Genomic DNA, 121,896 nt, shown 5'->3' with positions numbered 1-121,896 from the left:
GTTGATTGGGTAGACAGATTGTCACACGGGCAATTACATAGTTTTCTTGCCCAATCATTAACTGCGGGGAAGGATACTAGACGGAAGAAGACGTCGAACCTTAGCCTAGTTAGCAAAAAACGGTCAAAGCCCACCTGACACCATGTTAAATAGGGCTGAATGTTATAAGAAACCAGTATACGTTGATGTTGCAATACGTGGTTCTTATTAAATTCAACACCTAGTCTGAGTGATTCAACATGAGACCAACATAGCTCCTTCAAATCCTTCCTTGTTAAGCCGCACATGGACTCTGGTTGAAAGTAAAACTCGGGTCTACCAAGATCCCTTGTGAATTGGCAAATATACTTCAACCAGGGTATCCTAAGTGCCCTATCCAATCCCATGCAATCCTTGAGGATATCTCTATTTAACGTTAGGACTGGGGAAGTCCATACCCTATACCAAAGCAGGACTGGTTGTATGCTAATCAGATCACTCACATAACGCATACCTAACTCTGCATGGCAATTAAAAACAGGGGAGCTAGCAGGGGTTGCCAGGATGAATCTTAGGAATGCATTCTCTACCCTTTGTATTGAGGAAAAATTGTTATTGATCCCCCAAATACCTGCCCCATATATGGCTACACTGATACACTTGGCTTGATAGATTTTTAACAGTATTGCAGGCGGTCTCTTCCCCAACTTTTTCGAGAAAGCCATAAGTGCAGCGGTGGCTTTCTTGAAAGACAATGTCCTATTTCTGATGGCTGGCCCCCAGGACCCCTTTTCCTCGAGGACTATGCCCAGGTACGAAAATATTTTAGATGGGGCAAGTTCCTCCTTCCCCGCAAACAAGCGACACACTCTTTTCTTACTACTACCACAGGACATTACAAATGATTTGGAAACATTGAGTTTTAACCCCCTGTTATCCATAAAATTTATGTAAGTGTCCAGGGCAGTTTGGAGACCTCTTTGCGTCCGGGACATAATCACTGCATCATCAGCGTATAGGAGGGACGCGATTTGGTGCTGGTTGGCCTGAGGGGAATCGCGTACTGCAGCAACTAAAACATTTTCTAGGTCGTTAAGTATACAGGTTAAACAGCAATGGGGCGAGTACGCACCCATGTCTCACGCCCCTTTTTACATAAAAAGGCTTAGTGCATTCACCATTTAGACCATATCTAACCTTCGCCCTAGCGCCGGCGTACAACTGTCTTAGAAAGGAAATAAGTACTTCGTCGACCTTCATGTCGCTCAAGATCTGCCACAATCGGTTATGAATGACACAATCTAAGGCCGCACTTAGGTCAACGAACACGACAAAGAGTTTACCCTCTTTGGCCTGGGTATATTTGCCAACTAATGACGTAAAGTTAAGAACCTGTTCAACAGTGCCGCAGCCCTTGCGAAAGCCGTATTGAACCGGCGATAAGATGTTGGACTCAGTGGCCCATATTTGTAAACGATTCAGGATAACTCGCCCGGTGACTTTCAAAAAAGAATCCAGAAGGGATATGGGACGATAACAAGAGGGTTTATCCCGGTCCCCTTTTTTAAATATTGGTATAATTATAGAGTCTGCCCAGGTATCAATAAAGCCCCGCGCACAGCTAGCCTCTAGAACACGCATAAGTAGAGGCGACCAGAGCCCCGGCTGAATTTTGAATAGATCAATTGGGATGCCATCTGCGCCTGGCGCTTTATTGCCTTTGCTCTGGGTGATTGCGACAGAGATTTCATCAACGGTAGCGTCTAAGTTAATCGGAACAAAATCGTCCGCCATTTGACCCTGGGTAATAAGCTTCTTAACTACCAATTTGTCTTTCCCTCCCGGATTATAAACCTCAGCAAAAAAGTCAACCCACGAATCTTCAGTGATGGCCACATCCATTCTATCGGTTTCCCCTGTAGTAAGGAAAGGAGCCCTGACCGCCAGCCATAAGGCAGAGCAATCCTTTTCCAAGGACGCGTTATATAAACACTCCCACGCATCGTTCTTAATCGCGCATTTCCGAGCCTTACGGGCCTGGTTGTACACACGTCTAAGGTGAATAATTTAAGTTTGATTCCTCGGAGTTTTCCCTAAGGCTATCTTTAAAGCAGTATGGGCCTTAGTGCACGCTGAATCAAACCACCCTTTTCTAGCTACTTTCCCCTCTTTAAGGGGACGGTGTAGGTCCTCTTTGATAATCTTTGTAATTGTAGCGAAAGATTCCAGAATATCTGAGTGAGATACTTCGTCCTGAAGGCACACATTAATGGAAGTTAATGCTTGTTTAATAATGTTCCTGTTCATCACCTCTTGATTACACTTTGACCATCTGAGGGCAAACCCATTCGTTCTATTTAGAGTGCAGTCAGTAGTCCAGGCCAGTTTCTCCACCGGAGAACGGACTGATTTACAGGGGAGCTGTATGCTAAAACTTAGTGGGAGATGGTCACTCACCCCGAGAGTATGTGTGGCAAAATCGGTTAACCAGCTGGAGTGGGAGTTGGTAATGGTAACGAAGTCAATCAACGTACTAAACCCTCTCCCCACATATGTCGAGCTGAACTCCACCGGAGGTCTACAGAGCAGGTTGACAAAACCAAGATCAAATGATGCCATCATTTCATTAAATGAATCGCCCCCGCTATTATGTTCGAAATGTGGTTGATATTCAGATTTATATTTTTCCTGATCACTGCAGCCACTCATAAAGTGTTTACAGAGGTGGTGGTTAAAATCACCTCCCCAAATAATAATGGAATCCCGTGGGGATGAAACTAACAAGGCTCCTAAATCCTTAATAAGAGTATTTATCATACCATTAACTAGACCTTTCTCAATACTATTATACAAGTTAACGATGAGCATCTCCACCTTGGGAGTCACCCGGATTAGAATAATCTGATAGTGATTACATTGGCCCACCATTTTTACTGACAAGGTCTCCATCAGGTTAGATAAATAGATAATCAGGCCCCCTTTATTTCTCCCTGAAGTAGAGGGACTAGCAGGTTGATGAAAGGTTCTGTGGCCGGTAATATGGATGGCTTCCAGGGACCAGGTCTCTTGCAGACATAAAATGTCTATGTCCTTAATATAATCAATCCATATAGGATTATCTATCTTGGAACGGAGACCGGCTACATTCCAGAAGGCAATCCTGGTTCCTTTATTTTTAACTGCCTCTAGTTGGTCCGATGGTAGGGTTACCTTCCGCACGTCGCTTACACAGGGTATCGCAGTTGGTACACACAGATCAGTCGTGGCAGAAGTAACAACAACCTCCGTAGTTGGGCATCAGTCCACTCCTTCAAGTCCGCTCAAAACTGAGAAGCGATTGACCCCTGCAAAACTACGGTGGGGACTGTCGTTCCCACTCCACATCTGATTAGGAAACGTTTTCCTGGGGTATTCCCAACCTAAATTAAGTGGGGTGCGGTAGCACTTCCTACCCCCAGGCTCAGAGATCATACTGGTGTTTGGTCTGTTCAGCTCCCTGTAAAATTAATCAAGTGAGAGGATCTGGATACCCTTCGATTGTGGCTTTGCATTAAATGACGATTCGTCAATAATTCGTCTAACCAAAAAAGAATTATTAAAATTGAGAATAATGCAGTCTCCAGCTTTGGTCTTTTTGGATCTACCAATCCAGGCCACTCTACGTACCATTATTAAATCATTCCAAATGTTGTTACCCGCCATGGTGTTCTTTGTAAACCAGTGGAGCACCTTATTTTTTAATTGACCAAAGTCCTCACTTACGCCCTTATTCAATGCAGGGACATTTGCGAGCACTACTACTAAAGGTGAGCACACTGGTGGAAGGTTAATAACTGGTAAAGGAACCCGTTCAGCCTGATCAGCCCGCTCTTTCTCCCTCAAACATTTATCACTAATTTGTAAGGATGTAGTAGTAAGTGAGGTGGATTCGGCAGTATTAACACTTTTAGTTAGAGGGGGCATCAAAGGTACAGTAGTGGTACAGTTATCGCCAGAAAGGGTTATAGCTACCTGGGTATTTAGACCTTGAGGGGCTGAGTTATTGCTAGATGTTATTTCAGTACAAGTGATCGACTTGGGCGATGTTATGTTTTCGAGCCTACGCGTATTGATATTGACAAGCTCACCCAAGGCGTCTAACTTACCATTAATGTTTTTCAATCTCTCAATTATTGGAAGGGTAAAGGAACGCAAAAGATGGGTTATGTTTGAAAGTGATACTACTGTGTCCTCGACCCTACCGCTAAATATAGCTCTATTATTTAAAGCAGGAGACAACTGAACAGGATCTATCAGTACTTGAGAGTTCTTCTTGGGTTTTTTAATAGCATTCTTAGGGCAAGTTACACTATGTATACCAGACAGCTTTATAACTTTAGATTTCCTGCCTGTTTGACTGCTCCCGCCCCTTTTCCTTTTCCCTTTCCCTTTCCTATCCAAACTAGGAGGAGCCGCTACCATTTTGGCTTCAGGGGCTACATGATCTTCTGGCTGTAAGCTTTTCCTGGGCTCAATCGGATAGAAACCCTCGGATGAATCAAGACTGCTAAAGGAGTTATTACTCAGACACAGAATCCTCGACAAAAGGGTAGTCAGAGTACGTTGAAATGCGTGGGCATAAAGAAGTCGAATCTGCCCTTGCTGGTGACACCACATTACTAAAATCTCCTAGAGAGGAGCGCCTGGCGCTCAAAAGTTCCATAGACAAACGCTTTTCAGTCCGGGCAATCTCCCTACCCACAACATCGGCTGCTCTCAGGAAAAAGTCATCAAGAGTGCCGGTGGGTCTTTCACCTGCTGCGGCCGGTGTAAGGCAGCGTTTCCCCTCGTTATCCGTAGCTAGTGACATGATTACGTACAAAAGCAGAAGAGTCAAGGAGTTCTTACCAAGGGGATGTAGGCCTCAGGGACGTGGCCCAGCCTCTATCGGCCTCGGACGGCCGTAGACGGCCCGCCCTTTGCCCGGGCTTCGCCCGGCGCGTCCCGCGAAGCGGGCCTCAATGCAATTTAAAGGCGCCTCCTGGCGCTGCGTTAGCTGACGTCGCGCCGCCGCTGGGGCAGCCGGGAGATGAAGTCCCGGGGCGGCGACGCGGGAAAGTGCCGGTTTCAGGGTCAAGCTATCCCCCCGTGACTCTTGGCGATGGCGGCGTGCTGCTCTGCAGGTAGGTTCAGATTTTGCTTTCCTCCCCCTATATAAATACATCAGTACATTTCACCCCTTTGTCCTCTTTTCTTCGCACAGTCCTTGCATTGTGTGATTGGGTCTGGTACAGGGCAGGTGCACTTTATTATTGTCTTCGTTTTTTAATTGTTTTTTTACTCTTTAGGCATCAGGATGGGCCTCACTCTGCACGCTGAGATCCTGAAGGCCTACCATTGCCTTGGACTTCTTACTGTGACACCCTGGGCCTAAGAGTCCTCTAGCTGGTCTCTGCTGATGGGGGTGTGTTAGTCCCTCACCCTTGCTGTTTACCTCCTTACAAATACGCTCTCCCGTCTAGACAGGTCAAGGTGCAAAATGCTCCTATCCCTATTGCTTCTTCCGGATGAGGGCATGGACTGCAGCCAAGTACACAGTAAACAAGAGATGCAACCCTGTGCCTTTAAGAAGATTTTGTCTCCACCCTCTGCTGATCAAAGTACGAAGTTTTCATGAGAAACGCCGTCAAAGCAGCGGAATCCGAAATAAACTCTGCTCTGCAATGTTGCTATATCCAGTCGCCGTTGTCTCCCTTCAGACACAGTATAAACCCTCAAGGACAACACATGCCATCCCACGAAGACAACGGGATGAATGTGCTACTTCTTGTAAGGACATATATGCTCAAAATGCGTTGTTCACATGTTTTGTAGAACCCCAGAATCATAGGATGATTGAGCCTCCCGCCAGACTCCAACCTGGTCCCCAGCTTAAAAGTCACAATAAATTTACCTAAAAAAAACGCACATCTGTGCCCTGCACGAACGCGCACCCACGTCATAGGGGCCTGTATTTGTAGTTCAATGATTGCCCATTTAATAAAGCAAAGTGTATTCCAGTTATTGTGGGTGAATTCGGGACACTATATCTGGGCTGCGCCACCTGCTTATCATGAGCACCAGTTTAGTCACAGAAGGACATTCATTTTTGGAAGGCACAGGGAGATGAAGTGATTTGCCCACAATCACAGGATGTTGAGCGTCATAGCTGAGACTCGAACCCGGTTCCCCAGCTTCGAGGGCGACCGCTCTAGCCCGAAGTCTACATCCTCTCCCTTAGTTCGCCCACTCTTTCCCATGTGTGATAAACTGATGATAGTCTACAGTAGGTTCACTAAATAACGTAACTTCACCTCAGGAAATGTCTCAACGTATTTTATCTTTAAACATATTTGCTTAATTATATGATCGGTTGTTGATTAAAACTTTTGAGAGGCTTTTTAAGAGTTTTATTACATGCATAAACAAATACAGCTTATCTGAATTGAGTCCAAGTTACACGTTTTTGCTGTCATTGTATTTGGATTGCCGTCCTTGTGTCAATCCTTGCTACACCCACATTGGCAGCGATTGCTCTCTCATAAGATCCCAAAGGTGAGACCTATTGGCTATGCCAATGCTTGTTTAACCAGCTCCACAGAACAAATTAGCAGTCTAGTCTGCCAGTTCAGAAAGTCGAATATCAAACTACCAAAAAGTGCTGCGATGCCATGCAGACAGATGTGTCAAACAAACATTCCGAAATGCACTCAAAAGCCTGATCAGAACCAGGTTATCAGTCCATTCTGGCCATGTTCATCACAAGTTACTGTCCAGCCATACCTGAATAAGGCCAACGTACCCATCTAGTTCCCTAGTCCGACCCATATGCCAGATACGGAGAAAAAGCTTCACATTAATCTACAATTACCCAGCCAAAAAGACTGAGGACTGACACAGGACATTATGTATCAAACGTATAGCAGCAAGAGCCAGAAAACTGAACATATGGCCAGGCTTTTCCCACCAGTTAATGACACGGACAGAGCGACAGGCATTGGCAAAACAAATAGGTCTGGCTTACCTTCTGAACCGAATAAAACATTTAAAAACGCACACAGCAGTGAGAAAAATACAACTACTTATTGTGTTGTGTGTGTCCTTTTGAGATGTGAAGTAGTCATGTATGCTTGGCAATGTATACTCTCAGTTCCACAGGAGGTAAAATGATACATCAGACACCCAATAGAATGCTGTGACCCTAACATTCCTCCAGGAGGAACCAAAGTCTACCCTATGTGCATATTAAATAACTGGCAACAAGAAGTCCTGCAAGCAGCTGTGCTTTTAAAAAAACAAGCATTTGCAATGCAATAGTGTGAAGTTGGCATGGTATATGCTGTCCACTAGTTATAATGGGCACCCTGTACCAGTCCAAACAACCCCTTATTGATGATAGGTTAAAGACAACCTTTATTGAAAGCTATCCTAGTGGTAGCTATGGAGAGCAGCCTTCAGGCTAAGTCTTGAAGGAATGTACTACAACAAACATGATGGACGGAATGCTGACAATGCAGACATTCTCCCCCAGTCAAGAGATCTGGGTTAAATCCATCGTTCTTTTGCCCACTACGCCACCCCAGTTCAGACATGGCCATATGCAAATCAATCTTGACCCTGTGCCTCATGGGAACAGTCCAGCCCGAACTGCCAAGCCATGTCTTCCCTGGACCGGAATCAAGCATCCTAGGACCGGTTTCTGGCTATCAGCTGTCAGCCAGGATAGCTTGACTCCAGTGGCGTAGTGAGCACGGGACCCACGTCTGGGCATACCCATCCCACTTGGGGCAAAAAGCGTTACAACAAACAAATGATGGACAGAATGCTGACAATGCAGACATTCTCCCCCAGTCAAGTGAACTGGCTTGGCAGTTTGGGCTGGACTGTTCCCATGGGGCACAGGGTCAAGACTGATTTGCATATGGCTGGGTTCAAACTGGAACTGCATGGTGAGCAAAAAAACGATGGATTTAGGCCCAGATCTCTGTACTGGGTGAATGTATGACATTGTTCTGCATTCTGTCCATCAATTGTTGTTTTTGCATTTGTCTCCCCGAGTGAGAAGGGTATGCCCAGACGTGGGTCCCTTGCTCTCCATGCCACTGGAATCAAGCTATCCTAGCTGAAAAGGGGTGAAACCCCGAAACCGGTCCTAGGATGCTTGTTTCCAGTCCAGGGAGGACCTGGCTTGGCAGTTTGGGCTGGACTGTTCCCATGAGGCACAGGGTCAAGACTGATTTGCATATGGCTGGGTTCAAACTGGAACGGCATGGTGAGCAAAAAAACGATGGATTTAGGCCCAGATCTCTGTACTGGGGTGAATGTATGACATTGTTCTGCATTCTGTCCATCAACTGTTTTTGCAATTGAAGGAATGTACAGCAGCTTGTTTTATCAGTCTATAATCTCCTGAATGGCTAAATGAAAGGCAACCACACCAGATAAATATATATAATATATATTTATTTCTAAACACACCCTCCTAGTCTCTTTATGAGGCTAGAGGTTAAAACACAAGTTACACTTCAAACATTACAGTAAAATAGCACAAATACACGTCAGGCCCTAGGGGTGAGCAAAACCATATACTAAAATAGTGGTACAAGAAACCACGACTTAACTAGACACAAGGCCTAGAGCCTGTAGAATCGCTGGGACCCCAAGGAACCACTCATGGTAGTGACACAGAGGACCCACGGGGGTCGTGTGCAGTGTGAGAACACAGCCGCGAGCTAGCGTTAGCTTCTAAGGGGAAAGTCAGTTAGATTTTTAAAGATTAGGGACACTTAGAAAGGAGTCGGGACCAAACCCTTTGGGACTTAGGAAGTTCTAGGGCCAACACCCACGGGAGCACCAGAGTACTCGTGTTACCTCACTCAGGGAAGCCGGGTGCATAAGTGTCGGGTCGCGTCGTCGATTTCAATGGGAGCTGGCAAAGAAGTGCTGCTGCCGGGAAGGTGCGAAGTGCCCGAAGAGATCCAAGCCTGGATCGAAGTCGAGAAGAACCTGAAAGCAGATGGGATAGAGTCTGGGTCACTAGCCAGTGACCAGGACGACGATAGGCGGATGCCCACAGATGGGTGATTTCAGGTGAAGCTTGACTCTTCAGCCACGAGGACCAGGAGGCATCGAGGACGACCAGGAGCTGGATTTGAGCTGTCCCACAAAGGATGTCAAGTGCTGCAGCGTCGGTGCCCGGATTGGACACAAGAAGTCTTGGCAACAGCAACCCATGCAGAAAGAAGAAATGCTTTGGTGCAGACCAGCAAGGTCTGAGGGACTCACCACTTTGTAGGGAGTCAGGGCACGTCTGGAGCAACCATGGAAGTCCAAGGAAAATCAAAGTTGCCTTCACAGGGACCCACCAGTCGATGGACCAGGGATCGCGAAGGAGCCTCGAGAGGAAACACAAAATGGCGGCCCACTCGGGGTGACTAGGCTGACAATCTTCAGTGGATTCTCTGCTCGAGGTGGGGGCTGCAAGTAACCCCAATCACGACTTCAAGAGACGTCGAGAAGTCAATGCACTTGCAAAAGTGCACAGTGACCAGGAGTTCGGGTTCCGCGCTACTCACGAGGACAGCGGGTCTAAGCTTTGCTGGGGACTCTGGTTAGCCTGAGAGGTCTGGAAATCCTCTTCCTGGGCTGCAAATACTTCGGAGTCCGGCGGGAGCTTCGGAGATGCAGAACGGCAAAATGCTTCGTTGGTGCCTGCCCAGCAGGGGAGTCACTCCTTGACCCCAAGGGAGATTGTCAGTCCTCTAGTCTTTAGTAGAGCGTCGAAGTTCCAGGATTCAGCTTCAGAGTTTCGTCCAGGGATATCTAAAATTCTGGTTACAGAGGTTCCTTACTTATACCCAAGGAAGGGGGTGGACTAGCTCTAGGGACCCACCTATGGGAGGGTTTGGAAAGAGGGGTGGCTACACCCATTTTATTTGTCCAGTTACGCGCCAGAGCAGGGGCTGGAAGCCCCTGAACCGGTTTCAGCTGGGACACCAAATGTGCCCCCAGTGCAGGACTTCAAAGCACTCTGAGTGCACCCACCCAGCCCCAATACACTAAATCCTGTCTGGGAGGTGGTGTCCAGGCATCCCCTGCCGGAGTTTGTCAGCAAGAGGCAAGACACATGTCTGTGGCTGCAGCATCCATTTGGTGATGCCAGGGCTCTGTTAGATTTCTACCGGGTATACCAGTACTGCCATGTCTCTCCCTCTAGAAGGGTGGGGTCATATCCTCACTTCAGGAATTGATGTGGGGTATGACTCCAAGGTGTTTGACACCAAACACGACATGTTTCCGTGCAGCCAGTCCAAAGTTAGCATTAACCGTTTAAGATATAATGCACTTAAGAGTATATGGTCAGGCTGCACCACTGACAACCCCAGGGAAAGAGATCCCGAAGGCTGCAGAGGGGCTCAGCTCATGCTTGGGCACCCTCTCACATATAACCAAGCACCCTGCCTTCAGTATTTATAAAGCCTGCCATAGGGGTGACTGATGGGTTACTATGTGCAGTGATAGGTGAGGTATAGTGAACCTATACCTCAGTAAGGGGTACATGCACCACCTTACCCAGGCTGCAGTAGCAGACCTGTGATGTCATTTTGAAGGGCTTTCCAGGGGTGGCACAATACATGCTTCAGCCCCTGCTAGGCCTCTGGGGTACACAGTATACCATATACTAGGGACTCACAAGGGTACCCCAGAATCCAATCTGGAGTGTACCTAAAGTACATGCAATCAATTTAGAGAGGAAGCAGCTAGGCTGGGGTCCTGAATAGCAGGGCCCCAGCCAGACTAAAGTCGAAAAACAGTAAAACACCAGCAAAAAGTGGGGGTAACCATACGAGGCAGATCCTACTCTCCTACAAATAGGTTTCGCATTATTGAAAGTTTGAGCTATTGGAACTGCATTATTTGCAACACCAATAGGCCAAACTTTCTGTAATGCGAAACCTATTGCTTTGCAAATGCTGGTTTAATCCTGATCTTACTGACGGGGTCCCACGACGTTCTTCGGCAGGCTAGTGGCCTTTAAAAGAGGGCCTAAATGTTCCCCCCTCAAGTTAACCACATGGATAGACGCTGCATCTGTGGGTGACAGGAGGGTGTGCGAGCAAGGAGTCAAGAGATCGCCAGAGTAGGCCAACCAAAAGATTCAACTGGTGATGTATGCTGGGAGGGAACCAAGCAAGAAAGGCGGGACGGATGCAAAATATTAACCAACCTGAGAAAAGGAAATTTCCAAAAGCAGCACAACAAAGTCCCCGATAGCCCATATAATGAATACAGCATGCCTTGCAGAACCACGCATGTGCTGCCCAGGTTCCACCTAAAAAACGCTAACAAGGCCACCCCTTGAAGGAACATGGCTAAGTTGCTACCTATGTAGACAGGTAGGTGACCAATCAATGCAGCACCATCATACTAGTCGCAAGAAGTAATGGCACTTATGTTTGAATGCGTTATTTGCAAAGCAGAAACCTAGCAATAAGGCAGCTGAGGATAATTTTTGATTTAGAAAAAAGCATCACAAAGTGGATGGAAGATCAATCCCACATTCAATTGTGAAAATTGAGGTTGGAAAAGTGCAAATGGCAATTTACTGTGTCTTGGTTTTTAAATTAGTTTTTTTTGTTTTACTTTTTTTTGTTTTTAAACATACTTTATTGGTTTCCTTAAGATTACAACTTCCGCCATTATAAGTATACATCATAACATACCAATACCGACAGATTCAGCAAAGAAGCTCCAAAATAGAAAGCGGTGAGACAGATAGCTATGAGTTACCAATGGACGAATCCAGCACGTGTAACCTGTAAGTGTTCGAGTTGTTGCAGCATCCATAATTCTGTAATATCTTGCCTCTCACCTCCCAACCAACAATTCTACATTTAGTCCACCTCTGCGGAGGCGAGGAACCGCACAGTAAAGATACCTGAACAACAATGTCTGAGTTCAACACCGTGGAGAGTCCATTATCTTCAACGTTTATCACCCGGCGTTTCGTTTAATTCGCATTATCAAAACCAACTTTAGAAAATTCCCCCCTCCCACGCCCTTCCCCCAACCCAACTCCCCACCCCCCCCCCTCTGCCGGGTCAACGTAACTCAAGGTCCATGTATCGAAGTACTCATACGGGGCCACCTTTTATCTCACTCCCCTGTCCTGGGGGCTCCCCCTCTCCAATGGACATCTCCGCTGCGCTGTATCATAAAGCCATCCGTGCTGCACGGACCGCCTTCTACGCCGACAAAATTGAAACTAGTCCCACCCCCGCGAAAGAAATTTTCAAACTCGTACAAGAACTACAGAGCAGTAAAACACCCCCCCCTATGATCTCCTCTGAGCAACAGTGCGAAGAACTTGCTAAGTTCTTCGTTGACAAAGTGCAGAAAATTTACACTTCCTTCCCCCAGCATGACCCTAATACCATTAGCTACCCCTCCGTTTCTCTTAGCCACTCGACTCTGACCTACATCCCAGAAATCTCCAAAGACACTCTTATTACACTCTGCAATAAAGTCAAGTCTGGCTCCCCCGCAGACCCTATGCGCCCGGCCCATTTCCTTGACTCTATCAACTTCTTTCTACCAGCGCTAACCGCCATCCTGAACCTCTCCTTTACTTCAGCGTGTGTACCATCTGCCTGGAAGCAAGCGTGGGTTTCCCCTATCATCAAGAAACCCACCCTAGATCCATCTAAACCGGAGAACTTTCGCCCAATCTCCCTGCTTCCATGGCTTTCCAAACTCGCTGAAGCACATGTTAACAGCGCTCTATCCCAACATATGGTCAATAACAACATTCTGGACCCATCACAAAATGGGTTCAGACCAGGCCATAGTACTGAGTCTGCTCTTTTAGCCACCACAGAGCACCTCCGGACGATCTTGGATGCCGGTCAAGGTGCTGCGCTGATCCTCCTGGATCTCAGCGCGGCCTTTGACACGGTATCCCATGTCATCCTTCTTAAACGTCTGGAAACCTTTGGAGTAACGGGCCACGCCTTGGAGTGGTTCAGATCCTTCCTCAAAAACAGGTCCTTCCGAGTCTCTGCCCCCCCCTTTCTATCTAAACCCCACCCTATTGAACAGGGTGTCCCACAGGGCTCTGCGCTAAGCCCCTCTCTTTTTAATCTTTATGTTCAGCCACTAGCGGCAGTAGCCAAAGAATGGGGCTTGACATTGGTATCGTACGCTGACGATACACAACTGGCCATTGCCCTTTCAGACGGACCTTCCAACCTTTCCTCTAATTTTAAAAACGGACTCTCTGCGGTCGCCCAATGGATGACCACAAACTGTTTACAACTCAACGGCGGAAAAACAGAGGTGCTTCTCCTTGGCAAAAACACCAGCCTTTGGAATGAGCACTGGTGGCCATCCTCCCTTGGTACCATCCCTCCTCCCAAAACCCTAGTGAAAAACTTGGGTGTCTGGATGGACGACTCACTCAACTTTCGAGCTCACACCAAGAAAGTTGCCGGCACCTGCATTGGCTTACTGAGAAGCCTTAGCCATATACTAAATTTCTTTGACGCAAAGACCCGCCAACTCATCATCCAAGCCACCATTCTCTCGCGTCTGGACTATGCCAATGTACTCCTTCTTGGCGCCAACAAATGTGAGTTAGCACGACTCCAACGCGTGCAGAACTCGGCCGCTAGAACTCTGGTCGGCCTTCCCCGTAGATGCTCAGCCAGAGCAACCATCAGGAAACTGCATTGGCTTCCGGTTGACTCCAGAATCAAGTTTAAGACCCTAATCACAACCTTCAAAATTTTCAAACTTAATACTCCCCCTCTGCTTCAACCCCTTCTCACTCCCTATGCGCCGTCACGGAACCTGAGATCTTCCAACCAAAACCTTCTCTGCGTCCCACGCATAAAACTCTGCCGCATGGGCGGACGCTCCTTCAGGTTCCTGGGAGCCAAGATGTGGAACGAACTACCACATCATATTCGCGAGATAGACAACCTATCTGCTTTCCGGAAGGCAGTGAAAACTCTTCTATTCCCTTGCCCGTAAACTTTCCTCCGTCCTCGGACCCTCTAGCTCAGGATCGGATCTGGGTTTCAGCGCCGGGACGCCTCATTGCCGGGGCAGCTGTTGCGCTTCACCAAAACAATAAGATAAGATATAGTGACTTGGGAGGCCTGTCCCGCTATTTCCTGCATCATTGCTCCCCATGCCAGTAGCACCTCAAGCAGTTTGGCATCCCTCCTGGTGCTCCGTATGTGCCCCTCCTCGGCTAGGGCCCACTCCCATAAATCTGACCTCCACTTTGCCAATAGCAGTCCTTGCTGTTAACCAGTGGATTGATATACGCCTCTTGGCTATAACTAGCCCCAGGATCAGAAACCGCCTGCTTATCTTGCGTTTCGGGTCCCGTGGAATCAAGCCTAGTAGACATACGCGGGGATCCAATGCAATAGTCCATCCGGTTATCCGGGTCAGTTCACCAAGAACCGCCCCCCAGTACGTCTGGATCGATGGGCACGTCCAAACCACATGCAGAAAATCTGCTTGATCATAACGACACCTGGGATATTGGGGGTCTCTGGAGCCATCAATGGCGTGCAACCTTCTACGGGAGAGGTACGTCATATGTATTATGTTGTACTGGATTTGCTTAAAGCGATTGCTCACTGCCACCTTCCGCACACTCTCGTGTATCCTTACCCAGTCTCGCGGCGTAAGCTCCTGTGGACACACCTGCTGCCATTTTTCTTCAATTTTTAGGGGGCCGGTCTTTTTATCATCCCTTAACGCCCTATAGAGGTGAGTAACACATTTTCGCCCTCCCGCCATGGCAATCATAGTGACCAGAGTCTGGGTGTGCCCCGGGGCCTCCGGAAACTTAGGCCACAATTGTCGTGCCGTTGCCACTATTTTTGCATATTGCAGAAACTGCCCTGCCCCCAACTCAAAGGCAGTCACTGCCTCCTGATACGTGATAAATTTAGTGTCCGGGTGCAGGTCGGCCAACAACAGGCAGCCCCCTGACTTCCATGCCTCTGTCGACATTACCTGGTCAATCTGAGCAAAGGGCGGCAGGTGCCAGAGGTCGGCCTCCGGGGGGAAAAGGTCGGTCCTGAATAATTTTGCAAGCCACTCTATTCCAAATTGCAGCCCCAAGCCGCACCAGAGGCAGACCGGGCGCCTCCAGCCTCCCAGCCCGCCACAACAATGCCCCGAGCAGTCGGTCCCCGTACGTACCTGCCAGCAGGGACCTCTTCCAAGAGGGATCCACGTCCAACCAGGCTATGGCATGTTGCAATTGCGATGCAAAGTAGTAAAGCTCCAAATCAGGGATCTCCAAACCCCCTCTACCCAAACTACGTTTCAGGACTTCTAAACTGACCCTGCATCGCTTCCTGTTCCATAACAGTTGGACCAGCAGTGAATCGAGTTCCCGAAAAACCCGGTGTGGAATTTCAAACAAGCATTTGCAATGCAATAGGTCTCGCAATTATAAGAGTTTGTGCTATTGGCATTGTAAAATTACAATTCCTTTTATTTATGTTTTGGTCTTAAAACAAACAAAAGGCATTGTCATTTACAATGTCAGTAGCATAAACTCGCATAAAAGCAGTGTGGGGAGTGCAGCAGTGTGGGGAGTGCAGCAGTGTGGGGCGTGCAGCATTGTGCGGCGTGCAGCATTGTGCGGCGTGCAGCAGATGTGGGCAGTGTGCGGCGTGCAGCAGTGTGCGGCGGGCAGCAGTGTGCGGCGGGCAGCAGTGTGCGGCGGGCAGCAGTGTGTGGCGGGCAGCGTCATGCAGCAGTGTGTGGCTTGCAGCAGTGTGTGGCGTGCTGCAGTGTGTGGCGTGCTGCAGTGTGCGGCGTGCAGCAGTGTGCGGCGTGCAGCAGTGTGCGGCGTGCAGCAGTGTGCGGCGTGCAGCAGTGTGTGGCGTGCAGCGGCATGCAGCAGTGTGTGACATGCAGCAGTGTGTGGCGTGCTGCAGTGTGTGGCCTGCAGCAGTGTTTCGTGTAGCAGTGTGCGGTGTGCAGCATTGTGCGGCGTGCAGCAGTGTGCGGCGTGCAGCAGTGTGCGGCGTGCAGCAGTGTGCGGCGTGCAGCAGTGTGTGGCGTGCAGAAGTGTGTGGCGTGCAGAAGTGTGTGGCGTGCAGCAGTGTGTGGCGTGCAGCAGTGTGTGGCGTGCAGCAGTGTGTGGCGTGCAGCAGTGTGTGGCGTGCAGCAGTGTGTGGCGTGCAGCAGTGTGTGGCGTGCAGCGGCATGCAGCAGTGTGTGGCGTGCAGCAGTGTGTGGCATGCAGCAGTGTGTGGCGTGCATCAGTGTGTGGCATGTAGCAGTATCACGGTTGCAGCAGTGTGCGGCGTGCAGCAGTATGTGGCATGCAGCAGTGTGTGGCGTGCAGCAGTGTGGCGGCGTGCAGCAGTGTGTGGCGGCATGCAGCAGTGTGTGGCGGCATGCAGCAGTGTGTGGCGGCATGCAGCAGTGTGTGGCGGCATGCAGCAGTGTGTGGCGGCATGCAGCAGTGTGTGGCGGCATGCAGCAGTGTGTGGCGGCATGCAGCAGTGTGTGGCGGCGTGCAGCAGTGTGTGGTGGCGTGCAGCAGTGTGTGGTGGCGTGCAGCAGTGTGTGGCGTGCAGCAGTGTGTGGCGTGCAGCAGTGTGTGGCGTGCAGCAGTGTGTGGCGTGCAGCAGTGTGTGGCGTGCAGCAGTGTGTGGCGTGCAGCAGTGTGTGGCGTGCAGCAGTGTGTGGCGTGCAGCAGTGTGTGGTGTGCAGCGGCATGCAGCAGTGTGTGGCGTGCATCAGTGTGTGGCATGTAGCAGTTTTGGCCTTTAAACAACATGTCCTCCCCATTTGTAGGGTTTCTGTGCTCTGTGTTAGGCAGGCTAACCATTCAAACCTGCTCTGTAAAGCTTCAACATGATAAAAGCCCCGGCACCTCTTTGGTTACAAATTAAGCACTAGGAAAGTGGCTGTAGCCAAGACACTATTGAATTTTAGTTTATATGCTCTGTGTTACGCAAACTAAATAAAGACATATACAGTGTAAAGCTGCTGCCTCATCAAAACACCGGCACTTCCTTTGTTACAAATTAAGCACTAGGAGGGTGGCTGTAGCTACGTGTTTGCAGCTACACACAAATAAAAATAATAACGTAGCTCCACTTTAGGTCATATTTATGTTTGTGTCTATAGAAATATCAACTAATTTGTCCACAATCACAGGCTATTAAGCATATTCAGACATTAAAACCTGGTTTCAAAACTCGTAGGTTAGCAGTAGTGGACTTTAAAGAACATCCCCTCCCCATTTTTCCGGTTTGTGTGCTCTGTGTAAGGCAGGCTAAACAAAACATGCTGTGTAAAGTTGCCACCTAATCAGAGCCCCGGCACCTCCTCTGTTACAAATTAAGCACTGGGAAAGTGGCTGTAGCCAAGCCACTATTAAATTACAGTTTATGTCCACTGTGTTACGCACAATAAAAAAAAAGTATGGCGTGCAGCAGTGTGTGGCGTGCATCAGTGTGTGGCATGTAGCAGTGTCACGGTTGCAGCAGTGTGCGGTGTGCAGCAGTGTGCGGCGTGCAGCAGTGTGCGGCGTGCAGCAGTGTGTGGCGTGCAGCAGTGTGTGGCGTGCAGCAGTGTGTGGCGTGCAGCAGTGTGTGGCGTGCAGCAGTGTGTGGCGTGCAGCAGTGTGTGGCATGTAGCAGTGTCACGGTTGCAGCAGTGTGCGGTGTGCAGCAGTGTGTGGCGTGCAGCAGTGTGTGGCGTGCAGCAGTGTGGCGTGCAGCAGTGTGGCGTGCAGCAGTGTGTGGCGGCATGCAGCAGTGTGTGGCGGCATGCAGCAGTGTGTGGCGTGCAGCAGTGTGTGGCGTGCAGCAGTGTGTGGCGTGCAGCAGTGTGGCGTGCAGCAGAGTGTGGCGTGCAGCAGAGTGTGGCGTGCAGCAGTGTGTGGTGTGCAGCGGCATGCAACAGTGTGTGGCGTGCAGCAGTGTGTGGCGTGCAGCAGTGTGTGGCATGTAGCAGTTTTGGCCTTTAAACAACATGTCCTCCCCATTTGTAGGGTTTCTGTGCTCTGTGTTAGGCAGGCTAACCATTCAAACATGCTCTGTAAAGCTTCAACATGATAAAAGCCCCGGCACCTCTTTGGTTACAAATTAAGCACTAGGAAAGTGGCTGTAGCCAAGACACTATTGAATTTTAGTTTATATGCTCTGTGTTACGCAAACTAAATAAAGACATATATATACAGTGTAAAGCTGCTGCCTCATCAAAACACCGGCACTTCCTTTGTTACAAATTAAGCACTAGGAGGGTGGCTGTAGCTACGTGTTTGCAGCTACACACAAATAAAATAATAACGTAGCTCCACTTTAGGTCATATTTATGTTTGTGTCTATAGAAATCTCAACTAATTTGTCCACAATCACAGGCTATTAAGCATATTCAGACATTAAAACCTGGTTTCAAAACTCGTAAGTTAGCAGTAGTGGCCTTTAAAGAACATCCCCTCCCCATTTTTCCGGTTTGTGTGCTCTGTGTTAGGCAGGCTAAACAAAACAACATGCTGTGTAAAGTTGCCACCTAATCAGAGCCCCGGCACCTCTTCTGTTACAAATTAAGCACTGGGAAAGTGGCTGTAGCCAAGCCACTATTAAATTTCAGTTGATGTCCTCTGTGTTACGCAAAATTAAAAAAAAGTGTAAAGTGTAAAGCTTCTGCCTCATTAAAACACCAGCACTTATTTGTTACAAATTAAGCACTAGGTGGGCGGCTGTAGCTACGTGTTTACAGCTACACACAACAAGTAACATGATACCTACAACAAGTTAGGACTATTGGCTTTGTCAATCGTTGTTAGTTGCATAAGATAAATTAGCAGTAACTGTGGCTTGTATATAATATTGAAAAAGCATCCACTTGAAGCCCTAGTGACACCACGACAATGTTACTGCTCCTGAGTTACAAAAAGAGGCACAAGAATCCAGAGCAGACATGGCGAGTAAGTTGGCTGAAGAGGTGGGGGTGGCAAATGGTGTTCACGGGCGCTTTGATGTCCTCAGTGGCCGCGCGGCTCACTGAAAACATCAAAGCGCCCTCGAAATGTAAGTGATCGGCTGTGTGACAGGCGAAAGTGAAAGACGAGTGCTTTCAGGCTGCCAAATGGTGCGCGCGCCCGGCACACATGCACAGTAGTTGGCGGCCTGAAAGCACTCGTTTGCACTTCCAAAAGTGCTTACTATAAGTCTCGCCAGAGCAGCGCTAAAGCGCTGTCTCAGGCGAGACCTAAAAAGGAACCTTGCATGGTATAGAGGCATCAGGGCAGGACTACCATCTTTATGAGTGCAATCTTTCCCATCAGGGAGAAGTTAAGAGAATTCCAAAAGGTAATCCTACCCTGCAACCCACGGATTATCTTCCCCATATTACGCTGATAAAACCCCGCCTCGGACCTATCGAGCCATATCACTGGTAGCGGATCGTGTCCTCCGCCCATGGAAGTTCCAGCACTGGTTGATGGTACCCCCCCAGTCGATCTTCGTGTCAATCGTGTAGAGCTGTGACTTCGTTCCGTTAATATAGAGTCCCCAACTGCAGACCGTCTTCTCGCACTCAGTCAGGGACCCTCGGGGCAGGACGGGGGGGGGGGGTGGGTACCGATGCCAACTTCTGCAAAAATAGTAAGATTCCGCCAGGATTACTGCAGGATTTTGTCATACGGGGCAGGAGCTATGCCGAGATGCGTCTAGCTGGCCATGCTGTCAGGCCACGCCCCCCTTACTGTGTCTTGGTTATGAATGTTTACAGGGTAAATATTTAAAGAACAGACAATTATATTTTCTCATTCATTTTATTATAATACTTTTACAAAACGAGCAGATTAGCGGTTGGACTTGGCCACACGTTCCAGCTCATCTTTTTTCTTAATGGCGTAGGAGTTGGAAGAACCCTGAAATAGAAAAGGGAAGGTTACAAAATGGATTGCACATACTGGTACATCATACAGGAGATAATACAGAAAATCAATTCCCACAAGATGAAGGTTCTGATGTACGGTAACAAAATCTCCCCCCGGTGGCCATCAGAGCTGTGACCAACACCCACAGACCAAGCTAGAAACCTGGAAATCCTCCTAGATGGCAAACTCTCCAAGTCAACGCAGTGAGTACCTCCTGCTGCCACATCCTACGTGAAAACTCCAAGTGGCTACCGAAGAACACCAGAAGGACCGCCACCTAAGCACTAATCACAAGCTGGCTCAATTACCGCAATGCACTACACTGGAACATCCAAGCTACTCCTACAAAAACTCCAGGCCCTTCAGAATGGCGCCGCAAGACTCATGTTGGACCTACCACACACATCACAGAGCAAGTCTAGGAACTCCACAGACATACCGTTGCTAAATACACAATTCAAGCTACTTACTCAAACAAAGCCCTAAACAATATTGGATCAACATACCTTATGCGCTAAGAGACCTGCCGGTGATTACACGCTCTATAAATACCAGTTAACATAACTGCCTCATTCACTTCCAGCCAACCAGATACCTACGCTCTTACCTCGCTTTTGCTCACACCCCTTACATTCACAGAACAAGCATGCGCAATGCAATAGGTCTCACATTTGTTAAAGTTAGGGCTGTTGGCGTTGAAAATGGTTTTACTTTTTATTTGCCGTGGTTATTATATTGGCATAGCACTACTGCCAATGGTATAAAAAAAGTCATTTTCAACACCAACAGCTCTAATTTTAAAAAATGAGATACAGATTGCATTAGAAATACAATCGGTCTTGCATTTGTTTGAGTTATTGGCATAAATGCCAATGTTTTTTTTACCTTGCCATGTTGCAGGACCATATGTGCCCCAAAAAGTCCCATGGGTCCTCTTTTGGTCACATATGGTACAGCACCCTGCAAGAGATATGGTGAATGCACCCTACCCATAATGCATTGCATGCTAGACAGTATCACAAGTAAATTCAAAAAGCTATGTCCATATATACAATTAGTAGCTTTGAAATGTGACAAAATAATTAGATTAATTCCAGATTAGGTTGTACTGTGTGTGGAGCTGACGAAGGGACATTTGCAGGTGGTCTCAAAAGCGAGATGTGCTGGTGAGTAAAGTAACCACTGCCAGCCATGCTTAGGAGCAAGGTGGTACTACGGAGGGGCTACTAAGCCTATTAACCAATGAAAGGCTACCATTTGCAAAGGACAGGAGCCAATTAAAAAGATGGGCGGAAAGTGGGCAGAACATTATGCCCATGTCCTGAATACAACAGGTCTCGAAGAGATAGCACAAGCGCTGCTAAGGAGAGTCCTAAACAAAAAACAAAAAAACAGGATTTTGCTTCTTCTACATTGCACCCAAAACATGGAACCTCCCCCCAGCACATTAGGGCCTCATCCTCACATCTTGAGTTCCGCAAGAAGCTGAAGACTTGGCTCTTCGAATAACTTTGCAGGTTCATTTGCCCTCTCACCTGCTCAAGCGCTCGAATACCCCCACGGGTGAATAATGCATTTCACAAGTCTAACACCTGCTCTGTACCAGGAAACTCTCGCTGGAGATAGTGCGCTTAATATACAAAACGTACAAAGACCACAAGTAATACAACTGCTGTAGGACAAATGACAGGTGTAAACTTCAGCCTGGGCAAGACTGGATCTGTGACTGTCAAGTAACATCACTAACTCACTGACCTAGCTTACTGAAAGCAAAATTCTTTCCACTCACTGGGAGAACGGGAAAAATACAAAATTAACTTAGGGAGAGAAAGATGGGAGAAGTAGTGACTGAGGTCATTAGAGCAGAAAACTGCTTTATGACGGGAGGTTGCTACTTAACAGATCATGGTTAAGTAAATGTGCATCCAATAGTCCCTCGGTATGGATAATATAATTCATTATGCGCAGGTCCAAGCAGATGCTACTTTAAGCCAACCATTTGTGATACAGGTGAAAACTCTGTACACTTCACCCACATTTTTCAGCTCAGCCACCTAAATAGAATGCTTTTCTACCACACTTACCTTCACTACTTCAAGAAATAGGGAAGTCTCTGTATGAATCTGGAAAAAGCTAGCAGATAGAAACTTCTTCTCAGACTAAAAGCTCAAAGAGAAAAGTTTATCCTTCTCTAAAAAGGCCTCAACGGTAACACCTCCCACCCCCCACATATCAGATAGTCAAAATGCACTACGAGTCCTTATGCAAACTAAGGCAACCATGGGGAGGAACTCAAGGAAATGTGTCAAATTCAGTAATAAGTTGGGGTAATGCATTTCCCCATTTATTTATTAAGGACACATTGGATGTTAACTTTACCCGTGAAACAATATAGAACTCAAGTTCTGTGGCCAGTTTTCCTTTAACCATACGTACTTTTATTACGTGGAGGAAAAGTACTGATATGTATTGCACCTATGTATTAAAATGGAACAAATTGCTTTCAGCAGTAGCAAACACGCAATACAGGCTCTTTTTGGTAAAGAAAACCAAGAAAGCACAATAAAACCAGGCTCCTACCAGTTTGATCAGAAAATAACTTAGTTGTCTCTATTCTTAGATTTGAAGGTGTCAGTTGAAGAAATAAAACACTCCCAAAATTCATTCACTAAGGAGCTAAACTAATTTAAGTCTGAGAATAAAACATGCAAACCAATTAGCAATGTCAGAGGGTGATATGAAATCTGCAAGAAGATGTGCATTCGTCGGAATGATTAAAAGATTAACTTTCTCACAATACATCACTCCAAGCATTCCTTACGTAAACCTCACACCCAGCACTCAATGAACAGAGCTGGCCAGAGATGTAGTATCAGTTTCTACGGGTGAGTAAAAACGCATCGACAAGAAATAATGTACACAGCAACAGTATCGTAGCATATTAACACACTGGAAGGTTTGGGTGGAATATAAAGCAAGTATGGGAGAAGATGGGAAGCAGAGGATAGCATACAGATTTCAAGCAGTGTATTAGGAGTACAGATAACATGAAGTTAAAAATCATCTGGCTTGGGGACGGTATTAGGGCCAGAGTGCCTGGAGAGATTTTACAGAATCCTTGTAGGGAATACAGACCTTTATATTGAGGAATAAAATATAGAGGACCTGCCAGCCTGGGGTTACAGGAGTCAAGTTTGCCAAGTATAAGCAAGGAGATCACAGTTCTGGTTGTGTTGAGAAAGATTGTTGACTTGCTTTAAAATTATAGGTAGGGAACACGGGTGCAGTGGCATCTTCGTAACATTAAAAGGAGGTGGACCACAGAGATGGACTAATTGATTTGACTCCACCGATATTATTGAGATTCTCCTGCAAAGATAGTATGGGGTGAGTTCCTAATTTGTATAATGGTCTTTTTCAAAGTTAATAAGATCCCAAGTAACCATTATCTATGGTACTATATATGTTCCTGAAATCAGGACACAATTTACCAATACTAGCAGTTTCACAACTTTGATTGTGATGGAATGTAGAATGCACTGAACCAAATTAATTAGTTTAGGTCCACACACGTCAAGATTGAATTTAATTGAATTTATTATTCACTTTTAAATTTATGGTTGTTCTCGTGGATAAAGTCACTTTTTTAACGGAGTCCTGAGGAAGGTGTTAAGAATTCTAAGATACACCGAAACGCGTCGACACATGGACAAATAATGCATGGTTTTAAAAGTTGGTGTACTGTAAAGAATATATACGAAAATAGGGTAGTATGGTCACTAATGTTTGAACTATAGCACTGCTTGGAAAAAGAATAATATTTGATGTAAATGACTTATCGTGCTGCATTTGTAAATGTGTTTATTTTAAAATTGTTAAGCGCTTATGAAAAAGTGTGATTACAGACTGTGTATAGATTATAACAAAGGCTTTTAATAGAATGTATTTTAAATTAAGTGCCTTGAAACTGACCCTTTGGTCTGTAATGTTTGGAATAAAGCAAAACTTTATCAAAATAAAATGTGTTCTGACACTTAATGTTTAGAAAAGAAAAAAAATTCTGGTTCTGTGCAAACTATTAGAGATATTTGAAATAGAAGTGGATTTTGACACAGAAGGGAATTTCATTTTTTGCTCAGTCATGCTAATTTTGCCTCAACGACAACTTTAATAAAATGGATGTCTAACCCTGCACATTCGCTTATTATTCCTCTAGTACATGGTCAAGTGAAGTCATGTTTATTTCCATTGACTACGCTCTTACTGTTCACAAAGAAAACATTTCCAACATGGGCTCAGTAACGTTGAAACCACTCAAGCTCTTTCCCGCTAGCTCACTGAACTGTATTCGTTCACAGTACATAGCTGTTCCTTTTGTTTCTAGTTTGTCCTGCCATCTTAAGATGACATTAACATAGAAGGGCTGAATCAATATTCATATAACGGAGAGTGCTTAAATGTAAGGAAATATGACATTTAATAAAACGGTGCTCCGATTTCTAGAAATTGGTTATCCTTTTGCTCACACCATGATGAATTTGCAGTTAACATTTTCTACAATAACGCTCAAATTTGGGGATGAGCCACAGACCTTTCCGATGCTGCTAGGGATGCTAATTTTGCTCCTCATTTGGGCGATAGAATTTTTCTTTTTTGCCTATTCTGTATTCTTCTATTGCCAAGAGCCTTCATGGCAATGCCTATACATCTTAATTAAATTTGTTTTAATTCTGCCCTAAAACTCAGTTGAGTCGGCACTCACTTAACTATTGTGTGTAGTGCCTTTTCTTTTAATACCCTGCTTCAAGAGATAAAGATTTAACATCGTCCCTGACCCATCCACCCGTGGGCATGCTATTGAGGTATTTTTGGGGTCCAAGAATTTAGGGCTTCGCTCACTAGCACTTGTATTATAATAGTCCAAGTGTAAACCTACTTTAAAAACATCATGAGGCAACAGATCGTTAGCTTTCAAATCCTCACTCACAATAAAGTTTCTAATCCTCCGACACTGGGTTGAACACCATATTCTAGAGTGAGAAACTGTCACATCCTCAGATCTATTGATACGTCCAGTATTTCCAAGCAAAGGGATTATTCAGACCGAAAAATAGAACTGAAAAAGCCTGGTGGCTTCAAACTTGCTGTCTTAGAAATGAAATGTAAAGGAAGTTATCAGCTTTCAAAGCACAATCTTGTGCAACAATGGCAAATACAGCACCCAAGGGTGGAACTGTGCACAATGTTGAATACATAGAAGCAGATCGTACAGAGCAGAGTGAAAAGCACCAGATAAATACATATAAAGAAAACAGCCAAATGAATGGAATTGTTCTAACAAACAAGTCCTCAAAAACTCCATAATGCATCACTATTACTGGAAAAATGTAGTCTGGTCAAAACGGAAGGGTAAAGTTGTTCTTCCAAAAGTCTTCTTTGTAAGAGCCTGTTGCTTAGGAGAAAACTATATGGGCAATTAACATATCAAGGATTCATATTAGGCATTGCAGGACTTCGGAGTTCATACATTAGCTTAAAGTGTACTAGTGTATAAACATTAGCTGTGAACTACAATATTGACACCTACACAAGTTCAGACTAGTCACAAGTTACTTAATGCTTTCGGAATTTGCTCTATGATGTAGATAGTTACTGACCTGAAGCAATATCGAAGCCATTACATTAAAACCACCTAACTACTCTTGGTTGCTGGTCGGAGCAGATATTTAATCAAGAAAATGTAAAGTAAAAACTGCAGCTGGTCTGGAATACTTGGATTCACCGTTATTGCCATTTGCTGCCGTTAAAGGAGATTAAGCAGTGTTTGAGGACTATTGTTCTACATAATGTGAGGGTTTCACTGTTGTACTGATTCAAAAGAAACCAGAACCAGAGTATAGTGATGAATCTCTTAAAAAAAAAAGTCAATTTATAGACATCTACACTGCACCTTTGGTAATCACATCATACATAAGATGGTGACTTCCTCAAATTATTTTGACATCCCACGGGGTGACGATGAGCTTCTGGTCACCATGGATGTGGTCTTTATACCTCTGCATGGACCATGACATGGGTATTAAATGCACTCAACAGTTTTTGTATACTACACAGGCGAATCTATAGTTCTAGAGTGATATATTAGAACTGCCAGAGTTTGTGCTCAGAAACATTTTTTCTTTTATGAAAACACTATACCAACAAGAGAACTGTGGATGGGTTCACGATTCACACCACCGTAAGTTCTCTTTCAGGGTAACATTGAAAGAACTCTCCTCACGCCCAGACTTAAAAATGTAAACATTAGTTACCATTACGGTTGAGGTTTATTGATGTATTTAACTGGAAGAGAGACCATGCTTCCCTGAGTATCGCAAAAAAACTCAACAGAATGAATATTGAATTTACTACTGAAATCAGTAATTACAACATTACTTTTCTAGACATTTATCTGAAACGCAACATCATTAAATCGTGTTCTGCACGCTACCTCCTCGCATTCTAGGCATGAAATAAATAGTCTCTTTGCGGAATTTTAGTGGTCTTAGACTGGAGTTCTGATGCAGATTTTGAGAAGGCTGACAATGGAAACATTTTTTTACAGAGGCTCACGAAAATGATGAAAGCACACAATACAAATTCTTTGAAATCCAGAGATAATTTAATACAATAACCAGAAGAAACTGAATCAGATTATTTTTTTAAAATAAGGATTTGTCATAAATTTCATGAGTCTAATGTTCAACATTTTCAGCAGATACAGAAACTGTACACAATTTTTTAACAAAATTTATCACCAGGAAACCAGCTATTATCTTTAGGAAAGGCATCACACTGAAGAACTCATTACACCCAAATGAGACTGAAATGTACTGTATAACTTCAAAAGTACTACTTTGATTTATGTGGAAGAATTCTACAAACGTTACAATTGTATGTGCCTTGCCTATATTTTGGATAAAGAGCATTCCCGTCTGGGGTCTACTAAGAACAGGAGTATGAAATTATGGATTATGAAAACCAATACAGCCTACTTTATCTATATCGCCAATTGTGCATATTAAAAAAAAATCTGTGAGCTCCACAGAAAGACCAGTGAAAACATCTGAGCCTTCAAAAAATGTTTAAAGTATCAAATGACACTACAGAAATCTGATTGTAAATTCAGAACAATTTAGGATGGCGAAATAATGTAACCAACTTTCTATACTTCTGTTTAGAACACTTCCCGCATGTTTCCACATGCTGTACTTATCACTTCTGATTTATTTTCCATCTGTAAGAAGCATCTAGAAGTCCATTTTTAACCACTATAAACTAGAAAACCCTCTTAGCACCATTTTCCTAATATTTGATTTTGTAGATAAAGCTTTACATGTTTTGTTAAATGGCCTTGAACGCGTCGCTACCAATGTACTGTCCACCAAAGCCTTTTTTTAACGTATTTACAGACCTAACCTTTGACAGGTATTGAATCAACATATACTCCATAGAACTATATCAGCCTTAACTTTCTTTTGTCTGTGTTTGAGTCACATTTACTTGTATCATTTTCCACCATATGGCCACTACTGACATTTTCATGCCGGATGGCAATATTCTCTATCATGAGATTACTGTAGCTGTGCTTTAACTAGTTCATACCTCAATCCTTCCACAAGGATCAGGCTGCGATTCTTTTAACCTGTGTATGACTGCTCACTGTAGTTACTATAAATCTATTTTACACTCTGCTTCTTGCATCGATTTCCTACAATCGGGTTATCCTCCCCAGTCTCACTTCATTCTTGGTTTTATTCCATTTTCTTTCCCTTCACAGCACACCTGATTTCATGGTTTTACAATTAATATTGATTGTGGTAACTCTCCTGGTCAAATTTGGATGTTATAGATTTAACTAATTTATCAATCCATTCAATGTCCTTTCAAATGTTTTCTCTTTATGTAACTTTATCATGGATGCATTAACAAACTAATATAGCTTACTCAAGTTTTTCACTAATGCCTCTATTTTTGTCTCTCCTAGCCAATCCCCTCTACCCAACTCATTTTGGGTCCATTCTCTTATTTGTGATAGCCTTAAATATTCAGTGTTATTGTTAATATTCAGTGTTATTGTTTAATAATGTAACCCCTGATTAAGCAACACTATGAAGCCGTGGAACATTTTAATTGTGTTACCTACTAATTTAAACAATTTAATTAAAAAGTGAAGACCTGCAAGATCTCAGTTCTAAATTTCAATAAGCTTAAAAATGGAACAAATCGTGGTAGCCAAGTAGCATAACATCGCCGAATAGATTCCGCACTAGAATCAATCAGGGGTTTGTTAGGCGCGCTACTCACCCGTGAGGGACTCAAGGCGCGGGGGGGGGGGGGGGGGGGGGGGGGGGGTGTGTGTTCCTTTTGAGTACGTGGAAGTTGATTCCGTCGTTGAGTTATTTGGGCCCGGTGTTGTGCAGGCATTTGTAGGTGTGGGTGAGGATCTTGAATGGGATTCTTTTCTCCACGGGGAGCCAGTGGAGCGTTCGAATGTGTTGGCTGATGTGTTTGTTTCGGGGATGCCGAGGACGAGTAGGGCGGAGGTATTCTGTATAGTTTGGAGTTTTCCGAGTAGGGACTTGTTCATGCCGGCGTATAGTGTGTTTCCATAGCCCAGTCTGCTGGTGATGAGTGCATGGGCGACTGTCTTCCTTGACTCCAGGGGGATCCATTTGAAGGTCTTGCAGAGGATGTGGAGGATGCAGAATACACCATCTGGCTATACACCTAATGTACACATGGGCCTTTGTACAAAAGGCTTTGCACAGTGCACATTACTACGACTAACATAACACTGCTACGACTATTGCAAACCTAGTGCTAGAGAAACAAGGCAGCTAAAACTGCTTTATGCTCAAGATTCTCAAACAAGCACATTTGGGGGGCAATAGGAGTGAATATTGATAACATTTTACACCCTCAATTGAATGTGGCTTAACGGCTAGAGTGGTCTACCTCGGAAATGAGTGAGTCTCAGCAGGGACACTCAACACCCTGCTTCCTGGGCAAATCACAATCTATCCGCGGCTAACAGAACAAATTACCACAGCAGTCTAACGCAAATGGTGCTCATGTAAAGCGCGCTGATTGATACATTTGGGTCTGGTTTCCAAAAACTCTAGAGTTCCAGACAATGCCACAAAACCAAATGGCTCACCTTAGCAGCATTGATCAGTTCATCAGCCACACACTCTGCAATGGTTTTAATGTTTCGGAAAGCAGCTTCACGAGCCCCTGTGCACAGGAGCCATATTGCCTGCAAAGAGTAATGGGAGAGTCACATCAGAACTCAGATCAGACAGCAGGAAACGCTTGGAGAGGAGGATGGGGACTGTCTCACACTTTGAGACAGGGATGCATCTTGAACACACCCAGGATTCATCGAACAGAATGTCTGCTTTAAGTGTTCAGCCCCATTATAATCCACAGGATACACAAGTGTCTCAGCAACATTGTTAACACATTTGGAAGAACATTAAGATGGCATACAAATGTGAAAATTGCAGCAAACTGGGGGAAAACATTGTGTACCTGATTGACACGACGTAGGGGTGACACATCCACAGCCTGTCTCCTCACAGTACCAGCACGGCCAATACGTGTGGAATCTTCCCGGGGGCCACTGTTGATGATAGCATTCACGAGGACCTGGAGAGGGTTCTGCAGAACAAAACAAAAAAAAACAACAAAAAAAAGAATTATTGGGTCTTTAATACAATACAGGCCCCCAAACTACATGCAACGACCTGAGGCCATGCCATGGGGGTGGTTATTTTTGTCATTACACAAAGCACGCTCCAGTTAAAATTGTACATTTGATGACTGGCTGGACACATTTCCAGGTTGGGTGAATATCAGTCAGTCAGTAGCTTTATTTCGATTGTTACAGCATAAAAGCGACAGATAAAAAAAGCACAATCGTTTAAAATTTTGTATCTAAAAACAAGGAAAACAAATACAGGTTTTTATGCAAAAAAGGAAAAGCGAGTTAACAAATAAACAATTAAAAGTCATCAATTAAACAGTGATTAACAGCCGTTTTACCCTGATTGACCTAACCCATGACAGAAATTTCGAGAGGCTAAAAACATACAAGGCATCTGATGTTAAAATTCGAAGTGCCACAGATGAATGACTAGTGCCCAAGGCCCTACACACGGGCTTAAGCCACGTTTGCCTTGGGCTAACATAGGCCGGGCACGCAAAAAGAAAATGTTCAATTGTCTCTTTGGGAGTGAGGAGGGACAAGATGCAACTGTCTGGTAGGGCGGTTTCCAGCAAGATGTTTGGGCACGCACAGGGAGGGACCCCACTCTAAATCTAAAATAAAGGGCCCGATCATATGGCTTCCAGACCAAATCCAGGTAGAGCTCCAAACAGGGTGAGTCCTTATGCACTAAAAATTCTTCTGTGAGCCTACCATGAGAAGGATCCGTGAAATTCTGCTTCTAACCCAATTCCAATATAAGGTTTTCAAGGCTGCTTTCGGAGGGGAAGACCTGTTTACCCAAGCTTCACTAAGGCCTAGTTTGCCAAGCATAGACTTGACATCAGTAAGCCATCTGATCTTACACCAGCCTACCATCGACATCACCTCTGCTAGGCCTTTAGCATACTTGGCGAGTTCGGGGACGCGCCATAGCCTAGCCCATAAAAGCAGTGGACGCAGTTTTGCTACGTCACTAATTTGCTGGCAACCAAGGTCCAAAAAAAGGGGTAGCGTGGGTGTACTCTGCGGGAGAGACATAATACATTTTAAAAACTTATTCTCAGACTTAGTTAGGACGCTGATGTTAGAGGTACCCCAAAGTTCAGCGCCATACAAAGCGGAACTAACTCCTTTTGCCCTGTAGATATCCAGAACAGGGGCAATGGGCTTGGTTGAAGAGGATCTCTGCTCTCTAGCAAGTGCCCCTATAACCCTTTTATGGTTAAGAGACATTTTTAATAAATGAGGGGTCCACTGCATGGAATCTGTAATACGGATCCCTAGATAGTCAAAAACAGTGAGGGGTTTCACTAAGAACAGGGGGTCGGCCTAATTTTTTTGGGGGGTTTAATACCAGGTACTTAGTTTTATTTGTATTTATTACTAGGCCCCGTTGGTCACAGAAGGTCTGAAAGTTGTTTAAAAGTCTCTGTAGACCCGCCGAGCTTATTGAGATTAGAAGTGTATCATCGGCAAAGAGAAGGGTGGGAATTCTCTCCCCTGCCAATGATGGTGCGTCCAAGGTTGTTTGTGTAGATGGTCCACAACCCCATTCACATAAAGTGAAAAAAGGGTTGGAGCCAGGACACAGCCCTGACGCACCCCTTTTGCCACTGGGATCCTGCTAGTTTTCTGGCCATCGGTACCCCCCAACGTACCTGCGCATAATTGCCATCATGCAGGCGCACTAAGATGGAAAGGATGTTTAGTGGAATCCCCATTTCAGCTAACACGCCCCATAACTGTTCTCTGGGCACAAGGTCGAAGGCAGTCTTCAGGTCGATAAATGCCAAATAAAGACTGCCTCCGCCTATCACTACCACCTTCCAATATAGTAGTAAGAGCCTGAAGGCCTGCTCTATCGTGCCCGTTCCAGCCCTGAAACTAGCCTGATAGTCCGACAGAATCTCTTCGTCCTTGATCCATTGGAGGATTCTTTCTAGGAGCACCTTTCCCACAAACTTCTGGGTTGAATCCAATAAACTTATCGGTCGGTAGTTTGCAGGGTCGTCCCTCCGGCCTTTCTTAAAGATAGGGACAACCTCTGCCCCCCTTCCAAGAGTCGGGAATGGCTGCTCCTTTGTCGATTGCACTAATCAGAAGATGAATAAGCTTCCCCCACCTCTGCAGGTTTGAACGCAGCAGATCCCCCGGAACTCCGTCGGGTCCCGCTGCTTTCTGTGGCACAATACACCTAATTGCGTGTTCTACTTCTTTAATTGTAAATGGGGAAACCATTTCATTTCTTGTGGGTACTAAGGGTCTGTAGGATGCGGGGGTGGCAAATGCCTCTTGAAGATTCGAATACAAGTTAGTGAAATGTTCGAACCAGGCCTGACCAGTTATGTTGCACGTTATAAGGTTACTATCGGGTCTGTTCCTTTCCCTAAAAGTATTCCAAAAACGGGCTGCATCCCGCCCAGTGCTAGCTTCTCTTAAAGTTTGCCAGTATTCATCTTCCCATTCTTTTTTTGCAATCCCAATCACTCGTTTGTATTCTGCTCTAGCCTGCAGCACAAGGGGCTGCGATTTTGTCAGTTTGAATAAAGCACGCCTTCAATTCTCTGCATTTTGACGTATACCACCCCTGCTTATCTTTTGACCTGGGGTGGCCATCCGGCCTACCTACACGTACTTGCGCCTTGAAAAGATTACCAATCGAATTGATGGTCTCCTGGAACATCAGCGTAATCCTGGGTATAGCAGAATGATCTAAGGAGATTGTTGCCAACTCACTTAGTGTAGCTTCCAAAAAATTGATCTATGGCCTGTAATTTTGGTGAGTCAGAGGCTACTTTCCGCCATTTGAGACGCCTACCTTAATTAGACAGTGACATCCGATGTTGACCTTTTGGCTGGTGATAAGGTTGGGGTACTATGATTTAACCATAGGTGCCTTAGGAAAAGCGAAAGGAAATTATGATCGCTATCTATGGTAGGTACTACAGCCATATCCACAACAGACTGCCAAAGGTCAAAATCATGCAAGATGTAGTCGATCCGGGAAGAATGGTTAGCCCTGTTGTATGTATGACTGCCCAATGGGTCAGAGGTGGTTCTTCCATTAACGGCTCGCAGGCCGTGCTCCTGGGTCATAGAATTTAACTGGATCGCCCTCTGTCCATCTCTTTATCGGCTCAACAGATCATGCTGGGATACCCCTCCTCACATCATCCTCTACCACACCCAGAATATCTTCTGCGGCAAGTGGTTCGAACGTGCAATTCAAGTCTCCTGCAACCATAACTTGGGCATCCTCACCACACTCATCTAAGACTTTCTCCAGTAATACTATAGTGGGGGAAAAAGAGCTACCTCTAGTACCTCTGGCATACACATTCAGAATCTCTAGGTGCCCCCTAAATCCTGGGCCTTTCAGTGAGATTCTAAGGATGTCCATTGAGCCACTAAACTTCTGAGTAATACTACACCCCAAAGAGATATCCACCCAGATGAGGAGTCCCCCCGAAGGCCGGCCCCTCCCAGATGGTGACTGAAGGGCAGGCAGATAATGTGGAATATCCAACTTTGTAAACAGGTTCAAGGCTCCAAGTTTCCTGGAAGATGCAGATACAGTGCTGTTCTACCTGTGAGTGCCATTCGGGGAGGTCCAGATTCCTACAAATGCCCGCTATATTCCAACACAACACCCATCATCGGTCCATTGCCATCGGACCCTCCCTGTACATGTGCAGAATTCTTTATACAAGAAGCACTAGTGTCGTCTGAATTCACAACCTCCGCTACCACTATTGGATTGCTTAGTGTGGATCGATTAGGAGAATGGATGGCCACTGGAGAGTACAATCCCTGATCGGGTATCAGCGTCTTAGGGGTGTTACCACAGTCAGCCAATCCCTCCACTTCCACGCAGGCAGGTATAGAATACCCTAAGGGCTCTGACTGTCAATCACAATCGCTCATACCCGAGAGGGCATTAAATCTATTTGACACATCCAAGGGGGTCAGTGGGCCTGTTATACCTCTCCATCTAGGACCACAATGACTCTGTGGAATATTATGCCACCCAACAGATCTGTTAGGAGCCAAGGGGTACAATACACGGGGCACAGGCCAGTTGCTTCGGGGTGCGGGATGATGACTAGGTCTATCACAAGCTAAGATCCCAGGATTTGCTGGGGGACCTACCAGGGGTCTTGGATAGAAATACGTTAGGTCGTAGGGAGTGATAAAATTACTTTCACTCCCCAGGAACCAGTTTAATATATGCCTAACAACTCCCTGCTCTCTGAAGTTAACAATAATAATATCCCCCTGTAGGTCCTTAACCCTGCGACCTAGCCACGGGAGGCGCCGAACATGCAAGATCTCGCCATCGATATTACAGGGGAGAGGTCTATTCAGGGCCAACCAATGCATAACGTTGTGCTTTAGCTGGAAGAAACCCTCTCTTGTACCTTCTGCTAGCGTGGGAACTCCGGTTAGGACTACCACATATGGTACTGATTCAGGGGGTAGCTCAACTGTACGCCCATTATACTCTGTGGTCACTGCTTGTGCATTACATGCCCCTCTATCGCTATCAGGTTTTGGGTGGAGAATACTGTGCCCCCCACAGCTACTCTATCGTCATTCTGTGCAGGCTGCTCAATAGTTTTAGGCGGAGCCTTCTGCTCAACACTAATGGCGGATTTAGTGGTTTTATTTGCCTCTGCTGCGAGTAGTACTAATAGCAGCAAGTACTGTGGGAGCTGGAGAGGGCAGTACCGATTTCTCAAAAGTTTTTAACAACCCAGTAGACAAATCCTGTTCTGGGTAAACTCCCAGCCAGACTCGCCTTTCAGAGCCAATAGCATATCTTGCACAAGGGAAGCCTTCATCTCCAGTGACAAACACTCAGAGCACAAGCACGATGCCATGGTGGAGGTCCTGTGTTACCTGTACCATCCCATTCTTGGTCTTACCTCTCCTGTCAGGAGGTGGATGATCTCGAAGGCATGCTTTACGATGCGCACCGTCATCAGTTTCTTGCCATTGTTACGACCATGCATCATCATTGAGTCAGTGAGACGCTCCACGATTGGACACTGGGCCTTGCGGAAACGCTTGGCTGCATAGCGACCAGAGCTGTGGGGCAGGTACTTGGCATACTTCTCCTTGACAGCAATGTAATCCTGAAAAAAAAACATAAATTACATTTCATCGTGAGTTGAACACTGTATTCGCCTTATAACAGTCACTGTACCACCCAAACGCTAAGATGAGAGTGAATCCCTCAAGCGACATGCATGCATGCAGAACAATGGCTATCGGCGTATGGAGCAGTGAGCTGTGAAGAGAGCTGATCAATGGGTACAGTCCAAATATACGACAAATCAGTAATAACAGTACAAAGGTGAGATAAGTCCAGAGGGACCCAGTCTAACAAATGTATTACCTGTAAGGAGATGTCGTTGATCTGAACATCTTCTGTGCTCCATTTCCCAAAGAGCTTAATTTCGGGGGTCTCAGCACCAGCCGGTGCTGCCTCCCATTCGGTCATGCTGCAAAGTCAAATACACAAGTCACTTAAAAGCGCAAACAGCATTACACTGTAAGCTAATAAAAATATCAATCGTAGGAATCTCTCGGGGGTTTAGAAGTAGTGATTTGAAGGCAAGTTGGCTGAAGTTTAGCCCATATGGGTGCTGAGAATATATGGAGGCACATCCATTATCAGAACGCAGAGCTGCTTCTCAAAAAAAGAAGAGGCTTTACGTGGTACGCCCAGAAATAGAAACCGTAGACATGACACACAAGTAGAGTAGGATATTTATGTGGAAAAAAATAGCTAGGCTAAAGACTGGTCTTGGAGATTCACCAGTGCCCATCAAGACCATGTAGAGGCACAACACCAGACAAGGGTAGCTATGACTGCTACCCAAGATACTTTATTCCAAACATAAGGAGATCCAGAATATCAATGTACACGACTGGGTCTGATCAGAGCTTCTACATAAATAAAAAAAGCTTCCCACGCAGAGCACACAAACACTACCTGGCAGGTAAGCAACAAATCGGACAGTAGGACACAAGTAGCAGAGGTTAGCTACACAAATGCAACCAGACAAGAAGGCTGTAATGTTAGATGCAGAACAAAATCCAACCATGCAATCAAATCACCTACACAGCTAAGGATTCATGCCGCACTACTATTTAAATTCTTTACAATAATCCGATCATTGCCAGTCTAAGAATTGCCTGTCCAACAACCCAAATCAAAGAATGTGACAAATGAGAAGCAACAAATTAATCAAGTCCACTTTCCAAAGTCTCCACAATCAGTACATATTTCCAGCCGATATCACTTTAAAAAGATTCTTTAATCTTCACAAAAGGGAGAGCCCTGACAGATTACATTTGGCAGACAGTTCGCACTAGCGGTCGTAGTGTGGTGTTTTTAATGTATTCTGTGCGCTTACTTGAACAGCATATAGGTGTAGTTAAGTCTAGGGTTCCTTGAAAAGTGGGGTAAAGGTTAGTCTAGCTGAGTCCTATGGGACGTAACGACAAGGATGCCGCATGCCAATTTAATGACAGCATACTGAATGTTTGTTTCCAGGAGGCGGGTGCACTAACATGGAATCTGAGGGTCCCTAATCCGGTACATGGATAACTAAAAAAAACAAGCATTGGCATAGCCAATAGGTCTCGCCTTTGGGACCTTATAAGTGTTTAGCCATGCAACAGTTGATGTTGTTGCACCAAGGATATTCTTCTGGATAACTAAACACTTATAAAGACCCAAAGGCGAGACCTATTGGCTATGCCAAAGCTTGTTGAGAAAGGTAGTGCCCAACCAAAAGGCGTTAATACCTTATCACTGGGCAAATATAAGTAATATACAGGTTTATAAGTATAACATGTACATTTAATACTTTGTTTTTTTTGCAAAAATGGATGCACTGGACGTTCACCGAATACTGCTTCACTTTTAGAGAATGTTAATTGTAGGAAAATGTAGATTTGTGCACAGTTCTTCACAACACGTTTGGAAGATTTAAGGACTTATAACAAATGATTTAATGGATATTATTTAGGGTCATTGGTAAATGTTTTCCCCTAAATGGTTGTGGCATTTGGCATGTGGGCCGTGAACTTATATGTGTCGGCAGAAAAAACATCGGAACACAAACTGGATTAAAATGCGCCAATTAAAACCAACCACCACCATTTAACTCCAGCAACCAGCCCTGTGATTAATCATGAATTGCCCAGAATTAGCTTTATAACAGTTCTTATGTCTAAATTCCAACAGGCTACCAGTTGAGTCAAGAAGACACTTGAAACTTGTGAAGTTGCATATTAGCCTGGACATTTCCTGCTGTTTATCGCAATGTAAATAGAGTAAATCACAGGTACTATTTTCAGCGTCTGTTTATTAGAAAAGGCCCAGCCATTGCTCTAACAGCTCTCTTCGTATGTGCCAGAAATGTCTGCGTGGATAAACCGCAATAGTAATGCTGACACATGTAAACACGGTTATAAGTTATCAAAGGGCTGATATGATGATAAACCCTCAGGTGTCAGTGTTAGTTGGTATTTCCTCAAGTGCGATTGATCCGTGATTTGTAAGAAAGGATTTCATCACCTCAAGCACGACTTAAGATGGTAAAAATTAGAACAAAAAAGGCAATGGCTATGGAATGATCGCAAATTCTTCCAAAATTAGCAGCCTGGGAATATGGAGTGTTAATACGTGTCTGTCATCGCCTCCTTTTTTTCCACGTAATTGAACAATGCATATTTGGATAATTTGTAACCATTACCCATGTCGCAGGATGCCAGATGGTGGGAAGCTAGAACAAGCATTTGCAGTGCAATAGGTCTCGCATTTGCAAGATTTAAGCTATTGGCATTGTAACTGTGAATACCTTTTATTTATCTGTTATAATTAACAAATAAATAAAAGCCATTGTCATTTACAATGCCAATAGCTCATCTCCTGTAAATGCAAGACCTACTTCCTTTGAAAGAAGCGCCGCTATTCCCCTGGGCTGCTTGAAAAGTGAAAGTGCACATGGCACTGCATGTTGCAGGAAAGCATGTCATGCCTGCAGCAGGAGAAACGCATCAAAGAAACTATTTCTTACAGACTAAATAAGATATATTGTGTAACAACAGAAGTAAAAGGGCCAGTCCTCATGGGAGGTTACGAATGAAGACAAGGCTGTACTAAGGAGGGACTAACAAGCCTATTAAGAATCAGAAGGCAGTATTTACAAACGACAATTACATAATTCAATGAAAAATATGGGCGGAGAGTAGGCGGAGCTTCAAGTCCATACTATTACGGCATGTGTGTGGGGTATCCAGTAATATTCACAACCAAATCATGCTGCCCTTAAAATACGTTTCAGGCAATTATGCAGTACAGATGCTACAATTACGTTTCATTTACATACAGCGTAAAATGCGCTGCTTGGCTTGTCTGTTTTGAGGATGGCTTATTACCACACATAATGGCAGAAGAGCACAGGTAGCTTCCAGATTGTAATGCAACACTTGTACGTTCTCTAAACAAGAAAATATCTTGTAGGGATATGTATAAATTAGACCTTTAAAAGACAAGCAGTTGGTGAATGAATAGACAATTCTGTGAGTTGTGGAAATATAATTTGTTTTACAGACAGGAAGCATATCTTTCAGTCTGAAAACAAAACACATGATGAGAAAGGAGAGGCCTGTGCTAACTTGTGTGGCCATTACATTTGTTCCTGGAAGTAGCGTTGGGTAACTTACAGCTTAGCTTGCCTGTTTTCTTCTAACATATGACCGATCTTATGCCATCATTTCAACTCTGCCCCAAAAGACACAGCCTGGCGCACAATACTAAGCTACAGCATTCAATTTGGTGAGTAACAATTCACCGCAGGGCAGGCCTGCTTTGGGGGTGTTATCTGTGAGGTGAAGCCGCTTGAGTCCTTAGGCATATTAAAAAAAACATCCTTATCGGAACGATCTGATTCAATCATCCCTTTCTTGGCTTTTTTTGTGGGGTTGGCCTTAAAAGGCAAGTGCTGAAGCATGTTTGCAATTACAGGGGCCTTTGGGTTCTTAGAGAGGCAGGGTGGCCCTGACACGTCCCCCTCTTCCATTTCACGATGGAGGACAGCAAGAGGCAATTTTGGCTAAGACAAGAGTACCAGTTGACGGATCTAAATATTTGGAAGCACCAATTTTCCTCAGAATAGGAGCTAATGTTCTGGTCCTATAAGTTACCGATCACATAGCAATGAACCACAACAAAAGTTAGCCACCACAGTGCGTAACGAAACTTGAGCAAATGTAAGCTTGCTAGGAGATCCTCACTTCTAGTATGATTTCAGTAGATGTAAATCACAAACTAATCACCCCTAGGGGCCACAAGTCGATGGGGGTCATCAGGGAGATTAAGTGAGATATCACCCAGAGGCACAGGGTGCTGAGCATAGCTTCCGCCGGTAAATGTAAATCCAGTATTTGTAAAACATGAACAGCTACCTGAACGGCATCCCGGCACTGGGGGCCGTCAGGAAGATTAAGCAAGCTATTGCCCAGAGACACATGGTGCTGTGCTGACCGGACGCCAGTGATCAAACCGTGAGCCCCAGATTCCAGCGTCAGACGCCCTGGCACCACACCTCATCTGGTGATCAAACCGTCAGCCCCGTGTTCCGGAGTCAACTGATCTGGCCTCTACAACACGCTCTTCTAGTTGCAAGTAGCCTTCCAGATTTGTCGACGTTCATGCAAGGTTCAGTACTGACACAGTAGGAAGTTCAGACCACAAACCATGAAACTGAACCACCATTGCCAACCACCATCATTTGGCCAAAATCACACAGTGCGGAAGCTGAGACGCCGTGATTAAGCTCAGATTTAATACATGATCAAATGTCTTTAAAGTTAAAAGAATGCATTTCTGTAACATGTAGGCTTATTTCAGAGCTTTCCGAACTAGTGCATTGTGCAGTTCAACTTGCCCAAAATCTCACAGTGCAGAAGCAGAGACGCCGTGATTAAGCTCGGGTTGTGGAGGAGATGAGGGAAGGGGGAGTAAGGGAAGGGAGAAAGCAAAGGGGAGGCGGGGAATAGGGAGAGAGCGAGCGAAGGAAGGGGTGAAGGTTGGCGAGCTATGACAAACAAATATATGATCAAATGTCTTTAAAGTTAAAAGAATGCATTTCTGTAACATGTAGGCGCATTTCAGATCTTTCCGAACTGGCGCATTTGAAGGTGGGGTCATTTGTGATGTGCACAAAAGCGGCTTTGTGAAAAAGAATTTGGCGAGAGTAAAGACGTCAGAAGGGGGGGGGGGTTTAACGGAGAGGTGAGGGAAGAGCTGATGTAAAGGAGGACAAGACCAGCCCGGCTACTCAAGTGGTCCGGACGAGAGCGCCCGCCGCGCGAAAGTTAAAGTACATTTACGGCGAGACGCGGCGGAGCGTGGCGCGCTTGGCGGGGGAGCGGACCCTGTGAAGTACGATGCCGAGGGCGCCAGTGGGCTGAAGCGCTTCCCCAAACGGATTGCATGGCGGCACGATGCACGTGATTGTGCGCGTGCTCGCCATGCAATCCACTTTTGGGAGCACTTTGAAATGCCCCTTACTAGAGTCTCGCATAGCGATTGCATAAACTCAATAGCTAGGTGAGACCTAAAAACAAGCAGGAAGTGGGATAAGGAAGAGGGTAGAGCAGGTCGCCAGGCCCGGTTCTGGCGGGTGGGCCAGGCCCACCCAAACATGAGCCTGGCCCACCCAAACATGAACTGTAGCCCTCGCAGTGATGTCAGGAAGGCCAACAGAAAATGGCCACTGTAATTTAAAATGTTCCTCTGAACGCTATTTTTCTAGGAGCTGCCTGGGCTCTTTCTCACAGGCACCCCCAATCACGCATCTCCTTTTAGAAATGTGGGTTGTGTTCCGCCTACTGGTGCAGGTACAGGGACATGGCGAATAGGAGAAATCCTCTTTGGTACCTGCAATCTGTGCGTACCGTCCTGCTGCGAGCTGGAGAAAAGGAGTTTGTTGATCCTGATTCACCTTTCCAGACCCCTTCAGCTGTTTTTCAGATCCGGCTGTGACAGAGTTTGAACGTAGCTGTGGCTATTCTGTTTTTTTTAATCTGCATAGGCCTAGGTAGATACATACTTCCATTTATGCTTCGGGGATGTGTGTATATTAGTTAATATATTAAAAATCTGTGAGGGCCCAGCAAGACACTTCGTGTATGCCGTGTATATTTAATTTATATCATTGTATCGTTATGACGGATGCAAGACACAACTACTAAAATGTCCAGATAACTCTGGCGATCAATGATCCTGCTGGAGAGCAATATTTTGTATGTTCGTAATTTTTAAATGCAGATACTGTATTTTATGTGGATAGCTCAGTGGGTTACTTGCAGTACAGAAGTTACAATCCTAAAATAGGACAGTGACCTATGAACTGACATCAAAGAGCTGCATACAAACCTGAATGGTATAATTAGAACGTATTGTTTTTGTGTTGCAATATAGTAAGATTTTACCAGTCTTTCATTACTCTAATGTTGCTATAAAGAGTTTATGTCATGTCAGATATACATTTTAATCAGTAAAGCCAACCCCGTAACCACTGAGGTATGCTTTAAATCCTACGTTTGTGCGTCTCCAGACCAAACCCTCTTAAAACATACTGCCCACCAGTATGGATGACGTGATTCCTACACCTTGTAATTCTCATTGGCTTATGTGACATTCCCTATAGGCTGATTTACATACTTGTAGGATTCATTGTCTCTGCATAATGTGTGCATGATGCAAGTACTGTGACACCCTACACTATGAGTAGCTCTATACAACAAATAAATTGAATATGAGAGAGGGGCTAACAGATGAAGAACACTGGGGGTCAATAGGGGGGAGAGGCTATGGAGCGATGAGGGGCACTGGTGGAGGGTGGCAATGAGGGAATCCAAGGAGGAGGTCATGGGAGGGGCTACGGAAAGATGAAGTGCACTGTTGGAGGGTGGTAGTGAGGGAGTCTGAGGAGGAGGTTAATGGGGGAGAGGCTATGGAGCGATGAGGCACACTGGTGGAGCATGGCAATCAGGAAATCCGAGGAGGTCATGGGGGGAGGGGGGATACGGAGAGATGAGGTGCACTGGTGGAGGTTGGTAGTGAGGGAATCTGAGAAGGAGCTCATTGAGGGAAGGGCTACGGAGGGATGAGGGGCACTGGTGGAGGGTGGCAATGAGGGAATCCGAGGAGGAGGTCAATATGGGGAGAGGGTATGGAGCGATAAGGGGCACTGGTGGAGGGTGGTAGTGAGGGAATCCGAGGAGGAGGTCATGGGGGCAGGGTGGGAGATACGGAGAGATGAGGGGCACTACTGGAGGGTGGTAGTTAGGGAGTCTGAGGAGGAGGTCGAGAGGGGCTACAGAGAGATGGAGTGCCCTGTTGGAGCGTGTTAGTAAAGGTATCTACAGAGAAAGGTCAGTGGTGGGGCGCCAATAAATAACTCTCCACATGCTCTGTATACACACGGAAGCAATCCTTGTATCATAGTGACTGTTTTCAAGTAGATATGATGTAATCTATGGCTTGTAGACTACCTCCTGAAGCAACAAATTGGTCCGGTAGTGGCCCACCCAAATGCCCCCTTGGCCCACCCAAACAAAAATTTATGGAGCCGGACAAGCACGTCGCGCTCACTAAGGGGAGAGAGGCACTCAGGCTGGCAAATGGTGAGCAATTTCGCCGCCGCTTTGATGTTCTCAGTGGCAGCACAGCTCACTGAGATCATCAAAGTAGCCACGAAAGTGATCACACAGGCTGACAAATAGTGCGCGCGCCCGGCGCACATGCATTGTACCTGGAGGCCTGAAAAGCCACTAGTTTGCACTTCTAAATCCCGCTTTCAAAAACTCTCGCCAGAGCAGCGCAAAAAAAGCGCCATCTCAGGCGAGACCTAAAGAGGCCCACGCGGTTTCACCACCGTCTCTACGGCGGCTGGGAGACATGCGCTGGTATTGGCTGCCGACCACGTGCGCCGTGACACTTCAAGATTGCCTTGTGCCGGCTGACCCTGGCAGAGGAAGTTCGCGCTTTCGTTACAGGCTCCGCTCCCTTCAAGTTTAACTCAGTGACTTTCGCACGCCTTCCCTCATTCGTACACTTACGCGGGGGGTGGTACGGACGCCATGATTGCGGCATTGGCTGCCGACCACGCGCGCCGTGACACTTCAAGATTGCCTTGTGCAGGCTGACCCTGGCAGAGGAAGTTCGCGCTTTCGTTACAGGCTCCGCTCCCTGTCAAGTTTAACTCAGTGACTTTCGCACGCCTTCCCTCATTCGTACACTTACGCGGGGGGTGGTACGGACTCCATGATTGCGGCAGTGTTGAGGATCCAGGGTGCTGAGGAAGAAAGAGCGTGCCACCGCGGCAGGCGAGGATTCAGGGGCTGATATCCAGGGGCGGGGCTTCCGGGTCACGCCTACCCAAGCATGCGCTGTGAATAACACATAGGCCGTCGCCACCTTAACTATGGGTACTGAGCACGCGCATTGTGCATGGATGAAGTCTACTAGGTTCTCAGAACACAGCAACCCTGAACCGGAAAAGGAAACCTTTTGCGGTTTCTGAGACACTGAATGACTCCTGCGCAGAAACACAGCTTCAGTTCTGAAGCCATCTTTACCGCTGAAGACATCATTTCCATGGCCGATATAGTCACTTTCACCTTTCTCTTTTATATTCTTTCAAATGTCTGGCGCATACCCAGTCTAAAAATACACTTTATGTTATATCACAGTGGAAATGCTCGGGCTCCTACTGATATTGGTCACTGTAGATTTGCCTGCTCTCACAACTGTCCCATTCAAAGATGGCTGGCACTGCCTTTAGTACACAATTGTATTTATTTATTTATTTAATGCATTTTTATATAGCGCAGACTTTACCCGAAGGTGTTAGAGCGCTGTACAATAGAACTAGTTACGTTACTTGAGAGAAATGGTACAAAATAGAAAGTTACAAAAATAAACAGGAGAGGTAGAGTAAAACCATATAGGCAATAACACAATATCAGACAGCAATCAAGGGTGGGGAATGAACAAGAGGATGTTACAAATTTACAATGATGAACTAACTTCCTGGAGGGGTCTGAGAATGAGGGTATTAGTTCTGAAAGTGTCTTTGGAAGAGAAGAGATTTGAGGTCAGCTTTGAAAATCTGGATGGAGGTGGTGGCACGGAGCAATGGCGGAAGCAAGTTCCAGATTCTCACCGCATTACCTGAGAACGATTGAGCCATCGATCTTTCCTTTTTGAAGGAGGGTGGCTCAAGCAGAAACTTTTCCGCATTCCGAGAAGGTCTCGAACCTCCTGATATTTTCAGTTTATTCGCCAGGTAACGAGGGGAAGAAGTGTGCAAGGCTTTATGGGTGATGCAGGCAGTTTTATAAATGGATCTTGCCTCGATGAGAAGCCATCGAAGAGAAGACAGGATAGGAGTAATGTGGTCACTTCGTTTGGATCCTGAAATAAAGCGAGCTGCTGAATGGAGGACGGATTTGAGGGGGAGAGGTGAGATTTGGGTAAGCCAGTCAGAAGAGAATTGCAGTAATCCAGTCTAGAGAGAACTAGCGATTGGACCAGTGTTTTTAGGTCTTTCTCCGGGAAGAACCAACGGATCCCTCAAGAAGTCGCAGCTGGTAACGTGCGTTCTTAGCAGTGGAGTTGATGTGGGAGATTAGGTTGAGTCTTTTGTCAAGTATGACTCCTAGGGATTTAGCGCTGTCGACAATGACGGGTTTATTTAATTTAATTTAATTTAATTTATGGTTTTCTAGAGCGCGTAGTCACCCAGAGGGTATCCCAGCGCTGAACCTTTTTAAATTCAGCTGATCCATCCAGGATTGAACCGGAGGAGGGGAGAGAGAGGTAGATAGGAGCAGGAATTCAGTTTTGGTGGGATTGAGAATGAGTTGGTGAACTAGCATCCAGTTGTGAATAGAGTTGAGAATAGAGTTGAGTAGTGAAAGATCGTGTGTGGAAGACACATTGAGGTAAATTCGGGTGTCATCCGCATAGAGATGGTAGTGGATCCCAGATTTACTTAGGAGGTTCCCTAATGGTTCCAGATAGAGATTGAACAGAGTGGGTGCAAGGATAGAACCTTGAGGGACGCCTTGACCTACCGCCAATGGAGACGAAAGACTGTTTGCTATCTTGATCACTTGGGATCTGTCCGAGAGGAATGAGGCAAACCATTTAAGCACTGAGCCTTCCACGCCCATTCTCTGTTGAAAAGTGTTAAGGAGGGTGTTGTGATTAACATTGTCAAAGGCTGCAGAGAGGTGAAGAAGAATCAGAAGGCACGATTCCCCAGAATCGAGTATATGCAGCGCATCATCAATCACTTGCAGCAGGGCTGTTTCAGTGCTGCAATTTTGGATTAAACCAGACTGGAACACGTCAAGGAGATTATTGTCCATAATATGTATGGAAAGTTGTTTCGCAACACATTTTTCTGTGATTTTAGAAAGAAAAGGGAGGTTGGTGATGGGGCGGAAGTTGTTGAGGTCATTCGCATCTGCAGAGGTTTTTTTTAGAAAAGGGTAACCTGTCCTGTTTTGAGGGCTGCAGGGAGGGAGCCTTGATTAAGGAAGAGGTTAACTAGTCTGGTTCACTAAGAGAGAGTATTGGTGTAGAAATCAATGGTGATGCCACTAGGGATGGGGTCAGAGGAATGTTTGGAGGGTTTGGTTTCAAGGATGCATTTGAGGAGGTCATCTTCCGAGATGGCTGCAAAGTTCTGCTAAGTGACTAAGGATTGTCTCCACTGTTTCTCCAAGATTCTAAGGTTTTTCCTTTCATCATAGAGAGCTTTATTGAACCAAGGTGCTGAGGGGGTGAGTCTTTTCTTTTTGCTTTGGAGTGGAGCAACTATATTGATTTCGACTGCTAGGATTGAGAGGCAATGGGAGGTGAGATCATTGACATCCACATTAGGGTCTAGTCTAGGAAGTGATTGCAATGCAGAGTCACACAGAGTGTCAAGAGCAATGTTTTCAGTGTTGCGGAGCCAGGTAGTTGTCCTTTTGGGTGGCCGAATGTAATAACGTGCAATAGATGAAAACGGAAGGGAATCAGGAAGTGATCTGACCAGTCTACATGGACAGGGGGAGCAATAGTGAGCAGCTCTGCTTTGGATAAGACAAGGTCCCGAATGGAGCCCTTAGAGTGAGTAGTTTCTGAGCAGTGTTGGAAAACATCATTGGCTGAGAGAAATGTGGCAAGCTTGTTGGCAGCCGAGTCTTCCAAATAGCCCCAGTGTAGATTGAAGTCACCCAGGAAGATTTGTCTGTCACTTTGAGACAATTGGTCACTGATGAAGTCGGTGAGTTCCCCCAAAAAGGGAGAGCAGTTACCAGGTGGATGGTAGATGACATGGAATCTGAAAGGTGAGCCGTGATGTACTTGAAGTTCTAGGGATAGGCATTCGAATGTACGGAAGAGGATGGTAGGAAGGACTTTAATTTGAAGGGAGTTTCTGAAAATGATAGCGACACCTCCCCCAATTTTGTCAGTTCTGGTATTTCTGAGGATAGAGTAGTCGGTAGGTATCAGAAGATCAAACAAAGTATGAGATGAGTCATTGAACCAGGTCTCAGTGAGGAAGAGCATGTCAAGATTGTGATGGGTGATAGTGAAGGAAATTTCCAGTTTGTGCTTGATTGCAGATCTGCAGTTGTGGAGCAAACAATGCAGCTCTGACGCAACTGTTTTAGTGATGGGGGAGTTTGGGCTATTAAGGGAGATGGGGATAAGATTCTTGTATGAGGGTGCCAGGGAAGAAGAGGGAGGCTGGATAGATCTGACAGAGGAGATGATCTGAATAGAGAATTGAGTAGGATTCTTAGGAGGGGAAAGTGGAGGGGGATTGACGTTGGTAGTCTTGTAGCTAGCCAGTAAGTTGGCGATGTCTGTGGAGGACAGACTGTGGTTGGCTTTATTGGGGCGCGGGAGCAGGGAACTCCTCAGGAGGTTGTTAGGGAAGTGGGATAACTTAGCACTTAGCAGTGAGATGGACGAGACAAGCTGGGAAATGGAAGAGATGAGGGAATCAAGTTTATTTTTCAGGGAGGGGAGGGCTGAGCACGAAGTGTTGGGAGGCTCGCTGGTTAAGGGAGGGAGTGCAGTAGACGAGGGAGGGCAGGGAGAGGTGGAGGAATGGGGCGGTACTGGGGTGCAGGGGTCGAAGGTAAGGAATTATGGTGGTAGAGAGGGAATCAGGGAATTGTTCAATGGTGTTATGCTTAAATCGTTTTGCCGCTACTTTGGACAGATTAGGGGGATAAATAACTTTGAAGCAGTTAACTCCAGACTTAATTCGAATGGGAGCCATGGTAGGGAGATGAGGCGATTGGGGGTAGGGGGTGGGGGTAGAAGAAGGGGCCACTAGGGTAGCAAAAGTGCAAAGAAGTATAATGGGAGGAGTGAGCATATTCCGGAAATCGAGTGAAAGTAATCCAGGAGAGGTGTGGTCAGATCAGGACCAAAAGGAAGTGAACCTGGGCAGCCAAATTTCTTTTCTAGCTATAGTGTCAAGAATTTTCAATTCTATTAAGGACATGGTGATGAGGATTGTGTTTCTCTTTCTTTACTAGAGATAATACAGCAGACAATCAAAATATTACAAAAGAAAACCTACATTTCCCATGAGCCCCAGTAGTCCATCCTCCACCAATCCGTGGGGTCATGCATAGAATATAAGCCCATGCTTCGACAAATTCTATCTCAGGACGGAGGCGAGGATTATGCATATCGTTCTTAACATTAAACAGAGATATCAAAAACACAACAGACTACCCATCCCATGAACCAAAGGGGGGGAATAGTCTCCATGGCAACGATAGTCCAATCCAGTAACAGTCCATAATATATATAACTATGACGTCCCTTCCGCTTCCTCTTTCTTCACTGCTCTTCAGTTAAGTGACATTCCTTTCATTCTTCGCTTGCCTGACGTTAATTGTTGTATGTGTTGCGGTTTATGAGCGTTTAGAAAGTCTTTGATGGTATCTTGCTTTGATCGCTCCATTGCGCAGTAGGCTTTTGCCCGAGCGCTTTCTCCTCTATCATTCGCGGATCCCTCAGTGCGCGCTTCGCGCGCTGTGGGGATTCTGTCAGGTGTGTCAGCGCTGTGCGAGGCAGCTCCGTCGAGCGCTCCCGCTGGCTTTGATGCGCGCTTGGGAACTCGGAAGCTGATCTTAGAGCGGTCTGATTCCTGACCAACTCTCTCCGTTGAGTCCGCTACGTGGCGATTTTCCCCCACACGCGATCTGTTACAGCGCCACCTGGTGGTGGTTTATCACCATCTGGAGTCGAATCTGACAGCTTTGGGTAATCCTAGCTGTTTGAGCACCGGAGAGGGGGCTGCCTGGCATATTATTAAGGCGTTAATTGTGCTCTCACCCTCTACTGTCATGTCTTCTTCTGAGGACCATTTTTATTCCTCCTTACAGGAGGTGGAAGAGGTATGGCCCCCCCAGCGACTCCCACTTGCAGTGGACCAAGCCCTCTCGCAGGTCATCTCTAGGGCACTGGCCCCCCTGCAGAATAATGTGGATCAGTTGGCCAAAAGCATCCCAGGGGTGTTCAGCGATCCCAGTTGGGGCGGAGGCGGGTCCCAGTGGCTCACAGGTGGGGAGTAAAGGGGCTATGAAGCGTCACGCGGGGCACTTGGAAGGGTTTGACAAGCTTAGGCAAACCTTCCTGAAGAGTGCGCGAACGCTCATACACGCACGCTGCCGGGAGGAAGAGAACCCCGGAGAAATCTGCGACATGGTCGCCCCAAATTCGGACCCAGATGGTGGTCTTTCCCTTGAACGGGTGGGTGTATCGGAGGAAGATCTCTCCTCCGAAGAGGATAAGGACTCGGGTTGTCCCTGGCGCCCAGGCTCCCACTCCTCTGATTCCCAAGAAGGGGATGGAGGTCACTTGGATATGTTTGAACCTACTCAGATTTATCACCCTAGGTCAACAGAGTGGATCCCTGACGCCAAGGTGGCAGAGTATGTGGCGGCAAAAATCCGCCAACCTCTGGAGAGGGAAGTTAGAACTAGGATGAGGGGAGAATGTCCCCAGCCCTCGCTCAAATGGAAAGTGGCACACACTCCAGAAATAGACGAGAAGCTGTCTACTTTTTTCTCCAAATATATAAGAGACCCCAAATAAGGAATAGATAGATCCTGGAGAAGTTGTCAGGATAAACTCCTGGATGTGGTGGGGCCCTTGACCCAAATCATGAAACTGGCGGAGCGTTCAAAAGAGTCTGGAACCCCTTTGTTCACGGACATAGTTGCTTGTTCGGCACAGCGAGCAATATGCCTTCTCGGCAGCGCGAATTGTGCCTTGGCTGCTGAGAGAAGAAGATCCCTTCTTATAAAGATCGATCCCAATTAGGGGCTAGCGACCTCTGAAACGGGCCCCGTGGCTCAGGGTAAACTCTTTGGTGAACCCTTTGTCAAAGAGCTTAACAAATTTGTCACCACTTTTTCAGCCCTGGATAAGGCTCAGGCCTCCATAAAGAAGATTTTTCCAGGGCGGGTTTTTGCCGGGGCCGGAAGAGGCAGGGGTCGCTCCTCCAGCCGCGGCCAGCAGCATGGCCCCTCCAACAGAGGTCAACAACACCGAAATAATGGCTGGAATGACGGCTGCCAGGGAACCTTTTATCCCAGCAGAGGTTCTGGAAGAGGGAAAGGTCGGAACAACAGAGGAGGCACCAACGCCCCGGGAGGTCCCTCTGTTAGAATTACCCTTTCTTCCCCTCCAGATCTAGGGGGGAGGCTCCTACTCTTCTCTCACAATTGGGGAAAGATAACATCAGACCCGTGGGTATTGCAAACGGTAAGGGGTTTCCACATAGAGTTCTACGGTGCCCCGATTCAGGCGGTGCGCCCTCGACCCTTAGTTTTCTCAGCAGAAGAGGTGAGTTTTATAGAAACCGAGATTTCGAAACTCCTAAGGAAATTACCTATTTGCAGGTCGGTACTTCATCCAAATGGCTTTCTCAGCAACCTCTTCCTAGTTCAGAAAAAAGACGAAGGCTTCTGGCTGGCTTATCAATCTAAAGGAGTTCAGCGAGGGGCTGGTTTACCGCCACTTCAAGATGGAGGGGATACACTTACTCCGAGACATCCTCCTACTGGGGGATTGGATGGTCAGACTCGACCTGAAGGATGCGTATCTGACAGTCCCCATTTTCCCTCCTCACAGGAGATTTCTCCAGTTTGCTTGTAAAGGGCAGATTTTCGAGTTTCGAGCACTGCCCTTCGGCCTTTCCTCAGCCCCGCGGTGCTTCACGAAGCTGTTGCGCACGGTGGTGGAGATGCTCCGTGAGCGGGGGTTGAGAATGATTATCTACCTGGACGATATCCTGATTATGGATCAGTCTCTGGTACATCTCACCCGGAACGTGACCATGACTATTGCCTTGCTCCAGGATCTGGGTTTTGTAATCAACGCCCAAAAGTCGGAACTGTGTCCAGCACAACAGATGGTCTTCCTGGGGTTTCTCATAGATTCTGTCTCGGCGTCCCTGAGTTTGCCAACGCCAAAGGTGAGCAAGATACGGAAAGAGCTTGCACACATTCTTCAGAGGGACAAAATCTCGCTGCGCAAACTGGCCAGGATAGTGGGACTGCTCTCCTCTTCGATCCAGGCCATATTCCCCGGCCCATTACACTACAGGGCTCTTCAGAGATTGAAAGCTAAGCACCTGCGGAGGCGTCTGACCTATTCGGAGATCATCTCACTGACGGAGGAGGCCAGGACCGAACTTCAGTGGTAGATCGACCACATAGCGGCCTGGAATGTACGGGCCATCTTCGGATTGTCACCGGACTTGGTGATAGAATCGGACGCCAGCAGATCGGGCCGGGGAGCCCGATGTGGGGAAGTCTCGATGGGGGCAGATGATCGGAAGAGGAATTACAGTTGCACATCAACTGCCGAGAGTTGCTGGCGGGGTTCTTTGCGGTGAAATCCCTTACCAAGGACAGAGTCTCTTGTTGCACCCGGTTGAGGATGGACAACATCTCGGCAGTGCAGTACATCAATCGACTGGGCGGCCCTCGATCACGGGCCTTATCCAACCTGGCAAAGGACTGGCACTATTGCCTCCAGAAGCAGATCTCAGTGACGGCAGAGTACCTTCCCAGTCTCCAGAACAGAGTGGCGGATTGGCACTCCAGGAATTTCTCTGATTCCAGCGATTGGCAACTCGATCGTGCAGTCTTCCTGGCTTTGATGGACAGATGGGGCCCTTGCAGTCTGGACATCTTTGCCTCCCGATTGATCCATCAGCTTCCGTGCTTTGTCAGCTGGAGACCGGATCCGGAGGCCATGGCGGTGGACGCCTTTCTCCAGGATTGGTCGAAGGAGTATCCTTATGCTTTTCCCCCCTTCATGAAGATACCCAGAGTGGCGGCACAGGTCCGTCAACAGAAAGCGTCCATAGTGCTAATAACTCTGCTTTGGAGGGCACAAGCCTGGTTCCCGACGCTAATGGAGCTGTTGTGGGATTGTCTGATTTGACTGCCCTCATTTCCTTCAATTCTCAAAGATCCCCAGGGGGGCCTGCACCCTCTGGTGCTTCAGGGCCATTTGCAACTCATGGCGTGGAGGATTTTAGGGGACGTTGGAAAGATGACCAGCTTTCTTCAGACGCTGCGACGCTGGCGACGATGGCATTGTTGGTGTCTGGAGAGACACGTTGATCCCATGGGGGCAGGAGTTACTCAAATTTTAAATTTTTGGACGGAATTGTCCCAAGAGGGTCTGGCCTATCGAACGGTTAATTCCTTTCATTCGGCCATCTCAGCAGGACACTCTGAGATTGATGGCAGACCGGCTGGGGAACACCCCGGGGTTTGTAAGCTGATGCGAGGCATCCGACTGTCTAATCCTCCAGAACCTAGGTATTCGGGCCTGTGGGACGTTAACCAGGTTTTGAGACTTCTTTTGGGATGGCAGGATAACCAATATCTGTCCCGCAAAGAGTTGTCGTCTAAGTTAGCCATTCTCCTATGTCTCATCTCATGTAAGAGAGTGTCAGAGCTCTGGACACCACAGCCAGGGTTTTCACTCCAGAAGTGGTCACCGTTACCATTTCATGAAGGACGAAGACCAATACCAGGTCAGTATCTTATACTTCCTTTCCGGATCATCCTAAGTTATGTGTGGTGAGGTGCATTAAGGCATACGAGGAAATGACCTCGGAGCTCCGTCCTCCCGGAGAGAGGCAGTTACTTATCGCCAGGCAGAAAACTTTCAAGGCGGTTTCTTCTCCTTCCATCACCAGGTGGGTACGAGGGGTCATGTCGGAGGCAGGCGTGGATGTGAGTAGGTTTGGAGCACATTCCACGAGGGGTGCTATGGCATCTAAGGCCATCCAGGTAGGTGATAGACTGGAAGATATTATGAATGCGGCTGATTGGTCGTCTGATTCTACTTTTAAGAGGTTTTATTTTAAGCCCATTTCGGAAGGGGCGTCTCTGGTCGTAAGTAAGATTTGAATATGAATAATCCTCGCCTCCGTCCTGACATAGAATGAAAAATTTTCTAGCTTGGGAGAAGAAAAGTTTCAATTCTATTAAGGACTAGGAGGGGAGGATTATCCCACCCTGAGATCAATTTTCAATCTCTTCCCGCCCTGGAGGTTTTTTCGTTATGAGTAAGTAAGTGCTTACATGTTATTGTCGTTGATGAAATGCCTATGTCATTGACGTTTTGCTACAATTGAAATGTTATTTTCTGCATAAGTTTCTTTTTTTCTCATGGGTATTGTGAAGTTTTCGGTATACTCAAGAACTGGATAACGGGATTGTCTCTGTGTTGCAGGGAATGATCAAAAGTTCGAATGAAGCAGTAACCCCAGCTTAACATCCTCCAGTGAGGAAGAGGAAGCGGAAGGGACGTCATAGGAATATATATTATGGACTGTTACTGGATTGGACTATCGTTGCCATGGAGACTACTCCCCCCGTTTGGTTCATGGGATGTGTAGTCTGTTGCGTTTTTGATATCTTTGTTTAATGTTCTTTTAACCTGCTATGCATGCTAAAGTGAAGAAGGATATGCATAATCCTCGCCTCCTAGTCCTTAATAGAATTGAAACTTTCCTTCTCGTAAGCTAGGACATTTTTAATTCTCCTCTTTCTTTGACAAAAGTCATTTCCAAAAGTCATTGTCGATGTCAACTCCAAACCTCTAATCCTCAAATAACCTGATCTGCAAGCCAAACTCCTCAACCATATGAACTGTGAAGTAACTTCTTTTCCTCCAATAAACACCGGAACTGGAAAGCAAGGCACTAATCCCCTCAGGTTGCTTTAGTATCTGCCCCTGAAATGAAAAGGAAAAGCAGTAACACAGCCTCCACTGATTCTGTAAACCATATCCCCAGGGTGGGAAAACAACATTCCAATTATAACTAGATTAATACTAGACATAACATAATCAATTATAAATAGTGCTACCGGTTTTATGGCATTTTTTATTTTACTTTTCCGTCTGTATTTATCCATATTTAATTTGTACTAGTGTTATCTGTATTTATCCATATTTATTTGGGGTTTTGTGAAAGCAAAAGAAGCCGAAACTAGTATTTTTCCACATTTATTTAACCGATAAATGTGCACTCATGCTTGAATGCCTGAGAGGTTTCAGGGAAAAGCCACAGATGATAAATTAACGCACTTATATGAAAAAATACACATTTTAGTATCAACCTTGTGCACATCTACTGTTTTTTAGGCCTCCTTACTATAATTCCTTTATTTAACCTTTGCCTGTCAATACGCATAGCTATTTGCTTGGCAGCTAGGACTGACAGCATTTAGAATCACTCAAAATATAATGGATTTCCATTTTTATCCACATTTAAAAATAAATACAGACAGGAAATTAAATGGGTTTCTATCTGTATTTATCTGTAAAAATCAGTAAAAAAGATAAACAGGGAGCCTTAATTATAATCAGTCACCATCCCTGGGCCGGATAATCCTCGCCACGTGTCCTTAATAGAATTAAAAATTCTTGACGCGACAGCTAGAATTTTTTTATTCTATGCCTGGAAAAGAGGCTTCAGATTATGCTAGTTTAAAGTTGTGCTACAATATTAGTAGCAACAGCCACAACCAGTTTGTGATAAAACACTTTAAAAGTTGACCAGTCTGCCTCCACCATAATCTCCTCAAGAGGAGAACCAGTGGAAAATGCTTTGGGGGCCATGGCTCCCCTCACCGAATGTGCACCAAAACGAGACACATCAGTTCCTGCTTCTGCGAGAATCCATCTGACTCACCAGGCCAAAGTTGCAGAAAAGACTGGGCGGAAAGGTTTCTGCAAAGAAATAAGTAGCTCACATGCTTGATCAGTTCGCAATTCACGAGTATGTTCCTGATAACATTTCGAACATTTAACCACACATAATTTATGGTGATTGAGGAAAAGCAGGATAAACAATGCATTTTGAATCAGTTTTGGTATGTTTCGATATGGAAAAAGGCACCTCAAAGGAGTAAACACTCTACATGCTAAATCCAAGGCTTGAACATCCAACACCCTCCTGCAGGATATATGAAATAAAAATAAAGTAAGCGTCGCTGATAATTGCTTACCCGCAAGATCTTCATTAACTGGCCAGGCTCTGAGAAAATGCAAAACCACATCTACGTCCCATAGAATATAATATTTTGGTTGCGGGGGCGCACCATCCTTATTCCTCTGAATACTTTGCACACAAGTGGGTGCTACCCCACGGATCTACCATCCAGATGAGGATGACCCGCAGAAATAGCCGAACTGAAACTATTCACTGTTCTTTAGACCAGACCTTGTTTGGCCAGATCAGACAAAAAGTTCACAATGATATGGACACCAGATCCCACGGCATCCACACCCCGTTCACCGCACCAAGAAACCCATCAATGCCAGGCGGATTCATATCACTTGTGCATAGAGGGAGCCCAAGATTGGGATAAGAAGAACAGTGTATCCGATGAAACTCCTGGCATTTGCCAACATCTCCGGAAAGTCCCCACAACATGAGGCACAGGAGCCCAGAGTCACTAGGGATGGTGACGGCCCACTGGATCCTGCAGAAGATCCGGTCGAGTCTGTATTAGAATCGGAAAGGGGCAAGATAACTTCATTGCCACTGGAAACCACGACTGTGCCTTCAAAAGAGGGGTAACCAAGACCAACTCCACCATCTGTCTGCTCACCTGTGCCAAGACCCTCTGGATCATTGTAAAAGGAGGGAAGGCGTACAGCAGACCCAGTGACCAATCCTGGAGAGACGCATCTGAGCTCAGTGCTCGAGGATCTGGTTTCCAACAGTAAAACCGTGGAAGGTGAGTGTTGAGTCTGGAGGCTGAAAGATTCGTCATGCATGAACTCATGCGCAGATTTAAGGAATGCAACCTCCAATCGCTGTAGTCTCATAGAAAACAGAACTTCCAATCTGCTCGTACAGTGGATGAGCACAGAATGTATTCTGCTGTCACTGAAATCTGATTCTAGAGGCAGTAATGCCAAACGTCTTGGGCAAACTCCACCAAAAGTCGGGACCTCATCCCACCTAAATGGTTGATTTAAGATACCACAATACATCGTCCATCCGCAATAGGAAACAACTTGCCTTGTGTGGAGACAATGTACGAGTCGCAAATGACCCCACCAGTAATTATAGGTAATTGATGTGGAGCAGGAAAAAAGCAAGTATAGCAGTCTAGGATGCTTAAAAGTGGGAAAATCAATAGATTTTATAATACTGCCCTCACACACCCGAGAGTGTCATGCTTCATCATTGGGCCGCATCATACACCAAGGTGCAGACCAACACCTTTGGTGGAGCGCAGTTTTTTAGAATGAATGATGAAAGTCGGTGGTGAGGGTAAAGTATAAAGACAGAACAGTCAGAATAAACACAAAATTGTGCTTCTCAAAGAAAAGGACAACAGATAGTCTCTCAGAGTAAAGGGACCAAAAGAAAAGCAGAAAGAAATCTAAAACTGTCTAGGGGTTGACTCTCGCACTTTTATTCTTGTCAACCTCTGGCAGGGTTAAAATGAAGAAAATGGGGTATCCAGGGCAGGTAACGACCCTATAATCCCCCTGCTAAAACCAACATGTTTCTGCCAGCTATTTACGTGCCCAGCCGGGTCACTCTGGCATTCATCAGGGTGTTGGTCCCTTTAGTGTGGTCTGTACCCCTTGTCGTGTACTTAATACCTTATTCGTTCGGGGCAGTATCCCCGCTTCGCTCTTTTGGAATTTCCAAGAGGAAGGACATATCTATAAAAAGAAGAGGAAAACAGTGGATAATCATTCCCACTCAACCTCTTTTTGCAAATTGCGCAAAAACATCATTGAATATCCCACGCATCCTTCTTATGTGAACCATGTTCTCTCACTGCAGCCTATCTTCCAGCACACCCAGTGCCCAAATTTGAGGGAACCACTAGCATCCGACACCCTCACAACAGGTGAGCTGGTTTCACGAGGGACCTCTGTGCATATATATACAGATAGTGATCCGAATAAAATGTTGCCGCCTGAAGTAGGGGTGTTTGAACAGGCAGTATTGAGAGAGGTGGATCAACTGGACGTAAGAGGAGTAAGGAGACCATTCTTCAATCTTTCCAAAGTGGAAAACGAAGCCCTACAAGAACTCAAAGATGATAAATCAATAGTGATAAAACCAGCGGATAAGGGCGGGGCGATAATTATCCAGGACCTGGATACTTATAACGCCCAATGTCTCCTCCTCCTAAATGATAGGAGGAACTACACTATACTTGAGAGGGATCCCACAGAAAATTTGAGGACTCAAATTGCCTCCTTATTGGAGGAAGCGTTGTCGAATGATTGGATAAGCCAGAATGAGGCCGCTTTTCTATGTAAGGATCAACCAACAGTACCTTACTTTTACACCTTGCCCAAGGTACATAAACCAACACGACCACCCCCGAGGCGGCCGATCGTATCAGGTGTGAACTCAATTCTGGAACCCCTGTCCAAGTTCTGTGACTTCTACTTACGCCAAATTGTACAAAAGATGCCGGCCTATCTTAAAGACACCAGAGAAGTACTTAACCTCATTAAAGACCTTGAGTTTGATGTAGATAAAGATCTATTGATTGGGTTGGATATAGAATCTCTTTATACCAACATCCCCCAACAAGAGACTCTGAGGGTGATCGAAAATATACTGTTCTCAGAGAATTGGATTTTCCAGACACCAAGGGCTTTTATTCTCTGCCTGTTGGAAATGGTACTTACTCAGAACTTCTTTAAGTTTGAAGATAAGTTCTACCTACAGACCCACGGAACATCTATGGGGAGCTCGTGTGCCCCCAGTGTGGCTTGTCTGTACGTCTCAAGGTTTGAGGAAGAGGTAATCTTTCAACCGTCCAACCCCTTTTTTAACAACATAAGGGACTGGCATCGGTACATAGACGATGTTCTGATAGTTTGGCGGGGGGATAGGGCCTCGGCTGAGACCTTCCTTACTTGGCTTAATTTGAGAAATCCTTTCCTGTTCTTCACTGGATCAATCACGAACAATACCCTCCCATTCCTTGACTTGAATATCAAAGCCGAGGGAGGGGGTCTGACTAGCAGTGTGTTCCATAAAGAAACGGATAGGAACAACTTACTATCTTTTCTGAGCTTCCACCCACGGACCCTGAGGGAGAATCTTCCCTATGGACAGTTTCTGCATCTCCGCAGGAACTGTTCACATGTGGAAGATTATAAAAAGGAAGCAACTATCCTAAGCGAGAAGTTAAGAAGCAGAGACTACCCTGAGGGTGTAATTAAAAGTGCCCAGAAAAGAGCAAGGAATTGCAACAGGGATGTCCTCCTGGAGACCAATCAGAGAGAAACTACAGACAGGAGTATCTGTGTGACCACATACAACACAGCTTCCAACAACCTTAGGAAAATCATTCAGAAGAAGTGGCAGATTCTTAATTCAAATGGACTGAACCAACCTGTCCCCTTATTTGCATTTAAGAAGAGTGCGAGTATTAAGAACATCATTGTGAATACTCGCCCGAGACTAACTAGAGATGTGGGTCACCTGGGTTCTGGCCCACATTTTTTACCCCCGGTGGTCGGACATTATGCCTGTGGATCTTGTAGAGCCTGCCCCTTGTCAATTAATGGGAAAAACATTGACATTGGTTTGAGGAGCCCGTGGGAACTTAGACAACACACCACATGTAATACTGAAAACGTCATTTACATTCTGAGGTGCCCGTGTAATCTATTATATGTGGGCATGACCACACGAAAAGTAAAAGTTCGGATTTTAGAACACATGAGCACAATACGCTGTGGTAAATCCAACACGAAACTTACTGCTCACTTTTTGGAGAAAAAACATGATGAGAAAGACCTGAGGTGGCTAGTGGTGGATAAACCCTTTATTCCGCAGAATGTGAATGACACCTCTAGCTTCCTACTACTGAGAGAACAGAGATGGGTAGAGCGTGTGAATAGCCATACCATAGGACTAAACGATGGAATCCCATGGTTCCAGTTATATGGAATCACACAATAGGATTTGACAAATGGAAATATGATCTGTATCTATTCTGAAGAAAGGAGAGAATAAAGATTCCAGTTTTCAGAGCGCACTGCCCTCTTGTACATGCCAGTGACACGATACAGTAACTTAATACTCGGTAGAATGATGAAATACGAGTACATTTAAACCCTCCCCGCTCTCCCCCCACAACCGAGATGAATACCTTTGGGTTAATTAGATTGTAATCACCACTAACCGGCAGGTATTCAAAGATGGCCGCTTCGAAAATAACATGGCCTGATAGCATCTAGAAGGCCTCTTTCTATTTCGTTGAAATAGCGAGGCTGCCGGGTAACATGCAGAATGGGCGTGGAGGACCGCGCGTATACGAAAACAATGTTCCCTTTTTAAAAAAGGACCCGAGGGGAGTTAATCGTATCGGCGGAGGACAGACGAGGGGAAAGAGGAAAGAGTGCCTCTTTGGAGTAGTAAGCGTTTGATTTAGATGCGGGAGTGTGATTAATTCACTCGGAGCATGAATGCTCTCTGGCCACTTAGTTGGGTGTAAGGATGGCTCGAGTGGAGAGACTGTGTGGATGTGAATAAACTTCTGGCATTGCGACCATTGGGCAGTCGCTTTTACGAATTTTTACCATTGCACGGAATACGTTAGTGGGTGACAGTCAAGGAACTAAAGCATTCAAAGGTTTTTGACTAGGGGACTAATTCCAACGCGAGTGTCTATGTGCCATACAAACGAGTCTTTCTTTGTTATTGATCATTTTTCATGCAGAGTGTGACGACAAGAGCACCCTCCCCCGCTGTCCCGGGTTTAGAACATTTTTTCATAAACTCTTGTGAGTATTTCTTTGTTAAGTGTATAGATGGGTACACAAAGGGGTGATAGAGACTATTAACACGTGGTGTGACACAGGGATTGCACTGAACAGGACATGTTTTTACCGATAGTTTGGGCATTTTATTCGGATCACTATCTGTATATATATGCACAGAGGTCACTCGTGAAACCAGCTCACCTCTTGTGAGGGTGTCGGATGCTAGTGGTTCCCTCAAATTTGGGCACTGGGTGTGCTGGAAGATAGGCTGCATTGAGAGAACATGGTTCACATAAGAAGGATGCGTGGGATATTCAATGATGTTTTTGCGCAATTTGCAAAAAGAGGTTGAGTGGGAATGATTATCCACTGTTTTCCTCTTCTTTTTATAGATATGTCCTTCCTCTTGGAAATTCCAAAAGAGTGAAGCGGGGATACTGCCCCGAACGAATAAGGTATTAAGTACACGACAAGGGGTACAGACCACACCAAAGGGACCAACACCCTGATGAATGCCAGAGTGACCCGGCTGGGCACGTAAATAGCTGGCAGAAACATGTTGGTTTTAGCAGGGGGATTATAGGGTCGTTACCTGCCCTGGATACCCCATTTTCTTCATTTTAACCCTGCCAGAGGTTGACAAGAATAAAAGTGCGAGAGTCAACCCCTAGACAGTTTTAGATTTCTTTCTGCTTTTCTTTTGGTCCCTTTACTCTGAGAGACTATCTGTTGTCCTTTTCTTTGAGAAGCACAATTTTGTGTTTATTCTGACTGTTCTGTCTTTATACTTTACCCTCACCACCGACTTTCATCATTCATTCTAAAAAATTGCGCTCCACCAAAGGTGTTGATCTGCACCTTGGTGTATGATGCGGCCCAATGATGAAGCATGACACTCTCGGGTGTGTGAGGGCAGTATTATAAAATCTATTGATTTTCCCACTTTTAAGCATCCTAGACTGCTATACTTGCTTTTTTCCTGCTATTCTTTGTCTCTGTCGTGTGTGATTAAGTGTGTATGAGGGAGTCAGAGACAGTGTTATCCCTCGTCTCTTCTACTTTGTGGGTTGATAATTGATGTGGAGCAACAGTTCCTCCAAGGACCACATGCCCCTGTCTCCAGCAAGCCACAACGGGCTCTACAGCCCCAACGGCTGGCATCCGATTCTATCACTATCTCTGGGATCCAGGCGGCCATGTGTTCCAGCCTCCAGATCATTTCCGTCCTGATTGCTTTGGTCAAGGAAATCTGTTTGGAGTAAGACCCTTGCGAAGATGGAGGAATTTCAGTCCCTGGAGGGCCCGGTAATGCAGTGGACCTTGAAAAATGGCTTGTGTGGAAGAAACCAGTAGCCCCACTAGGCGAGCAAGAGAACTCAAGGATATAGTCAGAGAGATATGGGCTCTCCTCAACTCCTTCTTGATGGACAACTTTTTCTTCAATGGTAGGAGAAGCGGGCCAGGACAGAATCCACTTGGAAGCCCATAAAGTCCAATACTTGTGATGGTACCATGACTGATTTTTCCCTGTTGAGGACAAACTCCAGATCCTGAAGGAGATGTCCCGTCCAAGATAAATGAAGGAGAACTGCCAGTCAATTTCCTGTAGGAAATTTCCTAATAAATGTATGCCCTCCATGTTGAAGTGGCGATACAAAATCCAAGAGTTGAATTCCTTTAGGTTGAGAACCAGGCAAAAGCCTTGATCTTTCTTGGGAAACAAAAAGATAGTACTGACAAAACCCCTGGGGTGTAAGGTCGTCTCTGTCACCGCCCCTTTAGTTATGAGGGACTGAACCTCTTTGTCTATAAAAGACTTCTCAGTTTGGGAAAAATGGACAGGGAATGGAAGACTCCCCTGACAAGGGGTTGAGTAAAACTCCAGTTGAGAACCCTGCACAGTCTGTAACACACATGGGTCCTGCGAAATCGCCAACCAATTAAGATAAAACAACTAAATCCATCCCCCCATCACAACTTCTGATTGAGGAAGAAAGTTCACAGGCAAAACACAAATCTGTGGTTTTGTCTCCGCCACAGTAACCGTCATGATGGGCACGACCGCGTCCACCTCGATTTCGTGCGGCCTGTTGGAAGCCACGGCCAGGCGCTCGGCCACAATAGCGTCCTGCCTTAACAAAAAGGCCCCTGTTAAAGACCTTCTTCAATGATGGTTGCACCTTGTCTAATGCCGAAAAGGTTGACACATACTTTCCCAAATCTTTGACAAACTTGTCGCTGAATAACAAACCGTTGGCCAATGGAGCAGCCTCGGTGGAGGCCAAATCTGTGGGTTGAGGGTTGATTGCCATAAGAACCGACTTGCACCTTTGGGAGAACAATGCGCATTTAGCGTTACCCAAAAGACACAGGGCCTTCTGTGCCCACTCCCCAGGATCCACTTAGAACTGATTATCCTTAACCTTAACTGCCAGTTCAAGAATTTTAGTGATCAGGCCGGAGATGTCAAGCAGTTTGTTCTGACAGCACTTCCATGCCTTATCCAGACCATTCTTGGAGTCTTTGGAGAATTTCTTTAGGAACGTGGCCATGTTGGGGTCAACCTCCGGTGTATTTGCCACTTTCTCGAGTAGAGATGGACGCAGGCAATCGGAGCGCAAGGTATTGCGTACCTCTCTCTCAAAGCCCTGAGCAAATTAACTTGTACATAGTGTGCCTCCTCCGTCCAGGGGACCCATTCTGTGGATCAAGGGTGGACAATCTCTTTGGGGTTAAACAATAGGTTCTTGTTGGGTGGTATATCAGGTCTCATGTGTCACACATTACGCTTACGTTTGGCGACTGGTTCAGAATCCTCCTGAAGAGTCTCCTTGTCTGAATGTGAATCTGAGGATGAAGTGGAGGGATCCACCGTGAAGGCGGAGCTCTTAGTGAAACCAGACGTTTCAAAACCATCAGAACTTCAATTTTTGTGGTCATGCAGGACTTGGGGCCAGATGTACGACCATTTCCTTTTGCGACTCGCAAATTGTGAAAAATTGCGAGCCGCAATTTGCAAGTCGCAAAAGCAAATGTACAACAGTGTCAGAGACACTGTTAGTGATTCCCAATGGGGTCGCAAAATGCGAGGCTCATGAATATTAATGAGCCACTCGCAATTTACGACCCCATTGGGAATGGCTGGCCCACCCAGGGATGGTGGCCTGCTGGGCTCAGCAGACTCCCATGTCTGGGACTGCTTATAAATAAAACCGTTTTTTTTCAATGCCTCCCGTTTTCCTTATTGCAGCCCGTTTTCCTTAAAGGAAAACGGGATGCATTTAAAAAAAATTAAACGTTTTCGTTTCATTTTATAAAGGCAGGCAGCGGTCCCTAGGACCACTGCCTGCCCTTAAGAAATATTTTCACATGCATTCACAAAGGGGAAGGGGTCTCCTGGGGACCCCTTCCCGTTAGCGAATGCTTTACCACCTACTTGAAGTAGGTGGTAAATTGCGACTGTTAATCGACCACAATTTCAGTCGCAAAACAGTCATATATAGGGCCCAGACTCGCCATTAGGAAGGGACGCCCTTGAAACGCCCCTTCCTAATAGCAAGTCGCAAATCCTAATTAGCGAGTCACAAATAAATTGCGACTCGCTAATTAGTGTTTGTTAATGGCATGGTATTTTTGCATGTGCAAATGGGTTGCAAACCCGTTTGCGCATGCAAAAATACTTCGTACATCTGGCCCGAGAGCGCCAACTGTGAAAGGACTTCAGCCGAGGATCCTTTGGAAGAAGTACTATGGGCAAAGCCCACCTCATGCCAAGCCAAATCATGTTTCGCAGTGCCCCCTACTGAACCCATTAAGCTCACACCAGCCATAGCATGCCATAGCATGTCGGGGGTTGGGTAAATGGTAAATGGTTGCAAGGCTTTTATTAAGGCTCGGTTCACGAAGCTCTGCACTTAAGTATCATGTGCCTCTGCACTTATGTATAATGTGCCTCAACCAAATGCTCCTCCATGTCTTGCTCATAAAGGACTCCTGCATACTCCAGATAGTTCTCACCGTCATCCTCATCGCATGCCATCACAAAGTGTTATTGAGGAGCTGGAGAAAGTTGCAGGGGGAGAGAGCGCCCTAATTTAGTGCAAAACTTAAGTTCAGGGAACCATATACCAGGGGAAGCAAGCCCAAGATGTTGCCAATAATTTGAGTGTGGAGGGAGGCACCTACCTCTCCTAAGGCAAGGCCTTCTTCTCGTGTCTTCCACCCAGTTGGGTGTTCACCAGGACCTGAAAATGGCCGAGATCCTCCATGTACACAGCGCAGTGAACCGATCAGCAATTTTCCCGATTTCGGCTTTCCTTTACGTCCATCAGCTAATCAGTGCCGACCAACCCATATATCATTTGCAACCCACGAGGGCTATCCACTGCCCATCACAGTGCTGCATGTGTGAACCAACTTTACCTGTGACAAAGTGTCACAGATCAATAAGAAAACAAAATAGTGACTTAAATATTCAAAATAAATATGGAGTACTGAGACCACAGCCTCAGTATCCAAAACACACCACTGTCAGAAGGAATCTGACAGCCAGAGAAGAAGACGTCAGACTCCTCTTTCTTTGCTGCTGCAGCTATGAGGTAAGTTTTCCCAATGTTTCCCATTAATTCACTTTATTGTTATACTATGGTATTTTATTATTGCACGATCGCGCACAGTTTTGGCCGTTTTCCGGTGGTTGCATTTCTCGCTCCCTCCCGCCCGTCGGGGGGCCCATTCCTTCACCCGTTTGTGCACGGCTTATCCCCACCTAGCTCCCCCCTTTTTAGGTCTCGCCTGATCCAGCACATGCGCTGGACTGGCCGGGACATTTTGTGTACGGGTTTTCAAAGTGCTGCCTGTGGCCTAAAGCTTGCGTGCACGTGAGCGTGCACGCGCGCAGCCACCATGTGTCTTTCGTCCGCCACGCTTGATCGCGATCACTTTCTCTTTTGCGGGCCGTGCGGCCGTGTCATTTTCACGGCCGCACGGCCAATGCTTGTTGTGGATGTATTCGCTACATTACACTCACAAAACTACCAGTGCTGTTGACTGTGGACGGAAGAGTGCAACGTCTGATTTTTTCGCACGCCAGCCTTCATTCCAGGTAGTCGTGCACAAACGCTACAAGCACACGAAGGGAACTCGTTACCCTCTGTTAATTGCCGACAGAGCATCGCTGTTGATGCGCATCCCTCCATTCCGAGGGCGAGTTCCCGACGCGTGGCCTCTTGGGCGACAGAATGGCACGCGCTGTGTCTTCGTGCTTGCTGAGGGCCCTCGATGCTTAGCACACGGCAGCGAGAGCTCTGCTAGACTTGCCGGTTACCTGGTTACTGCCAGCAGAGTTCAGTAAATAGCCCAGCTGACGTCAGCGTTGTTTTCCTGGTGAAAGTTAAAGTGGCTGTTTTCTTCGGTCAGCTTTTTTTATTTTTTAATCTGTTATACCTAGTAAACATCGATCTCGCCGTACTCATGTTATGTTATGTTATGTTATGTTATGTTATTTATTCTTTTGTATAGCGCACGGCTACTCAAAAAGAGTGTCCCGGCGCTTTTTTTTGGGAAAAGGAAGGCTGCAACACAATAACATAACACCATTAAAAGAAAAGACAGAATGCCAGACAAATACATGCAAGAAAAACAAGCTACTGGGTAAACAGCCAGGTTTTAAGGCTTTTTCTAAAAGCTAATAGGCTGGTAGCTCCCCGCAGAGTGAGCGGCAGAGAGTTCCACAGCTGTGGCGCCAGTAGTCCAAAAGAGCGGCCACCCAGGCGAGCTCTCTTCACGCGCGGAACTACCGCCAAAAACAAAGATTCCGACCTCAAAGACCGGGTCGGCTGATAGAAGACCAGTCTCTTTTGAAGATACTTAGCTCCCACCGCGTGGAGAGCTTTGTAGGCCAGAGTCAGAGCCTTGAAGGCGATCCGCTTCCGGATAGGGAGCCAATGCAAGGTTCTCAACAAGCCAGATGCACTGGCCCGTCTATTTAGTCCAAAGATTGCTCTCGCAGCAGCGTTCTGCACCACTTGGAGCCGCTGCAGCAAATACTCTGGCAGGCCCAGGTAAAGAATGTTAGAATAATCCAACCTGGACCCGATCAGAGCCTGCACTGTCAGTTTCCTATGCTCCTCAGACAGCAGGGGAAGGAACCTCCGCAGCATCCTGAGGATGCCGAAGCAGATGCCCGACACCCCGAGGATCTGGGATTTAAATGTTAGCCCCTTATCCATCTTGACCCCCAAATTCTTGGCGACTTGGGAGGAGCAGGACGGAGGAAACATATCAATCGGCCACCAGGCCTGCCAGTCTGGCTCAGTGTCGCACCCAAAGAAGAGTACCTCAGACTTATCGGAATTGCACTTGAGGCTGTTCAGTTGGAACCATTGAAAAACAGCCCCAAGGCAATCCCTGATACTCTCCCCATCAAAGTCTCCTCCTCTCTTACACGAGAAGAGGAGCTGGGTGTCGTCAGCGTAGGATACGATCTGGGCCCCATACGACTCCGCCAGTGCCGCCAACGGGGTCATGAAGATGTTAAATAGGGTCGGGCTCAAGATAGAGCCCTGTGGGACCCCGACTCCCAGAGGCGGCATCACGGCGGAATCTGGCGAGGCCCAGACCGTTTGCCGGCGGCCGGCAAGAAAGGAGGAAAACCAGCCGAGCACCGTCCCCCGCAGACCTATCTCAAAGAGTCTCTTGAGAAGGCCATCATGGGGGACGGTGTCGAACGCCGCCGACAAGTCCAACATCACCAGCATGGCTTTGCCCCCAGAGTCCAGGACACCTTTAATGGTTTCTGAGACCTCAAGGAGCGCAGTCTCTGTGCTGAGATGAGGACGAAAACCAGACTGGGTGGCGTGCAAGATCTCGTTGGTCTCAAGAAAATTGGAGAGCACAACCTGAACGTGCTTTTCCACAATCTTCGTGAGAGCCGGCAACAGAGAGATGGGCCTATAATTAACCGGGGCCTTCGGGTCTAGGCCTGGCTTTTTAAGCAATGGAATCACCATCGCCTGTTTCCAGGCGTGCGGGACCACTCCCTGACTCAACGAAAGATTCAGCAGCGGGTTTGCTAATGGATTAATCACCTCCGCAACTTTCGCTAAAAATTTAGCAGGGCATGGGTCGAGGGGCGAACATGATTTAAGATTGCCCATTAGCGCTAAAGAGTCAGGAGCCGAGAGCGAAGGAAACACACTCAGCGTCACACCAGGCCAAGCCCGCGGGGATAAAATGGCTTCAGGATTAGTCTGGCCCATGGGCCCAGGCGATGGAAAAGAGTCCTGTATGCGTTGGATCTTGCTCGTAAAAAAATCAGCAAGGTCCGAAGCCCAGGTACCAGACGGTTTTTCATCCGAGGTGTTAGACCATGGGGAAATAAATTCTCTCACAATGGAGAAAATCTCCTTGCAGGAGTTAGAAGCAGCTTCTATTCTCCTTGCAAGATACGCTTTTTTTTCCAGGCGAATGTCCCGGTGATAGGCCTTGACCACCGTTTTATAGGTCAGCTTGGCTACAGTATCATATTGTGCCCGCCAAGCTCTCTCGGCCACCTTACACTGCTGCCGCGTAGCCGACAGTGCTGCGGTGAACCAAGGCGCAGAGACCCGTTTCGGTGTCAGGCGAGGTGTCAGTTCCGGAGCAAGATCATTCAGCCTGTCTAGAAGCCAAGCTTGCAGGGTCTCCAAGTCCCTATCCAGATCGCCCAAGAGGGAGCATGGATGATCCACAGCAGCCTGAGCCAGCATCTCTGGGGTCACACGATGATATGCCCTATGGACACGACCCTGTTGCTGAGCCAAGGCAGCCACCGGTTTGCCTGTGCCTTTGATCGTAAATTTGGCAAGCAAGTGGTCTGACCATAGTACTGGTATAATCTCAATCGCCCCGAGAGGGGAAGACGAGAATACCTGGTCAAGAGTGTGCCCCTTCTCGTGCGTAGGTTCCTGCAAATGAGGAATCAGTCCCAGCGGGGCCATAGCCTCAGAAAGTTTAATGGCAGCAGGGTCAGACGGATCATCCATCCGAAAGTTAAAATCCCCTGCCACGATGCAATGTTCCGCTTTCAGGGCCAGCCCCAACAACACGGAGTCCAGATCTTCAAAGAACGTACCGGGTAAACCAGGTGGTCTATACACGAGTAATCCCTTAACAGATTGATGTGGAGACAGAGTAATAGAAAAAGCGAGGGTCTCCGAACCTCGGATATCCTTCACTGGCAGGATCACACAAGGCGTGCCTTTCTTGACCACCAATGCCACTCCACCACCCCTTCCCTTAGCTCTATCCTTCCTGAAAATGTTATAATCCGGCGGGATTGCCGTAGCGACATCAGGATTGGAAAATTCACCCCACCACGTCTCAGTAAGCATAAGGCATAGTGGCTTCACTGTATCTAGAAGCTCAAATATGTCTTGCGCATGTTTGCACGCCGACCTGGTGTTTAATAGCATGCAGCGATAACCCACACTGAGGGTGTTCTTGTTGGGGCGTGATAACTGAGAGCGGTTAGGGCGCCAGCCACAGCCAGGGCAGCCGCGTTTCCCGCCATGGCGTCCGGGAAAGACAGTGCGACAGCCTGCGACCAAGGTGTCAAAGGAGCGAAGTTCCCCAAGGGAATACTGCAGCACTGGTGTCCCAGGGGGGCACATTCCTGATGTTTAGAGCCCTACACGCCGCTCCGGTCGCCTCCGGGACGCTGACGGGCGCAGACGGGCATGACTCTGGCTTGACTCCGGCGCTACCGCTGCGCGTCACCGCTGCGCGCAGAAAGCGAGCATTAAGTAGGGCTCACCTGTGGTCCTAGTGAGCGCTCGAGCGCTCAAACAAGTGGCACACTCGCTACTCGCCACCCCCAAGATGGCGACCAGGCGCCAAACACGAAGGCGAGAGGAAAGATGACAACAGATCCGCGAAAAGCGCGGTGGGGGGCCCAATTGAAGGTGCAAGTATGTGGGCACACAAAGATTGACTAAAAACAGGGGATAATACAATTTAGAACAAACAAAATACAAAAACGATTTTTTTTTAAAATATAAGCAGCGCTGTAGATTATAATTGCAGCAGCATAGCGCGCGTGCGTGCTATTACCTTCTCCAAGGTCGAGCTACTGCCAAGCTCACCTTAAGTAGGGCTCACCTGTGGTCCTAGTGAGCGCTAGAGCGCTCAAACAAGTGGCACACTCGCTACTCGCCACCCCCAAGATGGCGACCAGGCGCCAAACACGAAGGCGAGAGGAAAGATGACAACAGATCCGCGAAAAGCGCGGTGGGGGGCCCAATTGAAGGTGCAAGTATGTGGGCACACAAAGATTGACTAAAAACAGGGGATAATACAATTTAGAACAAACAAAATACAAAAACGATTTTTTTTTTAAATATAAGCAGCGCTGTAGATTATAATTGCAGCAGCATAGCGCGCGTGCGTGCTATTACCTTCTCCAAGGTCGAGCTACTGCCAAGCTCACCTTAAGTAGGGCTCACCTGTGGTCCTAGTGAGCGCTAGAGCGCTCAAACAAGTGGCACACTCGCTACTCGCCACCCCCAAGATGGCGACCAGGCGCCAAACACGAAGGCGAGAGGAAAGATGACAACAGATCCGCGAAAAGCGCGGTGGGGGGCCCAATTGAAGGTGCAAGTATGTGGGCACACAAAGATTGACTAAAAACAGGGGATAATACAATTTAGAACAAACAAAATACAAAAACGATTTTTTTTAAAAATATAAGCAGCGCTGTAGATTATAATTGCAGCAGCATAGCGCGTGTGCCTGCTATTACCTTCTCCAAGGTCGAGCTACTGCCAAGCTCACCTTAAGTAGGGCTCACCTGTGGTCCTAGTGAGCGCTAGAGCGCTCAAACAAGTGGCACACTCGCTACTCGCCACCCCCAAGATGGCGACCAGGCGCCAAACACGAAGGCGAGAGGAAAGATGACAACAGATCCGCGAAAAGCGCGGTGGGGGGCCCAATTTAAGGTGCAAGTATGTGGGCACACAAAGATTGACTAAAAACAGGGGATAATACAATTTAGAACAAACAAAATACAAAAACGATTTTTTTTAAAAATATAAGCAGCGCTGTAGATTATAATTGCAGCAGCATAGCGCGCGTGCGTGCTATTACCTTCTCCAAGGTCAAGCTACTGCCAAGCTCACCTTAAGTAGGGCTCACCTGTGGTCCTAGTGAGCGCTAGAGCGCTCAAACAAGTGGCACACTCGCTACTCGCCACCCCCAAGATGGCGACCAGGCGCCAAACACGAAGGCGAGAGGAAAGATGACAACAGATCCGCGAAAAGCGCGGTGGGGGGCCCAATTTAAGGTGCAAGTATGTGGGCACACAAAGATTGACTAAAAACAGGGGATAATACAATTTAGAACAAACAAAATACAAAAACGATTTTTTTTAAAAATATAAGCAGCGCTGTAGATTATAATTGCAGCAGCATAGCGCGTGTGCCTGCTATTACCTTCTCCAAGGTCGAGCTACTGCCAAGCTCACCTTAAGTAGGGCTCACCTGTGGTCCTAGTGAGCGCTAGAGCGCTCAAACAAGTGGCACACTCGCTACTCGCCACCCCCAAGATGGCGACCAGGCGCCAAACACGAAGGCGAGAGGAAAGATGACAACAGATCCGCGAAAAGCGCGGTGGGGGGCCCAATTGAAGGTGCAAGTATGTGGGCACACAAAGATTGACTAAAAACAGGGGATAATACAATTTAGAACAAACAAAATACAAAAACGATTTTTTTTTTAAATATAAGCAGCGCTGTAGATTATAATTGCAGCAGCATAGCGCGCGTGCGTGCTATTACCTTCTCCAAGGTCAAGCTACTGCCAAGCTCACCTTAAGTAGGGCTCACCTGTGGTCCTAGTGAGCGCTAGAGCGCTCAAACAAGTGGCACACTCGCTACTCGCCACCCCCAAGATGGCGACCAGGCGCCAAACACGAAGGCGAGAGGAAAGATGACAACAGATCCGCGAAAAGCGCGGTGGGGGGCCCAATTGAAGGTGCAAGTATGTGGGCACACAAAGATTGACTAAAAACAGGGGATAATACAATTTAGAACAAACAAAATACAAAAACGATTTTTTTTAAAAATATAAGCAGCGCTGTAGATTATAATTGCAGCAGCATAGCGCGCGTGCGTGCTATTACCTTCTCATGGACTAGCAAATCAAGAGCTGCTCCCAAGAAAAGTTTTTTTTTCCTCTTTTGTTTTGGTCAATAAAATTTGGATCTAATGGCACAGGAGTCTTTCTGCAGTTATTTCCCGAAAAAGTGGAAAGGCAATATATTACACTCTTAAAAAAAAACTTTCTTAAGTAATAGGCTTTTATTTATTTCTTTGTAACACTCTTAAGAGAAAATAATGCAGTTGGACAATATGGAACGTAAAAAAAGCTCAGCGAGTTAAAGCATCTGCTGCAGACATCTATAGCACGTCGCAGTCATAAAGTCTGACATCTTTGAAATGAGTACCATTTAGCAGGGGAGAGGAACATAGATTAACGCCGCTTAAAGAGGTGAGTAGTGTGGTCTTATTTTAAGCATCACATTGTTCTACATTGCAGTTTTGTGTATCTGGAGAGTAGCATCGCTGGGCCTCCTTTGAGAGGGTTGTTCAGGAAATTCTCCAATGAAACTCACTGGGTAGTGTACATGACAACTGTTCTTTCTAAGCCTAAAAGGACGCTGAAGTCAACTTTGCCTTAGATCAAAGTTGTATATTCGTGCACGAGATTCTAAATGAAACCAATGATCTGACATCTTAATGTGGCAGCTGCTGGGTTGATTTATTGAATTGTTAAGACTTTGAAGGCTCAACATATTGCAGAGTTTCTAATACAAAAGGTTGCGATGGAAGTTTGTGCAGGTTGACTGAATGAATGCCACTATATAGCAGCAAATGCCACGTTTTCCACCTCACACATCCATATCCCACTCCAAGTGGTGTACCACTAGGGTCTGTTCTCGCCTCCACCTATATACGGACCTCTGGAAGACCTGCGCAATCTTGGTATTGGCAAACACCAGTATGCTTTTGGCTTTGTACTTTACCTCAAAATAAACTCTTGTGCAGTTGAAGCCTTTCTTGCATATTGCAAATTACCGAAACCAATTCAAACTCGGTATCAACCCTGTCAATGATAAATTCTTACTGCTTTACCCACGGATGACCACTGCCCAGCACAAAACTGGCTTACGCCCCTCGAGGAATCTTATTTGGTGGAGTAAAACATTTTTGAGTTTCACACTATATGATAATCTACACGTTGACAGTCACATCAAGGAGATAGTGAGAAGGTCCCAGTAAGATAAGAGGTTTGAAACTGTTCATCGCCAGGAATACTCTAAAACTAGTTGTTAGACCTGGCATCCTTGGCATGGGTCTCTCGTCCACCTTTTCATTCTTTTTGCCCCCTCCATGTAGGACCCATTTTTTTCGTGCTGGACTAGACGCTCCGAGCACTGTGCCCCTGCTAACCAGGACCACGGTTTCAAAATATAACCTCGAACATTGTATCTGACCCGGGGAAAATGGTAGAAACTCCAAACTAGTGTCCCTAACATCAGGAGTACATAAGACCTTCTTTTAGGGGAATGAAAGTTAGATCCTGAGCATGGAAATGACCCTTTTAAAAAATGTCTAGATTCCTGAAACCTAACCTCGTTGTGTGTCACAGATGTGTAGTCAGAGGTCTGGGCAAAGTGACAGGGACTGGGCTGTCTCCCACAGCCTGGTGTTAGCTGGCTGCCGTGAGATAAGAGAGGCGGAGTAGTTTCTGTCGAGGGTCCTGCCTGCCACAATGCCGGCTCCACTCCCCGCTGCGTGTCTGACACCCCTGCCTCCCTCCTTCAAAGGACGGGGGTGCCAGCTGGCAGGAAAAACCCACAACAGAAACCAGGGTGGAGGGGAACCCCCTACCTGATCAAAGACTTCAAAGACCTTTTTGCCTATAACTAGGGGACCCTTGAACTGTAGTAGTTAGATCGATTTTGGGACTACCAGGGCCCTGCTGACTTTGTCGCGGCCCGGACGCATCGCATCTCATCTGGAAGAGCCCTGCTGACTTTGTCGCGGCTCACACTCTACGAACCGTACCTCCTGTACGCAACGCATCGCATCTTATCTGGAAGAACCCTGCTGACTTTGTTGCGGCTCACACTCCACGAACCGTACCTCCTGTAGGCAGCGCGGCTCGTGCACTTCGAGCCGGACCTCCGGTACGCATCGTACCAGCATCAGCCCAGCAGTATTTCAACGCGGCTCGTACACTTCGAGCCGGACCTCCGGTACGCATCGTACCAGCATCAGCCCAGCAGTATTTCAACGCGGCTCGTACACTTCGAGCCGGACCTCCGGTACGCATCGTACCAGCATCAGCCCAGCAGTATTTCAACGCGGCTCGTACACTTCGAGCCGGACCTCCGGTACGCATTGTACCAGCATCAGCCCAGCAGTATTTCAACGCGGCTCGTACACTTCAAGCCGGACCTCCGGTACACATCGTACCCGCATCAGCCCAGCAGTATTTCAACGCGGCTCGGGCCCTTCGAGCCGAACAGCCAGTACGAAGCGTACCGACATCCCGAAGACCCACAGCGACTAACCGCGGTTCCCCTGAACCGACTGACCCTCGTATGGCACGTAGCAGCTGGGCCCGCCTCGGACCCCTTGTTTCGGACTGTGAGTATCCGAGTCGCACCAGCTACTCGAACCCAACCTGAACTGAACCCATTCTAGCTACACCCCACAGACAGTCACCCCTACCCTTATAACTTATTGTGGATTTTTTTGGTTATGGGCCTTGTGATAAATAAATATATGAAGGATACTATATTTTCATACAAACCCGGTGTGGTGTCCCTTCTGTAGTGTGGCAAGACATTACTGTACACGGTCATAAATGCTTTACACCTGCCCTCGAGGCTCAGTCTGATTGCTTGGTTATACTACTAAGGGGGTAGTCCTCTACCCTAACTAGAGGAGGCAGGTCCCTGCTTGGACAGAAGTAACTACCTCTGCCAACCAGAGACCGCCAAGTCTAACACTAGTGGTTCAGGCATTGATTCTCACCAGGCTTGATTACAGAAACGTGCTCCTCATTGGACTCCCAGATCAAAGCAGTGCTGCATGCCGCCACCGCTTGGAGGCTGGAACTGCCCATACCACTGTGCTGTAGAAGGACACCTGGTTGCTCATCTGAAGTGAGATTTGCTGGTTTAACGTATAAGCCTTTTCGCTTAAACCCTCCCACATACTTGGCACATATGCCGATCTCTGGAAGCACATACTCTTCCAGAATCATGGACTATTCCTGGAAAGCCCCAAAAGCCTGAAACAAGTGACACTTAAACACGCTTTCTCTGGACCCACTCCTAGACTTTGAACCTTAATCTGAGCATAATTTCTACTTTGAGTATATTGAACAAAGAACTCGAGGACCTTCCTAGGAAAGCTGTGATGCTGTTAATTAAACAGACTAACTCTGTTACAGAAGGCCTTCCCCGATACCCACTGAACCAGGCTGTTTTTGATCTACCAGCATTGGACTTTTGATGTGTTTTGCTTAGACCTTTAACAACCCCATTGGCAACAAATTTCTCACGGTGTAAGGGCCTGACTGATATTTCAAGGTTCCCTATGTCATTTGTTTAGTTTCCCCATTTCTCATGCTCAATTTATTGATGCTTCTAAATTATAGCTGTCCCAGACGCATGCTCAGCACTCTAATGCCTGGTCCACTCTATAGAAAAGAACACAAATAATGAAGGTATGTGAAGTTCATTCTCCTCATGCTCTCTGGACGCTTTCCTAACCAGAGGTCTGAAGCTCTTTCCTGAATTTAACTTTCGATATTCGTTCTTGGGTACGGAACTGACTTTGCACATGAACTGCCTGGGTGACAGCTGGTAGGCCTGCAGACTGTGCAGAGACAAGAGTGCTAGGTGAACTAAGTCGGTCTATGGGCAGTGCCCAGGTGTCCAGACTCACAAAGGTGCTAGTTTCAGACAATCTATATGCCATTGGGCACTGCATGGGAACGTTTGCTTAGTGTGGAGTACAAGCATGTGGCCTCTCATCTGAGCCGTTCTTTATAGCTGAAGACTCCAACGTATGATGGCGAGGAATGACCAAGGACATTCTCTCTTGCTCGAAGACCTGTTTCCTTGGCTAACACTGTTCTAAATCGTGGCCAAACATTTGAGATACCTTATCTGCTTTGTGGTCGAAGCAAAACAGGAGAATGATGGAATAGAACTGTTTGCGATCGATGTATTCATTTTTCTATAGATGTGCATATCATTTCTATGTATTGCATTTAGTAGAGCCGGTTTCATATCACATATTTTAGACGTCGACTTATTTTTGGTTCATCCTGAGAGATTTAGTAAGTTCTTGGTAGTTTGTATCAGTTGAATTATTTTGCGCTCCCTTTTCTGTATAGGCTGAGAGAGCTGTGGTGAATCGGAAGTGTTTACAGATTGCAGGGGCCTATGAGTACATGGAAAATGACTTTGATATAGCACTAATAGTGGTAACAGAGTTGTACCAGTATCACTAGGAAAGGCAGCGGTATTAGACGTATATTAGGATCCTCAAAAGGATCCATTGTGGTTTTTTTTTAGCACAGACGTCCCACAATCTATTTTCATATGGTTACTTTGAAGGTTGCTTGTGTCCGAATGCTATTAGGCCATCTTCCAGCGAGTGGGGTGACACTTGTGCGCGTGGATCGATTGTAAAAATCCAGTGCTTGATATTTGAAGAACCCAGTCTGCATGTCCTGATGCCAAGCTCTTGTATGTGCACTCATTTATTTAACCTTTGCCACAACAGTCGTGGTTCCTTAATATGCATGCTGTGCTTGTGAAATACAACAGCATCACGCGTTATTGAAGTATTCGCGATTGTTTACTGATGCACCTGAATCGCACCCTGTGTGTGATTAGCACAGGTACAGCATTGCACTTCTTGATGCTAGTAAGGTATTTGTTTTGTAAATAACAAAGTTTACTGATCAACTGGAGCTGGGGAGACCTGAGGCCTATAAAGACAACAGGTGTGAATTGTTCTCCTTTAACTACCAATAAGCAGCGAAGGATCGCAGCACCAAAACGTGTAGGCGGCAAAGGAGCCAATCACTGAGGCCTAAGGGATGCAGTGGCTGTGTAGGAAGCATTCTAAGAAATTATGAAATTGGGGTATGTTGTTCTGTCAGATGTTCAGTGATGCAGATGTCGGTGGTTTAGGTCTTAGGTGCCTACAGGATCAATCTCCACCTTAGCTGTCTTCTCTGGCTTTTGGTGCTCCCTCCCCAATGTTATATTGCTTTCCTACTCACTGAGAAAATTATCCATGACTGACCCTCTGATCTCCAATGCAGAACATTGTCACTCCGATAATGATATTTGAATAGTGCTCTCTACACATGTCTTTTTTTAGGTCTCGCTGAGACAGCGCACATGCGCTGCTCGGAGATCATTTAGTATACAGGTTTTCAAAGTGCTACCCAGGCCTAAAGCTTGAGTGCACGATGGCGTGCGCGTGCACAGCTGCTGCTCGCACTCCCTCCTCCCTTCTCCCCCTCTCTTCTCGTCAGCTTTAATCAGGCTCCTCTGCTGCTGGCATTCCCCCCTCCCTTTTCGCACAGCCCTTCTTGTCACCTCGGCTTGCACTCACCCCTCCTTTCTCACCTTTCGGCCGCTTTGATGTTCTCAGGGAGCCACGCGGCCAATGATTGTTTGCATGTGGATTTACTCTCGAACCCCTGACCTCTCCGTAAAAGCTTCCTTAATGACATCTTACAATTTATTGCAATTAAGAAAAAAAACTATGGTCATCTAGATTCAAAGTCGCAAGCATAATGGTTTTTAAATCCAATCGTGAGAAAAATGCTGCATCTATTTTGTCCATTCAAGGAAACTGGGAATACTCTGACAATTCCATTGGTTCCCAAAATATACCAGATTGCTTCCCAATCGTCTCTGGCCCTTAACTTTTGCCTTATAACATGCACATATTTGTACTCACCTTTTATTTAACAGGGAAAGAAATGACAGTACCTTACTCTCGGAAGTATATCTTATTTCCCAGCCTCGGAAATGTTCCTCTTGTATTTATTACAAGGGATATGTGTAGCTGCAGAGTTAAAATTTCTCGCTAGTGGTTTGAATACAGACATCTCTGCTTAACTCTCATCAAATCGAATGTAACCACAATCACACACAACCACAACCACACACACCCACAACCACACACACACACAACCACAAGCACACACAGCCACCCACAACCACACACACAACCACACACACACAACCACACACAGAAACACACAACCACACACACACAACCACACACACAATAACACAAACACACAACCACACACAACCACAACTACACACACAACCACATCACACAACCACAACATCACACAACCACACCCACAACCACACACACAACCACACACACACAACCACAATCACACACAACCACAACCACACACAACCACACACACAACCACACACACACAACCACACACACAACTACACACACACAACCACACACACACACACAACCACACACACAACCACACACACAACCACACCAAGCATTGGCATAGCCAATAGGTCTTGCCTTTGGGACCTTATAAGTGTTTAGCCCCGCAACAGTTGATGTGGTTGCACCAAGGATATTGTGCTGCATAACTAAATACTTAGAAGGTCCCAAAAGCGAGACCTATTGGCTATGCCAATGCTTGTTTCATTTAGTTGTAAATAGCGCAAACTCGACCTAAAGGTTTTGGAGTTCTTTACATGAGCACCAGTTATAATACACAGGGAAACATTAATGTTTTGTAGGCACAGGGAGATTGAGTGATTTTTGTAGCATCACAGGATGTTGAGCCACCACCGAGACTCGACACCCGGTTCCCCAGTTTCAAAGTCGGCAGCTCTGTCTTTTATGCCACAGCCTCTCCTCTTTGCAGTCGATGAGCCCGCTTGGGTTGTTCAGAGTGGATTTGGCCTCATGCTTTCAGCTTTGTTCTTTGCCGATTCCTGGCCCGTGGCAGTGTGCTCAGCTGATAGCAGGGGCCTGTCCACCTCGTGGATATTTGGCTCAGTGAGCAGGACGGTTAGCCAACTTTGATGAGCCTACCTTTACTACTCCTTCTGTTCCCGGCCTCCTCCAAACAAATTGCTCCTTCCCTAGAAGTTTTTTTCCCTGGAGTTCCCTGGCCTGCTCAGGCTTGACACCTCTGATACTAAACTACGGGTTAGACCCAAATTTTTGGAGACACAGTTGGTGCCACGAAGTGCTGACCTCTAGACAATCCACAGTATTGGGGTCCTTGTTACCTCCCGATTGTATATAGTACACTCCTTTCCTTCCGTTTATAGGTTTGGGGCACAGTGTTGTACTCTACTATGGATAATTCAGGTTCTCTGAACCCTCGTGAGCCTTATACAGCAGAGGAGTTCAGAGTGGTGAAGCTTTGGACTCATCAGTCCAGCAGTCTGTGAATAAAGAACTGGCTGTTACCCGGCAACCCTTCTCTCGCCAACTGCACATGATTGCGGAGTGTGTCCGTATCTCGTCCCCGCCCATCCCTCCGCACCTCTTCTAGTACGCTCCATCCCCGCCCGAGGGGCCCACTCTGGCCCCTCCCTCCAGCCTGCTCTGGCCCTTCCCAAGAGCCTCTGCCCCAGGCCCAGCGGGCTAAGCTTCCTCACACTGACACTCTTGCCCATCTCTCCGAATTCCTTTTGATGGATAACATTTACAGTACCTCTACTGACCCAATCCCGCCTCTCCACTCCCCCCTCTAGTCCTCTTCCCTAAAACGGCAATGCCCAGACTGATCTTTCCATTCCCCACCGACGACTTCCCAGCCCCTGCCAGAAGGAACCGCCCTGCTCCCTCACAGGATTTCTTCCAGTCGCATCCCCTTGACTTTGACCCGGATAACATTGTTCACCCCAGATCTAGTGACTGCACCCTGCAACATGAAGTTGCAGCATGCCTTCATGCCCACCTCCACAAAGGGTTTGACAAGGACGTTCGAGCTAGACTCAGGACAGAATATCCCGACCAATGTTAGATGGCAAGGTTGCAGATTCACCAGAGGTGGATAGCAATATGAATGCTTTCCTGAAAAAGTTCTCTAAAAACACTAAGGAAAGCATTGATAGAGCCTGGCAGTATTGCCAGGATTGCCTGCTCTATGTTACTGGGCTGCTAGCAATAATTCTTGAGATGGTGGTGGGTGCTATGGACGTTTGAACCCTGTCAACCCGAGGTCTTGGCAGGATGAGATCAACGTGCTATCTACCAGGTGAGCAATGCTAAAAGTGCCATTTCTTCAGAGCACAAGAAGTCAATTCTGATGCGCATAGACCCAAAACTTTCCGAATTGGCTTCTGCTGAATCAGGCCCAGTGGCAAGCGGCCTCCTTTTTGGGGATCCCTTCAAGTATTTGGGCAAGTTTGTCAATACTTTTACGTCATTGGATAAGGCCCAATAGTCCTTCAAGAAGGTCTTCTATTCTAACCTTTTTGCCAGGGCCGGGTGTTTCAAAGGCTGATCGTACGACCGCAGTTTCCACAGAGGCTCTTATCGTGGGTTTGAAGATCATCGAAATTCATCCTGGCAGGATTACAGCGGTAGTCATACCTTCTATCCTGCCCTATCCCACTTCCACAAAGACAGGCATGGCAGAGGTGGCTTCCAAGGTGGAGCAAAAGGAGGAGCTCAACTCTCAATTGCAGGTGAGTTTGATATTTCTCTCCCAGGTCCCATTAGGGGGTCGGATTAGTTATTTTTCTCACAAATGTGCTCAGATTACCCAGAACTCCTGTGTCCTTCAGATGGTCCTGGGTTGTCAAATAGAGTTTTACGGCATCCCCCTCTCAGCTGTCCCCACCTCAGCCCCTGTCTTTCTCCCTTCCAGACCAAGCAGTCACCGACAAAGAGATTCGGAATTTGTTGGCCGAGGGTGCCATCTCCCCACTAATCACCATCCAAGGGAGTTTTGCAGTACTGTTTTTTGGTACCTAAGCAGGAAGGAGGGTCACAGGTTAGACCTCAATCTCAGAGATTTCAATGGATGGGTTTGTTACTGCTATTTCAAGATGGAGGTCATCCATTTATTCAGAGACCTCCTCAGAGAAAGCGACTGGATGGTCTGGCTCAATCTGAAGGACGCCTATTACGGTTCCAATCTTTCCGCACCCACTGTCAGTACCTCCAATTCTAATGACAGAATGCCTGGTTCAAGTACTCAGCACTTCCTTTCATCTTTCTTGCAGCCTTTGGTGTTTCACCAAGCTGATGAAGCCTGTAGTGAAATTCTTACGCACCAGTGGAGTGCATCTCATTATTTACTTAGACCTTCTTATCACAGCCCAGGAGAGGGATGTCCTCTTGTCCCATCTGAACATGACCATTTAGATTCTTCAGTAGTTGGGATTCTATCTGAATGTGGAGAAGTCCTGGTTAACTTCTTTACAGTCTATAGAGTCCCTGGGGCTCCAGATGGATTCAGTGATGACGCAATTATTGTTGCTGTCTCACAAGATCAAAGAAGTCATGAGCTGAGCTCTCTTTTGTTCTAGGAGTTAGTATCTCTGAGACAAGTGTATCGTGGGGCTACTCGCCTCCTCTATTCAGGTCTTCTTCATTTTTAGGCTCTCCAGTGGCTCAAGATTTACCACTTTCAGAAGGACCTGTCCTATTCAGACTCAGTGCTTGATTTAGATCTCGCCGAATGGGTTACTCCATCACAACGGTGACAGATAATCCATCCGCCGAAATATTAATCCCAGTATATCCTATGGGATGTGTATTTTGGTGGACAGGATATCAGTCACCATTGTAACGGAGTAACCTATCCACTGAGATCTAAATAAGGCCCTTAGTTCCCCTGTGCCAGAAGAACAGACTAGAGATGGAATGATGGTTGAGTCAAATGGAGACCTGGAATAGCAGGGCAATTTTCGGTTCTGAATTAGACATGGTCATTGAGTCTGACGTGAGCAGCTGGGGCTTGGGAGACAGTTGCGGTTCGATTTCCATAGGGTTTCGATGGTCAGAGGAGGAGCTTTGGCTCCATATCAATTGCCTGTAACTCTTAGCGGGTTCATTTGCTATCAGGTCTCTGTCTTCTTTGACGTTTTCTGGTTGCATCCTGATAAGGATGGACAACCGTGTCAGCAGTTTGTTATGTCAACAAATGTTGGCAGAGATTGCCAAGAAGTTTTGGCTTTTTTTGCCTGCAGTGCAAGATCTCAGTGTTTGCGGAACATTTGCCGGGTCAGTCCAACACGATTGTGGACTGGAATTCCAGATTTCTGTGAGACTTCAGCGATTGGAGGTTATCCCCGCCTCCCCAATCTTTCAGTGGGGTCCATTTCAGATAGATTTGTTTGGATGCCACCTGAACACTCAGATTCCTCAGTTTTTCAATTGGAGGCTGGCCATATACCCTTGATGACTGATGCCTCACATAGGAATGGAGCCAAGGGTTAATGTACGCCTTTCGCGAGGGTGAACATCGTTCTAATGACGCCTCTCTGAAGAGTGCAGTCCTGAGTTCCTACTCTGTGGGGTCTGTCTTGCGATCTTCCAGTGCAACTCCCTCTGCAGCAGGAGCTCCTAATGGACCCCTCGGGCAGGCCACACCCTTCCCGAGATGCTGGTGTCTGTTGGGGCTTTTGCAACAGGCTGAGCTTTGTCACACAGTCTTGGTCATCCAGTACCCATAAACGATATGCTTTTGCATGACGTCAGTGGGTCAGTTGGTGTAATCCACAGGGTCTTCATCCTGTGGGGGCAGACTTATCCCAGGTAGTGAACTTCTAGTCTTCTCTCACAGCGGATGGTATAGCTTATCGCTCTGTGAACAATTTTCATTCAACCATTTCTGTCGGCCATGTTTCCCTGGACCCTAAACCCATCAGTGAGTATCCCTTGGTATGTAGGTTTATGAGGGGCATTCAAGTTTCAAAGCCCCCGCACCCTTGATATTCTCGTCTTTTAGATATTGACATAGTGCTTCAGTTCATTGAAGATTGGCCAGAGAATTCTTTTTTGTCTCGTAAGCAGTTATCGACCAAATTGAGTACTCTTCTATGTCTCATATTCTGTCTCAGGGTCTTGAACGTGAGAACGCTTGACGTGCAGGTAGAGTATTTACTCCAAAAGGAGTTTCTTTTCTGCTTTACAGGCACATGAGAACGGTTTCTAAATGTATTTCATACCCCAGTTTTTCTGATGTTCCACAGCTATGTGTTGTTCAATGCCTTAAGGCTTATGATCAGGCATCCAATACTGTCAGAAGGGACCCTGCAGGGCAAATATTGGTTGCTTTACAGAAGCCCTTTGGGCTGGCGATATCTACCACGTTGGTACGTTGGGTTAAATGGTTGCCTGAGGAGACTGGGCTGTACCTGCCTGTGTTTGGGGCACATTCAGTTTGGGGTGCTATGGCCTCTAAGTACTTTATGTTGGGGTCTTGTTTAGAGGACATTATGAGAGGGGCTGATTGGTCCTCTGACTCTGCTTGCAAACGGTATTATTATAAGCCTATGGAGAAGTGTGGCTCAATGATTAGAGCGGCAGACCCTGATGCAGAGGTCTAGCCCGGGACGAGGGTTCAATTCCCCGCCTCGGCGGGTCTTGGGCTCAAAAATTCCACGGACCTGATAATTCTCGCCTCGGTGCCTATTCCAATCATGGAGTCCCACTCTGCAACTCTGGGCAATAGCTTGCTTAATCTCCACAACGGCCCCCACATCACTAAGGATGCCTGGCCTCCACCTTGGGGGTGCCCAGGAGTGGACGCCTCACAGGGAAAGCCAGGATGGGTTCCACAGCGGTATTCGTACAAGCGCCTTGAGACCCTTGCGGGTGAGTAGTGCGCTATACAAGTATCAAATTTACAATTTAAGCCTATTGTAAATGTTGCATCTGTGGTGGTGGAGCAAATATAATCGTAGCCTTTGGTCCTGGCATAGAATGAAAAATGTTCTAACATTCGCATCAATAATTTTCAATTCTATTAAGGACACAGAGGCGAGGATCCCACCCATTGCAGTGATTGATTATGCTATAACTGTAGAATGTTGATGTTAATCCCCGCCCCGTATAATTAGCTAGGTATGTATACAGAGATTACTCTTCTCTTTTTCTTGGCAGGTTCAGACTAGAAGCAGAGCTGAGTTTTTGGCAACATTCTTGTTGATAAACAACGTTTTCTGCAATTGCTGTAGGAAAGTGCCCCTTTTTGCATTGTTACCCCCCACTTTTTGTGACATCTGATGCATTCTTCTGACTTGTTGTGCCCTGGGTCCCTGCCAAGCAGGTTCCAAGGGCCTTTGTTCTTTCCCAAAGCTGTACCTTTGTACCCACAATTGGTCCATCTCTGGCCACAGGTAAGCCCCTTGTAAAAGGTATCATGGGTACCTAGGGTACTGTGACCAGGGAAGGCCTCTAAGGGCTGCAGCACCTATTGTGCCACCCTTAGAGGCCCTGTACCTTTACATCCACACACTGGTATTGCAGGCTGCGTGTTTTGGTGCAAAGAAAAGTGAAGAGTCGACATGGCACACATCCCTGTGTGCCATGCCTGCAATCCACTGCCTGTGGCCTAGGTAAGCCACACTTCTAGCAGGGTGCCCACCGGTGAGGGTACAGTTGCATGAGCACTGTACACCTACAGTGCCTAAGTCCATTCTTAGACATTGTAGGTGCAGTAAAGTCATAAAGAGTATATGGTGCAGGGAGTTTGCCATTACGAACTCCACAACTCCATAATGGCTTTACTGAAAACTGGGAAGTTTGGTAGCAAATGTCTCAGCACTTTAAACCTACACTGATGCCAGTGAGGGATATAATGTAAAAGGCACTCAGAGGGCATCTTAGATGACCAGCCCTGGTGTGATTCCTGAATGGCTGCCCGCGATTTGCCACCACCAGACAGGTTTCTGGACCCCTGGGAAGAGAGCCTGGGCTCTCTGGGTCCAGAAACAAGGCCCATCCTGGGCAGTGGTGTCCTAACTCCTCCCCAGGATGGGCTGGGTCCACGAAGGGGAAGCTTCAAAGGCCTGTCGCCTTTTTAAGCTGACCCAGCCTTTTGCTGCCCCCAGCAACTAGATCCCACTGGTTCTGACCCCCATTTTGGGCAGAGTTAGGAGGCGAGGTGAAGTACACATCTCAGTCCCCTCCATCTTGAAGATGAGGGGACCCAGCCAATTAGGAAAAGGCTCATGCCTCCCTACCACTGGATGGTGGCATAATAGGGGGTGTACTCACCCCAAGGAAGGTATCCATTGGTCCCGACCTGTACACCCCTGTAAAGGCCCCTACATTTAGTATTTAGGGGCAACCCTGAACCTTGCCTCCTCAGATAGGAGGTCGAAAGCAGAAGGACTGTAGAGCCGTGCTGACCCAGGAAGAAGAGGACACCAACTGCTTTGGCCTCAGCCCTACCGGCCTGTTCCGACTCTGACATGACTACTGCAGAAACCCCGGGGTGTCTAGCAGCCCTTCAGAGCCTGGAGGACCTACCCTGCACTCGACATAAAGACTCTGTCTCATGTGAGCTCCGGATTTGCTCAAGCAAAGACTTCCAACACAGAACCCGACTCCAGGCGGCTCCACAGATCTGCACCACTCTGCACCTGACACTCATGGTCCGAGTTCGAGTGGCTTAACAACACAAGGAGGTCTCCCCGGTGATCCTGACCTGGGATCGGGTGCTCCCCAACTTCCCTCAAGCTGACGCCTGCAGAACTGAATAAAACCATGACGGAATTTGAGATTGGGTTAAAAGACACGAAATATGTAAAACTAAGAAAAGATCAGAAATCATTTTCACATGATAAAGTATACCCCTACACCAAGGACGACAATGTACCAAGTGGGAGCAACTCTGGCTACAACACAGACAGCGAGGGAACCGATTCTGGCTCAGACAGTTCAGATTCATCAAGCAACTACAATCGCAACAGCAACCGGAGGTTCAGAAGGGCACGGGGCAACTACGGGAGGTACCAAAGGGGACAACCCTTTAACTGGGCCACATACCCAGGACCGCAGCCTTACGGACCACCGCCGTCTTTCTTCTATGGCCCACCTCAATTCCCCCAGGCCTACCACCAACAACAATACCAACACTGAGACCAAGGACAAGACCAACAGAACCAGTCTTTTTTAGGCCGGGGCAAGGTGATGCAACGAGGAAGAAACAGAAAAGGACAACAACTACAGTGGGCACAACCTCTGGAGACATCGAGGAGCCACACATGGAGCATGGGCCCACCGGAGAATCCAACGACAAGCAACAACCCAGTCTAGTTGTGAATCTATCTGATGTCACATTAACACGTACACAACTATCAGTGCTGGAAAAAGGGTTAGGTTTTGTACCCACTCCATCTGTAGACAGATTCAAACTCTGCTGTGAAATCAAGGAGTTCATCAGAAAAATAAAACTTGAGGTCTGTCAAGAATTCCTGTCATGTGAGGGGAGGAAAACGGTAACCAGCGAAAACGGACTACATCTCCCAGGATGCTTAGCGGTTGAGAGGTTATGTAAACAGGAGAGCTGTTACATAACTCAAGGAAAACACGCCCTTATGTAAAACAGGAGAGCTGTTACATAACTCAAGGAAAACACGCCCTTATGTAAACAGGAGAGCTGTTACATAACTCAAGGAAAACACGCCCTTATGTAAACAGGAGAGCTGTTACATAACTCAAGGAAAACACGCCCTTATGTAAACAGGAGAGCTGTTACATAACTCAAGGAAAACAACGCCCTATAAAGGGAGGAACCGGGAGGTACAACGCTGTCGGATATTGTGTTTACAACCGACGTACCTGCTTAGTGAAGAGCAGTGTTCCGGAGTGGTGCTCCAGTAAGGCAAGAACGGAGGTAGGTCGAGTCGTTACTCCCTGGGCCGTGTCTTGCCCCATCGTCACCTGTGAAGGACTCCCAGACCAAAGAAGGGGCATAGGACCATCCGTGCTGTGGGCTGGTAACGTACTTAGCCTGGAGGATTCCAGTGACTATAACCTTTGTTTATTCCTTGTATTATTTTTGCCTTTATTAAAATAACTAAACCTTCACAAGTGGTTGCGTTCTCATTATCGTGTCTGTTAAACGATCCTGAGACGTTCAGGGCGTTACAAAATATCCGACCCTAATAACACTAACTGTCTCCCGGTCGATAACAGACATGGCAACACTTGATGATGTGCTGGCTGCTTTAGCGACCGTGCAAATTGAATTGGCTGCCTCCAGGCAAGAAACAGCCGATGTAAAAGCCAGACTGGATGCTATCCAATTGGACCCGCTCACGCCCAGCACCTCCCTCACGAACCAGACCCCTGCGGTAGTAGTGGAAATGCCGGTAGCCGTCCCCTTGGCAACACCAGAGAGGTACAGTGGGGATCTTAACACAGTGCAGGTATTCCTCACACAAGTGGCGCTACATCTATCGTGCAAACCAAGGGCGTTCCCCGCGAGTCAGGCTCGTGTGGCTTTCCTTATATCCTATTTGGCTGGAAACGCGGCACAATGGGCCGTACCTCTGGTGAGCAGGGACGACCCCATCTTATGTGATTGGGGTGCTTTTCGCGAGGAATTCCTGAAGGTCTACGACAGAAGGGCTGACTCGTACACGGCGGACCGTGAAATGCTTGAGTTGAGACAGGGATCCAACGACCTGGTGCAGTATTTCAACGCTTTCCGAAGGCTGGTTGCGGAAACCAAGTGGCCTGTTGCTAAACAGACGGCGCTCTTCCATCACGGGCTGTGCGATGAGCTCAAGGACGCCGTGGCTCATATTGACCCACAACCCAAGACATGCGAGGGCCTTATCAACCTGGTATTACGGCTGGAACATAGGCTAAGTGAAAGAAAGGGGGATCATGGGAGAAAAGGAAAATCCCTTCCATCCTATGTGACAGTGGGAAGTCCTGAAACTTCCACCGCATCCAAGGGAGAACACATGGACATCGGCGCAATACGAGCGAGCCTCACAGCCACGGAGAAAGAGTCACGCCGTAAACAAGGATTGTGCCTATATTGTGGCAAAAAAGGCCACTACGTACGTGAATGCCCTGCCAAACCGAAGACGTCACGTTATCGGGCCAACCGGTCGGTAACAGCCGTGGTGGACGTACCGGCGGAAAACTAGAGGACTTCCAGACCAAAGAAGGGGCATCTCGGAGTCACTCATCCATCCCTTCACTTTCCAACTCGGTCACTAAGGGACAACGACACCTGTTTCTCACGGTGCACGTGGGAGTGCATGACCAGTGGATACCCGTTGTGGCCATGGTGGATTCAGGGGCCACTGGCATGTTTATGGACCACAACGAGGCATGCAGGCTAGGGCTAGTGCTTCTACCCAAAGCTGTACCCGAAGACGTCTATGCTGTAGACGGAAGGCGATTGGTGACGGGGCCCATCGGGCAGCACACGGGGGTCCTTCCGATGAGATGTGGGAGGAACCATTTGGAACAAATCGATTTTAACATCATCCGAGCGCCCCAATATGGCGTCATATTGGGATTGCCGTGGCTACAGAAACACAATCCCTCTGTGGATTGGCCAACACATCGCATCGAACTGACGTCACCGTATTGCATCCTGCATTGTGGAATAGGAACGGAATCCCTTGACGCAGATGAGAGCGGGAGTCAGACGGTGGCTACAGCGGCAGAAAAAGATGTGGCTCTCCCCCAGGCTTATCACAGTTTTGAGGATGTATTTGATGAGGTGAAGGCGGAAGTGCTACCACCACATAGACAGTTTGACTGCCAGATCGACCTGGTGCCAGGGGCCAGCGTTCCCAGCGGCAGGCTGTATGCCCTGACGGAGCCTGAAAACGTGCATCTCCGGGGGTACCTGGATAAACTCCTCAAGCTAGGATTCATCCGCCCGTCCAAGTCTCCGGCCGCCTCGCCACTCTTCTTCATCCCGAAGGCTAATGGGGAGCTGAGAGCCTGTGTGGACTTTAGGGCATTGAATGCGATAACCGTAAAGAATCGGTACCCCTTGCCTCTCATCAGTGTACTCCTGGAACAGGTCAAGAAGCTCGTATCTACACCAAGTTGGATTTGAAAGGGGCATACCATCTGGTGCGCATGAGGGACGGAGACGAGTGGAAGACCGCCTTTAAGACCAGGTTCGGCCTTTTTGAGTACCTCGTCATGCCGTTCGGTCTGTGCAACGCCCCGGCAGCCTTTCAGTACTTTTTGAATGAGGTATTCAGAGAGGAGTTGGATATCTACGTGGTCGTATATATCGACGACATCCTCATCTATTCGTCCAGTGTGGAGGAGCACGTACACCACGTCAAAGCCGTGCTCCAAAAGCTGAGGGAAAACATGCTGTTTTGTAAACTCAGCAAGTGTGACTTCCACGTCACATCCGTGGAATTCCTCGGAGTGATGCTGAGTCCAGAGGGACAGGAGATGGCAGAACGAAAGATCAAGGCGGTGAAAGAATGGCCGGTGCCCCAAAGCGTGAAGGACGTCCAAAGTTTCATTGGCTTCGCCAACTTTTACAGGCGGTTTATAGATGGATTTTCAGGATTGGTGGCCCCAATCACACAGCTACTGAGGAAGTCCAAGGAGTTTGTCTGGTCCCCTGAAGCGAACAAAGCCTTTGAGGCCCTGAAAAGCGCCTTTGGTAAGGCACCGGTGTTAGCTCACCCCGATCCGGATCTCCCCTACGTAGTGGAAGCGGACGCATCGGATGTGGCGCTGGGGGCTATCTTGTCCCAACGCAACCACGACACAGGGGTGCTTCATCCCGTTGCGTACATGTCCCGCAAACTCAACGACGCCGAACGCAACTACCATATTGCGGAGAAGGAGCTTCTCGCAATCAAGGACGCCTTCACCGAATGGAGGCATTGGTTGATGGGGGCAAGACATGTGGTATCGGTGTACACGGACCATCGGAACCTACAGTTCATGACGGCCACAAGACACCTTTCTCCCAGACAGCTGCGGTGGATGATCTTCTTTGCGGGGTTCAACTTCCGCATCACATATCGGCCGGGGACGGAAAACCGGAAGGCGGACGCCCTGTCCCGTCAATCTGCAGTTAAGGAACCATTGCCTGCGACCGAGCATTCCATCATTTCCCCGAGGATGGTATTGGGGGTTATCCAACCGGATACTTTCCTGAGGGGAATAAAGAGAGGGATCAGGTCATTCGCATGGCGGAGGTGGCTCCTCAGTCACAGAGAATGGCAGCTGAAGGACGGGATACCCCTGAAGGGCAGGTGCCTATTGATACCCACGCCTAGGCTAAGGAAACAAGCATTCATCTGGTGCCATGACTCTCCATGCGCAGGTCATTTGGGCTTTGAAAAAACGGTGGCTAGCATGGGACGGCATTTCTGGTGGCCAACCATGAGAGTGGATGTCAGGAGGTGGGGACAGGAGTGTCCTACGTGTGCTACCATGAAGGCCGACCATGGCCGAACCCAAGGGCTCTTACATCCACTTCCGACCCCGGATAGACCATGGGATAGCATATCACTGGACTTCGTGGTGGGCCTACCGGTAGACCAGGGGATGACGGCAATACTGGTGGTGGTGGATTACTTGACGAAAATGGGGCACTTCATCCCCTGCAAGAGAGTCCCTACGGCCGGGGAATTGGCGTCACTACTCCTAAAGAATGTGGTACGACTGCATGGATTACCTGGGGTGATCGTGTCGGACCGGGGGTCGCAGTTTACTGCGCAATTCTGGAAGACTTGGTGCACTGCGCTGCATGTTAAGACCGCCCTGTCCACCAGCTACCACCCTCAAACGGACGGCCAAACCGAGCGCCTGAACCAAACGCTCAAACAGTATCTGCGATGTTTTGTGGACCAGGGCAGGGAAGAATGGGTCGACTTGCTATGGGTTGCAGAGATCGCCTATAACAACGCCACTCACAGCTCCACACAGTCATCTCCGTTCTATAGCAACTATGGCCAACATCCCAGGTTCTTGCCATTTCTACATCCGTTCAGAGAGGACAGGATTCCCGCCACAGCGGACAGGGTGGCACACATAAAAGACACGTTGACGCGCTCAAGGGCTGTCCTAATAGAGGCCAAGAGAAGATACAAGGCTGCGGCAGACAGGAAGAGAAGGCCCGGGCCACTGTACCGCACTGGAGACTACGTCTGGATATCCACAAGAAACATGAGGTTTCGAAAGAACAGTGTGTTCCATCCCAAGTACATGGGCCCCTATCGAATTACCAAGTGTATGGGTCCCGTGAACGTGAAGGTGTGCTTGCCCCAGTCATTGCGGATACACCCTGTCTTTCATGTATCATTGCTCAAACCAGCACCCTCCAAGCCGTCTGGGACACCTAGGCCGGTATGCGTGGAGTCGGAGGTGGAGTATGAAGTGTCGGGCATACGGGCGTCCCAATGGCGCAGGGGGAAGCTGTGGTACCTGGTTGCGTGGAAAGGCTATGGCCCGGAGGAGCAGTCATGGGAACCGGCTGAAGGGGTTCATGCTCCGCGCTTGGTCTCCTTGTTCCATCGGCGTTTTCCTGCCAGCGCTGGACCCGTGGGGAGCCGCCGAGAGGGAGGATGTACTGTCAAGAATTCCTGTCATGCGAGGGGAGGAAAACGGTAACCAGCGAAAACGGACTACATCTCCCAGGATGCTTAGCGGTTGAGAGGTTATGTAAACAGGAGAGCTGTTACATAACTCAAGGAAAAAACGCCCTTATGTAAAACAGGAGAGCTGTTACATAACTCAAGGAAAACACGCCCTTATGTAAACAGGAGAGCTGTTACATAACTCAAGGAAAACACGCCCTTATGTAAACAGGAGAGCTGTTACATAACTCAAGGAAAACACGCCCTTATGTAAACAGGAGAGCTGTTACATAACTCAAGGAAAACAACGCCCTATAAAGGGAGGAACCGGGAGGTACAACGCTGTCGGATATTGTGTTTACAACCGACGTACCTGCTTAGTGAAGAGCAGTGTTCCGGAGTGGTGCTCCAGTAAGGCAAGAACGGAGGTAGGTCGAGTCGTTACTCCCTGGGCCGTGTCTTGCCCCATCGTCACCTGTGAAGGACCCGGAAGCTCTACCGGATAACCATTGAGCTTCGCTTTTTGACTCGGCTGAGTCAAAGCGCAGTGGCGCTTTTGCTGGTTGGAGTCGTAACTCCCAGCCCGACCAGAGATACAGGGACTGCCAGCTGTAACGCACACCAGGAGGTGTTTGCCGCGTTACAGACTCGGAAGTCCACAGGATCGATCGAGCGGCTGCTCTCGGTTCAGTCTTCTTTGCTTGTGATTGGGGTATCGGTGACGCATCACCAGGAGGTGACTCCGCGTCCCGGTGCAGTCTGAGGAAGAGGTTGAGCGGCTGCTCCCTTCAGGTAGAGACCCCGGCTGGGTGTTTCCCTGACTCCTCGATTCTCCCCAACACTCTTCGTGCCCCTCACAGCCTACCGATTGGCATTGTCGGCCATTTCATTTCTGCCCTCTGTTGGCATACGCCGGGATCGGCGTATATGCAGAGGACGGTTAGGACCATCCGTGCTGTGGGCTGGTAACGTACTTAGCCTGGAGGATTCCAGTGACTATAACCTTTGTTTATTCCTTGTATTATTTTTGCCTTTATTAAAATAACTAAACCTTCACAAGTGGTTGCGTTCTCATTATCGTGTCTGTTAAACGATCCTGAGACGTTCAGGGCGTTACAAGGTCTTCCTCAGGGACAAACCACCAACTGATGAACAAAGAAGCGATACAGGATTAAGGAAGAAATCTAACTTCACAGCACCGCCTATCAACCTACCTGTAGAACCATTAGCTTTTGAGAAAGCACTAATGAAATAAGTTAAGGTAATGGACCCAAGGACCATTAAGATGTTCCACAACACAAGCAACATTGAACAGGAGGCAATACAACAACTATCCACCAACGACACAATCACAATAAAACCAGCAGACAAAGGGGGAGCCATCGTTCTACTGAACACTACGGTCTACCGAAAAGAGTGCCTGCGCTTGCTAGCCGATGAAAGAAACTACATTTGCATCAACGAAATCCCCACGGATCGACTTCGGATTGACATTGCGTTCCTCATTGCAGAATCATTAACCAATGACTGGTTGAGTAAAAAAGAAGCGAATTTTCTTGATAACACCAACCCCACTACTCCCTATTTCTACATTATCCCAAAAATCCATAAGCATCAGGATAAACCACCTGGGAGACCCATAGTGTCAGGGATTGGTTCCATTCTAGAAACACTGTCCAAGTTTGCAGACGCATTCTTACGTCCTATTATAGAGAAAACTGACACCTATCTACAGGACACTAAAGCAGACCTCTGCCTTTTGAAAGATCTAGAATTTGACCCCACATCCAGCATACTCATTGGCTTGGATGTGGAGAGTCTCTACACTAGTCTCCCTCATAAGGAAATGTGGAAATTTAGCTTGCAAACTGAACATTATCTGCGCCATCTTGCCTCTCCCCAGCGCCACGCACAGCGAATGCACGGCCGCCATTTTAGGCACCCCACTCTCTCCCCGCTCATTCTCGATCGCCAGCACTTTCCCCTGGCGCTGCGAGCATCCCCCGTGCGCCGGCCACCCCCGCTCTCTCATACACGGGCCATAAACCCTCTCATTCAGCGCGACCCTGCCATGGGACCACATCCCACACCTGACCGACATCCCATACATGGTCATGCCGCTCTTTGATAAACCCCCTTCCTCTGCGCCCCATTGTCCGAACCGATCCCAGGCCATCACCTAGCCCTGCGGATGCAGTTTATTGCTCCTACTGTAAGGGAAACACCCCACATCAAAGGGATTACGGTGGATCAAAGCCCCTACCCCCTGAGACCCGGCCGGTTGCACACACCCCCGGGAATTGGCGGAATATCCAGCTGCGTGATAGCCATCTCCTACTGTGGGTGGGGTGGGGACTTCTACTGTAGATATGTGTGGGAACGAGCTTGAAGTGGGGGTTCCAAGAAATGTCTTTCCGTACATCAAAGCCTCAACAAGAATGTACCATATGTAATAAAGCAATAAACCTGTGTATAAGAGACCAGGTCTCAGAGATGCAGTTAGAGCACCTCGTGACGATACCTTGCTGTCTGATCTGATGTGTTCTGCTCCGACGGAATAAAACTTTGTTTCCTGCCTTCCAGTCTCCGGCGCCTGCCTCTTTCATTGGTAAATTATCGAGTGGTATGAGAGGCGATTACCGCCGGGCAATACTTGAAAGGTTATCGACTGAAACTGCCGCTACCATTTAACAATTGGCGCCCAACGTTGGGCACCCGTCAGCGACACGTGGATCCAGTGGGAGAGGTCCCGACGACAGAGTGAACGACTGCAACGATCGGGAGAGCTCCTGCCCAATAGACCCTCGTCTGGCAGCCGATCATCCGAACTTCACTGGTTCCGAGCAGACCTCTCTCGAGTGATCTACGGTCCTGACTGGGAACCATCAGGAGTGCCGCGGCAAATACGGAGAGTAGAGGACGATCGGGCGCTGGAGGCGGAAGACGAGAAACTGTCCACGCGGTCCGGGTAAGGTCGTGATACACGACAAATTGCGAAATAATTGATTGATTGTTTGAAGCTTTGGAATACTAGTATTGCTCATTGATTGTGCTCATTGATTGTTCTCTTTGAGATATTCACTGTCTACAAACGGGGAGGAGTAGAAATACTCTCTCTCTCTCTCTCTCTCCCTTTGCAGATAGTGAAGGGTAGGTAACGCAGACTTTTGTCCCCGTTGAAACCCGTCGTGCCTATCTTTATCTCCCCACTGATTGATTGTCCGAACATTGATTGTTTTGAAGAATAGTGCTCTTTGAGATATTCTCTGTTTGCAAATAACGTAGAATAGAAATATTCTGTCTAGTCTTTGCAAATAGTGAAGGGTAGGTAACGCAGACTTTTGTCCCCGTTGTAACCCGTCGTGCCTATCTTTATCTCCCCATTGATTGATTGATTGATTGTCCGAACACTAGTTGTTCGATATTGGTTCTTTTGGAGGTATTCTCTGCTTACAAATAACGAGGAATAGAGATATTCTGTCTAGTCTTTGCAAGCAGTGAAAAGATAGGTAGTGCTGACTTTTGTCCCCATTGAAACCCGTCATGCCTATCTTCTCCCCACTGATTGGTAGTTGGTTCTGCCCGGACCGCTTATTAGAGGTGAACCATCCGGCCCCACTGGAAGGCACCCCTAATAAGGACATGTTCACTAAATATGGACTAGTCGCCGTAGTTTATACCAAGCTATGGCATAAATATACAAAGAAGGACCCCGAGAGTCAGTGGCCACTGATGGGATCCTTCGACGACCATAAGATAGAAGTGCTAGAAATAGCTCTGCGTAGCAATAAGACGACGCCTACTATGCTTGACAGTATCGGCATGTGGCGCAAAGAAGCAACGCAACGGAAAAAGAGGGAAGAAGTAAAAGCAGAAAAGGAATTACGAAAAGCAGCTCACCTTGCCGCTAGAAAGTTAGAAGAAGAAATAAAGGAGAGAAGGGAAACTAAACTAAGACAGGAGCCCGAAACATCAGGCCAGTACGCTGTTAGGACCCCTTCTTTGCTCTACCCTGAGTTATCCTCTAAGCAGCGAACGAATGATGAATTACTATTAGGTCCCCCGATCATTTACATGCCCCCTCCATACGCACCCTCCCAATCAATAGTGCAACACCCACAACCCCCAAACACGAGCGAAAGCAGTACAGGGGCCTCGGTCCTCACGGCCTCCGCGCCGGCCGAGCCTCCCGTACTGAACACAACGTCGGCAATAACGTTGGATGACCCTGAGATGAGAAAGAAAGAGTCCACCAGAATGAATCGACTAACGAAGGATGAACGAACAGGAATCGACAAAATAGTAAAGGCACTGGTGGGATCCTTTTTGACCTTACAAAAACTAAAGTAACGCTAGGAGTTAGTCCTTTGTGGGACATATGAAACCAAGGGAAGGAGCCAAGCTCACAGTCGAGACGGCCACGAGGTAGCCCGACTCCATTACTCTCGCTACCTAAACATGTCTGCCCTACTGCCCACCCCGCCCAATAAGCATGACAAAATCCTGCACAAACGGAAGCCTGCTGACACCCACCATCGACGTCACCAAACTAGGGCTAGATCGCGCACAATTGGGCTATGTTATTTTTCCGATTGCACAGTAACCTCCTTGTGCTCGTCACCAGATTGCAAATATGTACAAACACTCCAACGAAGTAGTATAGTTATAACATTTTAATAACTTATAAGATATAACAAACACACCAACAGGGTAAACAGGTTAAAACACGTTTTAAAACAACTATTTACATGACGGTCTGCTGCAACCTCCATCCCAAAGCCTTAACGTCCACGTGACACCGTCCTCGCCTCTCCTTCCTCGAAATTGCAACATTGGCTTGTTTTGGGCGGTCCTTTTAGTCGACTTTGGGCTATAAAAGCCATGCAAAAATCCATTGACATCAGTAGCGGACGACTGTGCGAATAGGCCGGAGGCTATACGAAGCGCCGAAGTTCTGGCAGCGCCAAGGCGGAGTCTGCCACGCTGTGCGGATCTTCCCATTTTCTTCTTCTTTCTTCAATAACGGCGGGTGCCCTGGTGGGGGGGGAAGCGACGCGGACGGGCCTCCCCCGCCTCCCCAGGTGGAGGCTCACCAGCAGATGAGGGCACCCCAACCGTCTTTTTCATCGGTCTGCTGAGTTGCACCCTGACACGCTGTGCGGATCTTCCCATTCTTTTCTTCTTTCCTCAATAACGGAGGGGTGCCCTGGCCGGGGGAAGCGCCGCGGACGGGCCTCCCCCACCTCCCCAGGTGGAGGCTCGCCAGCAGATGAGGGCACCCCAACCGTCTTTGACTCGCCGGCCAGCTAAGCTGCACCCAACCGTCTTTGACTCGCCGGCCAGCTAAGCTGCACCCAACCGTCTTTGACTCGCCGGCCAGCTAAGCTGCACCCAACCGTCTTTGACTCACCGGCCAGCTGAGCTGCACCCTGCCGCTGCACGCGACCACCGGACAACCGCCCAAGCACGGGTTCACCAGGATCGCCACTAGCGCCCGACGCGAGGAGTGGGCCCCCGCAGCCAAGTAATCGGGGACCCACCCCGGTGGCGATACCATCCAAACTGCTGTCGTTGCTGCTACTGGAATCATCCCGGTGGCGATACCATCCGAACTTCTGCTGTCGCTGCTACTGGACCCACCCGGTGGCTACTGCTGCTGCCTTTTGACTCCGGCGGTCGGCTCCTCCGGATCCAGGCCTAAGCCCACCGTGAGACAATTCTGGACTCGAAAGCTTGTCTGCTTGGGCGTGGGCCCCACCCTTGACAAAATGCCCCCCTCAGCTTTGCAGAATCGGCTGGAGTCATTTGACACTCGACTCCCACGGACTTCCGGTAAGGACAAACCGCCGCCATTGCTCTTTGCCCCGGACGGCAGCCACCTTGCCTCCGCTTGGTGCAGTGAGAAAGACTGGTTCGAAGCGTCGGCGGAAGAACCCGCCTGCTGCCCCGCCCCAAGAACGAACCATGGCATTTCTACGGGGTCGCAGTGACGCCATGCTGACGCAGAGTTGACGCTAACGAAAGTTCTCGAACTACTGAAAGGAATTCTGGTCCAACAGCTAATTCATGGAAAGACTTAGACTGTACTCTGGCCCGACCTCGCCCCAAGATGGCGCCGATGTAGGAGAGGCCTACAAACCCTTGTGGCGTTCCAGTCACGTGACATTTGTGTTAAAAAGAGATATGTATATATATATATATATATGCGATGCTTCCACACATGATGGTCGGGGAGGGGCGGGGAGGGAACCGATTTTATGCCGTAGTAGCGTTGCTCATGACACTCGACGCCTCTCACACCGTGGCCGGCCTGAACGGTTGTAGGCCCGTATCTTGTATACTGACATTGTTTTAAATAAAGGGCCTCTTGAAAGAATTACGGAATCAGTGTCATGACTAATCACATAGGTTGATAAAGATTTCTTCTTTTGAATAAATGATTGTTACTCCCAAGCAATAGAAAACAGATAATGCAGTCCCCATTTGCCTGAATCTTTTTGATTAACGGAATTTGTACCCATCACACCTATCTTTTTCCAAGAGTTGTTAAACAATGGTCAACCATAGCTCAGGGTATATGCCGAACGCAAGGTATGGTATCTTGCACCTTAATACACGACCGATTGAGAAATGGATGTATGACAAGGGAACCCGAATTTGGGAAATGAAATAAATTAGAGCATCTTTGTCTCGGACAAAAAGAATAATAGGTCTTTGGTATCACCCATTCCTGCGACTAGCCTGGTACGTGGTAAGTAGAACTTTTTCGTGTCTGCGCGCGCTAGGGTACTTTGAATACTGCACATCCCCCCCCCCCTCTTTTTCCCCTCTATAGGTCACGACGAAGCTCCGACTGAAGAATGAAGTGGACATGGACCGCACCGAGTTCAATATCAGGGAAAATTTAGACAAACGTTGTGAGATAGTGCGTGAAGTGCAGACCACCATTGAGAACATGAGAAACTGTATGGCATGATTGTGCGTGTGTGCTATGATTACACGGTATGAATGTGTATGCATCTCATGCTTAGGTCACTTGAAGAGAGCGTCACTGTATGATTGAAGTGCTCGCCCACCGATCAAAGGGAGGAGAATAAAGGGTCCGACACCCCCTAGGATAAACTACAAAATACTGAAAGTACGCAGCATGCATAGGAAAGGAGGACAGGAAAGGAGAGGTCCCCATACTCAACGTAGCCCTGAGTCTCCGTCTTAAGTTTCTGCGCTTGATGCATGTACTGTCACACCCTATCCGGCATTTGTGTGTACGTGATCACCGAATCTATGTCTTTTCCCCGCTTGTGTTTTCTTACATGGAACAGACCCATGCTACTCCATGTTGTGTGTGCACCAAGTGGCCTATTATCTTACCCATGTCTCCCTCGTTTTGTGTCGTATGTATGCCAAATAGCCTACTTGATGCACACCTATCTCTCTCTCTCTCTCTCTCTCTCTCTCTCTCTCTCTCTCTCTCTCTCTCACTAAAAAGCCTTCCTACCCTCTTTCTTTTTGAATAAATTAACGACACATACCTCCTCGGTAAGTGTATAATTGGCCTGGAGCACGGTGGTGTTCGAACAAATTGACTGAAACAAAACGACCGTACTTTGCCACGTTACTACCTCTCCTTTCTACAAATATTGAGCTTAATTGGCTGAGAAAAGAAAGGACAGGTAAGACGACTGATGTCTCCCAATTTGGCCCTCATCACGGGGACTATATGTCAGTGGTTTCCGTTTTTTCAGAGCTTTAACAACACCATCTCCACCGCCCAGAATTACCCCCGCCCAATTACCCCGAAATAGAATGTCTAAAGCACCCCGTTCTCCCAAGATAACCCCAGCCCTATACTAGCCGCCTCAGAGTATTTCGAACGAAACAGCTGATGACCTTATTCACTAATAATACATCGCCTAAACTGATAAAGGGTTACCTTTTGTCGCCAGCAAAAATAATGCTTAGCTTATGTTCCTCCCCGAAATGGATACTCGTGAACCCGTGACAGTAGCACCTCGCACTTTCTTTTCATAAACTTAGCAGTCCTCGGAAGGAAATATGTATTAACAAAACTTGTGTTGAGACGAACGAGTCTCTGCCGGAGAAGCCGGTTCGAATTTTTAATAGACTAGAAGGTTGACAGATGTCAGGCTTCCTGCAACCAGTATCGGGCGCAGGAATCGGCACCTAGAGGGCCAGACGATGGACAGGGACACCCACAGAAACTTGCACCACAGCAATGATTAATAGATTAGTAACGCACACACTAACATCAGAGTTAATAGACACCAATCATACAGCAACCGATAAAAGCATATCCGCAACTACTCGGTGGTTGGGAGAGAGGATGAAGTATGTAAATGTCTTCCCTGCCAACTCTCTAAGATTTTTGTTTCTTGTACTCATTTAAAGATAACGTGCTGCCATCGGAAGGGAGGGGTCGGACGTGACGCACAGCCTGGCTGCAGACCAAGGAACATCTATGACATCGACCAAGGGGGAAGCTACGAAGCAAAAAGGGCGTGAGACGAGACACCATTTTCAGGATGATAAGCGCGAAGGGCTACATCGAGGCCCCCCTGCTCACTGACCAGCGTGCCTGAAGTCTCAACCCGTCGGGCCCGATTGATGGGCCCAGTGCTGGAAGATTCTGCTCCCCTTGGTCCACATTTTTGATCCGACCCCACTCCATCCCCTCTTCCCTCGGCATCCCGAAGCACGTCACACCCTTCTCTCTCTCACCCTCTTTTATATGGATTATGAATCTGACTTACCTACAGAAGAACAAAAAGCAGGTACCCTGTCTCAAAGTACCTATGGTGAACTGTGTTAAGGAACAGGGCTGTGATCGGAGAACAGTGAATGGTCACACCCTGCAACGTGAGAAATTGGATTTGAGCTGGACCTTAGCTCCACCGCCGGTGCTCAACAGTGCCAACGAAAGAAGAACAACAATAAGAGCTTACCAGTGATGGCTCTTTATAAAAAAGGACACTGGAAAGAAGAACCCATGTCAAAGTTGAAAATCCTCTCCCAACCACCTTTTTATATTAACTATCTTCCTATCAAGTTTTCATAATGTTGCATCAATCACTTCCGACTGTACACTGAGAAGTTAAGAAAATGTAACTTTGTATAGTGACATTCATACAACACCAGCCATGTACACGACTATACTGACTATTTTCGATCCACACGAAGTCTGGGCCTTAAGTAATGTATGAAATATCCCTTGTTTTGCCAGAAACATCCTGTTTGCTTTACAGTATCCTATTTGTGCTCAAACAAACTCCCCTCCTCCTGTCCCTGGGCCTGACATGCGGCACAGCTGATGTAACTCTGTATGTACTACCTCCACGCCTACTTTATCACCTGTATGTAACTATAAGCAAATGTGTCAGATTACTCCTGCCTGCCCTAAAAACTCTGTATCTTTAAGGAATGTACGAAAGACATTAACGATATTATAGCTGAAGGTTAACGAAGATAAACGTCGGCCAGGCAAGCTGGCGAGATATGTTAAAAGGGAGGACTGTGGAAATTTAGCTTGCAAACTGAACATTATCTGCGCCATCTTGCCTCTCCCCAGCGCCACGCACAGCGAATGCACGGCCGCCATTTTAGGCACCCCACTCTCTCCCCGCTCATTCTCGATCGCCAGCGCTTTCCCCTGGCGCTGCGAGCATCCCCCGCGCGCCGGCCACCCCCGCTCTCTCATACACGGGCCATAAACCCTCTCATTCAGCGCGACCCTGCCATGGGACCACATCCCACACCTGACCGACATCCCATACATGGTCATGCCGCTCTTTGATAAACCCCCTTCCTCTGCGCCCCATTGTCCGAACCGATCCCAGGGCATCACCTAGCCCTGCGGATGCAGTTTATTGCTCCTACTGTAAGGGAAACACCCCACATCAAAGGGATTACGGTGGATCAAAGCCCCTACCCCCTGAGACCCGGCCGGTTGCACACACCCCTGGGAATTGGCGGAATATCCAGCTGCGTGATAGCCATCTCCTACTGTGGGTGGGGTGGGGACTTCTACTGTAGATATGTGTGGGAACGAGCTTGAAGTGGGGGTTCCAAGAAATGTCTTTCCGTACATCAAAGCCTCAACAAGAATGTACCATATGTAATAAAGCAATAAACCTGTGTATAAGAGACCAGGTCTCAGAGATGCAGTTAGAGCACCTCGTGACGATACCTTGCTGTCTGATCTGATGTGTTCTGCTCCGACGGAATAAAACTTTGTTTCCTGCCTTCCAGTCTCCGGCGCCTGCCTCTTTCATTGGTAAATTATCGAGTGGTATGAGAGGCGATTACCGCCGGGCAATACTTGAAAGGTTATCGACTGAAACTGCCGCTACCATTTAACAGAAACACTAGAGATACTAGAAGAGGTCCTTTTTGAAAATGACTGGACCTACCACACCCCCAGACACGTAGTGCTTGAATGCTGTAGACTGGCGCTCACTGAGAATTTCTTTAGATTTGAGGACAACCTGTACCGCCAACAACATGGTACCAGCATGGGAAGCACTTTTGCGCCGAGCGTGGCCGGCCTCTACGTGCACCATTTGGAAAGGCACAAGATACTAAGTAATACCAACACCCACTTACATCATGTCCAGGTGTGATAAAAATATATAGACAATGTTCTATTGATCTGGGAGGGCACTGAGGAAGAAGCCAATGAATTCCTAAGGTAGCTCAACTCGCAAGATCCCTATCTAAAATTTACCCACACCTTGAGTAGATCGCACCTGGTATTCCTGGAGCTAAACATACTGACACGACACGGGTCTCTAGCTACCACCACACATTTCAAGCCAACTGCAAGGAACTGCCTCCTTATTTATGATAGTTTCCATACTCGGCATTTAAAACAAAACCTGCCTTTTGGACAATTCCTTCGTCTGAGAAGGAATTGCACCGACAAACATGACTACAACACTCAGGCAAAGAATCTCAGTGAGAAACTCCTGAAACGTAATTACCCAAAACATCTTGTACCCAGGGCGAGAAAAAGGGCCACAAATAATAACAGGGAAGCCTTATTTGAGCCCAAGATAACCAACAACTCAGAATCCAAAAGATCAATTTGTATAACCACCTTTAACGTGGCCTCAGACAGAGTCACCAAAATAGTGAAGAAACACTGGCACACACTAAATAGTGGGGGTCTGAACATACCTACATCCATGTTCAGCCACAGACGTGGCATGAACCTGAATAACCATTTAGTGCACACACGACCCAGATCGACAAATACGAATGAAGGCAGTGTCCGCAGGCTACATCCATTACCCACAGGGCACTAACCCGGCAGCAACTGCAGCGTCTGCCACCTAACCGCAGCAACCAAAACAGTTACTCTAAACAACAACACTACTTGAGAACTACGCCAATTTTCAAACTGTAACACAGCAGGAGTAGTATACCTCATCACGTGTACATGCAACCTCCACTATGTGGGTATGACTACGAGGAAAGTGAGTACCCGCATAGTGGAGCACAGGAGCAACATACGGTGCAAGCGCGCCCCCACAAGAATCACTGCCCACTTCATCGAGAAACAACACACACCCAACGATCTGAGATGGGTAGTGTTAGAACACTTCAGCAACAAGGATAACCTAGAAAAGAGGTTACACGAGAGGGATCAACGCTGGGTGTTCAAACTCCGCACCGACACCGAGGGTCTCACTGACGATATACTCTGGGGTCTGTTCTGTTGAATTTTCCGCCAGTATCGACATAGTCACCACAGGTTAGGTCTGGTATCAAGATAAGCTGAAGCATGCAACATCTCTCGTGGGGTATATTCCCCTGTACCAATACACCATAGAGGTGTTCCCCATTGATTTTCTAAAAACATGAGACACAGCAAGATCCCCATCAAAACACACCTGCAATGTGCCTGAAGTGGGGTCACATAATGAGCAAAACTATCCTTTATGGCAATATAGCATGTAGGGTTCACCCGTTTATAACCGATGCCTTTATTTCCTACATCACTAGAGGATCGGTTTTAAGCAACTACGTAGAGAAGAAGACACACTGCGCTTATGCTGCGCACATGCATACCAAACTAGAGGCTTCAACAGTAAAAAAACGAGTCCTTACAATAGACGTTTCCATGGCCATACATTATCACCTCTAAATAATTTAGTTTATTGAATATTAAATTATGCTGTAAGACCAAAGTTTAACACCGACATGCTACTATTAAAGTGTTGAAGACGAGGATACTGCGGAGCCCACCCGCGTATCCTACAAGCATGGCCGCCACCCTTTCCCAACAGTGGCGGCTATTTTAATGCCCCGCGCGGTCTAGTCTCTCAAGACCATTACGCGGCAAACACGGAAGCCTTATAACCAGCTCCTCGCCGGAGACACGCTAAGATGCGGTCCGGTGGGGAGAGGTCTAGGTGCCCGGACGCGGCATCCTCAACATTGAAGTAAGTGAAATTTGCCTCCACAGGTCTCGCTAGGAAGGTTGTGAGTTCTACGTACCTTTAACGCAACGAGAGCCCATGCAAACCTCAATTTTTGTACTTCCGTTAACTGCATATGCTAACCTCTCCTACCTTCTCATTCTGACAGGATTGTTTCATAGGGAGACACTGCCCCCCCCCCCCCCGAGTCCATGGAGCGCAACCTCGCACATAACAAAGTAAAGATTTGAAAATACACAAGAACCCCCTTTTTTTACCTGTTTGTGTGGAGTGTGTGTCGTTTGTGTGTCACCACTTTAGTTGTGTGTAACTATCTATACACATATGTAAATAAGCCACAGCCGGCATCTTTTAATGTATTTAGGCACAACCACGCTCGCCTTGGAAGCCTGCACGCACCATTATGGAGCAAATCACCCATATGGAGCACTGCAGCATGGAAGAATATAATGTGTACCCCCACTCGAGTGAGGGGGGTTTTGCTTTCTAATGCATTCTCTCCATTTTTACCATTACAGATATACAACGTGATTTAGGGAACGTATGTGTTAATTACGCATGCTTTATTAGTAACAGTGTTCACTTTATTTTCTGTATTTTTTCACTATCTCTATTTTTTCCTATTAAGGTTTATTAGGAGTGGCAAACACAGGGCGGTCCCTGTGTGGTCCTGATGAAGAGCTAGGGGAAGCTCGAAACATGTTGATCATACACTGAATTCCTACTCATCACTGTCAGGTTTCCCAGTGCAACTTCCCTTTTAGACATACCAACCTAGGAGCAAGAATAAAAATTGTTTAGGCCCACTAGCAAGGTATTTGTAATCACTTTCTAACCACTTCACCACACACTGCACCACACATAGTCTTCCACTAAAAGTGCTCCTACGTAATTCCGCAAGTCGTAGCACGCCCCAGTTTGTAGAGAACTGGGATGGCCCCAAAGATGAAGCATGTCACCGTGGGGAAACCCTGGTGAGTGAGGGGACTCAAGAAAGAATTTATTTTTCTTTCTTACTGGTTTTTCCTGATCACACTAGTTAGGAGCCACTTTCTTGGACTAGGTCTCAAAACCCAATACCTTGGGTTATCTTTGTTTGAATGTGTAGACTTCTCAGGAAAAACACTAGGTGGCTGGTTGACTGAAAGTAAACTGCAGGATTATGAAGGACTTTATAATTTGTTTGTGAAGGAACACATTTTAAGTAACTGTATCAATGAAAACTTGCATCAGCATCTGGTAGACCTTGGTCCAATTTCTCCCAAATAATTAGGAAAGAAGGCGGGCAACTGAGGCAACACAAGGGTGACCAAGACAACCACAGGGGCTGACCAAACAAAAGGGGTTACAAAGCCTCCCCAGAGGAAAGAGGGTGAGAAGCCCAAAGATAAATGCCAAGAATCTTCTAAAGGCCCCCAAAATCCTGTTCAGGGGAGTAGGCCCAAGAACTCTTCCCAGCTCACTGGTGGGTATAAGGGGAAAAGTTGATCCTCCTAAGGCCTGGTGTTTCCACTGTACAAGAAGGGACACCGAACTGAAGATCCTGCCTGTCTAAGCAAACCAGTCCCTAGTCCCCCTCCAGCTAACCTTGGAATGGCAGATCTCCAGATGGGATCAAAGGTGTGCCCTGAGCAAATCAGAGTGCACACAGAAGCTACACTAGTCTGCATGGGTGGGGTAGATGTGGCAATCCTAGCTGTCTGCCCCCCTAACTTGACCAAGTACTTACAGTACCCCCTAGTGAATGGCACCAAGATAGAAGCCCTGAGGGATACATGTGTCAGTGTCACTATGGTGAGAGATACACTGGTTTCTCCAGAGCAATACCTGAGAGGGAAAACCTATTCAGTCACCAATGGTGACAGTGTCACTACTAACCATGCCATGACCATGGTTACATTAGATTGGAGGGGTGTGGAGGTTACTGCCCTAAAACAGGTAGTGGTCTCTCCTAAGCTACCAGCTGCTTGTCTGCTTGGAAACAAGGTAGAACCCTCAGCATGGACTCAGGTAGAATGGAGAACACGTGCAGCAATGCTAAACATCCCTGAGATAGTGTGTTTGAAAACAATAGCACAGTGCCTAGCACAGGGTGAAAAAGAAGAGTTGACGCCTGAAATGATGGCTGGAGAAAATGTAGGAAGACTGGTGAAACAGCTTCCACACAACAAAAAGGTCAGGATCCCTTTCCTCCGGGAGAGGACCCCAGAGGGAACTGAGACCATGAAACTTGAACTTTATGAGGTAGAGCTCTTGGGCCCAGGGTGATCCTCTGGGGAACAGCTGTGCCTTGGGCAGCAGGTCTGCCAGCCTCTTGAAGGCCTGATGCAGCAAGCTGCTGCACAAGAGCAGGGAGATGTCAGTGGCTTCCACAGGGCCTATCGGGATGAGGGACTTCTGTACACTGAGGCCAGAGACCCCAAATCTAGCATCACTAGGAGCGTGGTAGTGCCCCAGTTGTATAGAGAGTTTCTGCTCACATGGGCCCATGACATCCCCCTAGCTGGACATCTGGGCCTGACAAAAACATGGGAAAAACTTGTGGACCCCTTTTATTGGCCTCAAATGTACCAAAAAGTGAAGGAGTTTATAAGCTCCTGTGTCACCTGCCAAGCCAGTGCCAAAGAGGTGGACGCCCAAAGGCCCCCTAATTGCACTACCAGTGGTTGGGGTAACCTTTGAGAGGGTAGGTGTGGATATAGTGGGTCCACTTGAACCCCCTGCAGCCTCAGGAAACAAGTACATACTGGTGGTAGTGGATCATGCCACCAGAGATCCTGAAGACATTCCCCTTAGGTCTACTACAACCCTGTGGTAGCGAAGGCCGTCATTGGTGTCTTCACCAGAGTAGGGTTTCCTATGGAGGTAGTATCAGACTGAGGTTCCAACTTCAGGCCTGCATACTTGTTTCTCGTTGACGTGGCATATGAGACATTACACAATACTATCCTAATGCAAAGCGCTGGTGATTATGCAGATTACACTAGAATAAAGGACATTTCACCTGGGTTTACACAATTCTACTGTTATATTCTATTCTGTTGATATTTAGTTACCATATTCCATAGTCTTTGTGAGTTCGAAAGAGCTTTCTCGGTTGTTGAGGGAGTAGCTGCTCCATGTGTATAATTAATATAGCGCTTCGTGGACCATAGAAGGATACTGAAGCACTTTGATTTTCATAGGGTTCTCATGCCTGTTACATTTTCAGGGAAAACATTGTAGTATTTATATCGTGCTTAATACCCGTGTTTGGGGCACTGAAGTGCTGCCCACACAGATAACAAGCAATGCCATGCAGAATGGGTGGTTAGACAAGAGTTCTGTATTGTTGTGAGCCTATGTGGGAAGTATTTTGGTGGTGTGCAAGAGTGACCAGATGGGTGCTGTTATTTTATCTGTGGTCACAGCACTTAATAGTATGATGGTGGGCAGAAGTATAAGAGATAGAGCAGGTACGGTAACCAGATTTTCACCCAAAAAAAACAGGACATGCTGCCAACACAGAAGAACTACAGTCCTGCTAGCATTATAGAAAAGGGACTACATTTTGATTGCAAACACAGAAGAACTTAAATTGTGTTGCCAACATAGAAAGTGCCAAATCTAACTGTTAAAGCACTTTATTTTCTGTAAGAGACAGTTTGTCCTGGCATAACCAATTGTTCACTCAGCCACTAATGACATACATATTAGCTACATACTCTTAAATGGCCTCGGTTACACCTAGTACAGTAACTCCACCTAGGCCTCTATATGTTCCTCCTATCAAGCTGTTTATGATATGCCTCAGAGCAATATCAGTCATTACAATGTAAACATTTATATTGTGGTAGTTCAATCAATCAATCAATCAATCAGTATTTGGTAAGCTTCATTACTCACCCGAGAGGGTTTCAAGCCACTGGGGGTTCTGTGTACTGCAGGTCCACATGGGCTTTGAGGTTCAGTCGAAGAGCCAGGTCTTGAGATCCTTCCTGAATTGGGTGAGTGACGAGGATAGCCTGAGGTGGAGAAGCAGGGTGTTCCAGGTTTTTGCGGCAAGGTAGGAAAAGGATCCTCCTCCAGTCCTGGACTTGTGGGCCTGAGGTACGGTGGCTAGTGCCAGTTGGGCAGAGAGGAGGTGTCTGGTGGGTACGTGGAATGAGAGGCGGTGGTTCAGGTATGCTGGTCCGGCATCATGGAGGGCTTTGTAGGCATGTGTGAGGAGCTTGAAGGTGATTTTTTGTTGGCTGGGAGCCAGTGGAGATCTCGAAGGTGTTCAGAGATGTGGCTGCGGCGGGAGAGTTTGAGGATCAGTCTGGCATGTTCTGTAGATTCCTGAGGAGTTTCTGGGTGACGCCTGTGTAGTGTGTGTTGCTGTAGTTGTGTCTGCTACTGATGAGTGTGTGGGGAACCATTTTGCTGGATTCAGTGGGGATCCATCTAAATGTCTTTCGAAGCAGGCGAAGCGTGTGGAAGCATGATGAGGAGACTGCGTCGCTCTGGCGGTTCATTGCAAGCGAGGAGTCCAGTATGATGCCGAGATTTCGTGCGTGGTCCGTGGGGGTGGGTGCGAATCCCAATGCAGTAGGCCACCAGGAGTCATCCCAAGCTGAGGGGGCGAGTCCCAGGATGAGGACTTCGGTCGTGTCCGATTTGAGTTTGAGGCAACTGGTTTTTGTCCAGGTGGAAACGACCTTCATCCCACTCGAGAAGTTGTTTCTAGGGATTGTGGGCTCGTTGATGAGGGAGAGGATCAGTAGGGTGTCATCGGTGTAGGAGATAATGTTGAGTCCGTAGACCCTGACAATGGCCGCAAGTGGAGCCATGTAGACGTTGAAGAAGGGGACTCCGCAGCCAGTCTCCGTGGGCTCTGAGAGGAACTGTGGTAGTCTGACTCGCTATGTTCTAGCAGTGAGGAAGGAATGGATCCAGTCCAGGGCTTTGTCGCGGATGCCAGCGTCGTGGAGTCTCATGCTTAGGGTGTGGTGGGAGACGCTGTCAAAGGTGGCCTGGAGGTCCAGGGGGGTGAGGGCTCCTGTTTCTCCCCGGTCAAGTAGGGAGTGGATGTCATTGAGGAGGGCGGTCTCGGTGCTTCGGTTGCTACGGAAGCTAGATTGAGAGGAGTCCAGGACGTGGTTTTCTTCAATGAATTTGGAGAGGTGGGTATTGATGGTTTTTTCGATCATCTCAGCTGGGAAGGAGAGCAGGGAGCTGAATCTGAAATTCTTGAGCTTTGTCGGGTTGACGGATGGTTTCTTAAGCAGAGGGTTGATCTCGGTGTGTTTCCAGTCGTTGGTGAAGGTAACGGTCTTGATGGAGCAGTTGATGGTGCGGCAAAGCTTGGGGGCAATGGCTGCTCTATGAAAGATGTGGTACAGGCATGGGTCCGAGGGGTGTCTGAAGTGAATGCTCTTCATGGTCTTGAGAGTGTCATCTGTGGTGAGCGGGGTCCAGTTGAGCAGGATCTGTTGGGGGCATTGTCGTGACGTATGGTGGTGGTGGGAGTAATGAGCGGGTCTTGGGTGTTGAAGCTGTCTGCTTGATCTTGTGGTGGAAGTAGGTGCCGTGTTTGTTGCAGAGGTCTTGGAAGGGTGGGACGTCCGTGGTCTCGCGGTTGGGCCTAGCAAACTCCTTAACGATGGCGAAGAGTTTTTTGCTGCTGTGTGCGTTGTCATTTACACTGTCCTGGAGGGCCGTTTTCCTTGTGGTTTTGAGGAGGAGGTGGTGTGCGGTGAATGCGACTTTGAAGGTTGTGTGGGTTTCCAGGGTTTTTTTGTTCCTCCTATTCTTCTCTAGTCATCTGCAGGTGTGTCTGGACTTGTGGAGGGCGGGAGTGAACCAGATGACTTTCTTGGAGTGTTGCTTGCCAGGTGCCTTCTTGAGGAGTGCCAGAGTGTCAGAGCAGTTGGAGAGCCATCTGTGGAGGTTGTGTGCTGTGGTATTAACGTAAGCATATATCGATGGTGTGGTAGTGCTGAGGGAGGCAGTGAGATGTTCTACGGTGACCTTGTTCCAGCTATGGCCGGGGGGAGCAGTGAGGGCATTGCTGTGTGGTGGGTTTGGTGAAGGCAAAGTGAACGCAGTGGTGGTCGGTCTAGAGGAGTTTGGTGGTGTGGTAGTAGGTGACATTTCCACTGGCGGAGAAGATGGGGTCGAGCGTGTGTCCTGCTTCATGGGATGGATTGGTGACTAGCTGCTTGAGTCCTATGTTGGCGAGGTTCTCTAGAATGGATGCGATCTTCTGGTCATTAGGGTTGCCCAGGTGAAATTAAGGTCACCGAGTAGTATGTGATCGGTGGATGCAAGAGCCTGGGGTGCGATGAAGTCGACAATGGCGTCGATGAAAAGCAGGCGGTGGCCAGTAGGTCTGTAGATGAGGGTGCTGTGGAGAATGGTGTTGGTCTGGATCTGGAAGTGGAGGTGTTCCATAGTTGTCGTTGAGTGGTCCAAGTGGGTGGTCAGGCAGAGGGTGTTTTTGTGGACGATGGCGATACCTCCTCCTGGTCGGTTGGTGCGGTCCTTGCCGGTGATCTTGTAGTTGTCAAGGATGGTGGTTGCAATATCCGGGCCAGAGCTAGGGTTTGTCCAGGTTTCCGTGAGGAAGGTGATGTCGGGAGAGACGGAGTCGAGGAGGTCCCACATTTCTGTGGCATGTTTGTGGAGGGAGCGCATGTTTAGGAGGATGCAGCTGAGCCGGTCGGGTCCACTGTTGGCCGGTTGGGTGGCAGCAATAGCTGGATTGTGGCGGTGGGACAGGGTGCAGCTGAAGCTTTGGCAGGAAAAGGGCCCTTGGGTGTCCTTCGGCGACGCAAGGTTGCAGGCGGTGTGGCGTCTAGTGTTGAGGGCGAGGACGATGCTGGCTCCGTATCGGTGGAAGGTGTGAGGACCAAGGTCCGTGGTGCTGGATAGGTACAGGCAGCCACCATTAAGTAGAGTGCGGGGGGGCTGGACAGCTAGGAGGTGAGAAACGTAGGGAGTGGGAAAGTGGCACTGCAGGGGTGTGTGGCCACGGGGATCGCAGGGGCACAGCACGGCAAAAAGGCACTTGCAGAACAAAGGAAACGTGCAAAAGGGTGCAAAAGGGTGAAAGGGGCAGAATGAAATGGCAGAAAAGCCAGGAAAAAGCAGAAAAAAGAGAAAGAGGGCAGTCCAGCAGCAGAGCAGTGATACTTTATCACTAGACCACCAGGAATGAGGGAAAAAGCAGAAAAGGCAGAAGAAAGAGAGACTGTAGGCTGTCCAGCAGCAGAGCAGAGACGCTCTACCACTAAACCACCAGGGATGAGACTCAGGAGGGTGCCTGCGGGTGGAGGAGGGCCTCGAACCACTGACCCGAGGGTCAGAAGATCAGCAGCAGCGAGCTCGGGGGCAGCAGCTACCAGGCAGAGCTGCGCAAGGAAGGGAGCAGCCCACTGAAAAGTCAGTGGATTGCACCTTCACCCCACAACGGCCGCCGTTAAGTAGTGTGCTGAGAGGCTGGACAGCTGGGAGGCGGGAAACGTGGGGAGCAGGAAAGTGGCACTGGAGGGGGCGGGCCATAGGGGAATCTCAGAGGGAAAGTGCGGCAAAAAGGCACAAGGAGAAAAAAGGAAAAGTGCAAAAGGGTGAAAGGGACAGAAAGAAAAGGCAGAAAAGCCAGGAAAAAGCAGAAAATAGAGAGACAGAGGGCAGTCCAGCAGCAGAGCAGAAACTCTCTACCATTAGACCACCAGGGATGAGGCACAGAGAGATGCCTGTGGGTGGAGCAGGGCCTCGAACGACAGACCCGGGTCAGAAGATCGGCAGCAAGGAGCTCAGGCCAGCAGCTACCAGGCAGAGCTGCACAAGGAATGGAGTAGTCCACTGAAAAGTATTTTAAATTCCTACTACTGTCACTTCATGCTAATCCAATATAAGCAAGAATCCAGAAAAATTTGAAAATTAATTTTAAAAAAACACTCCAGGAAAACAACAATTCTTAATGCAATGAAAGACCCTTAAAAATCTGAAAAAGACAAAAATGTGGCCCAAAGTAAAGAGGGAAAGAAATGTAAGAAATGTTTCTAAGTTTAAATTGGCAGCCCAAGCCCCTCCCTACACTCCAAGGCAAACTTTTATTTTTTTACAACCAGGCTTGTAAGACATCATCGACATACATAAAACGTATTCACTTTATACATTGTACATATTGCTAAACACATTTGTACTCTGGTGTGCTTTGATTAAAGTCCCTTGTGACAAAACTGCCCCCATCCCCCCTTGAGTTGGATTTGAGTTGGTGTAATGGGGTTGCTAGTTCCTTATAGGTCAAGCTTTTTATTGCAATGCGTTGGAGCGCCTGTTGTCTCTGGCCCTATTGTTCGACCCTTCCCCTCTCCTCTTCCGACACTGCCGGCTGTGGGGAGCCTGCCCCGCTAGATCCCTGTCTATCTGCTGTTAACTTGCTTACTAGATTTTCTCATGCCCTCGCCCTGTCTATTTTACCTATCCCTCGGCTGGCTTCCCTGAGTAAGAGTCTACCTTGTGCTCTCGCCCATTTTTCAAGTTCCTTTTTCCAAGTACCTATCCGTGACAGCCCCCCACCCCCGGCGCTTTCGAATTCCTATCTATCTCTCTCTTAGCCAGAACGTAGGCGAGGTCCTGAAACTTCCCAGTTGTCTTGTTTTTGGCCGTGTGCAGGAACCATCCTAATAGGTAGTTGTTGGTGGAAGCTCTTTGTCAATGAGGTCACCTACTATATGTCTTATCTCCTCCCAAAACATTTGCGAGGTGGGGCAAGTCCAGAACATGCGTTACAACAAACAAATGATGGACGGAATGCTGACAATGCATACATTCTCCACCAGTCAAGAGATCTGGGTTAAATCCATCGTTCTTTTGCCCACTACACCACTCCAGTTTAGACATGGCCATATGCAAATCAGTCTTGACCCTGTGCCTCATGGGAACAGTCCAGCCCGAACTGCCAAGCCATGTCTTCCCTGGACCGGAATCAAGCATCCTAGGACCGGTTTCTGGCTATCAGCCGTCATCAGCCAGGATAGCTTGACTCCAGTGGCGTAGTGAGCACGGGTCCCACGTCTGGGAATACCCATCCCACTTAGGGCGAAAAGCGTTACAACAAACAAATGATGGACGGAATGCTGACAATGCATACATTCTCCACCAGTCAAGAGATCTGGGTTAAATCCATCGTTCTTTTGCCCACTACACCACCCCAGTTTAGACATGGCCATATGCAAATCAGTCTTGACCCTGTGCCTCATGGGAACAGTCCAGCCCGAACTGCCAAGCCATGTCTTCCCTGGACCGGAATCAAGCATCCTAGGACCGGTTTCTGGCTATCAGCCTTCATCAGCCAGGATAGCTTGACTCCAGTGGCGTAGTGAGCACGGGTCCCACGTCTGGGAATACCCATCCCACTTAGGGCGAAAAGCGTTACAGCAAACAAATGATGTACGGAATGCTGACAATGCATACATTCTCCACCAGTCAAGAGATCTGGGTTAAATCCATCGTTCTTTTGCCCACTACACCACCCCAGTTTAGACATGGCCATATGCAAATCAGTCTTGACCCTGTGCCTCATGGGAACAGTCCAGCCCGAACTGCCAAGCCATGTCTTCCCTGGACCGGAATCAAGCATCCTAGGACCGGTTTCTGGCTATCAGCCGTCATCAGCCAGGATAGCTTGACTCCAGTGGCGTAGCGAGCACGGATCCCACGTCTGGGAATACCCATCCCACTTAGGGCGAAAAGCGTTACAACAAACAAATGATTGACGGAATGCTGACAATGCATACATTCACCACCAGTCAAGAGATCTGGGTTAAATCCATCGTTCTTTTGCCCACTACACCACCCCAGTTTAGACATGGCCATATGCAAATCAGTCTTGACCCTGTGCCTCATGGGAACAGTCCAGCCCGAACTGCCAAGCCATGTCTTCCCTGGACCAGAATCAAGCATCCTAGGACCGGTTTCTGGCTATCAGCCGTCATCAGCCAGGATAGCTTGACTCCAGTGGCTTAGTGAGCACGGGTCCCACGTCTGGGAATACCCATCCCACTTAGGGCGAAAAGCGTTACAACAAACAAATGATGGACGGAATGCTGACAATGCATACATTCTCCACCAGTCAAGAGATCTGGGTTAAATCCATCGTTCTTTTGCCCACTACACCACCCCAGTTTAGACATGGCCATATGCAAATCAGTCTTGACCCTGTGCCTCATGGGAACAGTCCAGCCCGAACTGCCAAGCCATGTCTTCCATGGACCGGAATCAAGCATCCTAGGACCGGTTTCTGGCTATCAGCCGTCATCAGCCAGGATAGCTTGACTCCAGTGGCGTAGTGAGTGGTACTCACTCCTGGGTGGCGGTGTTATGTATGTATGTTTCGTTTGTTTCCCAATTGCCTTGTCCTCCAATCCCCTCTCAGAGATTAAGGGTGTCAGAGTTCCCTTTACGAGCTCATTCACTCACCCGCTACCCTGAAATCGCTGTTTCCTTCTCTGCTGAATATTGCGCCCCAGCAGCGCCTGATCCCCAGCTGAGGCCACATACCTTTCAATCCCTCACCGTACCTGTTCCGCCCTATTCCTACTTTTCAACAGTGGTGCTGGTTTCCCCTGAAACAGAAGACTTAACAACCCGTAGGGGACGCTAGCGTGGACCACGTTACAGGGACCGGTGTACTTCTGAAGCACGGTAACAGCGCAGTGCGCTACACATCTTTTGCACTTATGGACAAAGTAGAGGGTGGGTGGATGTAATTGTTATTGTTTTGTCTTTTCCTCCTAGGAATTAACCTATACCTGAATAGTCTATCGTTGTTACCTACCATGTGGAAATAGAGGGAAGCGGATGTATATTACCGTAGTGAGTAATAGACCGATAAGAAATTGTATGAAGAATTTGATGTTGCATGAAAGACTATTCCCTGAATTGTTTACTTTATGTGGTGTAGGAATTCTTGGCCTGCTTGTTCCACGCCTGCCCCGTCCTGAGTCCCATCCTTTCCCAGTGGAGGTGACACCTTTCTTACACAAAAGCAAGACCCCAGTGGTAGGTGGGTTTGGTAAATGTCTATGGTTTTGAAGTGAATGAGGTGATGTGTAAAAGTGAGTAGGACTTTCTATTGCAGCGCTCAGAGAAGAACTACAGCCTTGGTTCCAACACGGCCACACCACTGAAGTCACACCCTCCTTCCCTTGTTTTGTTACCCTGTTTTCCCCTGGCGTGTCATCCGGTTCTCTAGTGTTTGATAGAGACGGAAGGCCGTAGGGGAAGACGGAGACTTACTCTTCTGATTCCTGACGCTCCTGCAGAAGAGAACCATTACAGACAGATCGTACTTGCGCATTCGGACTTCAGTTTTCCCATTTGTCTGTAAAAATGTCCGGGGACGTGTCGGAGACTTTTCCCGACCCGAGGACGTGTGGGGGAATTTTCCCAATGCGATTCGTATGGACTTTTTCCCATACGAATCGTACTTGCCAGTTTGTACGGGACTTGTACGATTCGGTCGGAAAAAAATCCAGATACGATTCGTACGGGGAATATTTTTCCAGGATCGGAATCGGCCCCTATGTGTCTGAAAGCTTGAGGCTCCACAGAGGGACGCAGCAAGGATGTCCACTCTCACCATTCCTATTCGCTTTTGGCAATGGAGCCACTGGCATGTCATCTGGAGAGCAGTACTGAAGGGACAAGCCACCCCACGCATCCTGTTCCGATATAAATCAGTGCCTTGGAAACCTTCAGGGAAGCCGCGGGCCTGCAAATCAGTAAGTCCAAATCTCAGCTCTACCCGATAAGACGAGCCGAGAGTAGTGAGGTGTCCCAATTCTCACAGTTAGACCTCCCTTGGAAATTGGAAACTGTCCGATACCTAGGTATACACATCGCCAGAAAGGAAGATCTTTTCTACGAATTCAATATGGGAAGGATAGTAAGGGGCTTACACACTAGTGTACAATTTTGAACACACTGAACCTCTCTCTGATGGGCAAGGTGGCCTTCATAAAAATGGTGGTTCTAATTAGATGCCTCTCTGTTATGCAGGGATCCTTCTATGAAATTCTGCATAAAGTATTTAAGGAACTGGATGTTCTACTAACGCGGCTGTTGTGGAACGGGAAGCGCTACAGAGTAAGCCTAGAGGTAATGAAATGGCAGTGGGATAGATGGTGGTTGGAAATACCAGACCTAGAACAATACTACCTGGCGTCTACAGCATGCAATATCGTGGCTAGATACAGACCCCTCCTGGGAGAGAGCCCTACTCTCAGGTACTTATGGTAGACAGCAACTGGGAGCCCTACTTATGAAAGGGAGGGGCATACAGGAAGCAAATCCCCCTTTGGTAAGGCTAATGGCCAGGATATGGGACAGGACAGTAAAAATGGTCATTAAGAGAGGGCCCTATGCACCAGAAGTTGATATCTGGATTTTACCACAGTTCGCCCAAGTAACACAGGCAATGACGGTTGAGAAATGGAAGGACGGAGGTTGCCTGATGCTGGCAGACCTATATCCTGAAAGCAGGTTCATAACTTACCACGACGCGGGAACGGACAATTCTTGCAGTACGCAAAGTTAGCAGCCATGGCTCGGCAGCTCTGGCCGACTTTTCCAGAAGCCCCAGAACACTCACGAACCTTGATCACTATGATCACAATGGCAGGAGGGCGAAAATTCGTTACCCACTTATATCGCGGTGGTGCTGTGCTGGTGCTCATGTGGTGTAGCACTGATGCTGAGGTGGTGCTGCACTGATGCTGAGGTGGTGCTGCACTGATGCTGAGGTGGTGCTGTGCTGAGGCTGAGGTGCTGCTGAGTGATACTGAGGTAGTGCTGAGGGATGCTGTGGTGATCCTGAGTGAGGATGTGGTGTTGCTGAGTCAATCTGAGGTGTTGGTGTGGCGATGTTGCTCAGGTGGTGCAGAGCTGGTGCTCAGTTGGTGCTGAGTGATGCTGAGTTGGTGCTGTGCGGAGGTGATACTACACTGATGCTGAGGTGGTGCTGCGCTGATGCCAAAGTGGTGCTGCATTGGTGCTGAGTTGCTGCTGAGGTGGGGCGGTGGTGATGCACTGATGCGGAGGTGGGGCTGTGCTGATGCCCAGATGGTGCTGTGCTGAGGTGGTGCTGCGCTGGTGTGAGGTGGTGCTTTACTGATGCTAAGTTGGTGCTGCATTGGAGGTGGTGCACTGATGAGTAGGGGGTGCTGTGCTGAGGTGGTGCTGTGGTGGTGCTCAAGTGGTGGTTAGCTGATGCTGAAGTGGTACTGCGCTGATGATGTGCTGAGGTTGTGCTGCACTGGTGCTGAGTGATACTGAGGTGGTGGTGTGCTTGTGCGGAGGTGGTGCTCAGTTGATTCTGAGTGATGCTGCGATGTTTCTGAGTCATGCTGAGGTGGTGGTCTTGAGCTTGTGCTCATGTGGTGTTGGGATAGTGCACAGATGGTGCTGAGTGATGCGGAGTTGGTGCTGATGTTGAGGTGGTGCTGCTCTGATGCTGAAGTGGTGCTGAGTTGCTGCTGAGGTGGGGCTGCGCCGGTGCTGAGGTGGGGTGGTGGTGGTGCACTGATGTGGCTGTGGTGATTATGCGGAGATGGTGCTGTGCTGATGTTGAGGTGGTGCTGTGCTGGTGCTGAGTTGGTGCTGCAGTAGTGGTGGGTCACATTGCTGAGGAGGAGGTTCTATGCTAATGCTGAGATGGTGCTGTGCTGATGCTGAGGTGGTGCTGATGCTGAGGTGATGCTGTGCTGATGCTGAGGTGGTGCACTGATGCTGAGGTGGTGTTGAGTTATACTGAGGTGGTAGTGTGCTTGTGCGGAGGTGGTGCTGAATGATACTGAGTTTGTGCTGAGTGATGCTGAGGTGGAGCTGAGTGATGCTTTGCTGGTGCTCATGTGATGCTGAGTGAAGCTGCACTGGTGCTGAGGCGGTGCTGCTCTCACGCTTAAGTGGGGCTTCATTGGTGCTAAGTTGCTGCTGAAGTGGGGCTGCACTGGTGTTGAGCTGGTGATACCATGGTTGTAGTGCACTGATACAGAAGTGGTGCTGTGCTAATGTTGAGGTTGTGCTGTGGTGGTGTTAAGTGATGCTGAGGAGAAACTGCGCTGGTGCTGAGTGATGCTGTACTGGTGCTGCGCAGATGCTGAGGTGATGCTGCTGCACTGATCCTGAGGTAGTGTGGTGGTGCTGTGCTGGTGCTGAGGTGGTGCGCTGGTGGTGATGCGGTGCTGCGCTTGTGCTGAGGGGGTGCTGCGCTGGTGGGGGTGCACTGATGAGGAGGTGGTGCTGAGCTGATGCTGTGATGGTTTGACATGTGGCATTTGTAGTAACAGGAAATTAACTTTCTAATAAATGAACAGATAATTAGGACAACTTTTACAAACTATTAACAATTTAAATATTTTAACAAACTTGTAGCCGAGTTTAAAATACTTGCCTCACTTTCTCCTGAAATTGAGAAGATTAGTGTCATGGCCCAGCAGAGGGGGTGCTGCAGAGCAGGTACGAGAGGAGTTGTATGAATGGAGGGCTTACAAACTACATTTCCCAGGATGCATTGGGAGGGAAATACATTCCGTATATAAGCCACGCCCACCTGTGAATCCCTGCTTGTCACTCAAGTTCCCGAGACCCTCCGAGGAGTCACGTCGTTCCCAGCTCGAGGTGAGATACCCGCTCACTTACTTCTAGAAGGGAGTCACACAGTCCACCTTATCGCGAGACACCCCGACGCCTGCAGACACCGACGAAGCCTTTGCGGGCTGTTTCGGAGGAAAAGCAAACACGCCGAATTCATTCCAGCGGGCCAGCGCGACGCTAGCCTTTTACCACGAACCCTGCGCAGACTCTTCTGGACGACGGAGAGCGCTGCGCATGCCCCAAACTCTACCCACTACTCCGCTGTCCTCTCCAACACAGACGCGGAAGTAGGTGGGAGTCTCGTCAATTGCCAGGAACGCGTGTATCGGCGTTCTGTTGTTTCCCAGCCGTTCCGGCTTGGTTTCCCCTGAGAAACTGCAGTAACTTTGTTTTCGCCTTGCCTTGCTGCCTACCAGAGAACCACAACAAGGCACTGTGCGCCACAAGTTCGTCTTTATTCGGAGTGAAGTAACTCTGAACCCGGAACTAGAGACTCAGCACCTTGCGCGCTTATGATAGTGCTGCACTTCAGACAGTACTCTTCCCTCGGAACGCTTCACGCAACAAAGAGCGCACAGGAGGGTCAGGAAGACACTTCCCCTGCCTTTTTTCAGCGTGTTGATCGTCAGTGGTGTATGAACTGCCTGCCAATCACCGGACGGATAAGTATCCATTATCTTCTCTGTTTACAAGACTACATGCTAGAGCTTAAACCTATATAGGTATTGTTTCTTTTGGAACTTACTGGTGGCCATGCCCAACTCCCTGCTCCTGTCCTTGTAAGTAACACTCTGCAGGTAGAAGAACGGGGAGGGGGTTTGGAAGTGCATGACGTTGAACCTTGCTGAATGTATGTTGTGCTTTCATTACAGGGCTTAGGGATTGAATCCCGAAGATAAGAGTCATCCCCATTATCGCCAAGCTGATTTGAGTACCGGAGACAACTCTGTTTTTGTTTCCTTTGTCCCTTTTTTCCCTTCCCCGGTAGGGGTGTCATTTGTGCCGTAAAAGATATTCTGCGCGCATGTGTCACCTCTTAGGGGAGGAGATTACTTAGCATCGTTCCTGCTGTACCCGGCTTCCAGGTTAGTGGCACTCTCTATGTACTAGAACGCGACAGAGTGACAAGCCCACGGTTCTATGCAGCCTGAACGATGGACACTAACACGGTACTAACGTCAGTATTAGAGACACTGACTGCCCTAAGGATGGAAGTAGATGTGTTTTGGAGTGACGCGCTGGAATTGCGTAATGAGATGAGCACTATGCGACGTGAGGTAGCTGGGTTATCTCGCCCAGGCGCCAGCGAGCAGAGAGGAGCGCATTACATTAGACAATGGACGCTACCTCCACCCAACACTAGCAGTCCCAGCGTAGGTCATACCCCTCAGGCAGGAGGAGGCAGTGTAGGACCTTCAACTATACAGGTTATTCAGCCAGCAAATTTACCTTTAGCCCCCCTTGAACGATTCCTTGGGGATCCAAAGAAATTTGGCATTTTTCTAGGGCAGAGTAAATTGCATTCCATGTGCAAACTAGCCGTATTCCCCGACGACCAGACCAAAACCGCCTTCGTGATGTCCTATCTGGGAGGCGACGCTGCCAGTTGGTCTTTTCCTCTCATCGAACGGAATGACCCGGCCTTGAGAGATTTTGACACCTTCTGCGAGGAAATGCGCAAGTTGTTCGACCGGAAGGCTCACTCCCTCTCCTTAGATAGAGAATTAATTACCTTGAAACAGGGAAACCAAGAATTGTTGACATATATTACCACGTTTAATCGACTGGTCTCTGAAACGGATTGGCCTCAAGAGAAACGCACTTCATTGTACTACCAAGGTTTAAGAGGCGAGTTGAAAGATGTCCTCGCGCAAGTGGTGCATCTCCCTACTTCTTGCGACAAACTCATTGATCTCACAGTCCAATTAGATCACCGTTTACAAGAAAGGAGAGGGGACAAAACGCGTATATAAACTCGTTACGCTACCCCACGATCTCGATCTATAAGTAATGCTCCTTCCCCTGGGGTTGAAGGTGTAGAACCCATGCAAATAAGTGGTATCAGGGGCCCGTTAAATCAAGAAGAACGGGAAAGATGGAGGAAACAACGCTTGTGCCTATATTGTGGGAAGTCTGGGCATTTTATAAAAGAATGTAAGGCCAGAACCCGGGCTCCGTACCGAGATGTGAAAGGCCCACAGAAGGTGAACGCTACGGACACTCTGTTCGAAACGTCGGAAAACTAGAGGGCTCAGACAAGAAGCAGACCCCTTGTTTGAGACCATGGGAGAAAGAGGTCTGTCCTGCCATAGTAAATACAATCCAAAGCGCGGTGGCTCATATGAACGTGTGCGTGAAACTAACAGCAACGGAGGTCGGATTGGTGTCGGTACACGCCTTACTAGATTCCGGTGCCACCGGTAACTTCATGGACCAGACCTATGCACAAGAAGTGGGCATCCGGAAAGTAAAAAAGACAATCCCAGAGATGGTGAAGGCAGTGGATGGCACAGAACTAACGTCAGGGCCTGTAGAATATCACACGCAACTGTTGATGATGACCATAGGAGAAAACCACAGTGAATCCATCCAGTTCGATCTGATAGATGCCCCTCAGTTCACCTTGATTTTGGGAATGCCCTGGCTAACCCTCCATGACCCTCTTATCCAATGGGCTGCTCGTACAATCACCTTGAATTCGTCTTATTGTAAAGAACACTGTACTCTCATTCAGAGAGAAGAGCACACAAAGAATGACAATCCTGCGGCATTTTTGGCTAGTGGAAGTTGCTTTAAGAACATAGGATGTACCTCACAGTTACCTCCAGAATACCAGACATATCAAGAGGTGTTCAATGAACAAGAAGCCAATAAACTACCTCCGCACAGGGCTTATGATTGCGTTATTGACTTGGAACCAGGGGCCAGCATTCCGTGCAGCCGCATCTATGCCCTTACAGAAGCTGAAACGACCTATCTGCAGCAATACCTCAGTTTGTTATTGGCCAACGGATTCATTAGGCATTCATCCTCGCCTGCGTCTTCTCCTTTATTTTTCATTCTGAAGCATGAAGGGGGTTTGAGGGCCTGTATAGATTATAGAGCCCTCAACCGAATTACCAAAAAGAACAGGTATCCCCTTCCCCTCATCCCGGTATTGCTAGACCAACTGAAAGGAGCCAAGATCTTCACAAAATTGGATCTCCGGGGAGCATATCATCTGGTCAGAGTGCGGCAGGGGGATGAGTGGAAGACGGTGTTTAGAACAAAGTTCGGTTTATACGAATACCAAGTAATGCCCTTCGGTCTTTGTAATGCCCCTGCCGCCTTCCAATACTTCATGGATGAGGTGTTGAGGGGCCTACTAGATGTATCCTGCATTGTATACATCGATGACATTTTGGTCTACTCCTCTTCCCTAGAAGAGCACATACCCCACGTGGCGCCGGTATTGGAGAGACTCCAGCGATATTCGCTATACGCAAAGTTGGAAAAATGCTTCTTTCACACCCCAGAGGTTCAATCAATCAATCAATCAATCAAATACTTTATTTCGACAACTTAATGTCATAAAAGTGAACAATTCGATCAATCATATTACAGTTAAAAAATTAGAAATACAGGATATCATCTACCAACTCATGATGAATTACTAAACAGATTAAAAATAGAATTTCAAAATAAAAACATACAAACAGTATTAGGAAGAAAAACTGCCAAGACTTTTCCTATAATTCAACTTGTATGGTTAGTGCTTTTCTCGGCATATATAAAAAGTGCAAGATACAAATAGGTTTAGGAAACAAGATTTCACATTGCCTTTCCCATGATACATAAAGTGCTTAATGCATAGTGCAAAAGACGCATACAGAATAAAGTGCAAACATATCAGTCGATGCAATCATAGGGTGTGCCGAAGGTAACCCTTCGAGCAGAAGTACATAAAAAAAAGTGCTATGTGCAATAGGCCTTGCTCAGAAGTTTGGGGAGAACAGCTAAATACACAATACATTATTATATTTCTAAAAATGATCCTTCAGTTAAACTTACAAAAACGCACAGCTATGTTTACATTATATCATTTAAAAATCTAAGCAATCAGATATCGGGAGTCTGTTTCTCTTCTTTTTGGAGCGCATAGCTGCGACCAAAAAGCTGGCAATGTTAAAAATATCCCATGGTGAGCTTAATAACTGGAGGTAAAATAGTGCTGGTTTAACCTGCAGAAAACCCTTCCCTTTCAGAATTGGAATTAAATACTTATTCCGCATAATGGAATAAAAAGGGCAAAACATCATAAAATGAAGGGTATTCTGGGTAGAGAAATTGTCACACTTACAGGGGGTTGAATGCTCTGGATTACACCACTCCTGGAAATCACCTAATAAAAATGGAACTAAGTTAAAGCGAAACCTAGTTAAAAGCCAACGATGGTAGGGAATATTAACTATTATCAAATAGGGTTCAATACAAATATTTGTTTTCGTTAAAAAATGAGCCCTTACAAGAGGTTTTTGCAACTCTAATTCCTCCCGTTCTACAGACCACAAGTTCTTAAAGTTATGTTTTACCCAGGGAACATCCTCCTTCCGTATCTTTGCAGGGGCTTCAAATAACTCAGGCCGCCCCAATTTAGTTAGCCCGCTTTTAACATAGGTCAACCACTTGATTTTGTTGGAATTGTCCAACTGAGCACAGTCGCTTAGGATCTTATGGTTCAAAGTCAGTTCAGGGTTTAACCACACTTTCAGCCAGCAGAGCAACGGAGCTAGGCTCAGAGTGTCTGAGATGTAATCAATCCCAAGTTCCTGATGTATGGAGAAGACTGGCGTTGATTGTGGAACTGATAAAAGACTACGTAGAAATTTGTTTTCGGCTATTTGGATGCCTGGTTGTTCCTTGAAGCCCCATATAGAGGAGCCGTAGGTCGCAATCGCGACACACTTTGCGCTGTATATTTTCAATATGCTCTTAATTGGTCTTGCCCCCAAGCGTTTGGCAAACCCCATTAATCCTATAGTGTGATGGAATTCTTTTTAACTTTCTGCTGCGGGGTCCAGGAAAACTTCTCATCAAAGACTACCCCTAA

The 121,896-nt window shown here is 47.5% G+C and overlaps 1 protein-coding gene across 2 annotated transcripts; it reads right to left on the bottom strand.

Annotated features, from left to right (window-relative positions):
- Positions 1-19,806: 19,806 nt before the first annotated feature.
- Positions 19,807-43,173, bottom strand: RPS5 (ribosomal protein S5). 2 transcript variants are annotated; one of them, XM_085609354.1, is made up of 6 exons: positions 43,015-43,173; positions 35,083-35,188; positions 34,610-34,819; positions 29,507-29,635; positions 29,133-29,231; positions 19,807-19,924 (listed from the first exon to the last, which is right to left on the bottom strand). In XM_085609354.1, exons 1-6 carry the CDS (start codon positions 43,035-43,037, stop codon positions 19,856-19,858), a joined length of 636 nt encoding a protein of 211 aa, XP_085465480.1. In that variant the 5' UTR covers positions 43,038-43,173; the 3' UTR covers positions 19,807-19,855. The 2 variants fall into 2 exon arrangements, with proteins under 2 accessions (XP_085465480.1, XP_085465512.1); XM_085609386.1 differs by lacking the exon at positions 43,015-43,173 and adding an exon at positions 42,831-42,916.
- Positions 43,174-121,896: the final 78,723 nt, after the last annotated feature.

The sequence above is a fragment of the Triturus cristatus genome, chromosome 1_1 (assembly GCF_964204655.1).
Source record: "Triturus cristatus chromosome 1_1, aTriCri1.1, whole genome shotgun sequence".
Taxonomy (NCBI): domain Eukaryota; kingdom Metazoa; phylum Chordata; class Amphibia; order Caudata; family Salamandridae; genus Triturus; species Triturus cristatus.
The sequence above is the reverse complement of the archived record's forward strand: the minus strand, read 5'-3'. Positions and strand labels throughout refer to the sequence as shown.

Bases quoted from the DNA above. Each gene is read 5' to 3' on its own strand.
- RPS5 (XM_085609354.1), bottom strand. From the start codon at position 43,037: ATGGAGTCCGTACCACCCCCCGC. The intron at 29,232-29,506 runs GTACACAATGTT...TACTCTTTGCAG, and splicing joins CCCTACGTCGTGTCAATCAG to GCAATATGGCTCCTGTGCAC. The intron at 19,925-29,132 runs GTGAGCCATTTG...TTTCTATTTCAG, and splicing joins AACTGATCAATGCTGCTAAG to GGTTCTTCCAACTCCTACGC.